At 40.9% G+C, this 144,179-nt stretch overlaps 1 protein-coding gene across 2 annotated transcripts; it reads right to left on the minus strand.

The window, feature by feature from the left end:
* Window positions 1–11,936: 11,936 nt before the first annotated feature.
* On the minus strand, window positions 11,937–70,114 carry epha4l (eph receptor A4, like). 2 transcript variants are annotated; one of them, XM_061782337.1, is made up of 18 exons: window positions 69,785–70,114; window positions 68,362–68,429; window positions 65,561–66,224; window positions 43,358–43,513; window positions 38,575–38,910; window positions 30,061–30,185; window positions 29,813–29,972; window positions 28,862–28,973; window positions 27,508–27,563; window positions 27,017–27,130; window positions 26,385–26,570; window positions 23,061–23,122; window positions 21,238–21,447; window positions 20,981–21,130; window positions 16,897–17,093; window positions 15,253–15,411; window positions 13,514–14,656; window positions 11,937–13,239 (listed from the first exon to the last, which is right to left on the minus strand). In XM_061782337.1, the coding sequence occupies exons 1-17, from the start codon at window positions 69,879–69,881 to the stop codon at window positions 14,542–14,544; spliced, it is 2,967 nt and encodes a 988-aa protein (XP_061638321.1). In that variant the 5' UTR covers window positions 69,882–70,114; the 3' UTR covers window positions 11,937–13,239; window positions 13,514–14,541. The 2 variants fall into 2 exon arrangements, with proteins under 2 accessions (XP_061638321.1, XP_061638320.1); XM_061782336.1 differs by having other exon boundaries at window positions 27,508–27,566.
* Window positions 70,115–144,179: the final 74,065 nt, after the last annotated feature.

Genomic DNA, 144,179 nt, shown 5'->3' on the forward strand with positions numbered 1-144,179 from the left:
CAACCTGTATAGATCCTTTTCTCCTTCTTTAGTGTCCAACCTGGCATACATGTCATCATATGCCTCTTGTTTGGCCTTTGCCACCTCTACCTTTTCCCTATGTCGCATCTCAATGTATTCCTTTTGCCTCTCCTCGGTCCTCTCCGTGTCCCACTTCTTCTTAGCTAACCTTTTTCCTTGTATGATTTCCTGCACTGTAAGGTTCCACCACCAAGTCTTCTTCTCTCCTTTCCTGCCAGAAGATACACCAAGTACTCTCCTGCTTGCCTCTCTGATCACCTTGGCTGCAGTGGTCCAGTCTTCTTGGAGTTCTTCCTGTCCACCGAGAGCCTGTCTCACCTCTTCCCGAAAAGCTGCACAACCCTCGTCCTGTCTCAGCTTCCACCACGTTTTCTCTGCTCTGCCTTTGTCTTCCTAATTTTCCTCCCCACCACCAGAGTCATTTTACACACCACCATCCTATGCTGTCTAGCCACACTTTCCCCTACCACTTACAGTCGGTAACCTCCTTCAGATTACATCGTCTGCGCAAGACTTAATCCACCTGCGTATATATATATATATATATATATATATATATATATATGTATAAGTATATATATATATATATATATATATATATATATATATATATATATATGTATATGTATATATATATAAATATGTATATATATATATATATATATATATATATATATGTATATGTATATATATATATATATGTATATATATATGTATATGTATATATATATATGTATATATATATATATATGTATATGTATATATATATGTATATATATATATATATATATATATATATATATATATATATATATATATATATATATACACACACATATATATATATATAAATATATATATATATATATATATATATATGTATGTATGTATTGGCATATTAGCAAGAAAAGGCTGCTCTAGAGAAGGGGTGTAAAGTGTCAAACATACAGCCTGCTGGCCAGAACCGGCCTATCAGGGGGTCCAATCCGGCTCACGGGCATTGTTCTGCCTGTCAGACAAGTTTTAGTTCATTGATAAAGTGGTGTGGAAAAGTGTCTGCCCCTTTCCTGATTTATTATTTTTTGCATGGTTGTCACACTTACTGGTAAATATTTCCCATCGTCAAACACATTTCAATATTAGTCAAAGACAACACAAGTAAAGACAAAATACAGTTTTTCAATGAAGTTTTTTATTATTAAGGGAGGGAAAAAAAAAAAACTACATGGCCCTATGTGAAAAAGGGATTATCCCCTCAACCTAATAACTGGTTGGGCCACCCTGAGCAGCAACAACTGGTTTGCGATAACTTGCAATGAGTCTCTTACAGCCCTTTGGAGGAATTTGGCTCACTCATCTTTGCAGAATTGTTTTAATTCAGCCACATTGAAGGGTTTTCGAGCATAAAACGTCTTTTTAAGGTTATGCCACACCATGTCAGTAGGATTCAGGTCAGGATTTTGACTCGGCCACTCCTCAGTCTTCATTTTGTTTATCTTCTGCCATTCAGAGGTGGACTTGCTGGTGTGTTTTAGGTCATTGTCCTGCTGCAGAAACCAAGTTTGTTTTAGCTTGAGGTCACAAACTGATAGCCTGATATTCTCCTTCAGGATATTTGGGAGACAGCAAAATTCATGGTTCCATTTATCACAGCAAGTCTTCCAGGTCCTGAAGAAGCAAAACAGCCCCAGACCGTCACACTACCACCACCATATTTCACTGTTGGTATGATGTGTTAGTTTTACACCAGATGTAATGGGACACAGACCTTCCAAAATGTCTCGTCAGACCAAAAGTATTTTCCCTAAAGTCTTAGGGATCATCAAGATGTCTTTTGGCAAAATTGAGATGAGCCTTAATGTTGTTTTTGGTTATTAGTGGTTTTTGTCTTGGAACTCTGCCATCCAGGCCATTTTTGTCCAATCTCTTTCTTATGGCGTAGTCATGAAGACTGACCTTAACTAAGGCAAGTGAGGCCTGCAGTTTTTTGGATGTTGTTGTGGGGTCTTTTTTGACCACTTGGATGAGTCGTCACAGCGCTCTTGGGGTAATTTTGGTCGGCCGGACACTCCTGAGAAGGTTAACCTCTGTTCTCTTTTTTCGCCTTTTGTGGATATTGTCTCTCTTTGGTTCGCTGGAGTCCCAAAGCTTTAGAAATAGCTTTATAACCTTTTCCACATTGATAGAGCTCCATTACTTTCGTTCAAATTTGTTCCTGAATTTCTTGAGATCTCGGCATGATTTCTAGCTTTTGAGGATCTTTTGGTCTACTTCACTTTGTCAGGCAGGGGCTATTTAAGTGATTTCTTGATTGAGAACAGGTGTGGCAGTATCAGGGCTAGGTGTGGCTAGAGAAATTTAACTCAGGTATGATAAACCACAATTATGTTTTAACGGGGGGCAATCCATTTTTCACACTGGGCCATGTAGGGTTGGATTTTTTTTCTCCCTTAGTAATAAAAACCTTTATTTAAATACTTTTTTTTACATTTTTTGTTTACTTTTGAACTTTGTTTGACGATGGGAAACATTTAAGTGTGACAAACATGCAAAAGATTTTGAAATCAGGAAGGGGGCAAACACTTTTTCACACCAATGTACATTTTCACTCTTATTTTGAAACCTATGCTTTTAATTTGACACAAGAACTGTAGAACGGATGTGCTGTGAGTCTCATGATGTGAAATGCATGAAGCTGAGACGAGAAAAGATCGGCCGACAGCACCTCCAATCCATATGGAGTAAAAGAGTGAGATTGAGTGAAGCAATCATATCGTGTTTAAGTAATTTAATGTGAAAATGTGCACAGGTGCAGTTAAAAACGAGTTTAATGGGACATGGGTTTATGAAAACCTGAATGAAATGGTTGGGTTACGTCAGACAAACAAATCATGCGAGTGACTTCCTGTGGTGAAGACTCCTGACAGGAAAAATCTGAAAGTCACTTCTTTAGTGAGATGTAGACTATAAGTTAATTTGATGCATGCTAAAGTTGGAGAGGAGTTACTTATTGTTTGTGCTGACTAATGCTAACCTCATACTGATTCATTGTTTGTGTTTCCAGCTTTTTATGGAAAGCTACTGCGTGACTATTAAAATTAAGAATTATATAAATTATTAGGCGGCTAATTTAAGTTTCTATTTTGCACTTACTGTGGATATGTATGTCCTTAATAGAATAGCTAATACAAGTGTTTTGTCTTTATTTTTTAGTTTCACTGCAATAGGATAACTGCACTTTCATTATGAAAATTTTCCACATTTGTATGTATGATGTGATGAGTCAGTTGAGCTTTTCAAAATATCCAGTTGGATGTGGAAATTTAGTAAATTTAAAATGATTTCTAAATAAGTTATTTTTTTTCTAATTAAAGGAACATACAGTTTATAGATCTACTGTGTTCTATAAGTTGCAACTGTAAAGGAAAACCCTGTTTCATAATATTGTTAAAATTGTACTTTTTCTGTTATGACATTTGAGATTGCTGATCATTGCTCATATGATTTGCAACAAGATAATAATCAATAAATTAGGTGCACCAAAAAAATCTCGAACTTGCCTGACGGGCAGAACAATGCCCGCGGGTTCGATTGGACACTCTGACGGGCTGGTTCTGGCCCACGGACCATATGTTTGACACCCCTGATTTCTTGCTTATAAGGCCACGGATATACTGGTTTGGCCCACTTAAGATAAAATTGCGGTGGCCCACAAACTAAAATTAGTTTAACACCCGTGTTCTACAGGGACCTGTGGCAGGTCATAACTCATTTGGTGGGGCACAGTAAGTATTTTAGGAAGAAGCGGCCCGCGCATGCTTTTACATATACAACTCACCCAATGTTCTTTGATTTTATTTCAGTTTTTTTTGTTTTTTTTGTCTTTATGGAAACTTAGTTTGACTAATCTCATGGATTCGAAATATAGCAGTGGTCAAGCCAGTGAAACAAAACACACACCACTTCATTCAATTAGCCTGACTGCAACTTATTTATGACCAAGTCGAAATTCCATGAGCCATATGGACTACCTGAATTCAAGACAGCCTTTGAAATTTCTGAGCTTGTGTGGACACATCGTCACACACTGAAAAGATCAATGAATTACTTTTCTTAATTTTGGGGGTGTGGGGGCGTGGGGTGGGGCTGCGGTTTAAAAGCCACAAAAAATTAAACATGTACAAAAATCCAAAGTATACAGCGCTCACCTCCAAAGGCTTTCTTCTTCATAGTTTTATACCTACAAGCACACACACACATGCTTTGTTCCTGCATTTTATCGTTTCTCCTCGGCTGATTGTTTATGCACACACAAACATGATGAAACCCACTGACCAGCCAGCCTTGCTCTCTTTGGGCTCCGGAGGCTAGTTAGCAAAGGCTAGCATCAATCATTTAACCGGTGGATAGAAGCTCAGTCAATGAGGTCGTGTATAGGTGAAGAGCTCGGCTCAGCACCAGAATACTTCACTGGAACGGGGGGAGGAGCCAGGATAGTTGTGGGGGCTAGCCCCGAGAGAGTGAAGGATCTCCTGAATAGTACGTAAGGAAGCAAGCTCATCAAGGTCGACTCGTTAGGCTAAAAATAAATAAAAACAAACACATGGGTTGAAATGTTTTTTGCAGGTTTGAACTTGGATCACATTTTTGACTGCAAGCCAAACTTTTCAAAATGCAAAGACTAAAGGCATTCCCATGTATCTTATCTAACAGAAAGTGCAACTTGAATTTTGTGGGTGTTCCGTTTTTTTTTTATTTATTTTTTTTTTAGGGATCTTACCTGCCGCCAGAAAAATCACTAATACCCACGGTTCATGCCAATATTTTAACGACAGATCTTAAATTGTGCCAGTTTCATCCATCCTTAAACAAAAAATAGAGATTCCTATTGATATCAATTTCTATATTTCAACTTTGATTACAGTGTCATACATATAATAAGGAGAAATTCAGACACAATATACCCTGTAATTGTATTTTAATCCCATTCTCCATCATGTGGAAAAACCAGGCTTAAGACTGGGGGGAATGCGTGCCACTGTACATATCTCATGGTAAGTGTGTGTGTGTGTGTGTGTGCGTGTGTGTGTGTGTGTGCCAGGTGCATGTGTCATAGCCCACATGAGAGCAGTGATTGGAATCTTACTGCTGTCATAGGACTGAAAGCAAAAGCTGCGCTGAACAGAGAAAATCCCATAGCCTGACCCTCTCAGCGACATTAAACATCTCTCTCTCTTCTTTAATCTTCTCTCCTTTTTCTCACCATTTCAAACCAGCAAATGATAGATGGCGCTTGTGATAAATATATAAAATAAAGCAGAAGAATATGTTTATCTTCCAAGTCTTCTGAACTTCTCATCTCCAAATTGATTTCAGTTTTTCTTTTCCAAGTGTTCCTTGGAATATCTATATATACCGTCCATATCTGTCAGTCTGTCCATCTCAGTCATGTCATTATCAGGGGGATTTTCAACTGATCTTTCCCTGGGATAATCAGGATTCTGCTTGAGCTGATAGCCTACTGGACCTTCATCAAGCAGCTGTCCAGAAATGGTTGGGGAGGAAGAGTCATTGATGGTGGTTGAGGGGGTTACTTGATTAACAATCTTGCCACCATGGAAGCCAATCCACATCACCCAAATACTTTCCCTTTAGAAATGATGGAGCTTAAGGAATCAGCGCAAGAGCCTTGGAGACTTGTGAATACTTGCTTGCATGCTTTCTCTTAAGATTAACATGTTTATCTATGTATTTTTCTATATGCTCATGCACGAGCAAGGTCACAGGTGCAGCTGACAGTGTGGCCAGGGAATGTGGATGAGAAGCAATTGAGTGGTCGATTCGGTGACCTCTCGTGGCCTTCATTTGGGGCAAGGCCCCCCGCTGGCACTCTTCAGCCCGGAGGTGAGATTAGTCTGGCGGGACTGATAAAGCTCTGCGTTATTCCAACAGGGAAACACTCAAGGAAGGATTATGCTCCTGGAGAGAAGCGCTTCTCACACAAAGCAGGTGGGGAGATGCGAAAACGTCTTTACTTTAGAGCTCCTGGTGGTGTTGGTTTGGTGTCTGTAGCCTGGAGCTTAAACATACCAATTTAGGTATGCTACAAACAATAGACGGTATTTTCACAGACAAACAGCTGGGATAGTCATTGAGTGCTTGGCTGTTCAGCCATAGTAGCATAGTTTGGCAACCAATTCCTCTGTTTCTCTCAGTTTTGTGTTCTTGACCTTTAGACAGATGTTCTAGACCATCACGTATTTGGAGAAAGATATGTTTTATAAAGTGCAGAGTCATAAACTGTGCGGAAAAAAATGTCTGCTCTTCTCCCAGATCTCCCATCACATCCTTTTATTGTTCCTTTGTATTCTATCATAGTCATCTAGTGAGTGTAAAAGGACCAGAAACGTATTTATGACAAAAACCTTCGACAAACACCTGTTCATACACACAGTACAATCACTGGACATGTCATTAGGAGCAACCCCACAATGTAATGGGTGCCAATACTGGAGTTGTATCAAAATGCCAGGCTTTACAAAGAACAGACCTCCACCAAGTCTAAACAATGATCCCAGATTGTAGTCGATTTCTCCTTAGTACTGTAAGAAAGAGAAATGCTTGCAGAACACTACTTTGTGGAAGGATCTCAGATTTCTCCTGTAAAATTCCCCATTACTGAACCAAGATGACAGCATTGGCTTATTTCGGAGTTGTGCTTATATTGTTATAAGCACAGTAATGCCACCAACTTTACCTTTGTCTTATTTACAACTGCATGCTAATATTCATTAACAGCCACACTCTTAATTTGCCAATCTTTGTCATGCACCTTACCACCAGCTAATGGAATTGAACGGGACATTATTGATCAATATTGACGATTGCTGTAAAAAACAATCAGGTTTGTTTGGTGTGTGTGTGTGCATATATATATATATATATATATATATATATATATAGTGCTGCAGCAGCATTCTGAATGAGCTGCAGCTGTTTAATGCCCTTTTGGGGGAGTCAAGTCAGAAGACCATTACAATAATCAAGTCTACTTGAGATAAAAGCATGGATGAGGTTCTCCTGGTCTGCCTGGCACATGCAAGCTTCACTCTGGATATGTTCTTGAGATGGTGGAAGGCAGTTTTAGTAATTGATTTGATATGACTATTGAAAGGCAGGTCGGAATCTATCACTGTACCAAGGTTTCGGACTTGGTCTTTGGTTTTTAAAGAGAGTAACTCCAGGTATTTATTCACAGCAATTCTCTTTTTTCTTTATTGCCAAAAACAATTATCTCAGTTTTGTTGTGGTTTAATAGAATTTTTTTTTTGTCTCATCCAGTTATTCATCTGTTTTAGACAGTGACACAACACCTCAATTGAACTGTAGTCATCTGGAGACACTCTAGATATAACTGTGTGTGATCTGCATAGCTTTGATAGTCAAAATTAAAGTTCTGAAGAATTTGACCCAAGTGTAGCTTATACGGGCTGAACAGGAGGACCCTTGAGGGACTCCCTCGGTCATTTCCATTCGATGAGATTGAACACTTCCAATGGTTACAAAATAATTCCTTTCCTCCAGGTAGGACCTGAACCATTTAAGGACTGTTCCATTTAGTCCTACCCATGTTTCCAACCTGTTTAGCAGTATATTATGATCTCCCGTATCAAAAGCCGCACTGAGATCCAACAAGACCAGAATTGACACCTTTCCCGAGTCAGTATTCAACTTTATGTCATTTAGCACTTTGATAAGAGCAGATACTGTACTGTGATGAGTTCAAAAACCTGACTGAAATTTGTGAAAAAGTAAATTTAAGATCAATAAATTGCTGAGTTGATTAAAAATAACTTCCTCAACCATCTTGGCTATGACAGGGAGAGTTGAGATGGGTCTATAGCTTGCTAAAATGGAAGCGTCCAGCGTTAAATTTTTTAGAAGAGCCTTAATGGCAGCTACTTTAAGAGCTTTAAGAAACTTGCCTGACTAAAGTGAGCAATTGAATATTTGCTGCAAATCAACTAGCACAGACTTCGTAATAGCTCTGAAAAAGTCAGATGGTATTGAGTCAAGACAGCTCGTTGGTGGTTTCAGCTGCTGAACCGTTTTCTCTACAGTTTTTTGGTCAACTGTGTCAAATTATCACATGGTAATAGAGTTTTTGCTGATAAGCACCGCATACTGTACATCTTTGATTCCTCAGTAAAGCTGTCAACGTGGTGTCTGAGGGCTTGTTAGTGTTTAACAATGTTTCCGCTGTGCTATATGCACATACCAATTGACAAGTGTAATTCGGTGGCTTGGTGATGAAGTGCCACCACGAGGGCAAATAGAATCCATGCTGTTTTCTAAGATGCTTTAATGGGATTTGTAGTTTTGGGGCTTAAAGTGCAGCCATCCCCAGCTTCACCGCTTGTCATCATGGTAGCGAAATCTCCTTCACCATTGGCCCTGAAGTATATGGGGCGGGATGAGAGCTGGCTGACTTCCATGAAACAGCTTAATTTGAACAGGACTAAAAATTGGGTTTTTAAAATAGGCTAAGTCTTGTTCCTTTGGGTATTTTGACAAAAGGTATGTCACAGTTATAAGCACACCTGGGAATTGTTTTAAATTGTGTCAAAAAATGTATAATGTCTCCTTTAAAGTTTTTGCTGAGGAATACCATATAAAGACATTTTCTTGTCTTGTAAATTGTGTCTAAGACGTCTGCACTGTCTTCATAGTTGTCACTCATCACTGACTTAACACTACATTTTTGCGCTGCACCATTTCAGAACTCAGTTTTCCTTTGTTTGTTTAGTTCACTGACAGCCACCTGTCTGCTGTTCACGTCCATTACTCAATGGAGAAAAGAAATGCCTTCACGCTGGGTTGCCACTAAGAGGTCTTCTGCATCCCCTTTCATATTACTGGGTGTTTTCGACCATAATCTCTGCCTTTAGTATTTGACAACAACAACCTCTGCGCTGAGCGATTTTACATGGAGACATTGCATACATTCCTACTTTCTTTTGACAATAAGCATGTTTCTCAGGTTGTTACAACAATTATATGGAGTATAATAACATTATTAAGTCTTTGCACAGGTTACCTGTGTGCTTCAGTGTTGATTTTAAGATTCTTTGCTTTGGACATATGAGCCATACAGAATTCAGGTCTTCATATTGTCATGATCTGTGTTTTGGTTTGGGTTGTGTTTAGTTTTGTTCCATGTTTTCCTGTGTTCCATGTTTGTCGTGTGCTCATTTGGTTGTTGTGTCCACCTGTTCTCCTCAACCTTCTACCTTGTGTCGACCAATCAGCTCTCTCCAACCACTCGTGTCTTGTCCAGGTGTTCCTCGTTGTCTCGTCAATCTGTTTATATTTAGTTCCCTGGTTTATTTCAGTTCTTGTCGGTTCATTGTCGTTGTCAGGTGTCTTTGCAGTATGTCATTGTCAGGTGTCATTGTCTCTGTCTGTGTCATGTCATAGTTGCCAGTTGTGTCGTTCAGTTATTTTGCCAGCAAATTTTCTTGTTTTGGTCTTAGTCAAGTGTTTCTTTGTTACTTTGTGTTTAGATTTTGGACTTTGTTAATTTAGCATTTAGACTTTTCCATGATCCTTGTTTTCCTTTGTTGTTGGAATTAAATATAATTTTTTATATACTCCTGCACTACTGCGTTGCCTCCCTGCTTCCCTGCACTTGGGTCCTCCATGTTTTTGCATTGGCTTCCTCGCCTTCGACCACCCCGAATGTGACAGGATGAACCGACCAGAACAGGACCCAGCAGGAAGAACATGGAGTCACCCTCGACACCACCAGACAGCTTCCCCCTGTTCCCAAGTCACTTAATTTTTCACCAGTTTCCACACCTTGTTCCACGCCTCCAATTAAGTCACGTCCATCCAAACCTGCCCCCAAACCACCTCGTTCCGTACCACTCGTTTTTTCTAGTTCACCTTCCTGTGTCCCTGTGCACTCTGCCCCTCTCGTACCCTCTACTCTCAAACCTCAACGGCGGAAGGCTGATGAATCCACTGCAGACCCCGTTCCTGCTCCTCGGCAGCTGTGGCAGGCTCCCGTTCCTGCCCCTCTGCAGCTGCGGCAGGCTCCCATTCCTGCTCCTTTGCAGCTGCAGCTTGCTCCCGTTCCTGCTCCTCGGCAGCTGCGGCAGGCTCCCCTTCTGGCTCCGGCTCCTCAGCAGCCGCGCCAGGCTCCCCTTCCGGATCCGGCTCCTCGGTAGCCGCGCCAGGCTCCCCTTCCGGCTTCGGCTCCTCGGCAGCCGCGCCAGGCTGCACTTGGGTCCTCCATGTTTTTGCCTTGCCTTCCTCGCCTTTGACCACCCCGAACGTGACACAGATAGAGGTATTTTATTGACACCTAGTTAGAAAAAAAGATCACGGCCAAACAGCCATTTATTATTATGCCTCCATGCCTGTGGCTCAGCCTTGCTGAAGATCTGAGAGCAGCTACTCGTGCGGACATTTTTAAAGGCAAATTTAAGACATTTTTTAGACTGGCTTTGGATTAATTTTTATTAATAGTTTTTCATAAAACCATTTCCTCTTTTAATTCCTCTTTTTGTGCGTAATCAACTTCCGTATTCAGCAAAACAAGTCAACTCAGGTAAATGGCATAGCCTGATAGCAGGAGACTGGGAGAAAATACCCGTTGGAAACTTTTACAATGTCTATTGATTTACACAAGATGTCTGCAACAGCTACCAAAGATGACAATATCCGATGTTTTGAATTTCATTTGTATTTACATATAACATATATTTGTATAAATAAATTATATGCATGTACTGTATGTAACCTTTGTCCGAAGACACCAGCCATAAAGATTGATTGATCGATGGTGCTACCCTGAATGTTATCTTTATAAAGGCCGGTCTTGTGTTGGATCTCGTAGGTTATGTACATGATGCTGACCAGTGCAGTTTCTTTATAAAATACTGCTCGACCATGTTGCTCAAAATAAAGAACATATTTTCGACCTGATCTGATCAAGCAGTCATATTAACAGTCGCACATCATTCCATTTAAGCTTGCCAAATCTCTGTAGAAGGTAGACATTTCCTGATAACTATCACAATCTGCAAACTTCTTAATATTAATTTATGTATGCTTTGTGCTGATGTTTTCAGAATAAATTTGCAAAACACAATTTAGTTGGACATTCAACTCAACTTTTTTTTTCAAAACAGTCCTATCCCCATAAACCCCTTTCTCTGCCCTTCTCATCTCCCCTTATCAAATCAAAGTCTGGGCAATCAATTGTTTATCCTTGCTGGAAATGAGCACAGGAAGCAGATGTTTTTCTGATTAAAGACACATCCACACGTGAACTAAAAATTGCCACTGGGTGCCAAATCTATGGGACAGTCATAAAGATACTTAGGAAAACAAATCGTTAAGACTGGCCACTTTTTTGTTCCAATGTTGAACAGCAGTACAAGTAAAAGCTAAGAAACTGCTTGTAGTTCTACGTTGACCTGTAGTTTTTGTTACATAACCCCTAATTTTTTTAATTCAATGCAGTAAGGCCCAGGTTTCAAATTCAAGGTCCAGCACACCACATCCTTTTATGTGGCCTGCTAAAGCAAATCATGTGCATCTACTTCATGTTTCTAGTAATAAGTCTAGTAATCGGTACCAAAATAGCAAATTGTCTTGAGCTTTTGCAATTGTTTTTACCCTACTCATTCTTAAAATAAATGTAAAAAAAATTTTCTTGACATCTGATATCAAAACTGGCTATCCATCAGTTTGCTGTCCATACATAATATGATGAGGTGATTTAACATTTAGTGTATACAGTTTCATTGTCACAATGGCCCGCTAATGTGGCCCACGACAAAAATAAATGTGTTATCCCTGTAGTCAGGCAATTTGTGTGTGTGTGTGTATGATTAAGATTCAGTGGGGACATCATATGGTTTCTACTTTATTAAGTGCGCTTTGGCACCACTTCATTTTCTTCACTTGAGGCTATTATTTTACAAACTAGATATAAAAGGACATAAATAAATGTCATAATTTACATGTACCTATATCTCCTTGACAAACAACAAACAAAAATGTGATCATGTCCAAAAAAAGAACAAACAATTAATGTTAGAGCTACATTGGAAGGTATACAATAACAAACATTAACCTATGTGTTGTGTTACTTTTTTGTTCATTTTCTGTTTTTTCAAATCATCAGACAATGAAGTAGACAAAAAATATATTTTACAGTACATTCTGGTTTCCTTCCTAACATGTCTTGCATATCTCCAAACAGGTCCTTTTAATTTGATCACAATAACCCAAAGGTTACACATTGCCAAGAGGAATGAGCAACAGCGCTGTATTAAGGACGGAGGTGTTTCTGTGAAGTGTCACTTATATAAGTTAAAAACATTCACATAAGTATAGTTTAAAGAGAAGAAGGAACAGCGCAAGTGAAGTCTATTGGGTTATAACTATAGCTGTATGATGCGTTCTTGAATAAAAATGAAAAATAACAGTCTTCCCTTCGTTGACACCTTGTCCTATAACTCATTGTTGTTTACTGCATGGGTCGTCCCCTTTTCATATCCAGAGACTGTTTTATCATCACAAGCTTGACAAGTCCAAACTTTAGTCAGAAGCTTTTAGTCACACTTGTCAGTGATCCTGTATCGTATTGTAATCTATGAATCAATGCCAAAGCACAAATACGTTTCTTTTCAGAAAACTGTAACAGAGTTGAGCCCACAAAAACAGGAGTAACATATTGTACAGCATGTTTTCTTTAGCAAACAAATGTATGTTGGTTTTTCACAGGGTCCACAGTGGCCTGTGAATGGACAAGGTTACTGTTTTTTTCAAGTACGTAAACCACACACAACACTTGCATTCATTCACAAACTCAAATCAGACTCCTCTTATTTTACATGCAAACAAAGAAGAAAACAATGATTAAAAATACTGAAACATAAAGAAAAAAAACACATCCGAGCATCCACTGGAGCAGGACTTTCTAGATTATATTACATTCTCTATATAGTCTTTTTCGATGCTCTTAATCATTCAAATTACTCCAGTACAGTGCTGGAAGTCCATGGTGGGAAGAACCTCATCTCAGTATCAGGAGAGGCTGCAGTAAGAAGAGGTGGGTGTCAGAAGAGAAGGAAGACAATGAGGAGGGAAAGGAATTCTGGGGGTGGCGAGTGGAGACAAGATCCTGAGGATGGACGACAGCAGCTGGGGAGCAAAAGAGAGAGAGGGGATGCATCAGTCATTGCGTTTGTCAAAATCAAATATATATTTTTTTTTTATTCCCGGACAGCTTCAGATGACACACTTCTTGAACAATAGTTGAACAAACTACTTTCCTTGACTTCTGATTTCAAAACTAGTGACGGAAACAATACACTACAATATGACCTGCAACAAAAATTAGTCTGACAATAATGTGACATGACATTATCACATTGCAATTACAGCAAAGGGAAGAATAACAAATGCCAATCCTCACCTTGATAACATCTTGAATAATCCTCAGTGGAGGGTGACGATTGTGAGTCACTCAATATCCATATTGCATTTGTCGCATACATCCTTTTGATTCAATCCCGCCATATGGTCCTTTGACTTGCTGCATGAATAAACCCAATTAATTCCAGCAAAACAATTGTCCACTGAGACTGGCGAGGGACGGTGAGAAAGTCCTGCAGCAAGATCTGGAGGCCGCAAGAGCTCTGATTCTGATAGAGAGATGCATGGGATGATCCACACGGTGTGTTTGTCAGAAGGGAGAGAGGAAATTTTTTGGGGAAGACGGGGTATTTGCTCTGGAAGATCAAAAACATTCTCGGCAATGTCCTGAGGGCAACAACAAAAAAATGGAAGAAAAAAAACCAAGTCCATGATAGAGGAAGGAACATAATACATCCCCATAAAATGAGCGCCCCCGCACCACCATCTTCCTGACAAAGCCAACACTGGACGTCTCTGAAAGCTGAGATCCTCATTTGTGTGTGTGGGCTATCAAACAGATCCAGCTGAGACAGAACAATAGCGGCGGGGACAGCGTGTGAGTCCCACGGAGACAATGCATATATGATAAACACAGTCACAGGAAGGAAGAAGATCTACGCTCTGCATCATTCCGCAACGAAAGTTCCCCCAAACAAAACAAAAAAACGCTTTGCCCATGAGAAGGACAAAAGTTTTTCCATCTGTCTTGCTTTTTCTTTCAATCCAATAAAGGCACTCCAGATTGGCCTCTCGGAAGCACTTCCCGCTTCCATCTATACACAATTTTCTTCTTCACAGAAATAACAAAAAAGGGCAGAATAAAGGTCTGAATTTTGAAGAAAATGTGTCATCGTCCCCACTTTTTGCTTCATCTTTTCTTTCAGACCAAATTTAAAGTGCACATATGAGGTAAACTATTTCTTCATAGTTTGTCTCTTTTCAAAGGTACTCTTTTTTTAATTTTTTTTTTATTTTCATAGGAAATGAAGTCATTTTGCTCCCTTTTCCTTCTCAGTTTTGAATCGCTCATACAGGAACCATTCTGCCTTGCAACTGTTGCATCTGGGATAGCATTCCCTGGACACTTGTCAGGATCTTGCTCTGGTGTGCTGCTGAGGAGATTCCAATGCGGGTCAGGTCGCTGTAAGGAGAGGAAGCACACACTTAGGACCAAGGACCCATAATAACAAAAACAAAAAAAGACTAATGATCCACATAATGGCTTTTTCAGCTTTCCAGTAGTCTGACAGTCAAATTGCTGAATCAGGAATCCAGCTGCCAACACGACAGTTCCAATCCTGTCATTTTAAGAGAGTTGATGAATGATTGGCATAACAGAGACGCAAATTAATTCCACAGACATGATTAAAGGAATGGCTTACACAAATACGTGTATGTGTCTTTGCTTACGTGTGTGCATTTATATGCATCTATGCAAAGACACTGTATGTGTGTGTGTGTATATATATATAAAAAATGAATGAGGGTTGAGTTTCTCAAAGCAACAGTTGCACACAAATTAAAACAACCACTTCAAAATCACTTTCCAAAGTTCTTTGAAAGTACAATATACTGAAATAAGACGAAACATCTCACATAATACACATAATCACATAAGATCCCATAATATCACTGGCCAGCCCAAACACCTATTATATTGTGTTAGCCCTACCACTTTTCCTTTCTTGCCCTGAAATATTTGTTTATTTTCTCACATGTGCTGTCCTTGCAACTCACTCTTGTGTCACGTGGATCACCGCCTCTGGATTTGTGTAGCTGGCGGCTGTGAAGTTGTCGATGTATCTTTCCATGCCAATGGCCTGAAGCCAGTCCTCTACTGTGCCCACGGCTGAGGACCCCTCAGGGCTCCCGGGATCCAGCAGGGTGGTGGTGGGCCTGATGAGTAGTGATAGGAGAGGAAGACATTAAAGAAAGTGGGAAAATATGATTTAATAACATTTCATTTGTTATTATTTTGATCTGGCACAATTCCAAAATAGAAGCTCATTTTGTGTTGACTTTAAATAATAATAACTATAATAACAATATAACAATTATTCTATACTATATATGAAATAAGACTTCACATTGATGATTATGTTAAAGAAAATGTGACATTGTACTGAACATGTTATTTACTGAGACACCATGGCATGTAACATTTCTTTCCACCCACTCAGTCAAATCACCTATATTTCCTCTGAGGTGTGAGTATTTGAATAGTAGAATGCTTCTATTTGAAAGAAAAAAAAATGTTTTTTTTGTTGTTGTTGTTCTGTATTGTGGTAGTTCTTTCAGCTCTATCAGCCATAAAACCTTTACACAAGCCCAGTTATATATGCATACACACACCTTTCCCTCATTTACAGTAACTTTTAAAAGCTGCATTTATAGAATTCAGTTGTGCTAATTACTCAACAAGGAACTCCTTTCACTCAATTTGTGTCCCATTAGGTGAGCAGTGGAATGTGTGCTCAAACACTCATTAAATTTAAACAGTCTTCCACTGGGCTGCAATGAGTCTGTTAACACATGTAGGTCATTTGTGACACATTTAGCCGCTTCAGAGTAATAGCATAGGAGCTGTAGGGTCATATTTGTTTTTAACTTACCGTTACATCGTAATTCTCCACACAGTTAAAACAGCAACATTCCAGAGCGTGTAGCACCATTAAAAATAATTTGAAGAGTAATCCATTATCTAGCGTCTTTGGGCTGCTCAACCGCACGTTAGTGGTAGATAATATTTAATGGTTAGTAATAGCAGGGTATGTAAAATGGTGTGTGATAATAAAATGTCACAGAAACAAAACTGTCAAGTATGAGGTGATGTTTCTATTTCTTTTTCTTTTAACTCATCATAGATACAAAAGTACAGACAGCTCTCCCAATACGGTACATTAATACACAAGAAAAAAACAAGAAAGCTCCAAAAAGACATGCTTGGATGACTTTGGAGAACCCCTCACCTCAAACCCCATCAAACACTTTTGAGATACGTGAGCCCGGCCGCCCCATTAAACACTCAACACCCCTGACCTCGAAAATGCTTTTCTGGATGAATGACCAAAACAGACACACTATAAAACTTGGAGAAAGTCACTATATTTTTATATTAATAGATTGCCAGTTAGACATTGGTGGAAATTTTCTCTACGAAGCCATGTTGCTTACAGTATTTTTGTTACTGAATCTCACAGTGCAATGGAAGTTATGATAGAGTCAAATATCAATGCATATTCATAATGTTGACTGGTGAATACCAATGGACTTGTCATTATTCACTGGTTCAAGTGACTACTAACAGTTGTCACTAGGCCATCATATACATCTATGGAACATAACTACAGATATAGACGTGTATCATTGCCCCCTCCTCACCTGACAAAACTGTCTCCTCCAGTCTTCTTCAGAGTGTTGGGGTTGCGAATCAGCTTATCCAACATGTTTACAATCTGGCCAAACTTTGGTCGCTCTGCCCTTTCTCTCTGCCAGCAGTCCAACATGAGCTGGTGGAGCGCCACGGGACAGTCCATTGGTGGGGGCAGCCGATAACCCTCATCAATGGCTTTGATCACCTAGAAAACATAAGGCTACACGTCAAGTCAGGGATGAACACAATATTATGTGTTGTGTCTTATTACTTAGAATACTATGTCTGGGAAAAACCCTCTTATTATCAAATATTTTGTGTTGTGTCTTATTGCTTAGAACATTATGATTTGTAAATCCCTCCTATTTCAAATAAAAGCAGGAGCGAGGGGGGGGGATTGTTTAGAGCGTGTTGAGAGGCTGTGATCTGAACAATCTCCCATACGCCCTCCTCATGAGAAAAAGAAACCAGCGTCTTCATTCCTTTTGTGTCTATTTTTTATAATGTTGGGTAAGATAAATCCAACAAGATTTTAAGATAATTTCAAAACTCCTTGGTTAATTGTTGTTCACCTTACATCTGATTATGAACTATTTCAACTTGCATTATTGTTATTATTATTTTTATTAGTAGTAGTAGTAGTGGTAGTAGTAGGGCGGCACGGTGATGAGGAACTGGGTTCAAATCCCGGCCCCGCCTGTGTGGAGTTTGCATGTTCTCCCCGTGCCTGCTTGGGTTTTCTCCGGGCACTCTGGTTTCATCCCACATCCCAAAAACATGCGTGGTAGGTTGATTGAAGACTCTAAATTGCCCATAGGTGTGAATGTGAGTGCGAATGGTTGTTTGTTTATATGTGCCCTGCGATTGGCTGGCGACCGGTTCAGGGTGTACCCCACCTCTCGCCCAAAGATAGCTGGGATAGGCTCCGGCACGCCCGCTACCCTTGTGACGACAATCGGTAAGGAAAATGGATGGATTATTAGTAGTAGTAGTAGTATGGGCCTGCTGCATAGCCAAGTAGTACCACTAACAGTGGCACTGCTTGTGAAGCAATATTACTGTCCTGAATACTCATTATAGTTATTATTAACATAAATAAATAAATATATATTATTCTTTCTTATTCTGCCAGTTTTATTTTCCGTCTCAAATTTCACAAGCACTGTTTTCCGTATCTGCACAAATTAGATACCAAAAGATGCGTCTCAACCGGACTCGAATCGTAAATATTTTTTTCAGAATTCCGTTCTGTTTTTTTGTTGTTGTTGTTGACAAGCATCTTTATTACAGTGTCGAACTTTTTTTCTGAACATGTACGCTGGCCCAGCTGTGTTGATTTAAAGAGGGTCAGTGAAATCGCAAATAAAGAGTGGATTTCCATTAGTGTGTATTGCGTTCACTAGAGTGAGGGTAAAAAGTAATGGCGAGGGTGGAAAAACTATTTAAAAAATTCTAACTCGTCACCGTGGCCACAATATTTTCTCAATTGGAGATTATGTAATCACAAGGGTTCTCTCTCAGAAAAAGCCACTTTTGTGTCACCCAAAAGATTTTTTTTTACCTTTAATTTCACATGAAGTCAAGGAAAGTCAATGATTTCCCTCTATTGACAGCCACATTGACAGCCATGAAAATTTTGAAAGGTCGAATTCAGTCATTTTTCTTCACCTATTTAAACCCTTGCCGTTCTCACAAGAATTATGTGGAATTCATAACTCGAGCAGGTTGGTTGTGAGAGCGATTTGTTCAAGGTAAACATTCTGCGCTTAAAAAAACCCCCAAAAAACACAGTAGCCAATTAACTGACCCACTAACAGGTGTGGCCAATCAGAACAGCCACCGGTCACATGACAACAGCCCCGCCGCCTCCTATTAAGGATGACACAGTCACTGGTGCACTTCAGTCGCTTTTGACACAATGAACATTAGTACTTTTTTTATTTACCTATAATTTCCACAGATGTTGACAGATTCACACCATTACTACTTTAAACTGTTCAGCTTGTTCTTCTGCAACATTCTTCTCTAAAAAATCAAAATAAAAACCCAAAATCAAACTTTGGGGGGGAATTTGCTCTAATTTTACTATTTTTTGAGCAATTCAAACCATTCCAACTTTAAACTGCTCAGCTAATTCCTCTGCCATTTTTTTTCAATTTCAAAATAAAACCCCCAAAAATATTTTCTGGGAGATTTACCTGCAAGAGTCAGCGGCAATTTTTTGCTTGAATATTCTAGTTATATTATTATAAATATTATTATTATTAATTATTATTATTATATACGCCTGGTATATCACTTTACGATGAGAAAAGTAAAGTCGATCGTTCAGTGTTAAAAATATGTGGTAATAAATGTTTGTTATTCATGGGTCATTAACATAAAATTTGATCAACAATGGTACACATACAAAAACAGCAATTTTTTTTATGCTGCCATGGTTTTATATGGGTAAATGTCTCCCATGTTGAAACAGATACTATTTTCAAAAAGTTATTGATGAGTTAAAATTTTAAGTAAAGTAGTGGTAAATGGAATCCTTATTGACAGAGTAAATTGTGGTGGCCCACTGAAATAAACTTCTTGCATCACAGTAAAAACATCCACAGCTTCATAAAAATTTTGTGAGTTGCTCGTTTTTGATGTGTTGCCCTTCAAACTCTGCTGATACAAGTCCATAAATGAAACTAACTACTCATTAAACCCAGTAAATCCTTGTCTTTATACAATCTTTATGGTAAAGATATGCAATAGTTGTGACACATTCACAAATTCATACATATTTTAGAAATAAGGCAGCGCGGTGAATGACTAGCACATCTGACTCACAGTTCTGAGGACCCGGGTTCAAATCTGGCCTCGCCTGTGTGGAGTTTGCATGTTCTTCCCTTGCCTGCGTGGGTTTTCTCCGGATACTCCGGTTTTCTCCCAAATCCCAAAAAATGCATGGTAAGTTAATTGAAGGCTGTAAATTGCCCGTAGGAGTATGAGTGTGAATGTTTGGTTGTCTATATGTGCCCTGCGATTGGCTGGCGACCAGTTCAGGGTGTACCACGCCTCTCGACCGAAGCCAGCTGGGATAGGCTTGAGCACTCCCGCGACCCTAATTAGGATAAGCGGTATGGAAAATGGATGGATGGATTTCAGAAATAAACCATTTATTTTGGTGTCTGCAATTGTGTCAATGCAAAATGGCTGCCTCATCCTGGCACTTCAGCTCACAGATCCCTTTGGTCCTTTGGTTTATGGCAACAAAATATTGAGGGTCTATCCAATGGCATTAACGGTAAAAACAGCTTTTGAGACAAAGATGGACCATTTCTAAAAGAACACAAAAAGACACTCTGAAGACACTAAGACCCATCCATCCATCCATTTTCTGAGCCGCTTCTCCTCACTAGGGTCGCGGGCGTGCTGGAGCCTATCCCAGCTGTCATCGGACAGGAGGTGGGGTACACCCTGAACTGGTTGCCAGCCAATCGCAGGGCACATAGAAACTAACAACCATTCGCACTCACAGTCATGCCTACGGGCAATTTAGAGTCTCCAATTTATGCATGTTTTTGGGATGTGGGAGGAAACCGGAGTGCCCGGAGAAAACCCACCCAGGCACGGGGAGAACATGCAAACTCCACACAGGCGGGGACGGGGATTGAACCCCACACCTCAGAACTGTCAGGCTGACGCTCTAACCAGTCGGCCACCGTGCCGCCGACACTAAGATCCATTTGTGTTAATTTTCATGAAAAAGGCATATTAAGCAGGAGGAGAAAAATCCAATTCAATCCAATCTATCCAAATATTTAATTAGCATCTTCAGAAAACATTGCAAATCATGATACACCTAACAGTAAAGACATTTTGGCATTAAAGGTTTGAAAAATATTAATTTAAAATATTGTTTTCTTAGAAACAGTTATCACCATTTGAATAATAACTTTCAAGAATTCAAATACTTATATTAGTAAAATTTATTTCTTTTCAAAATTTAATTCACTGGGTTATGTCCGTACTGTTATTGATCAAATTATATGAAAATAACTCTTATAATTGTTAGTATTGTTCTCGACAAATGAGAGAAATGTGACTTACATCTTGGTTGCTCATGTCCCAATATGGCCGCTCGCCATATGACATCACCTCCCACATGACGATGCCGTAGCTCCACACATCACTAGATGAAGTGAACTTCCTGTAAGCGATGGCCTCAGGGGCTGTCCAACGGATAGGGATCTTCCCTCCCTGTATTAATAAAAAATGGCCTTATAAATAAAGACTGACAAATCACACAATAGCAATGACACATAGTCAGGTCATTGTCACCCATAAACATACACACACCCACTCACCCTGGTAGTGTATGCAGCCTCGGGGTCGTCCTCCAGCACACGAGACATGCCGAAGTCAGACACCTTGCAAACCAAGTTGCAGTTGACAAGAATATTGCGAGCTGCCAGGTCACGGTGGACGTAGCTCATGTCTGACAAGTACTTCATGCCTGACGCAATACCACGTAGGATACCTACTAGCTGGATCACAGTGAAGTGGCCGTCATTCTTCTGTACACAAGAGGAACAATTTGTTGATAAATTCAACTGTGTTATTATTTAAAAAACACATTTGTCTAAATAAAAAAAAATACAGTAATCCTTTGTTTATCACGGGGGTAGATCACCCTGCGCAGTGAACAATTTCTTGATAAATTCGACTGTCTTACCATTAAAAAAAAATTTAAAAAAAAGAATCAGTACTGTAATCCCTCATTTATCATGGGGGTTACGGTCTAGATCACCCGCGCAGTAGACAAAACTTTGCAACGTAGCGACCAACTATTTATGGTATTATCTATCCATCCATCCATTTTCTGAGCCGCTTCTCCTCACTAGGGTCGCGGGCGTGCTGGAGCCTATCCCAGCTGTCATCGGGCAGGAGGCGGGGTACACCCTGAACTGGTTGCCAGCCAATCGCAGGGCACATAGAAACAAACAACCATTCGCACTCACAGTCATGCCTACGGGCAATTTAGAGTCTCCAATTAATGCATGTTTTTGGGATGTGGGAGGAAACCGGAGTGCCCGGAGAAAACCCACGCAGGCACGGGGAGAACATGCAAACTCCACACAGGCGGGGACGGCGATTGAACCCCGCTCCTCAGAACTGTGAGGCCGACGCTCTAACCAGTCGCCCACCGTGCCGCCTGGTATTATCTATATGTATTTTAAAATTTCACCTCATCACCAACCATCAACACTATGCACGTGAGGTGCAGGCCACACTGCTCTGTAGAGTGATGTGGAGGTGAATGTATATGGATATAATATTGGCCGTCTATTTCCATTAGCCACTGTGGTGTACAGTGACTTGCGGGTGTGCTAAGAATGTGCTTTTGATTACTGTCTGTTGTTACCCTTCGTTTAATAAAGCGATTGAAAGAGTAGCAGCCAGTTTCCATCCTCCCTCTATCTACACCATCTGTTATGGATTACAATTTTTTTCTAATTAGTGGTGGTAGGCTATATTTAATTAGCTAACAATGTTTACTTGACCACAGACGTGTGGCTGAGTAAATGTACTATACAGTACTACAATAAAAAAAAATTCCGATGCACTGAACCCTCAATAAGTGAACCGCGCTATAACAAGGAACGACTGTAAATAAAAGCATGTTACTTTTTAGCATTCTATTTTATATGGGTTGTATAATTGCTACCAAGTCCGTTTGGTTGATATCTACATGTTTGCGCCTGCATACACACCCCACAGTGGAAAGCCAGATCAGGGTATAGTCTTTCAAACAATACTGGGTTTGCTGAACTGAACCGTACCATTTAGTGTAAACTGGACTGTTGGTTAACCCCTAGACTTTGGCCAGGATGCTTGATGTGAGTAATGATCTTCTAAAGCCTTAAGTTTAGTGAACCTTGCTAACACAGAAGTGAAACAACCGTAAAATTCTTGTCACAAAGATGGTAAGTCGATCAAGGACGACGATAAAGATTAGGGTGAATGTTTGTGAACAAACGCTTGTAATTTGGGCGGATGACATTAGAGAGATAAGATCAGATCAGCATGCTACAGCTGTATCTCACGCGCGCGCGCACACACACACACATGCACACATATATACACACGCACACATATATACACACACACACAGAAACGCATGACTGACCCTCAGGAATGCATCCAGCGATCTGTTTTCCATGTACTCTGTGATAATCATCACTGGCTTACCTAGAGAGAGAGAGAGAATGAAAGATTGAGAGAATGAAAGGCTGATGATTATAGCGGCAAGTGATGCACATGACAGTCCAGCAGATTCTCAGTGGAATTTAAGTGTGTGTGTGTGTGTGTGTCACGGCATCTATCTCTGTCCTGCGGTGATTTAATTAGCTCAGTGAAACGGTTGCCCAGACATCCTCTTTCTTTCGCTGCACATGCAAAGGCACCTCCTCTGAAGCAAAACGTGACTGCACACTCCTCTCGTCTTAATGCAAATATGAGCAGACATAGGATACTTTATGTGAAGTGTCATCACAGTCACCCAGCCAGAGTCCATCTGACTCACTATTCATGCCACTTACTGTCCCTTTGACCTCTTTCCCCTCACCAACGTTTGACACATCTGTCACTCTACTGTGTTGCATATTTTCCTCTCATCTCCATACGTTATATCATTCCCTTTTCCCCATGACCCCAGCCATTCCTCTTTGGCCTTTTTCACCCCATCCTTCTATCTTGCCAACTCTTCTTCTCTTTGGGGAGCATCTGTGTCTTTATCTGATCGGGGCAGGCGACGGGTAGGGTGGCCGTTCCCTGGCGGGTCTCTGTCTGTCTTTGTTTCCCAACTGATGAGGGGGATAGCAGGCAGGAGGAGTGAGACATGAACGGAAGAAAGAAGGGAAGATGGCTTGTTTTTATCCCCAAACCGCAGCAAGCAGATGTCTAACTGACCATAGCAGCAACCCATAGCTAAAAGTGTTACAATAAATTGCACAGTTTTGTGTTCCACTTCAAGTGGCACAGCTAAGGTGGCGTTAAAGCCTCATTGCAATGAGAAGAGCTGAGTTAAGGCCTTGGCTTTGAATGCAAAATCTCTAATGCGTTCTTGAAGAAAACTCATAGTATCTGAGTAGCTGAGCCGTTGGCGGCTGAGGTCCTGAAGGTGACGTTCCCCTCCACAGCAGGCCACTTGCCTTGCCAAGGGGCTGTCATTCACCCCCTCACCCGCTGTGTGACTGGCACTCCATTAATCATGAGGCACTCGGACGATGCCCCCGAAAGAGGAAGTGGATTTAAAGTTGGGGGATAGCAGGGGCCCTCTCTGTCAGCCATCTTTGTTCCCTTTGTTAAGCGCCTTTGCCCTCGAGGCGCTAGTGATTGACAGCTCCCCAATCCAGTCTGAAGAGCGTCTGACCTGCGACCTTAAACGCTCGCCTTTTCAGCTCCGCCTTATTCCTCACATCTTATTTGCATGCTAATTCCATGTTTGCTGAATATGGCCTTACGCCTTTGGCAATGAACCCGAGGCAGGGACCCTCGAAAGAGGGCTGATTATCACCTGCCAATGAAACCGGGTAGGGAAAATCAGGCAACAAAGGGGACAATATTTGAAAATCAACAGGCGAACGCTCCTCAGACTCCCACTCAAACTCAAAGACGAGCTTTTAATAACTCACCTGGTTTTCATTTAGAGGCTTGCTTTTTGTTGATTAGATATTTTAATGGAGACTGTATTGAAGTCTGAAGGCATCAAAATGGGCTGCACTCTGGCAGTCCTCCGTGAAAGGGTTATATAAAATTATGTATTTCAGATGCCCATCGAGATGTATTCATAATTAATATGCCTTAACTGGCTCTGCTGGACATGCCAACAAGTTCATGCCACATTAAGAATTCCTTTTAACTTTATTGAAGTACAATTCAAATAATGGGTTTTTAATAGATTCCACAGAGACACTCTAGTGTGAAGGACTCATTTGCCCAAACTTTGAGTTAAGCTCTCAGAAGTGAGAGTGGAAAGCGGCCGAGTGCTAGTTACCTGGTGCCTTCCTTGCGAGGGCTCACCAGCCTTTCATGTTGGCGGTTATCACTACGTACGGCTCATCTCTCTCCCTCATTTAACTCTTCAATTTCTGCCTCTGGTTCAGTCGCTTTCTTGGCCTCGCTGTGTTCTTTTGTCGTTGTTCCTGTTGTTGTCTTCTGTCGTTCTTCCAATCCATCACCTTCTTACCGCCCGGCTGTCTTTTTCTTTCTGCTTCTCTATTTGCACCTTCCCTGGATTGTCTCCAATTTCTTTTCCTTCCGTTTGTCCATCTGTCTGCATTTTCTATGCCTGTCTCACGACTACTTGTTGAGGTCTGAGGGGTCATATAAGGGGTGATAGGTGTTGGAAGACATAAGGAATTCTGCCTGAGCTGCTGTTCACTTTCAGGTCTGTCTAGGCCGTGCATGCATCTGTCTTGTGTGCATAAAAGGGTCAGAGACAGTGTTATCGAGTAGAGATAGGAGCAGGCTGCTGCTATGTCACGACACATTAAGGCACTTCATCCGTCTAACCTAAGCCGAGGCTGGCCATCGGCCCTCCCGGACACATGCACATAACACAAAGTGCACAGACGTGTTGACAAGAGTTTCACACAAACACACAAGCACCTCAGTCTTAATAAACAGAATCAGCACAAGAAGTAAATGGTAGACCAAAGCTGGGCGGGTGAGACATGAGGGAGATAACACCAAGGGCAGAGGGAGGGAGATGTGACCAGTGTTTTGTGACCATGCAGCAGCAGATAGAGGAGGGATAGGGTATCACTCCCTAACCCCAAACACATTTAGAGCTGACACCATGATTAATGAGCCTAGTGCCGCACTACAGGGACTGTTCCTGGGCCATTAGGACCCCCTCACCATTTGCCCACCTTGCTCTATTTTCCTTTAGCCTTCCCACTGACAATGTAGCCCGTCCATCTGGAAAAAGGCCACCTGGTGACAAGCCTGACTGTGAATTGCACTCATAATGTTGGGATGCAATGGCATATGTAGTTTTAGTTCACACGATACGAGGGCACACTACTACAAACTCATATATTTGTCTAGTAAAGTTCAATTAATGAAATAAATCAAACTATTTACCTATCTGCAGAAAGCCTGAACCTACTGAACCAGTCCAAAGCTTTGGGTGCCAGGCAGAGCTTCTGGCACCCAAAGAAGATATTTGTCTGAATCAACCTTCCACCAAAGTCACCCATAATGTAGGCTGGAATGATTTATTATTATACTTTAAGGTTGGGTGGGGGGCAATGTATATAGAAGTCCTTTTTGTGTATTAACATATATTGTGTATTGGACATGTTAACCAACTGTGTTTCCATGCAAGTGTGTGTGTTTGAGGGACTTGGGAATAATTGGAACTCTGCAAATAAGTCAAAGTCACATGAATAAAAAATGACTAACATTCGAGTTCTAACATCAGGAGAAAAGTCAAATAGAAACATACATTTGGTGACTACACCCTCAAGGTGGATGATGTTGGGATGGTCAAACTGGCCCATGATGCTGGCCTCAGCCAAGAAGTCCCTCCTCTGCTGGTCGGTGTATCCAGCCTTCAGCGTCTTTATTGCCACACAGATCTCTCTCTTGCCAGGCATTTTCAAACGTCCGCTGCAGACCTCACCAAACTCCCCTGAAACAAACATGGTACTATTAGAGTGCATCCTCCTGGCGCCAGTGTTTGTTTGCTTGAATGTCTATGTTGGGAGGGGTCCTCTTTAAACACTGATCAGGGTCACTAGTCCCTTATTTCTCCCACCCCGCAGCCAGTATTGCGGTGAGGTAGAGACAAGAAATGGATATTGATTCTTCTCCTTATTGTTTTGTCATTGGATGACTTCAGCTACAGGAACAGCACAAACAACATATTTAGCTTCTACCCAAAGACCTCAAAAGACAGACTAAATGTTATCGTCTAGGAAACATTGTTTTCCTCTTGAAGAAAGACTGTATTTGCATGAAAACAAATATTACTGGTTCCCTCCAGAAAATATGTCTATGTATGGTGAAACATCTCAGCAAGAAAAATATGTCATGTAACTTGTGAAAGACGAATAGTTTGAAAAGATTTCTCCTTACCGACACCAATAACTTTCTCAATCTTGATACAGGATGCATCAATCTCTTTGGCAAACTCGCGTACAGCTTGGTTTGGGTCCTCATAGGTAAAGGGGTCGACATATGTCCTCACTCCTTAAAAAAGAAAAAAAATGAAGAATTTAGTCTGGAAAGAATTCTTCATCTGGTCTTTATTTTCATTATGCTGCAGGCTAACCCCACATTTTCCCACGATCCTTTCTTCCCCCCATACATTGATTCACACTTTTGCGTTTCAGGTCACTATGGCTGATTGATGAAGATGGAGCTTGTTAACTTGAAATGTTCATGGGACATCAATACCAATGGCCAGTTGATGAGCATTTTGGAGTAAGGTAGGGTGCAAACTTATTCCAAATTGTTTATACTCTCCATCTCATTTATGGGCTCCAGTTGTAGTTTATAGTGCATGTATGTCAACACACACCTAAAAGCACCAATGTTTTTTAATTTATAGAATGTGTAGGAGTTACCTTGATGTAAGTGCTTTTCTTCATCTGACTCCTGCTTTGCCTTGCTGTACTTACTCCTTCTGGGGACAGAACATAAGGACAGTTGGTGACGTGTGTCATGTTAAAATAATGTGTTTGCTCCAAATGGCACTATTAAATATGTATGTCACTTAAATTGCGGTTCCCTTGATTTATGTTTTTATCAAATGGGTTTCTACCGTTTTGTCAATTGCAATTGCTTCTCCCTGTGAGGGACAAAACAGGAATTTAAAATGGAGGATTGAGGAGGGGATATAAGATATAAATAAATTTTATAGAACAATGTGTTAAGACCCCTCAGGATTAGTATATTGATGCGCTGATGTCTGTGACCGCATGTGTGAGACATTGTCCTCCTCTGCAGTTGTGTAATGAGGGTTAACAGCTACGTGATTACAGTCCCTCCCCGAAAATCAACGCATGGGTGCAGCAACACAATGACGCTGGTCATACAGTATAAAGAAGGCAAAGACAACCACCTGCTTGCTTGTAAAAAGAGCCAATCACACGGAAAGCCAAGACACATAAACACACACAATAAACCCAATTTAGTACCCAAAACACAGATTCAGAGCTGAAAACCAAAATTTGGTTGGATATAAAAATGGTCACACACCAATCAACAAGTGAAAGTAAAATGCACACACATTACAATGAATTTATAATAAATTAACGTTCAAATGCCACCAAAATTGCACTCACACACACACACACACAGACACGCACACACGATGAGCATGGTTAGGACCCTGAGGTGAGGCAGCCCCATCTGCATGTAATCCCATCTGTGTGATGGAGCTTTGTCCTGCTTGCTGGTTAACACCCTGAGATTGGGTCACCACAAATCCACCTGATGCCTCTCTGTCTGACTCTTTCTCAATTTTGCCTGCCACTTTTCATTTCTTGCTTATCTCATTGTCCACTGCCATTCTTCTTCCGCCTTTTCTTTTAACCCATTTCCCTGTCTCTCAGTTTCTTCATGCTCGTAAGCAAAGCACAGCAGGAGACAATAAGCAGCAGCCCAGATTGTAGTCAATATGGGATAAGCAGAGGAAAGAGGACAAGAAGTGAGAATGGATGCAGAGGACAGGGATCGAGGGGTCGCTGATTGCATCTCTTCAGCTGTCGTGGCTGTCAGTCATGTCTCCTGTGTGGCGAGTCATCACTCATCTCGCGTGAGCATGGTGCAATAGCTTTCTGACTCGGTGTGTGTGCGTATTTTGGTCTGACACCCGGCCCCTGACAGCTACTTTTCCTGGTGCTAAGCGAGACATCGCTCATTGCAGAGGAGACACGGACTGACAGAGAACAGAAGAGCCTGACAGATGAAGCCCACCTTCGGCTGATGATAAAAGCGCTGATGAGGAGAAGGAGGAGCACCACGCTGCCGACCACAGACACCAGTAACACTGTAGAGTTTGTTCCATCACCAATTATAGGAGCTGGCACTGAGAGAGGGAAGAGTGAAATGGTGAGTAAAAAAGAGCAATACATTTTGTGTCATTGACATTGTCATGGACTCCTCGTGCACCCTCTCGATAGATCCCAAACTCTGTATACGCACACACACGCACACACACAAACACATTACTTTGTTTTACAATTCCACCATAAAGTCTACTGCTGTTGGCCTCATTGAAAGACAATGACAGTCCATCAGGTTGGGTGCTTGACCGTGTCATTATCATGCGCTGCTGTTTGGATCTGCATCACAAAGGGGACACCTGGTCCCTCTATCAGTTCTCTAACCATGCACACCATAATATGGCTTTCAGTTTTTCCCATTTTGCTTGCACTGTTAGCTCTAGGATTGCGATAACTGACATATTACATGTTGTCTCGACATATTTCACCCCAAAAAACAGTGGTATTCGCTATCGTTCAAAACATTTGGACCTGAAAGTCTTTCATCTGAGAATGGTGTATATAAACACTATCAAACATCTTAGCTTAACCTTTTAGAGGCTTTAATATGATTACATTTCATCCTGCTCCAAAAAACAGTGACCAACTGCATTTTAGTTGAAATGATACAATTATTCAAAAATTCATAAAGGTTAAATCTTTACTGGTATACCCACTGAGACCCATTGCACCATGAATAATGGCAACTACTCAAGTTGCAAGTCTCTTTTACACACAACAGCTATTTTGATAAATGGCCCTCGGAAAAAGTCACTCGTAAAGATGCTATCATTGCAGAATTTTCCAAAAGTGGCTTCTGCCGTGAAAAAAAAAAAGTATGGTCTTGAAGAGAGCACATAATACAGTATGTGGCTTCACTCACCGGAGTTTGTCATGAACTCAAAGGGGCCGCTACATTCACCATAGCCGGCCGCTGTGCGTGCGCGCACATGGAACACATAAGAAGTTAGGGGAGTGAGACCCTTGATGTCTGCATTCCTGGATGAGGTTTTTATGATCCTGTAGCTTTTTTCATTCTGGTCCTGCAGGGGAAAAAAAGATTAATAAGACAGGAGAAACAACTAGAAAACAATACTGGGCAATTTGCCAATGTTTCATTCAACCGCTTACCTTTTCATAGTATTTGACCTCATACTCAAGGATCACCCCATTGGCTCGTTCTGGAGGTTGCCACACCAGCGAGATGGTGTGTCTAGTGATGTTCTTTGCTTGGACAGATGTTACCGGCGAGGGAGCTATACAAAAGAAAAAGCAATTTAAGCCCGCTGTTTTCAACTTGTCTTTCATGCTGCAGCCTTGGAGACAATAAGTCTGTTTCTGCTTCCCTCTTAAATCTTCTGCTCTTTTATCCTGGACACCACAAGGCATTCACTTGTGTTTGGTTTTGGTTTTTATAGAAAAAGTGACGCTGTACAACCACATAGCTAGATTGAAAAAAATAATAATAATATATTGCACTACTGCTGGTTCGAATGCATGCAACTGACCCAATGTTCCCTTAACTGACACTCACCCCTACGAGGTGCCAAAGTAATAACAACCTTGATTTTCTGCATATCTGCAGGTCACCTTGGGAAACCCTGTGATGCTACAAAGTAAGTCCCGGAAAAGAACAAAATTGAGCTCTAGGCTTTTGCCTTTTTTGTCTTCAAGAAAGCAAATCAATTGGTTTTCATTAAAGCGCCACTGAGCGATCTTATCCTGAGCCATTTCTGCAGCAGCTGATAATAAGGCCATAATTCAAGCAAAAGAGCTACAGTATCTGCATTCAACCGCCTTTAACACGTGAAGGTTAAAGCGGAGATAATGGCTCACTCTCAAACCCACACTTCAGCATGTCACTGATGCACAAATCAAACTTCAATCTTCAGGGAGCGCGCCAACATTGAAACTGGGTCATACAGTGGCAATAAAAAGTCGATACACACCCCTGTTCAAATGCTAGGTCTTTTTTTGTGATATAAAAAAAAATTGATGATTTCAAATAGCTTTTTTTTATTATTTGACCGTAACCTGTATACCTCAATTGAAAAAAGATTATTTTTGAGAGGGGAATTAAAAATAAACAACTGAGATAATGTGGTTTGTTTTGCACACAGGTTTGCACACCACACCAATCACATTCAGCATCTGATTAACCCCAAATCACATTCAGCTGTTTTAGTAGGCTTTTCTTGACATTTTTGCAGTCACATCTTACAGCACAAGCCATTGTCCTCAGAGAGCTTCCACAGCATCAGAGGGATCTCATTGTTCAAAGTTACCAGTCAGAGAAGGGTATAAAAGAATTTACAAGGGATTAAATACACCCTGGTCGACAGTCACAATCAAGTGGAGAAAATATGGGACAACACTGACATTACCGGGAACTGGACATCCCTCCAAAATTGATGAAAAGATGAGAAGTAAACTGGTCAAGGAGGCTGCGAAGAGACTGACAGCAACATTGAAGGCGCTACAGAAATTTCTGGCAAGTACTGGCTGTTTTTGAACATGTGACAACAATTCTCTGTGTTCTTCATAAGTCTGGGATAGGGTGGCAAGATAGGGAAGGGAAGATGGAAGCCTTTTCTTACAAAGAAACATGAACACAAAACAAATCTCCGGACGCTTGTGGGAAAATGTGTTATAGTTTTTCCAAAAGGTATATTTGGTGCAAACACAACACCGCTCATCACCAAAAGAATACCATACCTACAGTGAAGGGTAGTGGTGTCATGCTTTGAGGCTGTTTTTCTTCAGATGGAACATGGCCTTAGATGGAATTATGAAACGAATACCTCCCAGTGTTTGAACAAAAACTTCAGGCTTCTGCTAGAAAGCAAAACATGACAGGAAAAGCCTACTAAAACAGCTGACATTAATTTGAGTCAGTGGACTTGACTCAAGTCGACTCGAGTTGCCAGTTTTATGACTTGCGACTTGGTTGCCAAATACTTCAGAAAGACTTGACTTTAGTCTATGGTAGCCAAGAGATTTGACTTGACTAGTCATCTCGTTTAGAGTTGGAAATCTGTATTTTTAATTGAGACACTTTGCCTTTTTTTAAAATGATGAAACTTTTTGGGGGGTCATTGGCGCCAAACTGGCAACACAGTCTGTGTTGTTGCGCACTTGCCAGTGGGACTTAGTCACCTGCATGAACAAGGATGAAAGAAGCTCCAAAGATAATACAATTTGGATTCAAGGATTATGTTGTCGATGAAATCTGCTAAAAGAGGATGTCAACCTGCATGGTTTGTGACTCGTGCATTAAAGAAACAATAAAAACGACGTGGAACTTCATCAATCACTACAAAACTCACAGACAGGTAAGCTAATTTAACAGTTTAGCTAGCTGATCAAATATTAAGTTTCATAGATAATTGTCCGAACATTTTGTCTTGGTTCATAAGGCACGCAAAGTCTTTCTCTTTTTTTCTCTAGTAATGCCCAAAATATAATGCCAACCGTGGAATTCAGAAGCAGTGAAGCAGCATTGATAGTATTGTGGAGAACACAAAAAAAAAAAAAAAAAGGTATAGAGACATTTGCGGGCATGACGAAAGAGTCGGCGCTAGAAGATGCCAGGTGGTTACAGGTCTGCTGAATGGGATTCACGATCGAAGATGTTGACAAAAGTGCCTTCCACTATTAGTAAGTACCGTACAAATTGTGAGCGTGTGTATAATTTTCATACTACTCAAAGTGTTGATTGAAGTTTCACCATTAAAATGTCTTCTGTTTATGTAGGCTCTGTGATAAAACTGTCTGCGCTGTTTTTAAAATTGAGACAACAGTGTCGGAAACATAACCTTTAATCTTATGACAATGGTCAGTTGTCCAGAGTCAGTGCTTCTAAATAAATTAACAAACCCCACTGAGGGATTTAATTAAAGTGCAGGACACAGGAGGAATACAGATTTTGTTCACATCACTTTTTTTTTGAAGGACTGCAAGATTTTTATGTCATGTATTATTTGCTTAATTATTAATCTCTTTCATGCTCCATTGCCCATTAGGTACACATCTAATTATAATTGACCAACAGAAAACACTTTTGGCTTTTGTTTAATGGTGTTCTCTTAAGAACCGTACGAGTTACAAGGCAGTCATCATAAAGTACACAGCATAGTTTGTTGAGAAATAAAGTTCTTCAATTGAGTTTGAAATACAACTTTAAAACAATTCAGTGCAATAAATTAAATCGATCATGATCTCAGTTGTTGTTCATTTAACTTGTATAAGGTGTGAATACTTTTTTTGTGTTATGATTTATGAAAAAAAACAAAACATTTTATTACCACTCCAATATATAATTTTTCCCCCCGCAGAGACTTGTGACTTACTTCAGACTTGAAGGTTATGACTTGAGACTTGCTTGTGACTTGCACATATGTGACTTACTCCCATCTCTGGGCAAGTGTGTGTTAAATCACATTTAACATGAGTTTGAATGGGACTGGTGAATTCTGAACACATTGCTGGTTATAACAGGGTGTGCACACTTGTGCGACCACATTATCTCAGTTAATTGTTATTTCACCCCTTTGAAAATATGGTGAAAAAAAAGAATTTACTTATCTTGGTCTCATTCTTTATTTATTTTTTTTGCATTTTAACAGTCGTGTATAGACTTTCCATATCCACTGTACATACCCAATGGTACAAAGGAAAATACATGAAGAAAAGGTGCTGTACTCCTCATTGGTATGTGTAGAATAGTTTCTTTGGAAACCTAAGAATCTTGGACACATTTAGACACTTTTGACCAACCAACTTTGCTGTTCTTTTATTAGACCTTAAAGTTTTACAGAGAATACTTTTTGGGACCTGTGCTCCTCAGCAACACTGTACCCTTCCTAATGTCTGTCTTTTAAAACATTACAGTGGAGTGATTAATGAGGGGTTCACCATCCACCGATCACGATTGGATTATCTATGACATTATATACATTCTCATCACTTTGACCATGAGCCCCAGGGAGCTGAGTATTTAAGCTTACGCTAACAAAACCCTGCTTTTAGCTACGGATTGAGTTCAAACAGGCCTGGAATTTAAGCACCAGCCTGGGATTGAATTTCAGGCAGGCGACGTAGAAGCAGGAGGGGGCATTTTCAGTGGGACTGGTGGGATCTGAGATGGAGATGAAGAGGTATGGGATTGCAGACATCTCTTGGTAAATGGATTAACCCAAGGTTGTGTTGGCCTAATGTGTTGGATCTCTGTTAAACAATTAGACGGCAGCCATTTGTATCTCTCGATCAATCTTGCCCAGCCGGAGAGAGCCAATTTGAAGCCCCCCTTGGGACTTAGAGAGGACACTCCAGCTACGAAAAAAAAAAAACCAGAGGGTTCACTGACCTTCGTTCCACTCTCGTAATCCACACATCCATCTTTTCTCCAAAGATGACAGATATTGTGACTTAATTGTGTTCTGCTTCTCTTGTTGCATTTTTATTTCTCCCTCAACTAATGTGAGGATGAAGATGAGTGGACATTTGAGTGGACCCTCCTGCGATTTCCTTCCATGAGACCGCAAGGTTACAAACACCTCTGACACAAAAGAGGTGATCCAAAAAGGCTGTGTTTCATGATGTACTGTAGAACGATTAAAAGGAGAAAAAAAAGAAAAAGAAAGCCAATATATGGACAAATTTGAAATATCGTTCAACCATATAACCAAACATGCCTTTCCTGAATAGAGAAGCTTGACGTGAGGCAAAAATCGGGGCAGACATGCTTAGACTAGTTAGCACCTATAATGATCAATTACAGGTGACATTCTTGATGCGTTTGCATTTGTCATAAATTGTCTCTACATAAAACACAGTTTGTTGAGAGTTTTTTAATCGTTCACTATTTGTGCTGTGTGGAGCATATGTGGTCGGCACGAGCTGTTGTGCAAATATGCCTTCGACTACAGTTTGACATTAAAAACGAGAACTGCTGGGAAGCACATGTGGTTGCCAGATTGAAGCTTGGCTGCCAGATTGGCGTCCCTCAGTTTTGGTGTCACCAAGGGAAAAAAAGCTGGGGAGGGAGCTATATTTCACAGTGTTAAGAAAATGGCTTCTGCTTACAAGATCCTTTCCCACCCCATGTAACGGCTGCTTCCATCTCCACAAACACATTCGCACATGTCCGTTTTGCCAGCAAGATGGAAACTTACACGCAGGTTCGCTGACAGGCAAGCCCCCCACACAGACACTTTCTCATGCTCTAATTCACATAAGGTTGCCAAGAATTTATTATCGAGACATAAACACCTTCATTTTAGATTTTAGATTTTTTTTGTTTCTCTCTCTCCGTGTCATAATACACACGCACAAAGTGTTTGAAACCATAAAGGGGGGAAAACACTTTGCTTTACAGCCAGGGGTCAGTTCAAAGTTTGTCGCCCCCCAACAACCGAACCCCTCCCTCGCCTCCCACTCCTCTTGCAGTTCGGGTGATGGGGTTACACTCCCACTGATTTATGCCACTGGAATCGAAGAATCTGACTGGGTCGTACACACACACACACACACACACACGTTTAGTCACAGAATCATGCACATGCATTCAACAGTGCTAATGTGTTAATTTTCCTTTGGCGTGGTTCTCTGAAACACCTATATTACTTTTCCTCGTAGTCAGAAATCCACAAGTGTTCCTTCGTTCCAAGCTGCCTCCCTCACCTCTTCCTTTTCCCCTGAAATTCGAACTTTAATGGGGAGGCAGCAGAGGCTGGGCTGTCTTTTCCACAGCAGTTATAAATCCTAATAAATCTATCATAATAAATGCGTAATCCACCGTGTCTGGATGAAGGGAGGCAGCACGGGGAAAGGGACAGCCACAGATGACGAGCTGTATTACTAGAGGCTGAAACCAGAGATTCCAAAGCCTCTACAGAGCATTAGCAGAAAGAAATCCAATCATTCTAGAGATATCCTCTTTAAAACACACACACAGGCACCAGCACAGGCACATACATATACTAAAAGAGACATGGACACACAGGCAACATTGTTTGAGGGGCAAATGTGGATGGTCTCTTAATGTATAAACAGTGTCTATATCTATATCTCACTTTTCACATCCGTTCAGACATACACACACTTCACGCTACAAGTACCTTCTAAATAATCCTTATGGAACAGTTGTGAAACATGCACCGGGGACAAGCCAAAGGCAACATCTGTATCGTAAAACCTGTAGCCTGCAGATTAGTCTACTTAAATCACAGAGGGACGTCACTCAGTCCGATTCCATGTGTGGGTGTGCACTTTTTGGACTGTTTTGTGCAACTGTGCGCCAGTGCGACCACCCTTTCATGCTATTGCAAACCCGCGGCCTTGACTCCGGGGTGCACTCCATTACAGCTCCTACACATGGCTGTCTGGCAGCGCTCTTAACGCTCCCACAGGCAGCACAGCCATTCATCTCTATTTTCCTGACCCCATCTGATAAATCAAGCCTCTGTGTCCTCAAATTGCCGGTCCAAACAGCATTCAAGACATTCACTTTTCCCAGGGATAGAAATTAGTGATAAAAAGTGACACAAAAAGGGCACTTAGCTTGCCACCCAAGAGCAAAGCAGTAAAGGAGATCCAAGTAATGATCAGCTTTAAGTGGTGGAGAGCAGGGAGGGATGACGAGAAAGCACCGGGGTCATAAAATCCATTTGCACAACAACCAGTTACAAAATGGCTGACTGGCAAAACAACGGGAGGGTCTGGATGCATCCTTGGGCCTACAGGGCTCTTCTCGAGCTCAAGAGAAGATGTTGCATTCATGGAAATATTATGCTTTAATAATTACACGAACAATTTCGATCAGCATTTATAATGACGCCTCAGTGGATCAACACAGCTCATCTAATCCATTAGCTCCAGCTCTAAAAATAGCACATTGCCACTTGTCTCCTCCCAGGCTTCACATGCATAATTATGCAAAACCCGTGAGAAATATTAAAGAAAATAATTTCACACTGGGCGGCACGGTGGCCGACTGGTTAGAGCGTCAGCCTCACAGTTCTGAGGACCCGGGTTCAATCCCTGGCCCCGCCTGTGTGGAGTTTGCATGTTCTCCCCGTGCCTGCGTGGGTTTTCTCCGGGCACTCCGGTTTCCTCCCACATCCCAAAAACATGCATTAATTGAAGACTCTAAATTGCCCGTAGGTGTGACTGTGCGTGCGAATGGTTGTTAGTTTGTATGTGCCCTGCGATTGGCTGGCAACCGGTTCAGGGTGTACCCCGCCTCCTGCCCGATGACAGCTGGGATAGGCTCCAGCACGCCCGCGACCCTAGTGAGGAGAAGCGGCTCAGAAAATGGATGGATGGATGGAATTTCACACTGAAAGGAATCCGTCATCCTCCACATCATCCAGCTGTCACCCAAATTATTCCCATCTTTAATAAGAATGTTTTGTCAACGAACGAACATATATGTTACATAGTTACCAATCTCCCCTTCTGTGCACACAAGTCAACACAATGGTACACTGCAAAAACTCAAAATCTTACCAAGAATATTTGTCTTATTTCTCATCAAAACTAATCAGATTACACTTAAAATAAAACTCATCACCAACAAAGTAATTGGTTTTTAGACCATTTTCATTTGTTTCAAGCAAAATTTCACTTGCAATAAGTAGAGAAATTTGTCATTGTAATAAGATTTTTTTTTCACAAAATGTTCTTTCTGCTTATTTCAAAATTATCTTGAAACAAGTGACTTTTTAGGTGTTGAGTCTTATTTTAAGTGCACCAGTAACCTGTTTAGTTTTGAGTAGAAATAAGACATCTTCTTGGGAAGATTTTGCAGCACTTCCTCAGCAGAAAGAGTTACTCACATGTAGAAATTTAGTAGGACAATCTTTGATCTCTACTATGACATGTGAAATGTGTTCAAACAAATGTACGTTCTCCTATTTTAACGTCAGCCGTTTACTGACCTTCCTTGATGCATTTGTATTTCAATTTTGCAAATATGTCATTGAATCTACAAACACTACACTGGTCACTCAGTAAATCAGTGTTATCACTGTACGTTGCGGGTGACATAATCCATCCATCCATCCATTTTCTGAGCCACTTCTCCTCACTAGGGTCGTGGGCGTGCTGGAGCCTATCCCAGCTGTCATCGGGCAGGAGGCGGGGTACACCCTGAACTGGTTGCCAGCCAATCGCAGGGCACATAGAAACAAACAACCATTCGCACTCACAGTCATGCCTACGGGCAATTTTAGAGTCTCCAATTAATGCATGTTTTTGAGATGTGGGAGGAAATCGGAGTGCCCGGAGAAAACCCACGCAGGCACGGGGAGAACATGCAAACTCCACACAGGCGGGGCCAGGGATTGAACCCGGGTCCTCAGAACTGTGAGGCTGACGCTCTAACCAGTCGTTCACCGTGCCGCCGGGTGACATAATATTTTATTAATTTTCTAAGGATTTAGTCGAAACTATACTGGCTGCCTATGAGAAAACCTTTGTTTATACTGTACATGTTGACCTTACATTGAACTTACGGAAGATGCAGCATCCAAAAGCAGCAGGCTGAAGCATCATCTTACTTCCATTAATACTTCTGTTGGACGTGAACACTTCCCTCAGGCTCACCTCCCACAAACTCAATCAAACCATGTCTGATTAGCTTACCGGCCTGGTTGGTGGTGACGGTCACAGACACCGCCTGTTCTGGCCCGGGGCTCTGTGGGGAGACGCCATTTACTGCCCACACCTCGAAGGTGTAGTTAGTGTGGGCCTGGAGCTCGTTGATGGACACTCTGGTTCCCTTCAGACTCAGCTGCTGGGGGCTAAAGTGGATGGCGTTGCCGCAAGGCTGACACCGTCGCCCATCGGGCCCACAGCGTTTACACACTACGTTGTACGTTAGATCCTGGCGTCCTCCTGAGCTCCTTGGCGCGGTCCACTCAAGATTGACAGAGGTCTCATTCACATTGGAAATGAGGTGGAGAGGCGCTGTTGGAGGCCCTACAGAGAATAATGGAAAAGTTGATGGTTAGAACAAACCAGGCTGGGGTAAATTCTAAGCAGGTACCAAGTTCCACTAAAATGTTCTTGTGATGAGGTTAGAGTGGAGAAGAAGACATTATTCTTATAACCCTATAACCCTAAATTTTATATTTCCTGAATCAAGATTACAGCAAATTGCTTGTGCTAACAACTGGGGAATATCTCTTTGGTAATAAATCAGCCTGCCAATTTGTAATAAAGGTACCTATATTTATATAATTGGATTGATTGTGAGAGAAATTGCATAGTATCATATTGAGAAGTGTTTCTCATATTTTGTGTAACTAATGTTATTGTAACACCTTCAGCAAATTCAAATTGCACACTTTAATCACAGTAAAAACACAGGACTGTTTAGACAGGGTTACATCACATACAGGTATACTTAATATCGTGAGCGAGTGAGTCTATATTAGAGCTGAAGCTTCTTAAATTGCCTTTTAATGCTCAGTCTATCAAAACATGGGAGGTTCCAATTTCACCTGTGCATCCTAACGGAAAGTCAATCAACCAACAGATTTTTTTTCATGTGTCAAATCAGCGGCAGACAGCAAAAAGCCAGTCTGTAACTAACAGACTGCCTTTATGGCTGCCAACAATAACTGCAGAGCACGTTTGTGTTGGACCTTGTGATTAAGCACCCCAACCCCACCACCACCACAACTGCTTTGATCTTAAGTCTACAAGCTCTGCTTTTTTATGCAAGAGGCAATGCAGATGTGACACAGACTCCCCTCATCATCAATTTCAATTTACATGTCAGCTCTACTTTAATGAATGCGTTTTTTGCGTGTTGCTTTCAAACATAAGATTCAGTAATTGACTTTACTCTCCCTGCCCTCTCTCCATTTTCCTTCTGACTAATGAAGCGCCGGCGAGCGTGCTGGGGGGGATCGATGCACGCTGAAATATGAAATCTAGTCAGTTGGCAGACTAATCATTTTGCAAAGGAAATTAATTATGTGTTATTTTTAGAGGAGCACAATGACAATGAAAGATGTCACTGAGACACAGAGAGGGGAAGACTGTAAATGCCCTGAGAGGGTGTATGTCTGCACAAATATTGCTGAATTACAAGACTTGGAAGAGCAGGTTTACCCATGGTGCATTTGGAAATGTCTGTGGACTGGGTGTGCATGTATTTGCACTTAAAATGTTTACAAAGTTAAGCAAATTTAGAGGAGGATGGGGTATGCTGTGAAGTAAGGATTTGGAAATTGATTAGTATGGTCGGACCATGCTTGGAGGAAAGAGATAGAAATGAATGGCATGCGTGAAAGTGCAAAGTACGACTGAGTACATGATCTTATTATAAGCCTTCAGCACCAACAAAATAGCAACCAATTCTTATTAAAAAAAAATTACGATAAAGTCCTGCCCTCTCACCCTCCAGATACCCCTTTTATTTTCTCTTCTTCATCCACTTTTCATCTGCGGGAGTTACAGATACGGTTTCTAAATGAAGTGCCTACACACTACTGTGATTATAATAGCACCCATGTCAGCTTGTTAGGCTCAACTAACCACACTGTCCAATTCTATACGTAAAAGTGTGCCATAATCTCACTACCCATCTGTTTTTAAACACAAACGCACAATTATTTTGGTTGAACACTACTCTAGTCAAAACTGAACATTATGACCAACTTTTCAAGTAGACAGATGTGTGGCGGTTCTTGCTTCACACGTCACTGCTTTTCAATGCTATTTCAGCCAACTTGAGCTACACCTGTTGCTCTCCAAGAATGCACCAATGGGAGCAAGGGAGAGTGGGAGAGCTGCTGGCTGTGAGTGACAGTGTGTAATTAATCCCAAGAGAGTGTGTGGAGAGGGAAATGGGACTTTGCATGAACATCCAGTCAATAAGGCCTTAACATGCATAGTCACACATCCAAAAGTTTCTCCAAAATATAGTTTAAACTTAAAGCTTCCCCCTCCTCCCCTTTCCATCCGTTTATGGGCAGGCAATTTGCTCTAAGCATTAGTTTGTTCTTTCCTGTCAGGCCATACTTCATCTGTCTTTCTCATTTTTACTCTTTAAGGTCTCCCTTCACATGCCCACACCTCTCTTTTTCGTCTACCTTTTATCCTCCTGTCTCTTCCTATCAGCATTTGTTAGCTAATTGTTGTGCAGGTCCAAGGTAGAGGGCAGGCAAAATTGGCCTGAGCATCAAACTCCATTTGGGATATATTCAATGCCCATCTCTGGTCTTCCCGATTCCATCTGCATTCCTCTAAGTCAAACCACTGCTAAGAAAACTGGGAAAAATCTGAGAAACACATCACCGGCCAAAAGAAACTCCAAATTGTGGAACACCCCCTCCCTGTAACCGGCAAGCAGCCGAGAAACCGACTCCCATGGGTGTCTGTCCACTGCCTTCATTACCGCCCTGTGCTGATTGTATGTGTAGTTTTATGAAAGTATGTACCGTATACTGTATATAAGCATTGCAATCACGGGCTACTGTCCCTGGAACATAATGTGGCTCAATCTTGCCTAAGCTTTACATTTTACTTCAGAGATGTCCTCTATCTGTTACAATTCTCAAAAGTAACCCGATCTTGTTTTTGGAGCGATGACAGATACGAAAAGGAAACATTATTGTTTCTTGTTATCTTGTTACATTTCCCATGGATGTCAATAAAGAGTCTCGTCAATAAAAGGAAAAAAACAGCACACATTTAAATTTGTTTCCCTAGGACAGCACAATACTAAAATGCTTCCAAAAAAAGAAAAAGCAGCAGGAATGCAGTGAGACAATACAGAACACACAAATGCTGGAAAAGAAACAATCAATGATTTATTTATTTATTTATTTATTTAGTACAGTTTGAACACCAGAAAAAAAATAAAACTATTCAAAATGTTTCTGAGTGGGTGTCGAGAGGAAGACACCAAATTGTGGGCTATAGAGGGGAGCATGAGTGACAGCTATAATTACACAGCCTGACCATCGGGTTGAGAAGTGAAAACAAAATGCACAAGGAAGGAAAAGAGCAGATGACAAACGATGGCTAGATGGTTCAAAGATCAAATGTTGAGCGGCAGACGAAGCGGGGGCCAAAGGTCAGTTGCAGTTTGGAACGCAGAAGATTGCGATGCACGGTCCAATAAAAGAAACCAACTAATGAGCTGTGGCAGCTGTCGCTTGCAGCAGCCACAGTTGAATGCCACACTGACTAACAGGACAATTGGGACGATGTCAGCCAGCAACTTAGTGTAAGTGATGCCACATAATTGGCTTTGGAGGACTTTGGATTTTATTAAACTACATTGGGATATAATTATATTGATATTTGTACAGTAATTGAAACCAAATATATTGGTGTATGTATGTATTTGTATTAAACACATTTAAAATAGTACACCCAAATGTGAATAAATCACATTAACTCCAAATGTGGTAAGGTATGGATGACTTTGGGCGTAACTCCATGTTCTCTGCTATTCAAATATTTAATTGGACTATTAAAAACTGCCAATCTGGCTAATACAAAAATTTCCAACACTTCTTTGTTAGAAAAATATTTCACAAATCAAGCATTGTTTGATCACATATTTATCAAACTCTAAGGGTATGATTTAACCGTTTGGCTTTGTTTCAGCTTAGAGAGTCTAGGAATCTGCATCTTGTCTGATCCAATAAACCGTTGAGCTGACTGATGAAGCCACATGAACTTGACAGTTTACTTGGGCCTAATGGTGAGCCAGCTATGAGCAAAGCAACTTAACAGATGTTTTGGTTGGTAAAAATTGCTTTATGACACATACTCAGTCAGACATAAACACCTGTCACATGGAAGCAAAATTGCTGTTATTTCCTGTGGAGTAAGGGAAAAGGCCTTTTTGTTTTGTGCGTTCTTACTTTTTCTTAGGAAATTTCGACTAAAATGAACTCCAAGTACCATGACTAAGAAGGGAGTATCAGGATAATGCATGATTCTAGGTAGTATTTGTTACACCAATCATTGTGAGTTTGGCATGGAATAATAGAATAACTGACTCATGCTGCTGGATCAAGAAAAATGAAGACCCAGAGAGGGACAAAAAGGGATTTATTTGACTTTGCTCTCTATTTGTCTTTCTCTCTCACACTCATCTCCCGTTTTGCAATGACTGCGGAAAAACGAATATGGAATGTATCAGTTTGTACCCAATTTGGATGCTGAGTGCTGTGACTGATCACTAAATTCAACCTGAAATCAAAATACATCTAAAACAGCCCACGCAAGCGTTCTGTGTGTAGACTGTGTGTGAACGTCTGGTCCAGGCTAACATTGCATTGGATAATTCATTACCGTGGCAAAAGCAGTATTTGTGTGTATACCTTTAGACCCACTGTACTTGTTTCATGGGTTATGTCAACATTTGCAGGTTTTACCGGAATTTATTTTATGTACTTACGGGTGCAGGGCATGGATGCCGGGTCCGTTTCAGAGCGGAAATATCCCTTGTCGCAAGCACAGGAGGTGGAGCCCTCCCTGACAGAGTAGCTATGGAGTGGACACTTGGAACAGGCACCATCAGTGGCCAGGGCACGGTAGTAACCAATCTTACAGGCTAAAAGAGAAAGAGCAGAATGTTTTTGGTTAGATGTGATCAATGGTATGCGGTAATTTTGCCTGTAAGAAGAGCAAACGTCATCGAAAGACAAGAGGGTGGATATAGTTAGTTCAATAGCAAGGCGAGCTATGCAAATCTGCAAATGAGAACAGGAACCAATTATTAAGTATTTAGGATGTAATATTGTCTCTATGGTGCCTTAGTAAAAATGTAAAATACGAATTAAAATCATCCATGCATTTCTGAGTTCCAGACATTTTTCTGTCGAGAGGTTTGAAATCAGGTCATTTGAATTTTTCAAGCTTATCTATGTCACTAGCGAATATTTCCATCTACCTCTCCGCTCCCGAGCCAGCGCTCTCAACATAACAAACACGTGTGCTCTCACAAATGGGTCTTCTACACAGAAGCAACCAATCAGAGGAAAGGGGGCAGTCTTACCCAAATATGGACAAAGCAGATAAAAAACTGGGTCTAACAGAAGTAGCTGTCAGAGGGACCTTTGCTGTACACTCGTATGACAAAACCAAGTTGGTTTTTTAAATGAAATTGACACTTTTATGCTCAGTCCATGTTAGAGTGTCACTCTATGGAGGTCTAAATAGACAAAATACGGGACCTTTAAAGTGAGAAGATCAGCAAATAAGGATAAAATATTTTAAAAAGACACTCAGAGTGACCTGTGCTGCAACAGTTGCTATGACATTGCACTTGACTCAACATATGTTGGTTGATATTAAGCACAGGAAAAGATTATCTGATTATGCTATTTTGATCTTATAGTAAGACATTAAAATATAATCATAAGTATTGTCAATTCTTGTGATTAGTCAATTTTCAGACTGCAGACCTAACATACACACAAACACACATACACAAGCACACGCACGGACAAACACGCACGCACGCACGCACGCGCGCACACACACACACACCTCCATCTGAAATGGTTAGCCAAGTAACACTCCTTTTGGCGACAGTGCTCCCCTTTCTCTTCAGTGACATTTTGATTGGGGGAGGGCTCTTCTTTCAAGGAGTTTCTCCATCCATCCATTTTGGTTTGTGTAATGTTCCGTGGCAGTCCACCGAGCTTATATTTCACCCAAGTGCTGTACCAGAGTAGGCGGACAAAGGACCAAGTCTCTGAAAGGTGCAGCACAGACGGTCACAACAGCGATTGGACCAAATAACCTGTCGATCTAGGAGGCTACCATGTGTGGAGGTATTGAGAGAATAAGATTGCTGGTTTAGATTTGGGTAAATTGATCATTGATTGTACATCTGTCTGGGGGTGGTTTGTTGAATAGCATCGCTCCAACACGTAACTGCAAACTCTTTTCGCCCCCAGTGAGATTCAAATCACGATCCTGTGGTCCCAAAGCCAAGTACTTACAGACTGAGCCAGCGCTGTCCTAAATCTACATCAGGATCTACACCAAATTGTAATGAGTTCATCTTTAGCCCATGCTCCTCCCTCCAAAATGTTTTGAAGAAATCAGTTTTTGGTAATCCATCTGACTAACAAATGATGACAACTTAGTCGGCAGAATAAATGAAATCAAATTGCTACACATGTGTAGTGGTACCCAACAAGTACTACATACAAACCAACAGTCACTTTTCAACTTTTTACTGCCTTCACTGGAAATGGTGCCTATGCTCATGCACTAGACTATAAACGCACATTCCACCAACCAACTGACATTGCTGTGGACAAAAATAGAAGAGGAAATCCACTAACCCAATAAAATAGTGGGAAATCCCTCTCTTGAAGGCGCAATAAAATCTCTATTGGGCTGCTTCTCCTCTCCAGCTGCTGGATTAGCGTAGCATGGTGAGCTGGGCTAGCTGCTACCTGCTGAGGCTTTCTTTGGAATGAACCCACTCAGTTCATCAGGAATAAATCCCTGCTAACGCTTAGCTGAGGGCGTCTTTGATTAGGGCCTGCAGGGGTGCATGAAGCTGAAATTTATTTTCTTCACAGTTGCAAAAAAGAGGAGAGATTAGTCAGGAGGTGCTTTGTGTTATCTAGCTATCTTAACGCCCAGGCTCCAACACTAGCTTCAGCTATAAGGGCACTTTGGATTTGTGGGTTGTTTCAGGGGTTGTGACCGCTTCAGGTGACAAAAGCCATAGCTGCTTTCAGAGCTTGTACATGTGCGCTGACCAGAAAAGTGTCTTGAGTTGAGAGCTGGGTCAATCAGCTATTTGAGATGGTGCCCCTCAGCTAAAATCTGGAGAGAGAGTTAATTGACATGCTTCACAGTCTTCTGGTCTGAGCCTCTTTAAAACGACAAAGTTTTAGAGCAGGATGCCTCAAACTGTGCATGGTTGATGAGTTTTCTGCTCTTCAATTAAGCAATCCCAGGCTGATCCTTGAATCCCCACTGGCTATTTGAGAATACGTTGCCCAACTTCCAAATCTGTTTGCCATCGGACTTGTCTTGGCATCATGTTTCTGTGTTTTCTAAGTCCTGTATATTTTAAAATGTGTTTAAAAATATGATGTCAACATATGAAAGTTTGTTTACAACAGTGGCTGCCCTGCAGAAAGGAACAGTGGAGGAAGGAGAAAGCTTGCCGTCCAAGTAAAGATGGGGAATTTGCTTTCTATTAGGAGAGGGCGCGTGTGTCAGGAAAAAAACGCAGCAGTGGGTGGTCTAAATAAAAAAATCTGGCTTTAAAGAAGAATCTCCCCAAAGAGCCGATGGATTTATTACTGTATGAGCCAATGTGACAAAGCTATACACAAGCACAAATACAAACGCTCAACAACAATCTCATTATGCGATTTTTTTCTTTTTTTTTTTTTTATAAATCTGAACAAACAGATCACCATCAAGCCTTGACATACAGCTCTCAAAATCAAAAACATGTTTTCAAAATAAAACCTTTTTGCTCAGACATTGTCTAATTTTCTCAATATATATATTTCTCTCCTTCATGATTTATCTCTGCAGGATTGCTTTTAGATAGAGATGGTTTGTCAGGTGCTAAATCCCTAAACTGAGAGATCAAAGGCAGACAAAAGACTGGTGACTTACTCTATTCTGAAAAGGCAAAAGATGGAATCCCTCAAAGTGTGGGACATCACATGCTTTCCCCTTTCTCTCCAAGAAGCCTTTTCACTCCTCATCTTTTCTCTTTTGTCAGGCTTTCTCCCATCACATCCACATCCCAGTTGTTTGTAAAATAAAGCACATTTGGAAGAAAGGGGGGCCCTTGGTTTGTGGTATTTAATGAGTAGTTTTGTCAAAGAAAAAGACAATGATAGCAATAGACAAACAAGTCAACTACATAACCCAGCTAAATTTTCCTTTATGGCACCAGCCGACACAGCACGCTTTGAACATTGATGCATGAAAAAATGAAATGTCAACCTACACACTCACCCACTGAAGCCCGAGATGGGTGACCTGCATGCAAAGTACAGGCAAACCTTTCTCCTGCCTACACAACAAAGTATTCAATACACCAGGGATTGGAAATGTGAGAGAAAACTCATGCAACAATAGAACACAGGAATATATTACCCAGCACGTGACATTCCGTAACCTGTCTTGCAAAGCACAGTAATTGGCTCTGTTATGATAAAAAGAGAATTAAGTTGAAACTGCAGTGTTTACATTCTTTCTTCATGGCCACGATTCATCTTCTTTTGGCTGTTGAAAACCTGTTCACTGTTTTTTAGTCATAACAGACAATGAACGCTCTTCAGAAAGGTATCCAGAAGCATCTTCACACAAAGCTGCTCTTTCAAAGATGTCGCGATCGGCTTTCACGACTCGAGGGCAAGGAGAGCCTCTGCTCTTGAGAATTCACCACTCTCTATTCAAGCTGACTTTATGCCATATTCTTCTGTGTCTTTGTGACTCTTCTACTCGTTTTTCTGCGGGTGGATAGCAGGTGAGACTCCTGTTCCAAAAGTGTTTTGTTTATCCTCCAGCGGCAATTCCCATCTGCGTTTAACAATTGTACTAGATCTGGGAAGTATGGACTATTTCGACACAGATGGATAACATACAACAATCACACCCATCAACCTGAGCCACTGGTTGGTAGTGGGGATTAGCGAGGGTGACTAGCTGCTGAATGTTAGCATCTGTCACAGGAACAGTAGGAGAGTGGAGCATGTTAACTCATTAATTCTTTCAGAAGGGGTTATTAATTGCCTCCGGCCCTGACGGCGACTTGCAGCCACACGGCCAGTGAAACCCATCAGAGTGATGAATGAGGGACACACGGTCAGCGAAACTGATCAACATGATTGATGATACTTTCTACACACGTCTTAACCTTGACCCGGCGGCAGAAAAATGTCTACCGATAGTAGCATCATCATGTAAGATACAAAATTAATGAGTCCTTAATGTGGATGATATTAATAGCAGCGCTAATTTAGGCCAACAACAACAGACAGTGAGGTTAACAATGTAAATAATTGTCTGCTGGTAATTGCCAAAGTTGTGCTGATGGTGGGCAGTACCAGGATGGATGCCAGATTATTTTTTTCTGTCAAATTATTTACATATTTTTGAAACAAGTGTTACCAAAGACCCTGATTAAAAAGTCTGCTTAAATGCAAATCACAGAACCCAATGAGTGTGTAAATAAAATTTACAAACAAAAGTAAAAAAAAAATATTAAAAGCAAGGGCATATTCTACACTATATTCAAATGTAACATGATGGACATACTTTGCATTATGGCATTCTGGTTTTGTAACATTTTCTTATCCCTCTCAAAACATTTGCATTTTATTACAAATGCACTGCGGAGCCACCTCATATTGTTATTGTTTGGATTGCATAAAGCTGGAAAAAATATATATATTGTTCAGGAGACTTCCTGTGACTTCCTGTGTACCAAGCACTCTAACTTCCTCCCCAATTCCTCTATAGCCTTGCCCTAAGAATGAATATTAGTACAATAGTCTTATCATGAAAATCTTAAGTATTCCACCCGACCTCTTTCAAATGGTCAAGAGAGACCCCACCTTCAAATCTGAGCCATAGGTCATTGAAGGTAAATGTGAGAAAGAAACAGTTGAGGAGAGACATTTGGATTAAGAAGAAGAGAGCAGCCGTGTTGTTAAGGGAGATTAAGAGCTAGCAAACAGACACATCATTGTTTGAGTTCACATCTCTAAAAATGCCAAACTTTCTAAGGGAGTAACCACCTAAAGCTGTCGCACCAGCTAAAGAAGCACATTTTATGGACGGCAAAGTAACCCGCGGGAGTCATAGGCTCTAATTCAAGACAAAGATAAGACCATGTACACAAACAGTGCCGACGACACACAGTCTACACACTTTCAAATTATCAGTGAGTGTGCAAGCCATCTACTATAAGTCCACTGATTGAGGGCAGTGGAGGGCACAGAAACTTAGTATTGTCTTTCCGCAATTTATCTGCAGCTAGATCTCCCGGGAGTGAAAGAATGGTGCACATGTGCATGCGTGCTTGATTAGGCAGTACAGCTAAATGCTTTCCTGACATTGTTTACAATTAAAAAAGCTGCATTTTAATTCTTCATAAACAAACAAAACAGAGAGGCGGAAGGTAGATGAGTATGCAAATGTGGTTCTGTTCAGGGACGCACACATGAGGACACACCACTAAACAATAGAGATAGCCAAACTGCTCGACTCACACCATTTCAAGGAGAATAGGACAGGAAAAGGGAGGATGTGTGAGAACACACACAAACACACACTAAGAATAGGTTAGTGCAAGAGGAAGTGATAGCAAGCCACATTCAAAGGGGCCTCATATCCAGTTCTGTAAACAAATGTAAGCCACATGTTGAGCTGCAGCACAAATAACAAAACTAATCACTACAATGACCAAGGCCACATATGGGCTGATTTTATTTTGGCCCCCAAAGAAACTTATAAATATACTTTTACAACTTATCAAGCATTTAACCGTGTAACATTCAAAAGATGACGTTGACAATAAATAAGATACATACACATAATATAGCATACATCCATCCATCCATCCATTTTCTGAGCCGCTTATCCTCACAAGGGTCGCGGGAGTGCTGGAGACTATCCCAGCTATCATCGGGTAGGAGGCGGGGTACACCCTGAACTGGTTGCCAGCCAATCGCAGGGCACATACAAACAAACAACCATTCGCACTCACATTCACACCTAGGGGCAATTTAGAGACTTCAATTAACCTACCATGCACGTTTTGGAGATGTGGGAGGAAACCGGAGAGCCCGGAGAAAACCCACGGAGGCACAGGGAGAACATGCAAACTACACACAGGCGGGGCCAGGGATTGAACCCCGGTCCTCAGAACTGTGAGGCAGACGCTCTAAAATATAACATATATTGTATCCCAATTGATCTGTAAATTCATACAACCTAAATAGGCCCTACTGCATAAAGAATAAAAATGCCTTTCGAACATATGAATGTGTTCCCCCCCCAAAAGCCTTTAATTTATTATATTGTTATTATTTAATTTATTTAATATCTTAAAAATTATTTGTTTACAGATCACAACAAACAAGACCAATTTGTGTCCAGATACAGTACAGGTCTACAGTACAGGTCCAAAGTTTGGATACAACTTGTCTTGTGTGACCAAACTTTTGACGGGTTCCATTTCTATTTTAACTACTATAATTATAAATCGTATTACAGACTTATTGGCCATATACATAAGCGCAAAGTGCATAGGAATATTAAGTACATTTGCAGTGTGCCTGTCATACAAAACCTAATTGATATACTGTGCGATTGAGGCATGTGACCTACCACATAATTGAAGTCGTGCAATAAAGTGGATGCCCAGCATGTTCATCCTTTTCCACTAGTTAACTAAGCAGGAAAACGAGAGTATGACATCATTGTCTGTCGTCAAATGATATATTAATCCCAAAACAAACAACACAATCAATAACCTAATAACACATACGCTTAATAAAGTTTACAAAGTTATATTATACCGTTTGAAAACAAACGCTTCACAATCATCCACATCTGTCACAACTAAAACCTGGCAAAACACATAAAATTTAACATTTATTTCTTGTCTGTTGTCTAAGGCAAAGGTTTAACAAAATGAGTCTCAGAGATGGTTAGATGTTTTTAGGAAGGGGTAATCGTAGGTTGATTTACAGATGAAAATGTGTATTTTTAAGCTATATTTGTTTTGGTAATCTATCTGGAGCTCCCAGACGACAGCCTGTCTGGGGATTTAAAACACCTTCCGTTGTGCACGTGCATGCATGCATGATGGTGTGTGTGCACTTCGCAGTCCATTGTGGCTCTGTGACATGTGCATCTGCATTTACATGCTTGCATGTGTGCGTTTGTGTATTCCTTATTGTACATCAAATTTCCTGGATCACTAGTTCCTCAAACGTTTATGACAACCCAAATGACAGTTCGCTGTCACTTCATTAACCTTTCACTCCTCCTGATGTCAACCAACACATCTTTCTTTTCCACTTCACAGGTTGAGGTCATTGCTGTTGTGGAAGCAATACTCCCTCTGACTAAAAATGGTGCCTGGTAATTGTTTTCATGACATGTTTGCAGTACTCAGTGTGTGTGTGCGTGCGCGCGTGTGTGCATTCCAATGTTTACTGATAGTGCATGTCGCCATTAACCACTTGCCTGTGGGTCTATTCTTTCCCTCTCAAACTTCTGGTTAGTTGAGCCTGTCCTTGCAGTGAAGAAAAGTTCACAGGTACTGTTTATACTGAGTCACTTATTACTAATTACTCATGTGCTACAATGTGTGAGCCATTAGCTTTAATGAGAGAAACACGAAGGGTAACTGTGTGGTCAGATAAAGTAGACAGTGAACACCACCAGAAGAAGACCAGAGTCAAGTTTAAATTTGTATATTTGGGTGCTGAGATTATGGAAACATTAAAGATTATTGGAGTGTCACTGCCATTTTGGGGGATGGGGGGAACATACCCATGCTGAAAAGCAACATATGTTAAGTTAGTTGACTCAGTTGTCTGAATACCAGTGTGAATAGTTGCCTGCATCATATCAACGCTTTGATTAATTGGTTAATAAAAAAAAAAAAAAAGTAGAAAAGTATATAACAATAATAACAACTCAAACGATAAATTAAAGCGCAAAAGAGGATTGTGGTTGTAATTTAAATGTTTAGAGTGCAGCAAGGTGGAGAATAAAAACAATAAGAGGAATACAAAGTTCCTTGTAAATGTACAGTGAGTTATGGCAATTTGGTGGGAAGACAGAAAATGGATGGAGTAGTGTTATTAATGCCTGTTCAGTTTATTGTAAAAGTTTCAAGTAATGGTTGGCTTTTACTGTGACAACATACAAAATAAATGTCCAAATACATCCTAGCTGTGGATTAATCTAACACATACGATGGGCATTTGACAAAATGTTCTCTGTCAATTATGGGGATAATCAATTATGAATTTATCTGTTAATTGTTATTTTCAATTGTTGTTTTGAATTATTTGAAATATTTTGAGCAGAATAATACTTCCAGGACCTGGAAAAGTATGTGGATGCTGTTCTTCTTAAGACCTCAAACTAGCTGACACAAAATCAGCAGCACCCATGATAGTTTCAGCCATTTAATGCGCTCCATTTTGTCACATTGTGTCCTGACTCAATTAATCAACAATCAATTCTTCATAATTGACACAATTCTTAAAAAGAAATTAATTAAGGACTTGATAATTGTGCTCATCCTAATAGTAACACACACTGTCAATTCAAAGGTAAACGTGTAAATGACAGGTCAATGAGAACTAGCCAAACAAATTTTAAAAAATCTAGCTCAATCAATGCGCTGTATATATCATCAGTGTCCATCTCAAATATACACTTCATATTATCATGTATGTTGTCGTGTTCCACAGCACAGATTGCATATCTACTAAAAGTACCATCTTGGACCATCGTGTGTTTATTTCTACATAAACGGAAGTAGGAATATCATGTAAATTGGCAGGACCAAAACGACAAACATACTGTATATGCTTCGGTATCTCCCTTTGGTTTAAATTGAAATGTCTGGATTCACAGTACATTTATTTCTGCTGTGAACTAAATACAGATGACAATGCAGTTAAATTACCCTGCTAAAATTAAAATAAGAATATGTCGCATAATCTGCAGCATGTGCGGTGTACACTATAAGGTACAGGTAGCGGTAGTGACCGTAATATCGTCCGCAGGCACCACAGGTCACGACCCAACTACAGCAGGCTTGTTCAGACAGCAATCAGCATCAATACCCATAACCCCCCACTTCACCTTTCACATCTCCAGCCATTTATCAGGCCAACTAGACAGAAGTCCATTCATCATGGTCTATTCTTCCTTCCACGCACTTCCTCCGTCTCACACATTTATGTTTCTTCATGGATACATCTACAGTATATGCAAGTGTCGTATTTTCAGCCGGCTTCTTTTTTTCTTGACTTTCATCCACGTGCACTTTTTTTCTTCTTTTCTTCATCACTTAGACTGTTGCATACTGTGTGCCTGCGAGGGATTGTGGCTTTTCTCTTCCCCTTCCAGCAGTATTTGACAGCTCACTGAGGATCAGAAGGGATCATGGTTTCTAATCCCAGAGACGTGCCCCTGCATGGACACACCTCTGCCTTTGGTCACTGAGCTGCAGCTTTGGATCCCCAGTGCTGAGAGCCCTACACATTTCCAAATGACATTTTCAGCTTTTCAGTAGAGCACTTGCACAGAAAAGGAACCCCATCCTATGCATGTAAGTACAGGTATGTACAGTATATAAACACATAATCATATTAAGAGTAACTCAATCAGCTTCAGCAGGATTCGTGGGTTTCGGTGTTTCATGTAATCGAGGGATTAAAATTCAGTTCCAATAACAAAGAGTACTTTCAGTATATTTGTTTGGGAAAAAGAAAAAACAAACCTTTTTTCATAGTTACATAAGCAGAGCTTGACTGTGTTACATTATGCGTGCCTGATGTTAGCTGGTTATTTTGGCTTAGATTGTTTTAGCTGATGATGTGAAACTGAAAATACTGACTGGTCTCTAGTGGACAATTTTATCAATGTATGTATAATGGTAGCCTACAACATATCTCATAATTATAAAAATGGTAGGTTAATTGAAGATTCTTAATTACCTTTAGGTGTGAATGTGAGTGTGAGTGGTTGTTTGTTTATATGTGCCCTGCGATTGGCTGGTGACCAGTTCGGCGGGGTATAGCCGCAAACCAAGTGATGATAAGCGGTACAGAAAATGGATTATCAATATGATTTATCTGTCATTAGTTGGGGTAATTAGTTACAGTACAGCCTCATATTGTAAGTGAGGCAGGGGGTTCCGGTTGGAATGCCCACAAATATTACAAAATAATGTACCTTGCCTAATATAAGGTTAAAGCAGCATCTCAACAAATGCACTTTCCACTCTAATTTAACAAGGTGATTAGATTGGGTTATGAAATGCATCCTAACACAGCCTTGCATTTCAGAGCTTGGGATAATTAACCACTGTACCATTTCCAACTACTGCCATGATTAGAAATGGGGTCTGAGTTCATTAAAATGGATCCCGTATCCTGTGCCAGGGCCCATCAGATTACAGAGCAGTCCTTTATTGCAAGTTTTTTTTTTTTTGTCATCAGACCTAACTGATTGCCACAGAGCAGTCTTTGATTTGGCCACTGAATCTGTGCCCTGAATGGAAGCGAATGACAACGGAAGGGGAGCGAAGACCACCTTCTATCACCAGGGCAGGATGGGAAGAGCTTAAGATAGAAATCAGCAGAAGAAAGAAATTTCCAAGGTGTTTGCAATCACCCTCCTATTGTCAGACTTTGAGTGAAACTTGGCCATGCATCTGATGAGCTGCTGGGCTGCTTTGTCTCCAGCTTCACATCACACTGTGCCTGGGACACGAGTAGAAGTTATGATACAGCTTGTACTATGCCCGCTGCAACAAATGCATGGAACAAAGATAACATAGATGAGATAATGGCTTAGATGCAAACATTCCCTCTTCACACACACTTAAACTGGGCATACAGTTCACTATGCAAGTTAAGCTAGTTTGAAAGTAGATGAACAAAATGTAGACATGTTGTGCTATGTGTCTCTGTACAGTATATGCATCTATGTCTATGTCTTTCCTCTGCCCTGATTAAGACACAAATGACGAGAATCACGATAGTTAGCACTGTGAGCAATTTTTTGTTGTTGTTTTTTATTGCATTAGCATTGTAAATACACAGACGGCGAAAACATCTTCTTCATCTTTGTTTGAATGTCAGCAACAGGTTAAAACACACTTAACAGACATTGACAGGACTTAAGTAGAATGGCAATGACCCAAATGTACAGTGTGAGCAGTAAATTTGTGGCTCTCATTTGGTCCGTAGCTACTGTGTGAACACATCAATCGTTAGCTTTGACTTTCCGTCGCGGGTGATTTACTCATGCAGCGTGAGCTGAAACTCAAAACTGCCGCTCCGAAAATCGTACAGTGTGTGCTCAGCTTTACGTAGCATGTTGACCCAGACCACAGGGAATGCAGGTGTGATCGTCACAGAAGAAGCAGTTGTCAGACTGGAACTAAATCTCTTTCCACTTCACTTACTCTTGTGATTTTTGTTTCTCTTTGTCTCTCTTCCTCCCTCCCTGCTTCTCCATGTCAATCCTCCATCTTCTCAGCTCTTTTGGGCTAGAAAGAACTGTTCTTCCTCTTTCGCCAACAAAGATGATGGCAGGGGCCCTATGTCTAAATTAATCCATGCCCATTTGATGGTCGTCCACTTCTTCCTCTCTTTCTATGCCTATACATAAGTCCATCTCCCTTTATAAACACCTCTCCTGCTTGCCATCTCTCAACTGAGGGAGAAAAGGGTTTAGCGGAGAAGGAGGTAGAGAAACCTAACGTGAGCTAAAGAGAAAGGGCAAGAGAGCAAGGAGGAGAGTGTGCACAAGTGCGGCATAAAATGGAGGGAGAAGGAGGAAAACAGCCGGAGGAATGGGGGAACAGCATTGAAGGGGACTGAAAGAACTGCAGGGTTGTGATGGTACAGCCAGGGTATTGATTCGGGGCCTTTTGACATGCTAATTTGCTTGCTGACTGCTTTAATCGCTACCCCTTCCCATCATGAGCTTCAAAGAGGATGCTTTTCAAAAAGACGGGCGAGAGGAGAGGAGACGAGAGTGAAATTGTGATGTATTTCTTCCCCAATCTGATGTTTACACAGCATATGCAGAGCCAGTGCCTGAGTGAAAACATCCATCATGTAAGGTGTCAAATTTGTGATAATAAGTCTTTGGAGGCTGAACTATTTTACATAAAAATGCAATTTTGCCAATTAGTCTAGTTGACTGACTGAAAATTGTGCAAGCAAAAAGACTAATGAATGACAGTGAAACAGTGACTTGTTATTGGGTTATGATTAAATCTTCATGCTATACTTTTTTGGTGATTATTTTACAGGACGACCCAGAAGTGTCATCACTCTCCTTAATGTGATTGAATATTTATTTTTAATTGGATGTTGCACTTTTGGACAGCACTGTCTAACAACAGCACAATAAATGATGTATTATGTAAATGCTAAAGATCTGCATATGTGTTTTTTGTTATGGGCCCAAAAGCCCTATTAACGAATGATGTTTTGTAGTTAAGTTTAATACATTTATTTTATATATTTAGCAATGTTTTCCGATATGTTTGGAAATAAATGAGTTGCTGTGTAACAGACCCAGAAATGTTTATCTTGTGCTAAACAAAAAAAAAAATGTATTGCCAAAAGCAGTAGCCATCAGTGGTTATATTCACGACACCTTTTATTGTTTGTATGTTTAACTGTTAACAGTCGTGACATGGATATTTTTGTGTTTTATTTTATGCTTAGATGGCAATTAACTATTCTAAAATATACCAAACCTTTATGGAAGGTGTATTGCCATTATTTCCCATGATATGGTTTATTTTAAAACTGCAGAAATTGATTTTGTTCCACTTTGAAACGTCCACTTCATTTTAATTGAACTCTGTACACTTGTGTGCTTTGAAAAAAATAAATAAATAAAGGCCGGGGTCTAGGCACAGCATTCCAAAGACAGCCATTTGACTGGAACTCTTTTTTTGTACTACTGGCATAAAATAAGATAAATATGTTTATACTTGTGCCCTGTGATTGATTGGCTGGCGACCAGTTTAGGGTGTACCCCACCTCTCGTACGCCCAGAGTCAGCTGAGACATGCGCCAGCACGGCCATGACCCTAGTGATAAGTGGTACGGAAAATGGATGGATGGATGTTTATACTTGGCAGCATATACACATTCTAGGCTGTGTAGCAGGCGCTGTGGGAGCTGCAAAGCCATCAGCGCGGGTCACACTCCATCACCAATGGCTTCCTGCCCTTAACAGGGCACCGTGAGGAGAAAGAGAGGGTGGTGAGTGGCAGGAACTGTGAAGGAAACAAATGCTGCAGGACAGCATCCCATGCAGGAAAAACATTTCAGCACCTCAGCTAATGATAGCTGAATTACCACCACCACCCGTGCCACCCCTCCTCCTTTTGACCAGTCAAGGAAACACTGTATAACTGCATCAGGGATAAAGAGTTTTTTTTCCCTTTAGGAGCTAAACACGTTTCCAAAATACTTTTTTTTTTCTGAATTAAGGGACAGTGGAGGATTATATGTGAAACATTCTGTCTCCCATTCAACATCTGTTGTTCTTTCCTGCTGTCATTTGGTTGATCCCTTGTGTCTATTCAGCAGCACAAAATGAGCCTCTCTGGTGGCAGGGTGAGTGATGAGTACATTCACCTCCACTCTGCCGGGCTCCGTTCTGCTCTCAGTATCTATGCGGGTGTGCTAACGCATACTAATGTGTGCATCTGCAGTGCATATTTGCAAATATGTGTCTACTTGACTATATTATACAACATGCCATTTTTAGATATGAGAGGATGGATGTTAGTTTGTACAAAAAAATGTTTGCGCATGACTTGGCTGGAATTTGGATTATTGCACAGGTTTTTGTGTCCACTGCCACATTGTGTTTGTGGAAACAATGACAGGTGATGTTCCAAAGTCTAGTCTTTCTTCCAACATCGAATGTAATCTGATTATTCAGACCACTTCCATTTTACCAAACCTTAATCACCTGGACAGCCAGAAGAGAGAGTTTGTAAAATCAAAGTAACCTAGAGGAAGACAAAAAAAGACCTAAATGTGTATCAAGAACTTAATTGGAGGGAGCTTGGAGGGAGAGACATAAAAAGAGAAAATGCAACAGGAGAGGAAATACAAACAACCACACAAACTAGGATACAAATTGTTAATCCGTGTGAATGAAGAATACAGGATGGAAATAGATTAATTGAGGTTTTTATTTATTTCTTTATTTTTACATAAAGCAACCGACTATCGGGCTAAATAGAAGTATGAGGTGAATTTAGATTGATACTCCCAAATGCATATTTAACACTGTCAAGAGGAGGAGAGTGGGATTGGGGGTAATGCTCTGAGCACTGGGGAGCAACTCCATCCCTAAAATCGCTTAACAGCTGTTTAGGGTGATAATATCCTCTTAATACTTTCAAATATTTTGTGGCTATAAGGCAGAATTCGACAATGTAACACTTAGCAACAAAGATATTTTATTTGTATTTGTATTACGGGTGGGCAATTTATCACCTTCGATATAATCGTGAATGTTGCTTTAATGATTTGCAATTTTACCTTGTCGAGTATTCATACTGTCTCGAAAGGAAACCAACCAAACAGGTGCATAGATGGCATAGGAGGAAAAGCGAAAGGAGGAAGTGCATAGTCCTCATTCGTCGAATCAGCTGACATGATTCAGTCATGTGACTTAGTGGCTGGCAAAACAAACTCTCACTCTCAAACTAATGGGCAAATTCCGAGCAGCGTTTTCAGGAATTTAGCAGCTTAACGAGTGGGTGAATTGTCGCTATGGACCTCAATGGAACGCATGTTTATTTTTTTTTGTTGCTCAACAGGAAAATGTGTTATCATAGGTCATAGGTAACTAGTAACTGTATCGGAATACACTTCTAAAGTAACCCTGCCAACCTTGAGAATGAGGAACACGTAAATCTTCGTTCTCGATTCCACAAGTTACCACAATGCGACTAAAGCTAAAGAAAAGAAAAAACCCTCACCGAGTCATTTAGCAAACACGTACCAAATGATAAAGCAAGTATATGTTGGCAAGACATAAAGAATGCCATCAACTCCATTACTTTCTGCAGTGTTCTCGGCAAATTTGTAAGATAGTGTGTGCTGTCGTGACAAACAAAAATCTATTTCGTTTAAAATATTTTATTAGGTTTACATTTAGATGTAATTTAAATTGTTTTTGTTTTGGTACAAATTCTTAACTAAAATACTATTGCACAAACCTGATTTGGCATATTCTCCTGTCTACAGCCTGGACAGAACTTGAAGTTATTAATTGTTAAATACTGCCATACAATATTCTTGTGCAATGTTTTGTAGTAAATGTATGAAGCACTTTACAAAATAAACAAGAGCTGTTCTGAAACGCTGTGGCTATCAATAAATGTCTAATTGTCACTCCGACCCCCTTAATTTTTTCACTCTAATTTTTATATTGCATCAATTTGCTATCATTTAAGTTCATTTTTTCATTTAAGTTCATTTTTTCCTCATTAATGTACACACAGCACCCCATATTGACAAAAAAAAAACTGAATTGTTGAAATTTTTGCAGATTGATTAAAAAAGAAAAACTTAAATATCACACAGCCATAAGTATTCAGGCCCTTTGCTCAGTATTTAGTAGAAGCACCCTTTTGAGCTAATACAGCCATGAGTCTTTTTTGGAATGATGTTTTTCACACCTGGATTTGGGGATCATCTGCCATTCCTTCTTGCAGATCCTCTCCAGTTCTGTCAGGTTGGCTGGTGAACGTTGGTGGGCAGCCATTTTCAGGTCTCTCCAGAGATGCACAATTGGGTTTAAGTCAAGGCTCTGGCTGGGCCATTCAAAAACAGTCACGGAGTTGTTCTGAAGCCACTCCTTCGTTATTTTAGCTGGGTGCTTAGGGTCATTGTCTTGTTGGAAGGTGAACCATCAGCCCAGTCTGAGGTCCTGAGCACTCTGGAGAAGATTTTCGTCCAGGATATTCCTGTAGTTGGCCGCATTCATATTTCCTTCGATTGCAACCGGTCGTCCTGTCCCTGCAGCTGAAAAACACCCCCACAGCATGATGCTGCCACCACCATGCTTCACCGTTGGGACTGTATTGGACAGGTGATGAGCAGTGCCTGGTTTTCTCCTCACATGCCGCTTAGAATTAAGGCCAACAATTTCTATCTTTGTCTCATCAGACCAGAGAATCTTATTTCTCACCATCTTGGAGTCCTTCAGGTGTTTTTTTTTTTTTTAGCAAACTCCATGCAGGCTTTCATGTATCTTGCACTGAGGAGAGGCTTCCGTTGGGCCACTCTGCCATAAAGCCACGACTGGTGGAGGGCTGCAGTGATGGTTGACTCTCTAGAACCTTCTCCCATCTCCTGACTGCATCTCTGGAGCTCAGCCACAGTGATCTTTGATCTTCTCCCCCGATTGCTCAGGTTGGCCGGACGGCCAGCTCTAGGAAGGGTTCTGATCGTCCCAAACGTCTTCCATGTCAGGATTATGGAGGCCACTGTGCTCTTAGGAACCTTAAGTGCAGCAGAATTATTTATGGAACCTTGGCCAGATCTGTGCCTTGCCACAATTCTGTCTCTGAGCTCTTCACGCAGTTCCTTTGACCTCATGAATGGTCTTATATAGAAAGGGGTGTGGCTTTCCTAATCAAGTCCAATCAGTATAATCAAACACAGCTGTACTTCAATAAACGTGTAGAACCATTTTAAGGATGATCACAAGAAATGGACAGTACCCAAGTTAAATATATGAGTGTCACAGCAAAGGGTCTGAATACTCATGGCTCTGTGATATTTCAGTTTTTCTTTATTAATAAATTCAACAATTCAATTTTTTTCTGTCAATATGGGGTGCTGTGTGTACATTAATCAGGACAAAAATGAACTTAGATGATTTTAACAAATGGCTGCAATAAAACAAAGAGGGAAAAATTTAAGGGGTCTGAAAACATTCCGTACCCACTGTCGGTATAGGAAACAACTTTCACATTTTATAAATGTATGCCACCATCGAGTGGTTACGAAAAACCTGTACACGTTCATTCCAAAATGCCACCGCCACCTAGTGGTTATAAAAAAAGTGAAGCCTACACTTTTATTACAATATGACAGGGGGTACGTATGAATGCATATATCTACAATTGTGCTCATAAGTTTACATACCCTGGCAGAATTTGTGAAATAATGTTTTTTTTTTAATATGACTGATGACTGAACAACAACCATGATTAATTTCTTTATGGTTATGTTTTGTTTAATGATAATGCTTTTCTGAAATGCTTCACAGTTTAATTTGAATCCCATTAAAATACAATTAAATGTCTTTCGCCTATGTCCTTCATCTTTTCCTGAAAGAATTGTACCCATCTTACAAATTCTGCCAGGGTAATCAAACATATGAGCACAACTGTGTGTTTTCTAATTTACGAAATAAAAGTAGGGCTGTGAATTTCAAAATAAGAGCGGGTAAATAAAAAAAAAGGATTACGTGTTCAAATAAAGTGCTTAACTTCAGAATAATTTGAAAAACACTAACAAAATACAGATAATACTTGATGTTTTGCTCACATGGGTAGAAGCAAAATCATGCATTGTAAAAATGCATAATACACAGGTTGAAGGGTTTTCCAGAATTATGAGGTCAACTTTGGGGGTGCGTATTATACATGGGGGCACATTATACATGGGAAATTACGGTAAGTAGAGATTTACGGGGTTTTTTTTGGGATATCGTCAAATTATCGTTATTGTAAGATAAAATAAAAATATAGAGATTTTTTTTTTTTTTGCCCATATCGCCCACCCCTAATTTGTATTAACAAACATCTATTCAACACAAAAAAATAGTGTCAATAGCATTGACATTTGCATTCAAGGAAGGAAGTGACCAAACTACCAAAAAGGTATGCTGTACGTACAGTGGGTACGGAAAGTATACAGACCCCCTTAAAATTTTCACTCTTTGTTATATTGTGCAGCCATTTGATAAAATAATTTAAGTTCATTTTTTCCCACATTAATGTACACACAGCACCCCATCCATCCATTTTCTGAGCCGCTTATCCTCACTAGGGTCGTGGGAGTGCTGGAGCCTACCCCAGCTATCATTGAGCAGGAGGCGGGGTACACCCTGAACTGGTTGCCAGCCAATCGCAGGGCACACATAAACAAACAACCATTCGCACTCACATTCACACTTACGGGCAATTTAGAGTCTTCAATCAACCTACCACGCATGTTTTTGGGATGTGGGAGGAAACCGGAGTGCCCGGAGAAAACCCATGCAGGCAAGGGGAGAACGTGCAAACTCCACACAGGCGGGGCCGGGGATTGAACTCTGGTCCTCAGAACTGTGAGGCAGACGCTCTAACCAGTCGTCGACCGTGCCGCTACAGCACCCCATATTGAAGGAAAAAAAACGAAATTGTTGGAATTTTTGCAGATTTACTAAAAGAAAAACTGAATTATCACACAGCCATAAGTATTCACACCCTTTGCGCAGTTTTTAGTAGAAGCACCCTTTTGAGCTGGTTTTCTCCACACATGCCACTTAGAATTAAGGCCAACAATTTCTATCTTGGTCTCATCAGATCAGATAATCTTATTTCTCACCATCTTGGAGTCCTTCAGGTGTTTTTTAGCAAACTCCATGCGGGCTTTTCATGTGTCTTGCACTGATGAGAGGCTTCCGTCGGGCCACTCAGCCATAAAGCCCCGACTGGTGGAGGGCTGCAGTGATGGTTGACTCTCTAGAACTTTCTCCCATCTCCCGACTTCATCTCTGGAGCTCAGCCACAGTGATCTTTAGGTTCTTCTTTACCTCTCTCACCAAGGCTCTTCTCCCCCGATTGCTCAGTTTGGCCGGACGGCCAGCTCTAGGAAGGGTTCTGGTCGTCCCAAACGTCCTCCATTGAAGGATTATGGAGGCCACTGTGCTCTTAGGAACCTTATGTGATGCAGAATCTTTTTTGTAATCTTGCCCAGATCTGTGCCTTGCCACAATTCTGTCTCTGAGCTCTTCAGGCAGTTCCTTTGACCTTATGATTCTCATTTTCTCTGACATGCACTGTGAGCTGTAAGGTCTTATATAGACAGGTGTGTGGCTTTCCTAATCAAGTCCAATCAGTATAATCAAACACAGCTGTACTCCAATGAAGGTGTAGAACCATCTCAAGAATGTGTACATTAATGAGGAAAAAAAAGTGTCTGTCACCTTCACACCTTAACCGCACTTTGTCCACAACAAACACACTGAGCGACAAACGCAGTTTGGAGATGAACAGCTTCAATATAACCACAGAAAGCCTGATAATTTTCCTGAAAACAAACAGACAGAACATGATGACAATGATGATGACAATGATGATGATGATGATGAGGATGATGATATCTGTGGTGCAGAAACCCAATTGCTGCCAGAGCACTATATCCTTCTCCTCTCCCTCCGTAACGAGACAAATTGTGACTTCCATCGCTCTCGAGTGACATATGTAGTCCACTAATCTCCCCTCACCCCACCGGCACATCAACATCCATCCAAAAGTATGAACCCCGTCACCAGATGAGGAGCGAGAGGACACCCTGACCCCTACCCTTCCACAACAGAGCAGGGAAAGGGATCCCAAATGCAAACATACAGACTCCTCTCTTTTTTAATCAGGGGCCCCTTGGACCTCCGTGCCCCGGTTCGCCCTCTCGCTTTACCCTATAGGCGACACCCTCAGCCCTCTCGGCCCACCTCCAGCACAGACACACACTCTACACAGCTGTCAAAACCCTGATGTCTTAATCAATCCTGGATCCGCAACCCTGTCAGACACAGTGCTAAGATGGATGCACGAGGGGATCACCTCTGACCTCTGCCAAGGTTGGAGAATGCAACTCCTACATGCCCCCCCCCCCCTCTCTCTCTCTCTCTCACACACACACACACACACACACATAAACACCCCAATGAGTACCACCAGCCACACCGGGCTCTGTGCTGTCCCCAAACAATGACAGAGGAGAGTCCATTCATCCTGCGGTGGGAACCAGAGGCCAAAGTACCGTCAATCTGGCGCACACACAAATAAAATAAAACCATGATTATGAATACACACTCACAAATATAAAATTCGTACTGAACCTGCAGCGAGATTTTAACTGCATTAACTTCACACTCTTTATATCTCAAACTGCTTCTGTCAAATAGAAGCGAAATTAATCTTTCATAAAACCTGTCACACTAGGCAGTGTTACACAACTCATCGATGCATGTGATGACTAACTTTTTTGTCACTTAAGCACAAGCAAGCAAGCTTACAAATAGCATAAGGTTACCTAAATAACGTGTTATTCGATAGTCATTAGGATTCCAAAGAAAGAATGGCACAGCTAACTTAAATATAATAAAAGCAATGCAGTGATATAGGCATTCATGGATGTGGTGCCTTGAAAAGCAATGCTGCCAGTAAAGAAACTGCACATACTGTACTTGTATAATGAGCCCACATGCGTCATATGACCATGGCTTCCAAATTATTTATTGCCTTTTGTGAAGTGTATGGCATATTTTCGACTGAAATTAAAGAGATTTACAGTAGTATTTAGAGGCTGAGCAAAATGGGGCATTTAGGAATGGGGCCGAGGTTCTCGTTTTGATTGAATTGAACAAATTCCAGTGAAAGCCATTTAGCATTCATTTAAAGTGTGTAACGAAAGACCAGTCCAGGTCTCCTTTTTCCGACCCTCCATCTATCAATCACTCTGAGGAAAGAAACACAGCCTTTCTGACAACCCAAATCAATTTGTTTTTGTACGTGAGCACAAGCACATGTAGACACACAGAACCATCTGTGACCACTTGGATGGCTTTTCCAGGGCTCCCAAAGCAGCTCGCGCTACCCCTAAATCACAAGTCCTGTTTGTCATGCAATTAGTCCAAGATAAAGGCTCCCCATAAATAAGGAGATGTGTCCTTGTCTGCCCCCTTGTTAATCACCCATGCTCAGCCTATGACCTCTCACTGCTGAGGCCCCTGTGCTTATTGAGCGTGTTAGTGGGTGTTGTGCGGACTGCACCAGTAGGAGTTGTGACAGAATTAGCAGTGGTTTGTCTTGTCAGCTGAAAACTGTGCCTCGACATGGCAACATGCGGCATACAATCTGCAAAGCAATTCTACTAAAAAGAAAACCAGTACAACAAACTTCAACATTAAAAAAAGAACGTAAAAACTCAAATTGTTATAACGAAAAGGTTCTCTGTAAAAATAAATAAGGCTTGTTTTAAGGCTTGTGTGTGTGTAAGTTAGTCCATAAGTTCATTGTCATGCATGCAGTTCTGCCCTTCTGATTAAAAACCTGAGGGGAGAATCGCTTCTCTGACCTTTGAACCCCATCAAACAGCCCATTGTAGGATCACAGCTAGCTGGGCCAAGAATAATTGTCCTCGAAGGCCTGTTCCTTACAACCAAATAGCACTATTTATACTCCATCTCAGACCTGCGTATTTTCACTACTCTTATACTTGCTCTAAATGATAAACTCTCAACTACATTTTTGTCTAAAGCTCTGATGTCCAAATGGAGCCTCCCATCAATTCTCAAGGGATGAATCCAATTGCACAACACAGTGGGCCCACTAATTACTTCATCTACTCTCATTACTGCATATATTTCCCATGCAGATGTTAAGAAGAAAACTCCATTGAAAACGCTAGAGACAAAAGATATCTGCCAGAGTGAGAGGTCGAGCAAACGGTCTGGATCAAGACAAGAGATCAGATATAAAAGCAATGGAAGGCGCAAGAGATGCGAATATATTAAATGTATAAGCTTGAGTGGAGTGACTGATCAATAAATGGAGAATGTTTCAGTTTCTTACCTTGGCAGGCTGCATTTCGCTCCTCGCACCCAGGGTTGCATAGGCAGTTTCCAATGGGCACCAACCACTCTCCATCGGCTCCGCAGTACATTTTGGGAATCTCTTTCTCTTCTGAATTATCCACGCACGATCCACGAACTTCCACAAGCGAGGATGTATCGGCTCCAGTGATGGTATCAGGAAACTGGGCCAAGTTACGCACCGCCAAAGGACATTTCTTGTAGAAGACCCTGACTGACACAAGTGCAATGCATGCTCCGACATCCTGAAAGGCCAAATAGAAGCCCTTCCGGGTCAGGGCACCTACATCGCGCACCTCTGTATTAAGCTTCATGATGCGATCACCGATGTCCACCTGGGTGAAGCTTTCATCAGCGGCAATAGTGTCAATTTTTGCAAACTGGTTTTCACGGATGTAGCGCTCTTTGTCGTTGTTGGACTCATAGTAGTAAAGATTGAAGGTTTCCTTGCAAGTTCCCATGAGCCCAGGAAGGCTGTTGCAGTCTCGTAGGGTGAACTTGATCTCGATGTAGACGCGCTGGGCACCTCCACGAGGAATCCAGTCTGTTCGGAGCCAGTTGTTCTGGTTTGGCTCCATGACATTACACACCTGGTACGTCCGGATGGGAATGTTCTTCTCATCCATGATGCTCACCTCCTCCCACTGGTTGAAGCACACAACGAATAAATGTCACAAGAGGGCTTTCACCAATACTCTAAAGTCATTTTCATTAACACTGCCATAAAATGTGTCCAATTTTATGGAAGTTTAAGAACATTAGTCAATTACTGTTCAACTAATTTAATTTATTATTCACGTATCACACATAACTACTGTGTAAGATGCTCAATGCCCAGAATTATAGATACTTTGCAAAAGAGCATACAGGGAAGATTAATCCATATTTCAGCCTCAGCATAGCTATTAATTGATGGCAAAACTTAATGCATATTTCATGAATTGCACCGAATAAACTTGTTAGGTTCTAACAGAGACTCATTACGATATCCATATTCATGGAATTTGCTGCTTGACTGTGAGAGAGGAAATGTACATGTACATAAATACGTCAAGTGATGCTTTATAAACTCATAACACATGTAAAAAAATGTACCGTATGTGGCTGGTCCCTGAAATAATAGTGATACTGTAATATTTTACATCGGTAGACATGATAGAAAGTTGGAGACCAAGACGCACGTCCACTGCTGCTGTTAGTATGGACTCATTGTAGGAGGAGACATGGATGAGGGCTGCTTGGATTACATTATTGAGCATGACTTATTTCCACTGAGCAGGGAAAGTGTTTTTTTGTTTTTTTGTTTTTGTTTTTTTTAGGGATGATAAAAGTATGTTCTTTAATTGCACTACCCAGGAACATACAGGGATTCAAACGGTATGTTTTCTTGTGAGCTTGGCTGTCGGCATGAGCAGGTATAACGTCTGCTGCTGTCTCTCCATCATTGAAAAACTAAGAAGGCAATAATCATAACAGAGGAGTGTAGGATAACCAACGTGCTGTCAGATTTGTGTGGTATCTTAACATAAACACACCGTATTTAAAGCTTCAGGATGGTTACTGCAAAACATACAGTAGCTGGGACTGTACGACTGCAGAAAATATCCATCATTCCCCGCTGCTCTGAGCTATTCCGCTCTCATCATTTTGGATGTTTTTGTTGTGGAAATCAAGCAGAACCGCGATAAGGCCACAGCTTTCCCCAATCGTACGGAGAAAGCAGAATTTGACCAATTGTCTGTCTCTGGCAAGAGGGAGAATACATGTTTGCTGAGGCTGCCAGGGCCCTGTCAGTCACTTGTTTGTGATCCAATGGCAGAGGGCGGAATATGAGCGCAACACTGGCCAAGTTCATTGAAAACAGCTTCGGAGCAGAGCCGGCAACAGCTGCACCATACGGAATTCTGTTTCCCCTGAGCTCATATTCATTAAATAACATAATAGATACTCATTTGTATTAATTTTCAGAAAACAAAGGATTCACTTGAGCTCATGGTCAAACATGAGTAGCGATTATATATTCTATTGAGAAGGAGGATATCCAATGAGAGGTTAAGCACGACATTTTAGCCGTAAGCGGGCTATTTTCCAGCAATGTTGCCGTCACTGTGGATGCCCGATTTTTTCTCATTGAATTCCTTGTAGACATCTCATGAGAGCGGGGATCGTACATTTGGTTGACCCTCCCCCCTGTTGCGCAAAAGCAACCTTCTTCCTCTCATCCAGCGGCTATAGCTAAACCCCACTGTACTTTCTCCGATATTCATTCGTTCCAGAGAACCCAGTCTCCACTTGCAAGCCAACCCACCCCCTCTCCCTTCCATTCTGGTCGAAAAGGATATAAAGTTTCTCCACAAAGGGCGATTCAATTCCACGTCTATTCAGGAAACCTGACGCCCGCTGCAGTATTGCCCCTCTGACCATTACAGAGGAGGGCAGCAAGGAGAAAGGGGCGCATGTCTGATGGGGTAACGACAGGGGGTGCTCCAGAAGGTCTTCATGAAGCATAAGGACTGTTTTTAATCATTGTGTTTTTTAGGATTCCAGACAATGCCTCTTGATCTTAATCTCAGCACAAACCTTCCAATAAATAATCAGGGATTGCGGTGAAGGCTTCACCCTAATCCCTTTTTTGGGTTCACCTGGATCACAACTTCCAAAGAGTAATGTGTATTTCTAATATTTAGTGATCTACAGTAATTCAAGAGCCATTGCCAGTAGATGAATGTTGTTTTTCAGAGCAAAAAAAGTTGTGGCAAAGGGACCGCTTGCTGCACTTACCCCTCCTTCTGTTGGGTTGGCGACCCATCCTAGCTCCCCTTGAGCAGCTCTGGAGTCCAATAACGTGACTAGAAAACAGGAATAGGAAAAATGAGTGTTCATTCTGAGTCTGGTCATATACATCAGCACTGGCATGTATAAGGTAAGCCACTGAGTTCCAACAATGTAAGAGGAAATGTGCTCCTTCTCGGGAAAGAGCCTAAAACATGGTCGAAGAAAAAGTAGCTTTTAAAAAAAAAGAAAGTCGTAAGCAAGGAGCTCATGAATGCGAAAATGGCAAGTGCATGTATATCAAATGTTAAAATGATAGATAGATAGATAGATAGATAGATAGATAGATAGATAGATAGATAGATAGATAGATAGATAGATAGATACTATTCATTTAACGTTTGAATATTATTTAAATATAAAATTAAATTTACACATAACAAATAACAGCCGCCCCTTTCTTTGAAATAACGATTTTTATTGAGTTCCTGCATAGAGAGTGTTTAATATAGTCAGAATCAATGGCCAAAACTTGGAAGCGCCACGATTAACGAGAGAAATTGACGTGTAAAACAAAATTATTATATAAATAAAATGATAAGGAAACAATTATTCTGGTATTTTATTTGTTTTTAATCTAACGTCTAAATCTAAAACCCATTCAAATTAGGCAGGCGCATATAGTTTAAGATGAACAACAGTATACATTTGTTTAAATTCTGCCCCGCGCGAAACATGTTTGCTTTGTTGCACAGGCTATTAGAAGTATAAAGAGAAACATGGGGGAAAAAAATCTCCCCATGACCGAAAAAAGAATGTTTTTTTTTTTTTTTTTTTTTTGCGTTTCATATTTGCAGCGTGACGCATAGCCTTAAGACTTGAAAACTACATGCCAGACCCGGCGGACCCGTGCAAGTAGGCAGCGGACCAGTCGCGGACCTTAAAAACCTTACGAGCTGCGCTGAGTTTCATCCTCTAAATGTTTCATCTGGCGTTTACAGTGCGTGTGCACCTTACAATCTCTAAAATTGGTCAAACCACAGATATGAAATGGTAGCCACCATAGAACCAGAACGTGAAGCCGAGGAGTAAAGACGCCGTCAAGTCGGATGTAAAAAAATAAATAAAAATAAATAAATGCGCAGCAAATTACGCGTCAAATTCGCTTGGAATGATCCGTCAAAGTGTTTTGTTTTGGGAGGTTTTTGGGGTGCAAACAAGCATTCGTCATCGGGTCTCGATAGGGGGTCCGAGCCGAGCCGAAGCGCCCCCGTCGGAGAGCCGTTAGTTGGACTCTTGCGCAAGCAAAGCAGTGGGAAAGTTGCAAACTAAGCGTGTCTGTGATTTGTCACCAATTCATCTAATCGCTCAGGTGAACGCGCGCAGAGAAGATGAGCGAAATGAAGACTTTTTATGCCTGCGGGTCTCTTACCTTCATTCGACGGGTATGTCCGTGACGGAGAAACAAGTGGAGAAATTCCAGAAACAAGAAAGGCAACCGTGAACAAAATCCCCGCCATGAGTGCCATTTATGTCCCCTGTCTTCTGCTTCTTCTTCTCTTTCTTTCTTTCTTTCTTTCTTTTTTTTTTAAAGTTGTCCAGCTGTCTCTCTCTCTCTCTCTCTCCCTCTCTCTGTCTCCCTCCCTCACCTTCTTCCCCAGTGGAATAAGGGACAGAAGCGGACACGAGCGCACAGACGCACCACCCGGCGCACCACGGGCTGGAGGCGGGTCTTCACAGACTTGCACCTCCCGTCAATCCAAATGGAAAATGGAGAGAGAAGGTGGCGGTATGGAGGGGAAGGGTAGAAGAGGGGGGGGGGGGTCGCAAATACCCCCCACCACCACCACCACCCCTCACAAGTCACCCTCTTTTCACCAGTTGGCAGGGACGAGATGGAGATGGAGATGGAGAGAGGTGACATTTCCACGCGACATTTGCCACACAATCATAAAATTCGGTGGGTCACCGGGTGACATTTAAGGATAAACTGTGCCGAGTGTTGTCCCGACGGTCAACAAAACATTTCAATGCACAATGCAGCCATCTCTGTCTGGCAACGTTACTTCCAGGTTGACAGTGAAAGGAAAGTGTACCGCCATCACTCTATTAACTATAGAACACACGTTGGCCCGCTTAATCCTCGTCCAGTGGAAGCGAGTCGCTTCATATGCAATGCAGGAGTTGACTGAGCTGATCCAGCTTGTTGTCTGGTTCCAGTCAAGCGCAGACGCCGGTCCAAGGTGAGCCGCATCGGATCAAGGTCGCCACCTAGCGGGGGATATTGACGCCTCTTCTGCCTGCAAAAATTGGATGCAACAACAGCATAAGCGTGACCTCCTACACGAGACACCGCATTGCACTTTGTGGAATTGACAATGCCTATTTTGGGATGGATGATGCGCCTACATTGGATTACCATCACTTGCTGTTGTTTTAATATTTGATCAATCATTTGTGTTTTTCCAAACTCCGTGGATGACGACATGACGCCAAAAAAAGAGAGAAAAAGGTCAAGTCAACCGCGTTTGAGATCTTGATTGATTGATTGATTGAGTGATTGTTTGATCAACTGGTTGATTGATATATTGGGGACTTGTAAAAACAAGGACAGCAGCAACATGGAGGAATGTGAACCATGGTTGTAACTTGATTTTCCTTTTTCTTCTTCAGAGAAGTTGTTGTTGCTTCGCTGCCAAGTTTTCATTGTACAAATTCATTTGAGCTTTTGTCAGGAGGCACATTTCAGAGTTTCCACTTTATCTTTACTTAAGTAAGTACAGGAGTGCAATCAGCAGGCTACTTTCACTTTCCCATAGTTTTTATATCTGTATTTGAACTTCTACTTGAGTACAGAGTGTGAGTATTGTACTTTTGTCCCCTCTGCATATACATTTGTAAGCACAAATTACAGCAAAAAATGTTGTTAGGGGCACAATGGCTCGTGACAAGGGTGTGTGGCACATTAAAGGTGATGCTTTCACATGCACAAATGAAAACTGATTTACAGGTTAGGAATGTACAGAACTGTGCAAATGTCATAAATCACCAGTGGTAGAGTAATTGGGGTTATGCGTTAGCAAATTCTGCTTTGGGCAAAACACTTCCTTCTGGCTCGGGTCAATGGCGAAGGCCGATGGCAATGGTCTGAGACAAAGCATCAGTAGGAACTTTGAACATCTACAATGTCTTTTGTTTAACACAAGAGCTACAAAAGACGACAATATCTGGTCTCGTGACGTTTCACATACAGCATAGTAGATTGCTTTATGTTGTGTTGCCCACTTTCTGGAACTACCACACTGTTAATCAGTAGAACACAAACCACCTCATGAAGAGGTATGTTTGTGTTAGTCTGTCCATCTCTTCGTTGGAGTTTGTCCTGTTTAGTTTTTTAATGTGTCAAAATCCATCTATCCATTCATTTTCTATCCTGCTTGTACTCTTTAGGCTTAGAAGTGAGCTGGAGCTTATCCAAGTTGACTTTGACAGAGTGGGATGGTACGCCCTGGACTGGTCGCCCGTCAATATTCAATGTGTCAAAATCACTAAAAACAAATGGTGGCACAAGACCGTGCCTGCGTGGGTTTCCTCCGGGCTCTCCGGTTTCTTCCCACATCCCAAAAACATGCATGGTAGGTTAATTAAAAATTCAAAATTGCCCATATGTGTGAATGTGAGTGCGAATGGTTGTTTGTTTCTATGTGCCCTGCGATTGGCCGATTCAGGGTGTACCGCCGGAAGATAGCTGGGATATAGGCTCCAGCAGCCTGCGCCCCTAGTGAGGATAAGCGGTAAAGAAAATTGATGGATGGATGGATGTTTCCGTAATGGTCAATACATCAGTCCTTTAGAAGATGTTTGTGATAAGATATTTATTCTGCTGAAATGTAATTATTGTTATCCAGGAATTTTTAAATGTACTATATTAGAAAAAAAATGTAAAGTGCAATATTATTTCTTCATTAAGATGCATTCCTAAACAGAAAAGATTGTGGTGGTTGATTCTTATGCTTGATTAATTTCTGACTTTTCGGAGAAGTCCAGCGAGGTGGTATACAAAGATAAATTCTGTTTGAAATACATTTTTCATTTGTTCAAAATAGTATAACATTGAGAGCTCAGTGAAAATGAACAAGTCCAAATTAAAGCACTTCATGATTCGTGATGGTCTGTGAGAAAACTAGGTGGTGGTGGTCTAATGAATTTGTTAAGTATTGCATATAAATATAAGTAATTGGAGCACAATAGTTTAGCGTCTGAGGTACAGTACATGTATGTAACTATTGCAGCTCTTCAAATACACAATTAAAGTACCTCTGTTTGTAAGAGTAGAGTGGTTCTGATGCTTTAAAGTACATTTGTACAATGGGCAGAAATTGACAACGAACTGCTTTTATTTGTAGATATTTTCTACACAGGACGGTAGAGTTAACAATATACTGTAAAAAAACAGCTGTGCCCAGGTTTGGGAGCTTTGATCAGGAGTGCGCTCCCTCATTGATGTCCTCCTACACGGGTTGTCTGTTGCTCCCAGGAGATGTGCCCATTGCAGCAAAGGGTGATGGTGTCACTGTGTGGCCAGGATACAAGGTTCTTCAAGGCTACATACTTCAGACTACAGATAATTTCCCATAAGACCACATTCATGGGAATCGGGATTGTGTCTATTTAACACATAATGTGGCCTTTATAGAGATAATTATTCAGCTGGAAAAAAAAAATCACCTTGTGAGAATACCCTTGAGCAAGTCATTCGATATCATCTCCAAGGCATTAGCAGGGGTGTCAAACTATTTTTTGTTGCATGCCACATTGTGTTTACTGTTTCCCTCAGAGGGCCGTGATGACTGTGAAACCATAAAAATGTTTAAGCGCCTCATCATATTATTTCATATACACACCAAATTTATGAGCTAATTTTGGAATCAAAATTCAAGGATAGTAGTTTGTTAAACTGTTGTTCAAATTACTGTAAAAATGAGTTTGATAAAACAAAAAAATGCTTGCAATATTTCACTGACATCATTTATGACATACATAAAGTATGACAATTTGAAATGTTGGTACATATTTTAACAAGAAACATGGAAGTTGACACAAATGATTTGCTGTCTTTTAGACATGACTGTAAATTCTACAGTTATTTACCACATACCTTACAGTAAAATACTTTAAAGTGATTTTGCAGTAATTAACTACAGTTTCCACTGCATCATGGGATTTTGGTTGACGTCACACAGCGAGTTACTGTATTTTGCATGCAGCAGAATTGGTGAAGCCGTGTGCTCCCAGCATGAATTGCGCCATAAAATGTTGAGCTGTTGCCACAATAAAGATGTTAATCCTTAATATTCATGAACGATCAGGATTAATGTAACATTGATCATGTCTGTTTATTTTACCTGTAGTTTGTTTAATTTGTATCAAATATAACCCTTGCGTTACATGTATGTTGCACTTTTTTGGATGAAACCCTGACTGTGGGTTGTGTACCAAAGAGTGACATCGCTGTATGTTAAGTGAAGCTAAACTAAGTGCTACCTGCCTTTTTCTGCAAGCCAAAAGAGCTCTCACTTACCTTGTGTAACTCATCAGCACCACAATGAATAGAAACATTGATTTCAGAATCATCTTTATTTTGCCAAATATGTCCAAAAAACACAGAAGGAATTTTTCTCCGGCAGTTGGAGCCGCTCTAGTCTGACAACAGACAGTCAATTGACAGAGAACACTTTTGAGACATAAAGACATTGAGAAAAACATCCATCCATCCATTTTCTGAGCCGCTTCTCCTCACTAGGGTCGCGGGCGTGCTGGAGCCTATCCCAGCTGTCATCGGGCAGGAGGCGGGGTACACCCTGAACTGGTTGCCAGCCAATCGCAGGGCACATAGAAACTAACAACCATTCGCACTCACAGTCATGCCTACGGGCAATTTAGAGTCTCCAATTTATGCATGTTTTTGGGATGTGGGAGGAAACCTGAGTGCCCGGAGAAAACCCACACAGGCACGGGGAGAACATGCAAACTCCACACAGGCGGGCACGGGGATTGAACCCCGCACCTCAGAACTGTGAGGCTGACGCTCTAACCAGTCATCCACCATGCCGCCGGTACAATTATTATTATTATTATTATTATTATTTATTTATTGATAATTGTGCAAAAGGATGCAGAGTCCTCTAGCACTTAGAGCAGTTTGAATGACTAATAGAGCAAGAGTCCGGTGCAATGACCATTGTGCAAAGGGCGCCGAGACTTCAAGGAGTGTATGCAGTTTAAAGTGACTAGTGGTGCGATAATCTGGGACAATGTCGATTGTGCAAATTTTGCTGATACTACTCAGTTGATTGTGCAAATAGCGCAGATGCTACTCCGGCACATGATTGGTCAACAACAGCTATGCAAATAGAGACTACCACAGTGGGTCCACGAATGATGTATAATTGGCCCGACAGAAATGTGACAACAAACTCAAGACAAAAAAATTGGAAGCATGTTGTGATGGAATTGTAAGTTAGCTGTTTAAGAAGTTGATGGCAAGAGGGAAGAATCTGTTGGAATGTCTGCTAGTTCTAGTTTGCATTGATCGGTAGCGCCTACCTGAGGGAAGGAGCTGGAAGAGCTGGTGACCAGGATGTGGAGGGTCTGAGAGGATTTTGCACGCTCTTGTCTTAGTTCTGGGAGTGTGCAAGTCCTCAAGGGTGGGTAGGGGGGTACCGACAATGTTTTCAGCAGTTTTGATTGTCCGTTGCAGTCGGAGTTTGTCCTTTTTTGTAGCAGCACCAAACCAGACTGTGATGGAAGAACACAGGACTGACTCGATGACCGCTGTGGAGAACTGCCTCAGCAGCTCCCATGGCAGGCCGTGCTTCCTCAGAAGCCGCAGGAAGTACACCCTCTGCTGGGCATTTTGGGGACAGAGTTGATGTTGATTGCCCACTTCAGGTCCTGAGAGACTGTAATTCCCAAGAACTTGAAGGTCTTGACAGTTGACACAAGGCTGCTGGACAGCATGAGGGGCAGCTGTGGCGAAGGATGCCTCCTGAAGTCACGATCATCTCTACAGTCTTGAGCGTGTTCAGCTCCAGGTTGTGTCGGCCTCCCCACAGCTCCAGCCGCTCCACTTCCGTCATCTTCATATTAAAATACATCTCTGTGCTGACTGTGGCAGACTTTATTTCGCTTCCAACTTGGGTAATGATAGTGAGAGAGCACGGAATACTGTGGCTTGCTGAAACTGAGCAGGTGACTGAAAGTCATTTTCAACGACATACGATACAAGTGTAAATTTGTCTTTGTTGTGGGAAGCATCTGGCATCCAGATTTGGCACATCCAAACCTTCACAGTCCTGTGCCGTTTTGTGCAGTAGTTGTTGCAGCGGGCTTCCAAGATTTGGCTGTGTATTGCTTATTTCTACTGATTGCTTCATATGGGTGATCCATCCATCCATCCATTTTCAACACCGCTTATCCTGGTTAGGGTCGCGGGACGCTGGAGCCTATCCCAGCTGACTTCGGGCGAAAGGACTACACCCTGAACTGGTCACCAGTCAGTCGCAGGGCACATATAGACACAGACAACCATTCGCACTCACATTCACATTCACACCGTCACTGAGTGGGAACTGAATCCACACTGCCTGCACCAAAGTCAGGCGAGTGTACCACTACACCATCAGTGACTCATATGGGTGATGTTACTCCTAATAAAGCTGCCTTGACTACAAAGCATCAACAGATAATGTGAAGCTTTGTCTTCTCTCTAAGATTCCTCACAGAGGAATTTGTATTTCTCAGAAGGGGTGTTTGAATGTTTAGGTGCAGTCTCTGTGAGATCCTGGTCTCTTTAGCCCAATGTAGTCAAGAAATGTATTATTACAACATGGCAAAAGAAGCAACTTCAGTCAAAAAGTTTGACAGGTTTCTAGAAACTGTGCTTTTGATCTTTTCTTAGCTGCTAATAGTCATAGACCAATAATGCTGGAGGTTGGCTGATGCCCAGGTGTGGCCCTTGTGGTGGTCCTAACGGAGCGAGAGTGGGGAGGTTTGTGCCTCTTGTCTCCCTTTGTTTGTGTCGCAGTGTTTTTGATTGATTACACTCTCGTCATTTCCTTTATCTTCGTTTCAACACAAAGCATCTTTTTTTTTTATAAGAGGGGCACACGCTCATCTTTCGCTCCTTTCACTGGCCCACTCAGCTTTTTCCAGATGGCATCTGCTGCCCACACATCTGCATTGTGTGCCAATCACACACACTGACTCCCAATCTTTTGTTGGAAGTGACAGAAGCACACACGCCCTCTCAAATTAACTCACAAGCTTATTTTTTTCATGTTGCATGTCATGTGTGATGACATAATTTTGGGGAAAAAAGTATATAAAAATAAATAATAGTTAAAACATTCAACATTTGCCTTGATTTTCTGCAGAAAATATAGATCAAATTATTTGTGTTGGCTCCTGTCGCTTGTGGACAGCTTCCAACTAAAATTCAGAGAGGTAGAGCACTACAGCTGATCTGAACAGCAATTCCCACTCACAGCATTACTGCATCACAGACCTGCAATCGAATTGTTATGATTCAAATATTCGAGGACACCAGGCAATTTCCAATTCTTTTTCTCATCTGCTTTTCTCAAATCTGCTTCAGGGTCACCATCATTTACAGTATTAACTCTACAGGGAATTTTAAGTCACATCCATCCATTCATTTTCCGTACCGCTTATCCTCGCTAGGGTCGTGGGCGTGTTGGAGCCTATCCCAGCTATCTTACACCCTGAACTGGTCGCCAGCCAATCGCAGGGCACATATAAGCAGACAACCATTCGCACTCACATTCACACCTACGGGGAATTTAGAGTCTTCAATCAACCTACCACGCATGTTTTTGGGATGTGGGAGGAAACCGGTGTACCCAGAGAAAACCCACACATGTACAGGGAGAACATGCAAAGTCCACACAGGCGAGGCCGATTTGAACCCTGGTCCTCAGAACTGTGAGGCAGATCTGCTAACCAGTTGTCCACTGTAAGTTTAAGTAACATTTTAAGTTTATTACTTCACATAACTGCCCATGTATATTGCTCTTCTCTTCTTTCATTCTTGTTCTAACCTTATTTAGGCATTGAGGGTGGTCCTTCTTTTCAAATTAGCGTTGCAAAAAAAAAAAAAAGTCCATCAAAGACAAGGAAAAAGCGAAACATGCATTCTTTTATTGCTTGCAAAGCTGAGGTCTCGTGAGGTACGCCAAAGTCTTGCTTCATGTCTTACTCAACACTTGTTCTACCTCTAAAGTTCTGTACGACATTTGAGGCAAGTTTTTCAAATATTCTGGTCAAATTCTGTAAATATGTGGGGCTGAATGTGATGTGATGTGAATGTGACAATTAAGACCTTTAAGTGGAATATTTTTGTGTTCAGCTGGTGATATTGATCGAAACTTAAGCGCTGCAGGCAAAAACCCGTCCCAATAATGTCAATAGCATATCGGCACAAGTCAAAAAGCACCTGGAATCTTATCCAATCAGTCACACAGCGTCACACATTGATTGCCAACTATGCAAGATCCACTTCATGCCCACCCCCTTGTCTTCATACAGTTTTAGTCATTGTATTATGTAAGCCCCCTAACTCCCTCCTGCTGGCCTGTGACCCCCAGGCTGCTGACCCTCCCCACTACCTTCGGATCCCCAACGTCACACAGAGTTCCTGAGGCCACAGTGAGGACGGCGGTCCCCAGAAGTCAAAGCGAGTGGGAGTCAGTGAAGAAAAGGGAGAGATCAAAGCAGCAGCAGGACAGCCACGATTAACCAGAATGTTCAAGATGAGATCAGATCCACTGGACTGGAAATCAACACACATACGCAAATCAGCACACAAAGCCTTCTCCTTGTTTTGTGTATAACAGTGAGTCTATCGCTGCACGTAATCATCCAAATCTACTTACTTTTCCATTCCAATAAACTTTTTGTTCACTGGTCCGACAAATTTAAAGACTGTGAACAATGTCGGTGTCATGATCCCTTTCACATTTTAATTCTTAAAACCTTCAATTTTTTATCCTGCACCAGTAAAGTATGTGCATGCGAACATAATCCATTGAGCTATAGTAAATAAGTCCATATGGGGTAAAATAAACATGACAAAGAAGAAGAAGAAGAAGAAGAAGAAGAAGAAGACGAATCACCTTTTATTGTCATGAACATGCATGCATGTAAACGAAATTTGTTCTCTGCATTTAACCCATCACAGTGAACACATACACGTTAGTGGAACACACTGGAGCAGGGGGCAGCTGAAGCTGTAGGATGATCAGTCAGAAAATATAGCCATGCCATACACATTTTACATTCCATGTCTTTTGAGCTCTTTTTCTCAATACTTATTATCACTCCCAAGTTTCACTTATTGCACCTTTCCCGTTGGCCATTTTACTTTTTGTTTTCAACACGTTTGACTTGCATCATGCTGCTTTTTATCCATGTAGAACCTATGTTTGACCAGTCACCTTCGTTATTTACATTTACATTCAAATGTGAAGCATTTGGAGTGTCCTGTCGAATAAGCTGTTTGGTATTCATCAAAAGTAAAGCAAGGGTAGCTATTCTGTTTCAATCAGACTGCTTTGTGTGCTCGTTGCCGAGTTAAACATTCAAAAACATGAATGTGTTTGCAGCAAGATAAAGGTCACCATCTCCTACTCCTACGGTTTCCTGGAACTTGTGGTCATAAACACTAAATTGTTCACAAATTTGAAGCTTGTAGGTATAATTGTCCCAAAGGTGGTATAATTAAAAACGGACCAAAATTTTCTGGAAAATTATTCCTTAGTTTGAAAGGTTTCGGCATATCATGTAAGACTTCAGAAAATGTAACACAACATCGGCATTTGGATGTTTTGTGTCTTTTTTCAACACGTACACAAAATGTATGTTATAGAACTGGGCACGCTATTTCATGAGCTGAGATCAACATGAATTGTAATATCTACAATTTAAATCTTGTTTTTTTTGTTTTGTATTGGTTTCACAATGCTTAAACAGGATTGTCCTTGCAAATGAAGCCCATGTATACCAAGTTACCTCATTTTAAATCGGGTAGCCTTCTGTAAGATGAATTGTCGGGCAGTGCTTAAGCATTAACTCAAAGTACACATCAGCTATCTCTGGGCAACTTTTAACATTTCCCTGTAAAGGGTTGTGCACTGAAGTCATTTGGCAGCTGCCTAAGGGATGGGGGGTTGGGGGTTGGTAGACGCAAGGAGATATTTTTATAGCATGGCGTCAGGCACTTTAGAGTACCTCTTAATTGTCACATTTATACAAGTATCGACAAGGAGGTGGACAGATGATAGTATGCAGAAGATATGGATGATATGTATCTCTGCATTGTATGTCTTTGCAAAAGAATGTCATAAAAACAAAGTCAAGTACGAGCGGTCCCTCTCTGATGTAAATTACAGTTTCAAAAAAAGTGCATACAGACAATTAGGAGGACCAAAGTGTGATTGTGTACGTGTAACGAGTGATGTCATAACCCAACTTTGTGAGAACAAAGAGGCACAGAAGGCAGTGGGAGTTTAAAAGTAACAATGAACATTTGGTCTTTCAGATGCTCCTCCCACAAAACTGTGTAACCAAAAGCTCCTGAAGAACAGTGTCCGTGTTCATTTTCGTCATTCAACAGGTTTCAATGCCCAATTACAATTTCATACTAATATCCAATTTTGTTGACTAATGTTAATTTACATCAATATTTAAGTGCAAGTCAATCCATATCCGATATCCTGTGTAACCAGCACCAGAGACAATAAAAATATGCACACACCCAAAAACACAGGTAAAGAACTACTGACATCGAATACATAAATATATTGTGGTCACAACGTCAGCCTCATAGTCTGGAGACTATATTTGCATGTTCTCTCCATTGTTGTGTGGGTTTTCTCTGGTACTTGCACACCCCAAAAACATGGTGGATCCATGAGGACAGTATAGGAAGTATAGAAAATGGATGGATGGATGGATTACATGTCTTTTACAGTGGCCTAGACTCTTGATTAGATAATTAAACTTAACCATGTTGAAACTGATTGGATGGCAAGAAAAACACAGTACTGTATAATCATTATGGGTGCAGAATTTCATAGTTTTCATCATTTAACAATGAATTGGTTAATCATTTCCACATGGCATTTCTTTGCAAATATAATGTTTAAATCTTGGCCTAACAATTAGTTGTGATGTATCAACTATTGAGATCGTGTTGAATTCCTTTTTTTCCCCCCTTGACAAAATGCCAAAGGACTATTAAAGCAATTTTTCACATTCACTTGCAATTTTTGAGACACGTTCAATGTCTATTTAAAGGGGGAAGTTGGGAATTAAAAACAAACAAAAAAACAAAAACAAAAAACATGACTGGAAAAAGCATGACAGATGATGTGTCAATCTTTACTGTGCACTCAGGGACACACTTATTGCGGGCACACCACCGCAGCCTCGTGCTCACCTGTTACCTTGGACTTCAGGAGCTTTGCTGAAAGTAAGGCAGAATATCAACCTTTGGACATAAAATTTCCATCTCTCGTTTGACGATAAATGGGCATAATTCTAGTAAACAGAAGCAGAGTGAAGAAGCAACAAAAGGAATTTGGACAGATCCCCTAACAAAACAAGGGTGACCATAGAAGCTGCCTTTCAGAGGTGGAGGGAACTCAGGCAGTTGAGAAGATTCAGAAGCAACGGGGATTTGGCAACAGTTCCTCTCGACAGGTAATTTTATCACCTTTTTTTATTTTAAATTGAATGTACATTCCAAAAAATAGAACTCCTAAACTTTTGTGTTACGCTCTATTATGAATGAGTCATGCAACCAACGTAGCAGCCATAGGTAACGATGGAAAGAGAACTCTGCAGATACAGAAAAATCGTCTCACCAATAAAAAACAAATAGCGTTCAGTTGTAAATTCGCTCTGACACCATGTCACACAGAAGGCAAGTACTGTACTGATGATTCTTAATAAAAGAAAGGATGACCTGGACTTTGCTTTTAAAATGAGGATCGACGGGTTATGAATCTGTTATTTTTGCGTCGTCAAATTTGAGCAAATGTTCCAAGTGCAGTAAAGAAGGGCATCTTGTTAATGCGTGCCCTGATAAAGTTGTATCAAGAGATGAGAGCAGAAAGCAGGTTCCAAATAACAAGCAAACTGAACAAGTGAAGAACAATGACGTAATTCAAAATAAAAATCCATCAGAGAGCACACGTCAAGAAGTGAGTGAGAATTGGAAAAAAAGAGCAAACGGTCTTTGATGAAACAAGTAAGCCCAATGAAGTTAGTGAACTAAGTCGTTGAAAAGAATAAAGATACATAATGTGCCAAACAAGGGGTAACAAACAAAGGGGGGAATAAGACATGGCCAACAAAAGGAGAGCATGTGGCGACTGCTGTGTGGTGGAGACGGTGCTGCAAGAGGAAAATAATGTTGACATGGCAGAAGGCGAAGCATTGTTCAAAGTATCGCATTTAAAAAGAAAAACAAGAAACACTTCAAAGTGCTCAGGAAGAAAGAAAAGTACAGTTGATGGAAATATTGAAGAGAATAGTGAACTAAAAAAAAAAAAGATGGGAGCTAGTCTAACTCAGAGTTTGGTTGTCATTTAGACTGACCAGACTGTGATGGAAAAACACAGAATTTAAAGGGATCGATATAATGTGTATATACAAGAAACACACAGTGAAAGCGAGAGTGGGCCGCTTTGTGCCAATGTAGCAGGCGTGGCTAACATTGGCTTGTTTGCAGTGCTAATTCTAATTTTGCATTGCCAGCACTGCTATTTTGTTGAAGCTATTTATGCGTTCTCTGTGTCTATTTATCACAGCTACGCACTCTCATGATCTCATGCCATCATGGCCATGTTTGAGAATGGTGCTCGTGCAGCTACTGTAAGTGAGAGGCATGGCTTTGGTAAGAGACTTGAGGGAGGGGATAAGTGAAGTGAGGCTACATTCAACTCTTTTAACACTGCAAACTTCTCTTTTAATATTAGTCTGGGCTCATTGAAATAATATGACTCTAAATTAGTTGTGATTTTGTACAGAAGTACAACCTCAATTCCAACGACGTTGGGACGTTGTGTTAACCATAAAAAATAACAGAATACAATGATTTGCAAATCATGTTCAACCTATATTTAATTGACTACACTACAAAGAAAAGATATTTAATGTTCAAACTGATAAACTTTATTGTTTTTAGCAAATAATCATTAACTTAGAATTTTATGGCTGCAACACGTTCCAAAAAAGCTGGGACAGGTGGCAAAAAAGACTGAGAAAGTTGAGGAATGCTCATCAAACACCTGTTTGGAACATCCCACAGGTGAACAGGCTAATTGGGAACAGGTGGGTGCCATGATTGGGTATAAAAGGAGCTTCCCTGAATTGCTCAGTCATTCACAAGCAAAGATAGGGCGAGGTTCACCTCTTTGTGAACAAGTGTGTGAGAAAATAGTCGAACAGTTTAAGGACAATGTTCCTCAACATACAATTGCAAGGAATTTAGGGATTTCATCATCTACGGTCCATAATATCATCAAAAGGTTCAGAGAATCTGGAGAAACCACTGCATGTAAGCGGCAAGGCCGAAAACAAACATTGAATGCCCGTGACCTTCGATCCCTCAGGTGGCACTGCATCAAAAACTGACATCAATGTGTAAAGGATATCACCACCGGGCCTCAGGAACACTTCAGAAAACCAATGTCAGTAAATACAGTTTGGCGCTACATCCATAAGTGCAACTTGAAATTTATCAACAACACCCAGAAACGCCGCCGGCTTCTCTGGGCCCGAGCTCATCTAAGATGGACTGATACAAAGTGGAAAAGTGTTCTGTTGTCCGACGAGTCCACATTTCAAATTGTTTTTGGAAATTGTGGCTGTCGTGTCCTCTAGGCCAGAGGAAAAGAACCAACCAAAGACTGTTATGGACACAAAGTTCAAAAGCCAGCATCTGTGATGGTATGGGGCTGTGTTAGTGCCAATGGCATGGGTAACTTACACATCTGTGAGGGCACCATTAATGCTGAAAGGTACATACAGGTTTTGGAGAAACATATGCCGCCATCCAAGCAACGTCTTTTTCATGGATGCCCCTGCTTATTTTAGCAAGACAATGCCAAACCACATTCTACAAGTGTTACAACAGCGTGGCTTCATAGTAAAAGAGTGCGGGTACTAGACTAGCCTACCTGCAGTCCAGACCTGTCTCTCATTGAAAATGTGTGAGATCCCGGACTGTTGAATAGCTGAAGCTGTACATCAAGCAAGAATGGGAAATAATTGCACCTACAAAGCTTCAACAATTAGTGTCCTCAGTTCCCAAACGTTTATTGAATGTTGTTAAAAGAAAAGGTGAGGTAACACAATGGTAAACAAGACCCTGTCCCAGCTTTTTTGGAATGTGTTGCAGCCATAATATTCTATGATGATTATTTGCTAAAAACAATAAAGTTTATCAGTTTGAACTTTAAATATCTTGTCTTTGTAGTGTATTCAATTAAATATAAGTTGAACATGATTTGCAAATCATTGTATTCTGTTTTTATTTATTTTTAACACAACATCCCAACTTCATTGGAATTGGGGTTGTAGTTAGGGGACAAAAAAAAACTATTTATGAAATCTGATATTTTGACCCAATGTCGACAATAGGGACAATATACAAATCTGGCTTGATAGAGATGCCATTTAATTGAACTCCTTCTCTTGTCTTCATCAACCTATGTTACCCTACTGCTGCTGCTGCTGCGCCTCAATTTTTGATAGATGGGCTGACTGAGGTAGGGCTGAGTATGGTAATCACCTCCAGGTAGGAATGGTTGCTATGGAATCCCATTGCTGCACAGTGACAGCAGTGCGACCTTATTGAGTTGCACAGAGGGGGAGAGAACTGTCGAACTGTCGAGGGCACTGACAATTACACACAGGACACAACACACTATGGCTTACCATTCGTGGTAAGGGATTCTATTAGCTTTATTAGTCCTCACATGGCATTTCACCCAAACCTCACCTCTCATTTAAAGTGACCACATACATGAAACCAGATTTTTCTTGTGCAGCAAATTGGTGAAAAAAAAATTACTTTATAACATATAACATTTTAGTATCATATATTAATTTTTACATAAAAATTTATCTGAATGGAAAGGAACTTTAAAATAAATAGATACATATCTTACACAGCTATGTTGACAGATCAAAAATATCCATCCATCCATTTCAATACTACTTATCCTCCTTAGGGTCACAGCAACTGCAGTTGATACAAGCTGATTTTGGGCAAGAGGTGGTGTACACACTGAACTAAGTCATTACAAATCAAGCACACCCAATTGTCCATAGTTACTGACATCGGCCTCCATATTGTCTTGCAATAAGCACATTCAATTACTGAAATTCACAGATGGGCAGCAAAAAGAGAACAGTGAGAAAAATGCAGTCACACCAACCATCAAAAACACACAGCAGCACACTTGCAGCATGTGTTGATTCCAAACTGTGGCAGACTCACACCAAACATCAAGCTGTGAGCCACAGATGTTGTGTGCTACCCCCAAAGCACCCAAACTCATCTCAGCCTTCATCTACACGTGCAGCCAATAAGGGTAGAAAGCAGAAAACAGGTGAAAATATTTTACCTTTGCTATTCCTATTCTGATTGCCCTGCTCACCTACAAACACTTATACACATTTTACTCATGAACACACACACAAGTAGCAACTGTGTGCCAAAATAGCAATTACCATGCCGTTCTGTGAGATAGAAGCAGCTGGCCCCTGGAGCAGTCTGCTGCTATTACTTAGGTGTAATCACATTGCGGTGTCTCTATCCAATTTGGAAAAGAATGGCATCATGTATTTGTGGGCTGGGGAAGTTCATCTGCATTGGAGATGAAAGTACGAGTAGAGTGTGTGTTCTCGTGTGTCGAGTTGTGTGTGTGTTTGTGCACTGAATAGATTGAATGTCATTTTTTTTCTTGCAAAATAGACAAGATGGGATTGAAAATATCATGCTGGGGTGGGATGGAGAGGCGATCCACACATTTTGAATATAGAAATAGGTTCTGTCTGAAAAAAAAGAGAAATGCATTCTCATCTGGTTTGACTGTGTTAACATTAATCACAGTTGTACAGGAATATAAATATAAAAAACAAAAGGTAAGCAGAGCTGCATTGTTAGCACAGTTTAGCTTAAGATAGCAGCAGTAGTAGTTCTAGGGAGGTCCATTGGGGTGCCAGTGTCCCCCCCACCAGCAATGGGCTTGGCCTCCCCTTGTGGTCCCCCGCACACATTTTCAATCTAATGAAAGCCACACTTGCCATTGGCACAGCATTTTGTGGGCCAGGATGAAAAAATATGCTGTAAAATATATCATTCTTGATTTTCGGTGTATTTTGACGAAAATTTTGTAATGAACGGTAAAGGCAAAATACTTTTTTACTGTGAGAGAGAGAGAGGGGGGGGAGAGAGAGAGAGAAAGAACGATATCGGCATTTTGGGGAATGGAGGAGTGTGGGAGAAATGTGCAAGAAATGGTCTAAAAAATTGCATCATTGGAGTTGGGTACAAGTAAACGGAAAAATCAAAGTGTCAGCTTTTAAAAAAAATTATTAGGAGAGGCTAAATTGTAAAAAGTAGGAAAAATAAAATACAGAAAAGACATTTTCAGGGTGTTGTTCATTTGTTTATTGCTTTAGTAAAGGGAAGATACATTTTACAAACTGATGGAGAATACAAAGGATTTAATTGAGAAATTGTGTTATAATGATGTACATTTTTCTATCATAGAAGGAGTTATTGTTTTTAGTCCTATTTTAACATAATCTGTCCCAAATGTTTTGTGTTTGTTGTTGTTGTAGTTGTTTTTTGTCTGTTTTCTTATATGAATAGAGTTTTCCTGAATTGTGTGTTTTGATATTATACTAAATATTTCTTTTTCATGTTCCTTTTTTTTTCTTCGATGTATGTATGTCTTCTGAATGATATACTGTAGTTTGATAAACTACAAATATGTCAAATAAATGCACTTTTAAAAATAAAACATCTCTCTCTCTCTCTCTCTTAGACACACACACACACAAACTCTTTATTAAGAAAGATAAATGGTGTTGGTATCTACCAGTGGAAGCTCCTCCTCTTCTCTGGTACGTGTGCTGCGAATGAAGCAAATTCACGTTTGGTGTGTACATAACTGCCGAGGCCAAGCAGGAACCTATCCCAGCTGACCTTGGATAAAAAGTGACAGCAGAATATACTTTGAGGAAGACACTGTTTGTTCTGTGATTTTTTCTTTTTTTACATTGCAAATGATCATTAAGGTGATCATGCACAAATGTATATGTCTATTTTTAACAATTGGGGCATTATCTTGCACTCCTCCTTGAAATAACAATGGCAGATTAAGCCATTCATCCATCCATTTTCAGTATCGCTTATCCTCTCTAGGGTCGCGGGTGTCCTGGAGCCTATCCCAGCTATCTTTGGGCGAGAGGCAGGGTACACCCCGAACTGGTCGCCAGCCAATAGCAGGGCACATATAAACGAACAACCGTTGTCACTCACATTCACACCTACGGGCAATTTAGAGTCTTCAATTAATGTACCATGCATGTTTTGGGATGTAGGAGGAAACCGGAGTGCCCGGAGAAAACCCACGCAGGCACGGGGAGAATACGCAAACTCCAAATACGCGAGGCGGGATTTGAACCCGGATCCTCAGAACTGTGAGGCAAATGTGCTCACCAGTCGCCCACCGTGCCGCCAGATTAAGCTACTTCAAGCATATTGAATCCACTCACAGCTAAAACCAAGTGGGGTTTTTCTATCCCATCCCCATGTATAGAGATATGCCATTGGAGTAGAATCCCATGTGTCCCCCTTGCAACCTAACCTCCGCTTCAGACCGACCCTCACACTCTCTCTCTCTCTCTCTCTCTCTCTCTCTCTCTCTCTCTCTCTCTCTCTCTCTCTCTCTCTCTCGAGTTCCCCCTCAAAGGTTGCAGGTAAATGGTGTAATCTCCTGGGCCATCGCCCCCTCTCTCTGCATGGATGGAACTCAAGCACCCCATCACAGCATTTAGACCCCCACACTCTTCAGCACTCCCCAAAATGCCCTAATCTCTCTCTCTCTCTCTCTCTCTCTCTCTCTCTCTCTCTCGCTCTCTCTCTCTCTCAGTATCTTTTGTCCAATTTGAGAGGAATGTTACCCTTGTGGAAAAATAGAGTGAAGCCACAATAGGGCCTTTAGAAATCAGGCTCGAGTTTTATTACCCAGAGTCATACAGGAGTGCCACCCACCTCAAAACTGTCTTCCACTTCCTCTCCTGTTTGTGTTCCGTTTCGTCAATCTGGAAACAGAGTTAAGGAAAGGTCAGAGGAATCGTTCTTGCGTTTGCACAATGTAAGTGTCACTGACAAAGTAGACATCGTCGGGTTTTGGCAGTGCTGTCCTCCATGTTTCGATGGTACGAACAGCACGCAATGCAGTAGTTTGCGCAACATTGTAAGAATACGTCATCACGTGACGCAGGAGACACGTTCAGTTACTGCAGTACTTACTGTATTTCATTTGATTGATTTCAGCGCGGCGGCACAGTGGACGACTAGTTACAGTGTCTGCCGCACAGTTCTGAGGACCTGGGTTCAATCCCCGGCCCCGCCTGTGTGGAGTTTGGATGCTCTCCCTGTGCCTGCGTGGGTTTTCTCCAGGCACTCCGGTTTCCTCCCACATCTGAAAAACATGCATGGTAGGTTAATTTAAGACTAAATTGCCCGTAGGTGTGATTGTGAGTCCGAATGGTTGTTTGTTTATATGTGCCCTGCGATTCAGTCCAGTTCAGGGTGTACCCCGCCTCCTGCCCGATGATAGCTGGGATAGGCTCCAGCACTCCCGCGACCCTTGTGAGGAAAAGCGGCTCAGATAATGGATGGATGATTTGTGCGGTGTCAAGTAATGAAGTAAAAGTACTTTGTTACGGTTCTTAAGTAGATTTTTCAGGTATTTGTACTTTACTTGAGTATTTGTTTTTCTGGCTACTTTTTACTATTACTCCTTACTTTTTAAGATAAATATCTGTACGTTCTACGACGATTTAAAAAAATGAGCACTTTACTTTCAAAACATTTGAATCTTAGCGACAACAACATACAAGACAGTGGCGGGGTAGCGATTGGGAAAACAGCCAACCGGCTCCAGCGTTTTTTTTTTTAGTTTTTGTTTTATCATAGACCTTAATTCCTATAAAACGGGGAAATTCAAATGGCGGACATCATCACGCAGCCGTATTTTTTTTATTTTTCTAGAAAGCAAGCTTGTTTAAGCCTGCCAGTAAATTATGTCACGTTTGAGCATTAACATAAATTTAAACACAAACTCGGATAACGACGCCACCATAAAAAAGGAATTCTGTCGTAAACCAAGGACCCCTGTATGTCGTATGCACAGTAACATACAGTCACCAGCTACAAAATCAGGTACACTTGTGCTGCACCATACCAAGAGGTGTTTCTAATATTTTCACCCTCTCATATACAGCCAAATAAAGAAACCATAATATTAGAGACATTTCTCAGTATGATGTATAACTCTTCTTTACCCCTGCAATCTAAAGTATCTATACATCCAATTTCTCCATCCATCCCATCTGCTTTTTCTGTTTAGGGTTAAGGGTGACCTGGAGCATATCCCAGCCGACTTTGGGCTACACCCTCGACTGGTCACCATTTAATCTGGGCACAAATCAGGCACAGAGGGACAAACACTGACTGGAAACTGAATCCACACCTCTGCAAACTGCAACCACAATAATACATCTATCCATCCATCCATTTTCTGAGCCGCTTATCCTCACAAGGGTCACGGAGTGCACACTTAAAGGAACAAAGGGGTCTTAATGGTCTATATTTCACTTCAACAAGTTGATTTTATGTATTTTTGCTCAAGAAAATGAAACTGGCAGTCATTTTTAATAATATAGTATCAATCCATTTTGGAATAATTACTAAATAACTAATTGCACTTGGAATGCCCCTTTTTCATCACCTCCATGTCTTGGTGTGACGTCAGTGGCAGAAGCAGAGACCAAATTCGCTACATAGCCGGTGTGGGAAAAGGAATGTACTGTATAAATTGGAAGAATAAACTCATATTTTATATATTGTCATTGTCAGGTGGAATCCAGACTCATCAACACAACTAATCATATACTATTTCTTTCCACTCTGACATGAATACAACAGCTATAGCACCCCAAAGTTATATTAAACTTGGTACAATTTATGAAATTAGCGTTGGAAGCGACAAAAAATATATAAGCCATGCCGCTCTGAGTTATGTCACCAGCAGGCCAGCAGCGAGACGTGGGTACCTGGGATCTTTTTGACGGTCGTTTGTCAACTGTAAATTTCAGGAAATGTTCAAGATTTGCAAGCATGCATGTGAACTTGATTGATACAAAAAGTCTGAAGCCTTGGACTCATGTGAGCGGTTCAATTGGGTTTTTTTTCGGGTGAGTGATCAAAGCAGGAATTTGCGCAATCTGCTCGTTGCGTGACAACTGCCAATACACAGACATCTGCGGATACACACATGCATACAGCACATACAGCACTTACAAGCACTTGAATGGAACAAGGGTAAAAGTGATGAGAAGTGTCCTTTTCATGATTAGGACATTAGGCAACTCATAAGAAAATTGTCAATTTAAGTTATCATTAAAATTCTTATTATTGTCTGTATGAATTACTGCAGTATCAATTCGTTGTGCATCTTGGGTAAATTATGTGTTTGATGTTGTTTTTTGTTTTTTTTTTCAAAAGCTGATACTTCATTATTTGTGCGTACACATGTTCTGAGGATGTTCTCAATTTGTTTGCACAGTAGGAACAAAAACAAGTACAAACATATTGATAAATCACTGTTTTGTGAATCAAATATGCATACACACGATTCAAGCACAAATCTGTGCATATGCATGGTCAGTAAATGAGGCCCAAAGTTTTTAATTCCTGAACAATGTCATTGCCAATGTTCACAGCAACAGAGAGCTCCTTCAATTCCTTTGTCTTGCAAGCTTATGTCTGATTTTCTTTAATGACTGTGATGCTGAATAGTCATTTGTGAGATTTTGAATAGTTTGCCACGCTGTGGTAAACCAGGAAAAGTGTGATATCCATTAAGTCTTCATCAATGTGACTGGCACAACCTCACAAGCAGTGTTATCAGTGAGCTTACTTCGACAGCGGCTGGAGATGACAGGCAGGTATGACAGGTCAAGACATCCTGATAACGGATGACATATGTGAATGTTTGGCAGGCGGGGCTGCTCAGGGGAGAATTGATCTTATCCGTGTGTGCTGCAACATTGACAAAACTCACTCATGACTGCACCAACTGTACACATGTGACTGCTTGTTTCTCTGAAGAAGTGTGGGGTAGTCCGTTTTACCTTCTCATTGATAATTATCAAAAAGAGTACAGCACTCAAAGGAGGGACCTCTCCATTTCCACTTTATAGGTGTGTGTGTGTCTGTGAAATTATATGATAGGTGCTTTGGTGGGGCATCAGTAACGGTCTGTTCTTTCAGTATTTTTCTATTTGTCTACTGGCACTTATAAATAAATTCTAACTAGTAGGTATTGAGTGGAAGAGAAAACAGCTAATGTGTGTTTACATGAATTACTGCAAGGCGTGCAAGTACTGTATTAATAAAAAATCCAAACTTTAACTTTCCCTTCATTTGCAATGCAATGATTTTTGATTGCGTATTAAGTACATATGACCTTTTGAACTGATTTAAAAGATTTATTCTTTTTGTATCTTCTGTTCTTATAGTACATTTATTCATGATCACCTCAATTGCATTGTGATTATATATATCCACCACAGAACAAAAGAGTCAATATCAAGGGAAAATCTGACAAGAAAAGTCAGCGAATATGTGAGAAGTTGGGAAAGGTCAAAAAAGAGGAGAAAATTGTGTGTGTGGAGCGTGCATGTGCTCTATATACAATATTAAACCTAGATGTAATCCTAAGCAGGAAGTTGACCCATGCATTACAGTAGGTGTTACAGCTCCACTGCACCCTGAAACGCTGATGTTGACTGTTTCACTCAGTGCCCGCTAATATGGAACCCTATTGGGTTTCTCTCCAACCGTCATCAGCAGTACAAATCCAGTCACCCTCAAGGGCACGTTGGGTAAATTTTTTTTTAAAGAAAGATATATGGTAGTTACAAGAAGGTGCAATGTTGAAACCCTGCAATCCAGTTGGAACCTTTCTAGCTTTCTTTGTATAATAATGCATATGTAATCATTGTATAATATCCCTCACATTAGTGCACACACACTGGAATGGTATGGAGCGTTTCCTCATGGGGGGACTGATCTGGAACACCTCAGTCACAGTGGTGGTATCCAGGGGAGAGTGGGTGCTGTTGGTTGGTTGGTTGGTTGGGGGGTTTAGCAACAGTCCCATATGTTCCCTGCTTATGTTTTTCTGCTGGTAGGGTGACTCAAACCTAGGGCCAGTGGGCATGAGCTTCATTATAAGGGTCCATTAGTACAACATTGTTTTTAACTAATGCAATTGACTGGGGACCTGTACAGGCTTACCATCCCTCTCATCCAAAATCAGCTGAGATAGCCTCCAGCCCACCCGTGATCCTGACGTGGATAAGTGGTATAGAAAATGGATGAATGTGTTTTACTGAAAAAAGATATAACAGTGCTGTTTTGGTCATTTGATCAAATGACAATGGGGCCTGAAAATACAAATATTTCATAAAAGGCCTCGGAATATCCATCCATTTTCTGAGCCACTTATCCTCACAAGGGTCGCGGGATCGCTGGAGCCTATCCCAGCTATCATCGAGCAGGAGGCGGGGCACACCCTGAACTGGCCGCCAGCCAATCGCAGGGCACATACAAACAAACAACCATTCACATTCACACCTACGGGCAATTTAGAGTCTTCAATCAACCTACCATGCATGTTTTTGGGATGTGGGAGGAAACCGGAGTGCTCGGAGAAAACCCACGCAAGCAAGGGGAGAACATGCAAACTCCACACAGGCGGGGCCGGATTGAAACCCGGTCCTCAGAACTGTGAGGCAGACGCTCTAACCAGTCGTCCACCGTGCCGCCTCAGAATATAAATCATTTAAAATGACATAATGTCAGACAGGAGGACAAGCAGTTGGTGCACATGAGTGCTAATTTGCCATGTTTGTCGTTGGGCTTGTATCTCTGTTGGAAAATATCTGTGTGGCGTGTGCATGTTTTCCCCCTGTGTGGGTTTTCCTTGAGTACTCAAACTTTCACTTACATTCCAAAATCATGTTTCTCGGCTTATTGAGACTCTAAGTTGCCCATTGGTGTGAATGTGAATATGAACATTTGTTTGTCTGTGTGTGCCCTGAGACGGATTGGTGACCAGTTACCTGATGAGGACACATGTAATGGAAAATAGATGCATGGATAGTTTAAGTAAAAATTCACCTCACATACATAGAGTTGACATTTAAGTAGATTTTTCAGGTACTTGTTTATTTCAAAGTGTGTCTTTTTTTCTTTTTCTTTTTTACTTAAGGTAAATGAGTTGAATCAGTGCTTCTTAGTTTATCCAAATAATTTCTGACACAAGTACCTGTAATTCTACTTCAGAACAGAGTGTGAGCACATTTGCCACCTCTGGAAGTTGTAAGAAATACTTCTTTACTCTCTGCGCCAACGACCATGACACAGGAACCGAGCTGTCTCTTCAAAGAACAAGACACGTCAACACTATTTCTTGAGCTGGCCTCCTGGACAAAGTCTGGCCCACTGGGCAACAACCTGTCAACAAGGCCTCGATCCTTTATCAAGCTCTCCCGCATTTGCTGGACCTCCCACCTCCCTCTTCATTTGCAGATAACCACCACAGAGTGGTGTGTTTTTCAGGTAGAGAACAACTACAGGCCCATGCTGCTAATTTTCACGCTCTCATTTTGGTGTTAACCTTATCTATTGTCTTCCTGTGTCTTCAGATTAGCATCGCACATTGCTATGAGCCACTTGTTACATTTGAATAATTAAAGGCTGTTTATTGAGTAATGTAGAGGTGTTTTAGTTGCTTGATGACAGAGATTGTCATCTTTTAAATTTCCTCCCCAGAGAGCATATGATTTAATCACTGTGGATTCTTAGATTTTTGTTTGGTTTTCTAACAAGAACTTTGAAGGCAAGAGGTCTTGCTTTGATTACCTTTGCAAATTAGCAAGACCACACAAAAACTACAGAGCAGATCTGCAGGGGTGGTGGTACATGTATCAAGGATATACCTATTACATCTGAGAGAAGGTCTTGATCAGTGATCACCAACCCGTTTGAAACTGAGAAGTACTTCCCAAATTACCGTAATTTATCGTGTATAATGCGCATGAGTTCTACACAGTGGTTGTAATTCTAGTTGTCTTTGAAACCCTGTTGTCTTTTTAAATTCTTGGCTACAGAATGCAAAACCTTTTTTTTTCCAAGTAGTATTTTTTATTTTTATTTTTTATTTTCGTGACATAATGAAAGAATATCATGACTCTATATATCTACAGTATATTGTACAGTTGGGAGTTACCTAAAAAATGCATTCATATTTTCAATATAGTCCGTATTGTGCATTTTCCATTTTAAATAAATCATGTGAATTTTCTATTTAAATTAAGGTGATGCACTTAAATATTTGTCATATCTCATGAGATCGCTTTAGGTGTGTTGTTCTTTTGAAGATTCATTAATGTAATATAGTAGAGTATATAGATATACTGTAGGTAGCTCTGAAAAAGACTCAGACTGCTGTTGAAGTCAGGGTTTATTGGAGACTGGGGGAGGATTTCCACAGAAGCTCTTGAAGAGCAGGAAGTACTAATGACTTGATAACGGCTTGAGGATTGGAGTTTGTGTGAGAGCAAAGAAGGGGACGTTGTCGGGAACTGACTGATGTGTGACTCTTTCTCTGGTGTTAAAGTAAATGATTGAACCAAAGAAGGTTAGCGATAAATATGCCGAAAAACAGAAAAATTACAGAAAAACAAAACATTTTTGAGCCATTCTTGTGAAAATGCATGTATAGTAACTCCGTGCAAGGATCCAAGTTTCCCTGCAGGAGTAATTCAACTTTGCATTTATTCTATTGTGGATATGTATTGTTCATTAATTCTAAAAGAAAACCCATTAAAATACAACAATGCTTCCTGTAGACATATTCTGCCTACAGTACATATCCGAGCACTGTTCATCCTTCATAATGTGGTTAAATATGAAAATAATAATTGAGATCTGTAATTAAACACAAGAATCGTCTGCCATGAGAATCTGACAGAAATGTCAAAAAGTTTGTTTTAGTGCAAATATTGTATTTGTTGTGGTAACTGAATCTTATTTTGCTTTTTCTTAAGGAATAGTTTCTACTTACCATGTGTTTGTCAGGGGACACAATCATTTGTAGGTGGTATCCTCACCTAAGTGTCAGTACACACAAGTTGGCTGTCTGAGGTACCAGGTGGCACACACACACACACGCACGCGCGCGCACACACACACGCACACAGTTGCCTTTACATACAATATTTGTTCCTGTGTATCCTTGCATACATCGTTTGTGTATTCTTCAATTGCAATGCAAACTTAGCCCACATGCCTACACTAGTATGTCTCTGTGTTTGGCTGTTACAACTAAAATCCTTGTCGCCTTATCTTAAGAATGGAAAAGAACAAAACATCAAACAATTCTGAAGAGTACTGATCTAAATCCTGTTGAACAGGTGCACAAGTCTCATAAAGTGCTCTATTTTCATGGACTGCACAATTGCAGCAGAACACCAAAACTGGCATATCTTGATTTTTGTGCAAGCGTGAGGCTATCCACACGTTTGCCAATTTGGCAGGCGCAGCAAGGGTCTTTCCTTCAACATGCCAGCCGGCACATTGACAATTTGGTGCCAGACCAGTCAAGCGGTCTAAACGTACGCCTTCTGAGACCACGTCTAACGGTCAGCACAGCTAGTCCAACGCGATTTTGGTGAATTAAATACGCATTATAGCTATTATCTTCATTATTATTATTATTTTTAAATCATCCCACTGGTTGACACACTGCTATGGGCAGAGAAGTAATTTTTGTTCAAGCTAATTCCATGAGTTTGTTGGACCACATAACCTACTTTTTATTAGTTCATTTTCATTACATTTTAGTTTTTATGACTTTTGCCAGATTTAAGTTATTTCAGTGACCATTGTTGTTCTTTTTCTTCTTTGAAGGGAAGGGTACCAACAATTTTGTCCACCTGTGTATGAAGCATAAAGCATAAAAAATGAAGTAGATGTTTAAAATTAGTTGTTGTTATTGCATAAGGATGAGAAGAAGAGCACATGCGTTCCTTATTCAATCATACATATCCCACCCAGGTTTCTCTCTGCTACACCACTTTCTGAGGGACAAATCCTCTCAAACTGCTCAAAGCACTTGTGTGTTTGGTTGTTTGTTTGTTTGATTTTTCAGAAAAGATCTTCAACATCTGGTGTTGACTTCAAATCCAAGCCATGGGGTGGAAGAACCTCCTACTGCTGTCATGAATGTGAAAACAAATTGCAAATAAACTCACACTGACCCCAAGTTAGGAAGTCAGATTCTCAGTTTTGACAGGGTTAACAAGAAATATTTATTTACATTTTTTGTGTCAGACAAAGATAACATTAAAGATGAGGTCAGTGTTTTGACCTTTACGTGCCTATCTGTGGTGGCTCATCACTAACTTTGATCAGGGTCATGGTGGAGTGTCAGGAGATGTCAGAAGGCTGTTTACCTACCAAGATGGGTGAGAAAAGGGTCGCTAGGAATGAAAGCATTCCATCTCAAACCACCTCCGTCCTGCAAACACAAGCTTTCTCTCTATGTTGGTCTTCACCGTCAAACATAAAGCGAACGAGTAGCTCTTGATATTTTGTGTTATTATTTTGTGTGACTGGCGCACAACACCTTGGAATGGTCAGGTCAATCAAAAGGCACATATGGATAGCCGACTATTAGCATTCGCTCTGACAGAACTCACATTCACTTTGTCACTGAGTGGGAAGTGAACCTACCCTGTCTGCATGGAAATAACCACTACACTACCATGAGCCCGTTTAACTGTGTCAAGAAATTTATATGGACCTAACCTTTAAAAATATAATGTGTGGCATTTCTGTGGCATGCCCACTTAATTTGTGGAGTCGGATGTATGGGACTTTTTTGAGTGTTGTTGCAGAGTTTTCTGTCCGTTTCTCTGCAAATTAAACATCACACAAAAACTGCTCCAATACCCTGAAAACACTCTGCAGACCAGTTGGCGCACAACGCCTTGGAATGGTCAGGTCAATCAAAAGGCACATATGGATAGCCGACTATTAGCATTCGCTCTGACAGAACTCACATTCACTTTGTCACTGAGTGGGAAGTGAACCTACCCTGTCTGCATGGAAATAACCACTACACTACCATGAGCCCGTTTAACTGTGTCAAGAAATGTATATGGACCTAACCTTTAAAAATATAATGTGTGGCATTTCTGTGGCATGCCCACTTAATTTGTGGAGTCGGATGTATGGGACTTTTTTGAGTGTTGTTGCAGAGTTTTCTGTCCGTTTCTCTGCAAATTAAACATCACACAAAAACTGCTCCAATACCCTGAAAACACTCTGCAGACCAGTGGTACAGTTCTGAAGAAGCATTGAAATCCTTATCAATGAACAAGCAGTTTTGAGGTGTTGTCTTTGTTGCTCAGATTTTGCTATAACAGACCTCAACAACACACGCATGCCCATACAGTACATTAATTGAAGATCTTTTTTATTCACTGTCCCAGCTGGGTCCAGTTGAGTTAAACCTTGAGGGGTGAAATTCTCTGTGGGTGTCTGGCTTCAGGGACAATTGCAGTTACAGAAAATCTGAAAGGAGATCGCACCCTAAATCCTGTCAGCCGCACACACACACACACACAGACACACACACACAAATATTCTCCTTTCATTGAACCAGGGCTTGCTTTAATGACTGACACACCTGCACTTTCAAATATGTCAGCTAAGACACGCTTAAGAATACAAATGTATAAGTTTATAGTAAATGTTGCGTTTTACAAGAACATGTTTGAAAACTATTGTACCATACCATGAAATTGTGCAGATACACGTGCCTATGGCCCCTAAGCCAGAACAAACTTTTAACTCAGGTCCAGATGCATGAGTAGAGAGGTTTTTGAAGTTGGATTTCCCTTCAGAATTTCTGGAATTATTGTTCTTATTTTTAAAAATGCCAAAAAGAACAGATAACTTGAACTGGATGCAACAACTGTACTGTATAATTGCTTCTGTTCGTTTGTCGCTTCGCATATCTGTCTGCCAATTAAATTCAATGTTTGCATTATGTACAGTATACAGTATGTTTGTCGTTTCACATACACACACTATGTTGCCAAAAGTATTCACTCATCTGCCTTGACTCACATACTGAAGAGGGTGGACTGACATCATATAAAATCCTGTGGATTAAGAATTGTATGTCACTTAAATTCATTTGTGAGTCAAGGCAGGTGAGAGAATACTTTTGGCAATGTAATGTATGTCTAAGAGTGAAAATACACAGGTGTGATCCTTGATGATCTCATAGCTGTCTACCATTGTGTGTCCTACTTTCTGTCGATGCATGTCTTTTGTATTTAATTTAATATGAACCAAGTTATGTGATTGAATTAACAGTTAAAAAATTCAGTGGTATAGTTCTTAACTATGGTTCTGTTGTTAGCCAGCAGATCAATCTGTTTTAGATGTAGCTTTGGATGAGTGTTAAGGATACCTGTGACCAAAGGTTTGATGGCCCTGATTCGTACAATGTAGTGAATGAGCTATGCCACCCCCCGTCCCAACCCCCACCCCTCCACCCCCCACTCTGCCTGCACTCACAGCTTGTGTGCCATTTTAAACAATGGTTTAAATTCCCCCAACTGTTCCCCTACGCCCCTTATTACCCACAACTAAACAAACCTGTAAGCCTACTGCTTGGTACAAATGTAGTGCAATATGTAGTGCAATTTACAAAAAAGTCGAACAGCAATTATTTATAATTTAATTTAAAGGATTATATGCCACAAAATTTCAAATATAAAATAGAACATTTTCTTCATCACATTACTGTATAGTCTCTGCCAAACAAATCATGCAACAAACTTGCTATAACAACGTCTAATGGGACAAACCAAAAGCAGCAGCTCCTTGTGTGCAAGATCCTGACAAGCAGGACTACCGCCGGAGTCGCATTTAGCCAGAAGACATTACATCGAGCCTCTGCGTCAATCTTAGCTACTGTACATCCACTGAGTGCAGCTAGCAGCATATACAGTACAGTAAATCTCCTTCTAATAACAAAAGAAAGCATAGTACGTTTTTTTTATTCCCACAACTATGTACATTGATGTACTGAGTTGTCATCCACACATGACAGATGCACCGCTGCATGTTGAACACTAGATAATTAAGTTGGTCAGAAATTAAAAGGGACCCATTGTGTTCTAATTATATGTTATATTTTGGGACTCCACGGAGGCAGTTTTGTATAATTCACCATAGAGATACTATTTTTTTTCCCTAGAAACATTCTCAGTTGTGACTCTAAGACATCCACTAAGAACAAAATGCCTCTTTTTCTGATGGGCTAACATTTACAAGCCTGCAGTATTGTTATTTATCTTTAGTGGAATGTGGCTGGGACCAAATGTCAAGCGAATGTTCAGTGCAATGCAAAGTCTGTTGCCTGTTCTTTGACATTTTTAAAAAAATATTTTGGATAATATTAATTTGATGTACTTTGGCCAAACAAATGGTTTTGTCATGACCTGCCCTGCAGTACTACTGTTGGAGCCTGGGTAACACTTTGCGCCCTCTCTCTCGCTCCCCTCTCTCTTTCCAGCACCTTCCTCGGCCGCGCACCTGTCACCAATCAGCCCTCGTTACCACCTGCTTTTAAGCCTGTCTGATCCCGGAAATCCTCGCCAGAATATTGCAGCTTCTTCAAGTGGTACAACGGCTCCCCACTCGCCTAGTAAGCTATGTATTCCTTGTCTCCTTTCTGACCTCCGTGCCTCTCCTTGTCCTCGCCAAGTGAATTCCTGCACCCTCGCCGCCAAGCCAGCCGCCTGTCCACGTCACCGCCTGCCAGGAGACCTCAAGGACCATCTACATTTCCCTTTGTTCCAATAAACTGTTCATCACAATCTCTCAGCCTCCGCCTGCTCTTGGGTCCAGTCTCCATCCGTTCGTGACAGGTTTATTCCTGCACAGCCAGAGATCCAATACAGAAGGTACTGTATGTAAAGCGATACGATTTGAATATAGTAAGATTAGAATGCTGGGATAGGCTCCAGCACGCCCGTGACCCTAGTGAGGAGAAGCGGCTCAGGAAATGGATGGATGGATGGATAAGATTACAATGCTCACTTTTGACACTGGAAGAGACTTATTAATTTAACAAGATGTTTACTATGTTGTTTGTATTTTGCAGTGGTATCAAAGAGCATTGCATCATATGTGTTTGTTAAAATGTACCTTAATTAAATACATGAGAGCAAAATATTAGAAACACTTCTCAGTACAATGCACTGCAAACTGCAACCAAAATAAGTATGCCAAATATGTCTCTGACAGTGTCAATCTCTTGTACAACAAATTGTTTTCTTATGTAACAGAGTAAAACAATAAGTATGCAGATTAACCAAAAAAGACAAGAAGGACGCAGACGTCACGTCTGTCTGTGGTGACACACATGCCGAACACACACTGTGCAGACGACATCACATTGAGCACATGTTTCTAGTCAGTTGGAGGAGAGGAGAGAAGAAGCTTGTCATCTGACACATATGACTGAACCAATGCATGTGCTAACTTTAGCTCTGAGCACCTGACACCAATGCTGGCTAGTAGTCTAAAGCATGTACTGTATGTACCCACAACAAAAGAGGTATGCACCATTATTACATCTCAACCTCTGATAGCATTATTTATCTCGCCAAGCATTATCATCTCATCATCTCATTTAGTAAGGACAGCATGTGTTGGTCAAAACGAACAAAACAAAATTTAATGCAATCTAGCTAAAAAACAAATCTTCTTCAGTTTCTAAGAAAATATTGAATTATTAGCCTGTACATAGCACAGATCTAAAGTGAAGGTAACTCAAAAAGCTCCAGCCAGAAATAATGTTTACAGTACTTTTGATTAGAGAATCCAACTAGTAAAACATTATCCAGTTTAAGAGGAAACATTTTTGTAAATTAACTGTTGCCAAGATTTTGTTAGTTTCCACTGTTCTTGCTTGTGCGGCTATGCGGAACTAAATATGAAGCCCTGGTTTTAGTTTCTATTTCAAGCCCTTTTCCTACTTGGCATAACTATTTCTGTCACTTTTCACATGAACGAGCTGAGCGGCAAACGATGAATTCCTTCAAGCAGACAAACTGTCTGGAAATTGCCAGCCTCTGACAGCTGACTTTTAGCTGCATCAACATGGGTCACTTAGTGAACTAAGCATTCAGTGTCAAAATAACTGAAAAAGTCTTCTAAAATTGGTCATCTTAATCATTCAGAAAAGATCATTTTGTTTTGGTATGTACAGTACACAGTATAATACATCTTTACAACACTGTTTTGACTTAAACTACATAATATTGTAAATAGTGGTTTGTTAACATGACGTCAATTAGGAACCTAAAAATCCAAGCATTTGATAGCTACTTAATTTTTGTAAGTTTTTGAAAATGCATGTGTTTGGTACTCAATCAGTACACTTTAATGCTTAAAATATATATATTTTTTGTATACAGTAGGGAAAGAAATTGATTAAACCAAAGTTTTAAAATGCATTTTAACATCTTAATCTGACCATCTATGATTTTTAAAAAGTTATTAAGATGCACTATTTGCATATCTGTTGTTGTATACTGGCCACTCATGCCAGAGTAGCATCTGCACCACTTGCACACTGACTGAGGAGTATCTGCAACATTTGCACAATCAACATTGTCCCAGATTATCGCACTACTAGTCACTTTAAACTGCATACATTCCTTGAAGTCTCGGCGCCCTTTGCACAATGGTCTTTGCACCGGACGATTGCTATATTAGTCATTAAAATTGTTCTAATTGCAAGAGGACTATGCATCTTTTTGCACAATTGTCAAAAAAAAAAAAATGTCATTACCAGATTACTAGCAACCTTTTATTGCTCAGTGTTTTTATCAATGTCTTTATGTCTCAAAGGTATTCTCTGTCAATTGACTGTCTGTTGTCGTACTAGAGTGGGTCCAACTACTGTAGACAAATTCCTCATGTTTTTTGGACATACCGTATTTTCATGACCATAAGGCGCACTTAAAAGTCTTACATTTTCTCCAAAATGGACGGGGTGCCTTATATAGGTATTGAGTATATATGTGCATTGTGCAAAACAACATCAGTTTGGCTAAGGACCCCCGAAAATGGCACCTACGAAGAGACACGCTTACGAAGCACAGTTTAAACTGCAACCTATCAGTTACGCAGAGGAACATGGGAATAAAGCAGCCGCGAGAGAATTCAAGATCAACGAATCCATGGTTCACAGGTGGAGGAAGCAGGAAAACGAGCTTCGCCAAGTCAAGAAGACGAAGCTGAGCCGCGGAAACAAGGCGAGGTGGCCGGAGTTGGAAGACCAAATCGAGCAATGGATTAATGAACACAGAACAGCTGGGAAAAGCGATTCTACAGTCACCATTCGACTGAGGGCAATAACGGTTGCAGAAGAAATGAAAATCGAACATTTTCAAGGAGGTCCGTCTTGGTGCTTTCGTTTTATGAAACGGTGCCATCTATCCAGTCAATTGTCGGGCGAGTTACGCCACCATATGTGAATGGGTTGTGGATGCCTGGGCTAAGGTACCTGCTTTGACTGTCGTCCGAGCTTTCGCGAAAGCCGGCATCATTGCTGAACAGACCCCCGCCAACGAGACTAACTCCGACAATAACGAGAGGAAACCCGGCATGTTTGATGGAGAACTTGCCCAGCTGTTCATTTCTGATACAGAAGATGAGGACTTTGATGGATTTGTGGATGAGGATTGATCAAAAAATAATGTGAGTACATTGTTAAATACTTCAATAAAGTACAACTGAACTCAGTTTTGCTCCCGCTGCCTTTTTAAAAACGTTTTAGCATGCATGCATGCTACCGTATGTTTTAAGCTAGCATATGTTTTACCATGCCTGCGCCCAGTAATGCGGTGCGCCTTATGTATGTGTTAAATACAGAAATAGACCCCGTAACTGAGACTGCACCTTTTAATAAAGTGCGCCCTATGGTCGTGAAAATACGGTACTTGGCAAAATAAAGATGATTCTGATTCTGATTCTAAAAAGTTAAATACAACCGAACTGTACTTAGGCAGTAATTCTTTAATGTACAACGAGAGAGCGCTTGCGTACTAGTGTTGGGAATGATAAACTGATGCGACCGGATATCCGTTCGTAAAGGCGAGAGATACGACTGTATCGGTAGCAGACTCCATAATCGATACAAAATCCCCCAGGAATCCTTAGAGCTGTGGACCTGAAATTCCGGGGCTAGGAATCGGTTGCCTGGGCCTTTACAGTTTTCATCTCTTAAAACAAGCATGAGAGCTCTCGCGCTGTGCGCCGTGGACGTAACTTCTTGCTTACAACCAAAAACAGCAGTGGTGGACACTACTGACACTACTAGTTTAACTGCATTTCTCTGTAGTGTCACTATTTCAACATCAAATGGTTTTTAAGTAGCTAAGCTACTTTCGTGGTCACAGCGAGAGCAAAGTAGCGTTCACAGACGGTACACTTCCCCCGGCAGTTGTAAACACTGAATGCAATGTAACGTTACGTAACTTATCTCAAGTCCGCCTTCAACACTGAGACCAGTGGCAAAATGTCCACCGCAGACTGTAACTATGCAGACAATATGGCAAAGGTGGGTACATCTTGGCAGTTCCCATGGGGTATATACCTTGGCAAACTACAGCTTCTTCTCGAGCCCATTCAGTCCACTTATACGTTCCAGTGTTGGTACTTTGCAACCCCAAGAAGAAACTACCAAGAGGACACACAGCCAACTATGTCCTGAAGCCAATCCCCAGTCGAGCTAAGCTAATCATCATGACTTCAAGTTCAAAAAGTCAGTCAGTATGCAGCAAGCAGTGCAATTGTTAAAATAAAAATAAAATAATAATAATAAAAAACTGCGTGTGTGCAGTGGCGCTCCGAGCTTGAATGGCACTGTGTGCTAGACCCCCCTTGGCTCTTAACTATTGTTTGTTTGTGCAGATTATTTTTTTCTACAAAATAAATTGTTGTGGTCTATTTAAATAATATAATTGGGTTAAGTCAACTCAAGGTTCTTTATGATTAACCTCTACATCAACAAATGTTAACTATTGCATTGTTTCCGCACCAAATCGAATCGTATCGAAGAATCATATTGCTCCCATACTGAACCGTAGCGTATCATTCCGCCCTTAAAAATATCATTTTTTTAATCAAATCATAACCTGTGTATCAAGATATGTATCGAATCGGCCTCGTGCCAGAGATTCCCAACAATACTGCGTACCACCGATGGTACTAGTACCACACTTTGAAAATCACGAGTATAAAGCATGGAAGAATGGATGGATGGATAGAGTGGTTAGCACATCCGCCTCCAAGTTCAGAAACTGCAGGTTTCGTATGCGGCCTTCCTGTTTAGGTTTTGCATGTTCTCCTCTTGCTTGCATGGGTTATCTCTGGGTTCTCTGACTTCCGCCCATATTCCATAAATGTGCATGTTAAGTTAATTGAAGACTTAGTCCGAAGGTGTGAATTTGAGTTTGAATGAATGTTTCTCTATGTTTGTCTATATGTGCCCTGCGATTGCCTGGCAACCAGTCCAGGGTGTAGTCCGCCTCTCGCCCGAAATTGGATGGGTTAGGCTCCAGCACAGCCGCAACCCTAATTAGGGTAAGCGGTATAGAAAATGGATGGAAGGATGTTAACATGGCCTTTAAGAGAAGTGTGGAAAAGTGGAGAGACCAAACTATTTTCAGTGAACTGACTAATTTGTGTGCAACTGTATACAGTTTCATCTCTTCTGATCCTGCAAATAATTTATTATGAAAAAAAATACATGCTTCATTTTCAGCAGGGCTGTCAAATGTCCCATCTGCTACTTAAAGCTTCTGAGATGATGGCCATAAAGAGATGACAGCCTCTTTGTGTCTCTGAACAGCCTCTGTGTGATATCAATTCATAGAGCCATTAACGCAATTGTGTCACATGACATGTATAAAATACAAAACAATGCTGCCGCTGCCACAGCCTGTGTCGACTGTGACAGCTTGACAAAGTGTTGGAGGCTGGGGACAGACAAACAGGAATCGGCAGGGAAGGGAGGGGGAAGACAATGGCGATGACACAGGTTTATTTATTAAATCTTAAAGCTTCTCGAAGATAACTGCTAACACAAATACAATAATTAGTTTTAAATATACTGTAGAACTCACCTTGGTCACTGATTGATCAAATGTGCATCAATTTTAATCCCAGTGTAGGGCTGGAGTTTTAGTGTCTCCACTCCCATTACAGATACAGTTTTACCATCCCTGAACTGTTCTCCTTCCTCACAGAGGACCCGTTAAGGCAGGCAGTGTACATTTTCCAAGTTTTTTTTGGGGGGGGGGGGGTTGAAGGGGGCACAAATCCTGTGGTTTTAGCATCTAGATTAGATAAGTACCAGGTAGGCGCATGGTGCATTTTACCACATTGGAAATACAAGCATTGTCCCCTTCAGAACAGATATGTCTCTTGGGGGAGAGTGACTGAACACAAGCATGCTGTGATAACGCGAGAGACTGTGTGATTTCCGGAGACAAAAACATGGCGGCGCCTCTTGCATAAACCCAGAAAAAAGCAGCTACTACAAGACAAACTTCCTCTTTTCACAAGTCTTTTTCCTTTTTCAGCGGCGGTTTCTCGCTTTGTTTTTTTCTCTTCTACTTCAACAGCTTGGCTAACAGAGATAACAAGCAGAGAGCCATTTGAGATTCTCACCGACAGCTATGTAAACGTTAACCCGTCTGTTATGGAGAATCCCAGTTCCTGTGCAGAGCAGCCACTGAAGAGGAAGAAGACAGTCGTCTACCTCGACACAAGATCTTCTCGGTTCGCTAGAAACACAGGCCAGTGTCCTCCTCTCAGTCGACAAGATGACAGACAGTTGTAAATTACAATTGCTTTGCCAAGAAATCACCAAGCTCAAAAACAGCTTGGAATCTACACAGCAACAGGTCAAGGATCTAAGATTAGATAATGTTGAGCTCTGATCTAACATGATGTCAACAACAGCGGAATTAAAAACTCTCAGACTGGAATATAAAATCATGAAAGAAACCACACTGGAAATTTTTTTTTTAGACAAATCTGGTACCTCCAACAACATGGCGCTTTAACACGTCCCTATTGAAAGACCCAGACTTTGATTCATTTGTGAGGAAAGAATGGGACGAATTTTTGAAATTCAATGACTCACCAACCATATCCTCATCTTTGCTGTGGCAAACAGGGAAATCTGTAATGAGAGGTCAAATCATATGATACTCTTGGTACAAAAAAAAAAAAACGAACTAAAATTAGAAAATGAAATTGAGGGAAAAAAAATAAACATCTCTGTGCCCTGCGACTGACTGGTGACCAGTTCAGGGTGTAGTCCACCTTTCACCCGAATTCAGCTGGGATAGGCTCCAGTGCCCTGCGACCCTAACCGGGATAGGCGGTGTTGAAAATGGATGGATGGGTGGAATAAACATCTCACAGAAAAATATGCAATTAATCCGACAGATACACTGAGAAACCAACTTCAAAAGGCAAAACATCAATTAGACATCATCAAAAAGAACAGAATTTCTACGGTTAAGATACACTAACTTTGAGTACAATAATAAATCAGACAAATTTCTCGCAAACGCACTTCCACGCAATAAAGAAAATCATTAATTATCGCCATTTAAGATTCAAATGGCAGCTTTACATAGTCACCGCTAGAAATAAATGAAATATTTTACAATTATTATAGCAGCTTATATGCATCTTCGAGCAACCCAGACCAAAAAAAAAATTGAAACTTTTGTTAATGATCTAAAAATTCCTCAATTAAACACAAACTAAAGACAGTCCTGATGCTCCTTTAACCATCACAGAATTACATAATGCATTAAAAAATATGCAATCAGGTCAGATTTGTTACTTTTGGCCAATCCTATTTTTACAATTTTTCACAACTGTCAAGGAGATAAAAGATAAAGGCCAAATTAGTAGCCATATGAACACAGCTGCACTCAAATTACTACTAAAATCAGGCAAAGACCCCACTCTCCTGGCTAATTATCGGCCTTATCACTGATTAATGTAGATATCAAGATTATCTCAAAAACCCTTGCAGCGAGACTTGAAAAAGTCCTCCCGTTGATAATCCACTATGACCAGGGAGGTTTCATTAACGGTAGAAGTTCGACAATTAATGTCAGACGTCTATTAAATTTAATGAGCATGTCACAGTGTCAAAATCTAAAAGCAATCATCATGTCACTTTGACGCAGAGAAAGCTATCGAAAAAGTTAACTGGTCTTTCCTATTTGCAGTACTTTTCAAATTTGGCTTTGGAGACTCATTTATACATTGGATAGCAGTATTATACAACTCACCAAAAGCGACAGTCACCACAAATGGGATCCCATCACAAAGTTTTACTCTACAAAGAGGAACTTTCACCAATGCTATTTGCAATATTCATCGAACCACTTGCTACCCCTACACGTCAGAGTTTTAATATTAAAGGTATCTACTCGCCAGTGACAGAACACAACATTTGTATGCGGATGAAATTCTTCTTTATTACAGAAACCCAAGTTATCTCTTCAAGCAGTCGTCAATCTCATTAAAACATTTTCACAATTATCAGATTACTCTATCAACAATACTAAATAACAGCAAATTTGTGAATCCTGCTGATCAAATCCCAGATTACCCCATTCCTATAGGAAATATTAAGTATTGAGATATTAATATTTCACCAAAACTCAAATAAATTTGGGGTTAGCTGGGTAGGGTGGCGTTGGGTCCCTGCGGCCTCCTCCGGGTGGTCGGTTTTCAGGGTGCCTCGGTGGGGCCGGTGGACCACCCTGGATCCCTCGGTGTGGGAGGTGTCCCGTCCACCGGGCCATTCTCGGGTGGATTCCTGGGCCCGACCTCACCTCTCAATTGGGCGGGGTGGGGTCCTCAGCCCCCGCGGTGCAGCCAGAGCGATTACAGGACACTTCTGATGGTTATTGTGCATACGAAACAGTGTCAATTCACTTGCGTGTGTCTGCAGACACACACCCCTGGGACTTATTCGCTGGGTGTGGGGCCACTCAACTCATTGCCACAAATAACCTATAACTATGTAAATTTCTTTGTTATCCCCTCACTTATACTCTGGTCCTACAGATGTTTATAATTTACATAGCCACTCCCACCACACTTCAGTTGTACAGCCAGGTCCACAACCCCTGTCCTGCAAGCTTTCCCTCCTGTCCCTGTCCTGTCCTATATTGTCCTGTCCTTCGCTCACAGGGTGTAGCACTACTGACCCAAACAACACTCAAATCCAATGTGTCATTGTACTAGTTATATAATGCTTTACTCTCCTCATCTTGTTTACAGGTAGTGCTTTGTCTTTTGTTGTCCTTTCATATATATTTTTTCTCACTCCCCTTTAAAAACTTTGTTCTGAACAACTATAATTATCAATAAATATCCATCAGAATACAAAGAAACCACAGTGGCAGTTTAAGAAGTCCATTGTGACACAGTAAAACTGTTCCAGCATAAAAGGGATACAAATCTTTCTTTATGCTTGACCTAAGATAGGTTGGTTGAGGATGGAATTGTTGAGCATGTGTTTAGCATGTTTGGCTGACAGAATTAGAAAATGCAAAGTGGAGTGTATTTGTTCTGTCCAAACTTGCATACATGGGCTTTCTCCTTGTAATCCAATTACTCCTACATTCCAAAAACATACATTTTAGGTTAATTAAATGTCCATATCTTTGCATGATAATGTGATGATGAGATGACGAATGTTTATCTGTATTAGCCCATGCAATTGACTGTCAACTGTCAATGGTGTACCATGCCTCTTACCCAAAGTCACCCCGGGTAGCTCAAAAGATAAAGCGATAGGAAAACGAATGAATAACTGACGGTGACTCTTTGACACTGGAACAGATTATTTCTATAGGCATTATTGCCAATGGAGAACAGATCAAATCAATTCAGATACAAAGCACAATGCATTGCAATTTAGTACTCACCTTAAAAATAGGTCAAATAATGATACACTATGAACCAGTGACCTTAAAAAGTATATTGTATGTGTATTATAGTTAACTTTACTACATGGCGAAAACATGGTTTATATTTGAAAATAATTTCCTCATTTAGGATTTCAAACTACATTGGGATTAATACAGAATTTGCCTTTGGCAGTAAGAACTACGAGAGCTGAGAAACACAAAACGACAAACAAACACAAAACGTGCGTATGTGGTTATATGTCTGGATGTTTCTTTGAAGAGTGATACATGGTTCTAAAATGCCATGGACACAAATACATGATACATAAATCTAAATGGTACAAAAATAAGAAAACGAGCCAACCGCACAGTTGAGCTGCCAACATGCAACCTAAATGCACAACTAACACATCTCATGTCCTTGTCACATATGCGAGAGCTCTGACAGCAGCGCTACGGTTTTGCGCCTCTGTTAATGATAACTCAGTTCTTTACCAGGGTTGAAGTCATTTACCAGGCATGTTCTCTCTGGCCTCTATCCATCGTTACAAAGCACATAGATGCACTCACAAATGTCACACTAAACCTAAATGATAAGTCACTGAGGCTGCTTTACCAGCTACACACTTACTGTACACGCGACTGCAGAAATATTGCTTCAAATGTAACGTTCATGTCAATTTTGTTTTTTCAAAAGGGAAGACAATACAGTCTCTAGAAAAATAAATGGTAAAAAGAAGTAAAAATAGTAAAAAGTGTATTGTTTTTATTTACACATTACATACAGGTTTACTGGCGTGTTAAACGCGCAATGCATTGTCGGTTAATTATTTATACTGAGTGCGTGTTCATCAATCGGTCAAGGAGGGTAAGGACTGACTCACTGAAGCACTTACAATAATTAGCTTAAATAATATTAACAATAAAAAGTGAGAACTATCACCTTCGTCTGTGAGCTGGTTGAACGCCCTGCACGGCTGAAGTCACCTAGTAAGAAAAAAAAGTTTTTTCTGTCTTCACTTCTCTGTTTATGTACACGCACGCACAAAGGCACACACATGCACACACAGTTGCTTTGATGGACCACAATCGGCAGTGGACTGAGAATGGTGTGCTTGTTTACATTTCGGAACTTACTGTATTGTGTTGGCATGTCAAGTCTGCACTTGGTTGCTGGTTTAATGTGGCTTCAACTACACTAATATTTAAGTTATTGGTTCATGTTGATAACATAATTCTGTAACTAGTGTGGCATACATTACCAAGTAATGGTTACGGTTAAGCTAATGCTTTGTTTGTACTGTGGATAAGTAACTTAGTTACTTTTGAAATCAAGTAATCAAGCATGTGACTAAAATGGACCAATCACGAGAGATGATTTCCGCGACAATTTTTGCTGTGTGCGCGTCAAGTGACGCAGAGGGGCCGCAGAGGGGCTTGCACGGGCCAATGCGTCAGACACGTGATGTAATGCGGGCGTTGTTGGCCGCCCAAGCGCTTGAGTATAAAGAGGCCTTAAGTCTCAAGTCTTTGCCCTCAAGTCCCGAGTCAAGTCCCAAATCGAGACATGCAAGTCCAGAGTCAAGTCCCAAGTCGAGACATACGAGTCCTGAGTCAAGTCGCAAGTCCTGGAAAGGAAAAGTCAAACATGGAATGTATTTTACTCGAACAAAAAAGTGTGCCAAACCAAGAGTCAAACTTAACCATCACCTTTAAAGTTTGGCATCAATCTATTTTAGCACTGTGTATTCCTCTTTTCAAAGCTTTGTTAGCAGTAGTATAGTAGTGTGACAAGGTTTGCATGAGTGCATATGTGATCAGAACTCCCTATGAGCCACCCTGCCAATGTCAGACACAAAAGCAGGCATATCTTCCATGTCAAAAACCAAGTGATCCTTATTGACATTTTGTGAGCCACATCCCCCACTTAGCTTTATTCCTGCCTTATTTAACATCTGAAAAGACTTGCCGTATGCTCGGCGTTACCTCAAGTGTCATAAGCCCTCCCTAGTCATTTACCAAACACTTAATCACGTTTCGGGATGTCGTCCCACTCCATCCAAATAACTAATCCTTTCCAAGCCACATAGCTTTTGCCTTGTGCTCAGTCTCAAGCTTAAAGAGGTTTAGAGCCTTGCTGAGAGACCACGATTCTGCGCTCTCAGGTTTAGAGTGAGTCTTCTTATGGGATTGTTCATGACATTCCTAACTTGGAGAATTTCAGCTAAATCAGTCTACAAATTACTTCAGAAAGAACCCAGCTGTGTGTGTTTGTAAGGGAGTGCAATGTATAAGTCATCAGGAAAAATCTTTGGGTGTGTTTGTGGGGGGGTTGGAGACTGACTTTTATTTGTTATTGTTTTCATTAATGACTTTATCCATCAGGCCTCTGAACACACTACCGAACTGTCTAAGACATGGATAATGTCCTTCTCAGTTCTGGTGTGCAAGTGAGGAGGGGAACTGGGGAAGTAAAGAGTTCTTCACATCAACTGTCTCTTTTGTTTCTCATGAAATATAATTGTGATTTGTTTAATAATTAGGACTGTCAATCTGCTTGCCATTAATGGGGAAAACTGAGATTTGAACCAAATATTCCATGCAAACAGACAGTTATGAAACTTTAGCCAACTTCATTCAAAACAATTTAAATCAAACAGGTCTCAATAATAGCTCAAAAAACCACAGCTTTTTTATTATCATGACAGTCATATGTTCAATAATTCCTCAACTGACTGACAGGACTTGACACTTTTAATGATCCTCAATAGGAAAAATGACTTTTTAAAGTGAAGCCAGTAGTCGATTGTTACAGCTTAGAGGACATTCCACTGTAAAATACTCAAGCAGGAGAGTTTTTAACTGTGTATGATACAGTCTCCCCAAAAGCACCTAATGATAAAAATATGGCCAATGACACATTTAGGTCAGAAGTAGACATTATAACAACATTGTAACCACTAGTACAGTCTGATGACACTTAATAGGAGAATTTTATTTAAGAAAATCTGCTTTGGGAAAGAAAATAGTGCCGAGTTTGATTATTTAAGTTCATTTCACACACACCCCCACACCCTCACACCCCATCTACTTCCACCTCGCTTCTGTATGAACACTGAAAGCCTGCTTCGACACTGTATTTTAATGTTGGTCACAATTTTTTGGAGATGGTATTTGGTGTAAAAGGTTTGAGAACCACCATTATAGGATATTTATGGTCTTTTTACAAAGTATCTTTGCCAACAACTGGTCTGGCATGCAGATTGACATAGTTTCTGATTTTCACGGTCCCTGTCATAAAAACAAACAGTCCTTTTTCTATCACGGCTGACTCTGGGTGAAACACATTGTACTGGTCACAAGTTGCAGGACACATAAAATACAGAGAAACAACCATTCATACCTATTAATTCCTCTAACATCCATATTTTGGGAATTTGGGAGAAAGCTAAAATACCTGGAGAAAACCCACGCAAGCACTGGAAGAACATGCGACACTGCACAGGAAGGCTAGGGCTTGGAATCAAACCCTGAACCTCAAAGTTTGAGGCAATGTGCTAAAATGTATTTCTCCCCAAACCTACCAGCAAAAACACACTGCCCACTGCTCTTATACACACACACACACACACACACAGAGGCTTTATGCACACTGTGCCCCTTTGTTATTAAACAGCTCCCCCAGTCACCCTCTCTATACTTTTCCTCACTACCACCCACGCACACACAAACACACTTTTCACCTAACCAGGCACTGGCTGGAAAGGCTGTTGGGTGGGGACAAAGTGAACAGAGGATGGTTATTGAGGTTGGGTGCCACTCAGTGTTTTCCTTCCTCTCTCCATGCACACGTACACAAAGAGCCATGAACACAATTTGTGTCTTACCCCTGAGGTGTCTTTATAGTCCCAGGAAGATGGGTGTAAACCTTCTATTGATTGGCTTTTGTCTGTGTGTGTGCATTCCGTTCATTCAGAGAGATAAGAGTGCCACTTCATACATTCCCGCTGTCCCCCTGCCTTGCTTTTCTTTTCCTAAACTAAAATCCAGTTATTTCTGCCTCTTAGTCTTAGTCTTACTACACTACGCTTAGTTATGGCATTGGCATAATTTTCCATCTCTTTTTTGTTTCATCATCAATTTACACTACATTACAGTTTCCTTGATCCATTGGCCCTGGAGAAACACCATTTATCAAGGCTGACTGATGTTTGTGTCTCTAATTTAAACAGGAAAGTCACACCGTGACTGAAAAATGGCATTCCTTATGGAAGAGAGAGGAGTGTTTGTGTTTGTGTGCGTTTGGGAGCATGTTATGGCTGTTGTGTCAAGATCCCATCAACCTTCTATTCCCCTACAATCTGACCTGTGATATAAAAACACAAACTCCCAATGCCAGTCTCACTTTGAAGTATTTTCTTTAACTGGCTTAAAATAGTCTTATACATTGGAAACATGCATATATACTTTTCCATTGGTCCATTTATACACACACATACACCCTGCCCAGTTTGCAGGTGCAGTCTCCCACTGATATAGGTAAGCCCAGCAGGTTCCAGGATGTTTAGATGGACCTGGTTCTATCTAATGGAGGCGTGTGTTTACATGGGAAGTAACACAGCTGTACATGTAAACATTTACACAAGAAAGCACAGGAGAGATTGCTGCCAGGCTCTCGCCGGCCGGCGTGACTTTTCTGCATTCCACCGCGGAGGACAGCGTCGCTGACACCAGCACCCGTCAGCGGGTCTTCCTGCTCACTCACTTTACTGTTATTGACATCTCATTAGTGGAAAGCGGCTTTCAGTGTCTTGAGAAGCGCTATATAAGTTTAATGTATTAATATTAGTATTAGTATAGTATTATTATTATGAAATTGTGCCCGGAGAAAACCCACGCAGTCACGGGGAGAACATGCAAACTCCACACAGGCGGGGCCGGGGATTGAACCCGGGTCCTCAGAACTGTGAGGCTGACGCTCTAACCAGTCGCCACCGTGCATACTCCATTACATTACGAGGGGAAATTTTGTAATTTAATTGCAGTTGTTTTTGGAAATTTCCATGATTATAATTTTAGTTGGATCTGAAAAATAGCCGCAAAAAAATTATAAAAAAATTGTTCACATCAGTTCCATCCATCCATCCATTTTCTGAGCCGCTTCTCCTCACTAGGGTCGCAGGCGTGCTGGAGCCTATCCCAGCTGTCATCGGGCAGGAGGCGGGGTACACCCTGAACTGGTTGCCAGCCAATCGCAGGGCACATAGGAACAAACAACCATTCGCACTCACAGTCATGCCTACGGGCAATTTAGAGTCTCCAATTCATGCATGTTTTTGGGATGTGGGAGGAAACCAGAGTGCCCGGAGAAAACCCACGCAGGCACGAGGAGAACATGCAAACTCCACACAGGCGGGGCCGGGGATTGAACCCTGGTCCTCAGAACTGTGAGGCTGACGCTCTAACCAGTCGGCCACCGTGCCGCCTCACATCAGTTCCTCCTTTTAAACCCGACCTTTTGTATTGTCTCTATATGATCAGATTGGCTCTATCTGATCATGTGCCATTGCACTGCCATTTCAAACATTAACTATTTTTCCAAATATGACCTTGAAGCACCACCTTGTGGTTTAATCTATTAGTTTGTCTGAGATTTTGAAAATGTTAAGAATACAGTTACACTTTTGTACAAAATGTCAGCTACACTACTATTATAATGGATTTTCAAGAGTAATGTGTAATCGTAACCAACTACATTTCCAAAGTAATCTTCCCAACACTGCAGTACAATACAATACAAAACTATAAGACAATAGGAATAAAATAACAGCACTCAAAGAGCAAAGGCAAAGGTTCAATCAATGTAAAAATCAACGAGTGAATTGATTTAATGTTTCATCTAGATCAGGCATGGGCAAATGGTGGCCCTTGGGCATATCGAAGCTGTGGTGTTTGTGTTTTTGCAGGGACTTGAGGTTTCACAACGGCGATGGTTTGACTAAGGAAGAGAGTATATCTCTTTTAATTCTTCTTATGGATTTGACTGAGTAAAATGTTACTTAGTGGGGTACATGCTACACACACAATCGATGTAATCGATAATCAGGCCAGATTGAAGCTTTTTATTATTTTTATTTTTTTTACCCCAACTGAATAAATTCAGCAAAGGCCTAAATATTGGATGCCTATAAATCAGTGATTCTCAAAGTGTGGTACGCGGGGCCCCAATTGGTGGTATGCAAAATAATCATTGAATATTGGAAGATTGTCTCAACCCCGCAGTTGTGTTTAGCATTGTTCATGATTTCTGTAATTTCCGATTGTCTGGAAGAAGATGAAGGTAACAAGTGTGTTTGTGATTGGATGAGGGACTGATGGTTGGGTAAAATACAGTACAGTACTAGTTTAATGTTGTTTTGGCATGATTACTGCCGACAGTAATGATTTGTTTTGAAATAAAGAGTTTGTTGATAGGTTGTGATTCCAACTTGTGTTTTCTAATACCACTTGTCCTCATTAGGGTCATGGGTGAGCTGGATTCTACTTGAGCTGACATTGGACAAGAGGTCGGGTACACCCTGGCCTGGTCGCCAACCAATCGAAGGACATGTACAGACAAAAAAATCATACTCATACCTAGGGAAAATTGTGACTAAAAAGCATGTTTTTGGAATGTGGGAGCAAGCCGGAGTAGCTGAAGGAAACCCACACAAACAGGAAAGAAGACCTACTGCGTCTTTTGAGATTCGAAAAATGTTAGTATTTAAACAAACTAAAGAACATTATTAATAGACAAGGATACAGTTTTGGAGATGCCATTCAACCCATGAGTTTTGATTATACCTCTGCAGGTACTAGGTGACATATTTGTATGTGAGTTGTCTAGTGTGTTCTGACTCTTCATTTTAATAGTTTGGTAACATTGTGCGATCACGATAACATCTTCAAGCACAGTGGGGTCAAAGGTCACCTGATGAAGAAATAGGACACTGGAGGACCACATCGCAAGAGATGAAGCAGCAAGAGATCACAGATGTGACAATGAGAGTAATGTCAGACTGCATTCTCAATATTTTTAATACACTTTGCACTGGGGCAAAACAACAAGTAATTTGTTGTGCGATATTACATTTTCATTTTAATTCCCTTGCCCAGTGGTGAAGATGAAAGAAAGGAAGGTGTGTCTTCCCCACACTACGTTCCTGTTCTTTTTTACCTTAGAGACATAGAAATAGCTAGAACGTATTTGATAAGTGATTCTTGTCAGCAGAAAAATGGAAACAAATATCTGAATGTAGCCCATAAGCAGCTTGCAATTTCGATTTGCATTTTGTGGATATCAGAAACACACATACTGTACACTCAAGGGCGACGTTAGGTACACGTGAAATTTAATGGGAACCAATACAAAAACTGAAGCACAATCAATGCCGTAGACCAGTGGTCCCCAATTACAAGGCCATGGCCTGGCCACAGAAAATGTGCGCTAGAATGCCACGGAGATCATCTCTCATGATTGGTCCGTTTTAGTCACATGCTCTCATGACGTACACAGTACATTTTCAAAACTGTGCGCCTGGGTTGCGCTCGAGTATAAAGGCAAACTGCGTGCGGTCAGGTAATTGATATCAAAACAAACACGAATATGGTACTCAACGAATTGCTTTTTCACATTTGTTAACATGGCAGTCTTGGCAGAGACAAGTGCACTATTGAGTTTTAATGTAGTTATATTTGTAAAGGCAATTGGATGTCATCACATACAAAGACGCACAAACACACACACACACAGATTGAAATAAGAGCAGGAACAGGAGACTGGATCATTGCCTTCAGTTGCTGCTGATTGTGTGACCTCCCTCTGAGTCCAAACTGCACCTGTTATTGCGGCTGTTGGTTGATGAGCCGCCTGATAAGAACATTTTCTGCATCTTATCCCTTGTTGGTAAGAAAGCGCCACTGTGCGCTTCTTTGCCTTTAGGCCCCCAATCACTGGCTGTATCACCCTTTCACCCCTGTCTCCAAAGGGACACTCGCCCACTCTGACCAACTGTTCATCCCTGTCTGAGTCTGGGGCGCTATTTAATTGACTGCAATGTCCATGAACAGTGGAAGCAGAAAGAAGCATCGCTCTCACCGTCAATAATTTCGGATGCCTCGGTATTATGTGCCATTGATTATGTGCGAATCATTATTTGAGGCCGGAGCTAACTCTTGATCCGATTGAGTTAGCCCATTGGTTTGGATGGAAGGCATCCATCCATCCATAATACTTAAGTGCAAAGCCACGATAAATTCATAAAATCAAGTGCTCCTCAAAAGATTTCTGACAGAGGAGTGCAAAGAATAATCAGAAGAGTTGTCCCAGAGCCAAGGACCACCTGTGGAGAGCTTCAAAAAGACCTGGCATTACCAGGCACTATTGTCACAAGGAAAACATTGAGTAATGTACTCATGGCCTGTATGCACGCTCACCACACAAGACCCCATTGGTGATAAAAAATAAATAAATAAAAAAATAAAAAAATAAACAACAACTTGTCAACGCTAGTTTAAAGTTTGCAGAACGACATTTGGATAAACCAGTTAAGTACTGGGAGAATATGATCTGGTCGGAAGAGAGCAAAATTTAACTGTTTGGATGCTATAATTCATACCACGTTTGGAAGAGAAATGGCACTGCACATCACCGTAAAAACACCATACTAACAATGAACTTCGGAGGTGGGAACATGATGGTGTTGGGTTGCTTTTCAGATAATGGTACTGGTAAACTTCACATTATTGAAGGAAGGATGAATGGGCAAATGTGCCAAGACATTCTTGACAAAAATCTACTGCCATCTACGACGATGATGAAAATGAAACGACGATGGACATTTCATTAGGATAATGATCCAAAACACACTCCCGAGGAAATTCTCAAATGGTTTCAAAGACAAAAAAAATTAAATAAAGCTGCTAGAATGGCCCAGCCAATCACCTGACTTGAATCCAATTGAAAATCTATGGAAAGAACTAAAACTCAAGGTCCATAAAAGAAGCCCACGGAACCTTCAACATTTGAAGACTGCTTGTGTGGAGGACCATATAGGACCAAAATCACACCAGAGTAATGCATGCGACTGTTTGTCCATACAGAAGGCGTATTGAAGCTGTCATTGCAAACAAAGGTGCAAGTACAAAGTATTAAATAAATACCATTTGGCGTGTTCAATACTTTTTCCCTGTGTCATTTCACATTATTACACACAGCTTAACTTCTTAATGTGTTCTACTTATATATATATATATATATATATATATATGTGGATTACTTGGGTGGTTCCCAACATCTGGTGAAAGTTTCATGTCAATAGCACCTGCGGAAATATATTTAATGAGAAAAATGGTGACGTGATAAATGCTTATATCAGCCGCTGTGTGTATATATATGTATATATATATATATATATATATATATATATATATATATATATATATATATTATTATTATTATTATTAAATTACAGTAAACGAGCGGCGGAAGACTGACTTATGTTCTTTATCGCGCTGATAAAAATGTGAAATATAACCCGGGTGACACGTGAACAGCTTATTCATTTGGCTAAGTGAGCTGAAGATGAAGTCGTGTGGCAGAAGGACCCTGCCAGGGGCTCGCACTGCCCACCGGTTTACCCACAATACCTTTGCTTGATTAAGGTGCCCCATCTTCTTTTATTACATTAGTTTGTGAACTATAGGCCCAATTAGAGAGATTAAAAATAATATAAGCACACCAAGCCATCCTTCTTTTAAATGTTGAAGCAAAATTACCTTGACCATTGGTGCAAATGCCCCCATTAAAACATGATAACATTAAAATTCTGGATGTCGCTTCCAAAGCAGTTCAGAAGGAGCTCCGGTCTCATCCATGCTCTTTCCTCCTCAAGGAGAGTCTGGCCCCAAAGCATGGAATCGTAATTATTCAGATGACTGCCGTAACCCTTAACACTGGAATAATCATTTTGCAGGTTGTCCCATTTATGCAATTTGTCACTGGTAATTACATTGTTATATTATGCTTGCCTTCGGCTCCATGAAGCTGTATTTTCTACATGGGTGTGTGTTCAACGGGGAACAGGAAACATCCTTCCCAGCAGAAACAAAAAAAAGTAAACACACTCCAATCCGGGTGTGAACCAAGAGAATAATTTTCTCTAATAATCTTTTATTCATGTCGTTGTCAGCTGCCATGGTGTGTGCTGTGCTCCACTCAGAGTGCGTGAGCCCATATTGCGGTCCCAATACATCACACACACCTTACAGTAGCACCATAAATGCCAAGAGATGCCAGGTGCCATGCTCAAGGGCCCAATCGGCGTTGCTTCCAGATCATGTTTCTGCCAGTCCCAATAATGTGTGGGCATGATTGCAACACTGCCAACCTGAATATACTTCTTTGTCAATATGTTCTCAGTGTGCCAATGTTGCATTGTGAAGGCATGGAGGCACACAAAACATTGCTTCCATGCTCCAAGATCCCTATGAAGTCTTTTCCAACCACTTGCATTTTTAAAAAATTTTTTTATTAGGGTCTTGGCAAGCTGTCGGCAATTAGACAGTTGAACAATGGAGTGATGGGACATTTACATGATTGGCATGCTTCAGTACTTGCCTGTAAATTAAAAGTAAAGAATGCAAACATCAGCACTCCTCCTTTAAGTGCCCCCCATAGTTGTGGTTATGAAAGGGGTATTTGATTTCATAAGTAAACCCAAAAGCAATAAAACATGTTGTGATGCTTTACATCACTGGCTGCAAGTGGTAAGTGTGAGTATTTGAAGCCCACATCACACCAAATCTATTATTCCCTCTCAACGACCTTCCATCTGACCAGAGGCAGGATGGTGGTGACATAGAGTTGAGAAAAAGCGGACAAAAGGCTGTTACGGCGGCAATCACAAGTACCTTTCGAAGAAAATGTTAAGCCCACCTAACTGTGACAAGGAAACCCATTCTTGGTAGTTCTGACATTTTACAGACTGACATTTCAGAAAAAAAGATGTTAATTAACTCTGCAATATGAATGGGGAAAAAAAGAACACTCACTGTGTGCTACCATTGATAAACAGCACAGTTCATGACATAATTTGTCCAGGTGCATGAAAATGCATTTAAATTGTACTACCCAATTAATTGTATGCAAGGCACAGGTCCCTTTAGTCTTATGCTGTTTAGATAGACACTGTACTTTCGCTTCTACATACAGTAGCTCAAGAAATTATTTTACTTATTGGTTCAAATTCCATGCAGGCATGTGTCGATCCCCATAGAGAAAAAAACTCTTTATATTGCATATTCATTATTAAATGTACGTATACTAACCGAAAGCAGAAGTTATTGGTGAAATATATAGATGATGGTACAGAATATTGTATGGTTCGTCGACATTGAAGTCTTAACTCAAGTTATTTTTTGGGGAGGGGTGGTGGTTTCTTTAACAATGCTGACAACACATTTAATTTGCAAAGCTATTAGAATGTACAGTTCATTCTGATGACAAGATGTGCTGCCAAAAATGTATCTGCAGTTAATTGGACAGTCAGAGTTTGTAGGAAAGACAGGCAATGTTTGGTGTGTTATTAATATAAAACTTCAATTGCTTTTTGCCCTCAAATATTACGTATGTAATAGCATGCTGCAATAACTATTTAGATAAAATGGGACAAAGTCCAAAAACTGGATTTGGAGGTTTAATCAATACAGAAACCCAAAGACGACAAGAACCATAAGCACTCTCGTCAATATACTCCGCAAATCCATTAACACAATTACTATTGCTGCCATTTCCTTTTTCCAATTTAAGTGTTGCTCTTAGTTCCTCTTAAGTAGGCAACTGTGGGAAATGGGGACAAGCATGACTCACATTTTTCTGGTCATTCTAATGTCACCTTCCACTGGTTCACCTAAAAAGCAGCAGACGTGCAACATTTGTCTTTCCTTTGTTTCCTCCTAGAACCCATTCATGTTCCCCTGCACACTTGACATATGAAGCTGTAGAGATTGAAAAATAGTTGAGTGATATTATAATAGTCTTTTACGCAGCCACTACCCCTAGATGGCTTAAACTTACATTAGCAACCAAATAGAAGTGAAAAGTCAAGATCAGGAGTCATCCAATATGGTTTCCTTGGGTAGCCCCCAAGGACCACATGAGGAGCCCGTGGGCCTGATTAAGAAATAGTTCACCAGTGAGCTGCATCTAACTTTTTTGTTGCCCTTTTTTAATTCCCTCTTGCATTTGCATAAATCTGGAAATGACCGGTAAATGATGTGCACTTCTTCCACGCCTGCTTGGACCCATTCAAAAGTGTCGTCTTTCCTTGTCCTAGAGCTTGCTGACGTGGGTCTTAAGGAAGTATCCTCACAGTGTCCATGGCTGTGGCACCCACTGGTGCTTTTTAACTTAGACATGACTCTGCCATTTGATCAATCAGCCATTTACTCCGAATCGTCACCTCGATACCTGCTGATGACACCTTCTGGTCCCTAGAGTCCCTGTACTGGAGTGCTTTTCTTGTTTGTGCCCTCATAAACTCTTCCCAGAAGACACTGAATGGGAGTAGCAAGATGCTACTGTTCCCATACCATACTGCACTAGTGAGTCTGCTGGAGGCCTAGCCACTTTCAGAGAAACCCACTGATCTTCCTTTCAAGTGACCCCACCGTTGTTAGTGGAACAGCACAGGACTCTGGGCAGAATGGAGTGTTGATTCAAATGTGGCAGGCCTGACATTTGTAAGGCAGGCTTTCAGGTCTTTGTTGGACTTTTGAACAGCGACAGTCTTTCAGAGTTGAAATAAAGAGCTTCCCCTGGCTCTTGACCAGTTGCATTGTGATTATGGAGATAGTAGCTCCAGATATTGACAAGGTGAATTTGCCAACTGCCTTCCTCTTCTTCAGCACCACTGACCTCAACTTTGTGTGCTTAAACTAATTTGTGCCCTGGTGAAAATTTTTTTTTTTAATCCTTGTAGGATCCACCTGTTCCCTGCTCCCTGGGGTGGATGATATCATGATGGTAAGGTCATCCAAAAAAAAAACACCTTTTATCTGGGGCTTTCATGTACCTGAACATGGTTAAGGCCTCTGCATTCCACTTCAGGTAACTTAGCCACCATATCTATAACAAGGGCAAAAATAATATGGTAGTAAACTGTGAATGGTGCAGCCTGTTATTATTCCCTTTCCAAACCGCTGCCAGTCTGATGTTTCTGACCCAGACGTGACCATCAACCTAAAACTCCAGGATCTTTATTTTATTTATTTATTTATTTATTTATTTTACTGGGGACATAGTGGCGGTGTAGTGCAAGATCAACCAGTTTGTGTGGTATGGACCCATGGGCATTGGTCACATCCAACCACAGAACAATTACAGTATGTTGCTTCTGTTCTCATGGGCTTCTCGGATGAGCTGTGTGACTACACCAGTGTGTTTCAAGCAACCATGGAGCTCCAGGAATTTCCCTTATCTGCACTGAGAGGTCAAGATAACTGCTCTGGAGGATAAACTCAGCCAGTCTGTAAAAGGCCTTCCCTTTAACGGTCAGCACTCAGCGGAAGTGAATGATGTTGCGACAATTGCTTGTAACGCAACAGGGAAGAAGTCATTGTCAGGTGTTAAAGGTCCCGTATTTTGTCTATTTAGACCTCCCTAGTGTGAATCTCTAACATGGACTTGGTTTTGTCTTGCATGTGTCCAGAAAAGGCCCCTCTGACAGCTACTTCTGTTTGATCCAGTTTTGTATCTGCTTTGGACACATTTGGCTAAGGCTGCCCCCTTTCCTCTGATTGGTTGCCTCCATGTAGAAGACCCACCTGTGAGAGCACACGTGTTTGTTATGTTGACAGTGCTGGCTCAGGGGCTGAAAGGGAAGGCGGAAATCTTCGCTACTGAGTCACGTAGATCAGGTTGAGAAATTCGAATGACCTGATTTCAGGCCTCTCAGCAGAAAAAGGACTGCATGGACATTTTAATTCATATTTTACATGTTTACTGAGGCACCATTGAGACAATATTACATCCCAAATACAATAAAAAGTTGGTTTGGCAAAATATGGCCCATTTAAACCTTACACTGTGGCACAGCATAAATGCCCTTAGACACAAGCACCATCAAGCTTCTGTTAAAGTTCTGATACTACCGGTGAAGACGGTCAGTGCTGCTTATACAGATCAGAGACACAGAAAAAAAGCCATAAAAACTGACAGATTTTACAAGTAGAGCAAATGGGGATTTAGTCTCGTTAGTTGTGCGTTGAGGGTAGCAAATTTCAGCAAGACCCTCCCTTCAGCAATGGTGACTCTACAACAAATGGCTGTCCATTCAAACCAGCAAGGTGATGCATCTGGAGGGATAAAACATTCATCAGAAGATGATTTTTCATTAAGCACTAGGACAGCACTTCCATCAATATTTCAGCGACCCCGCCTGCCCACAGTGTGTCAGCGAGTACGAACGACCCTGTGTTCTTGCAGTTTTTTAATAACCACATGTCTTCACAAGGAGAGCCTGGGGAATGATTTTTTTCGCTGTGAGAACTATAATGTGTTTTTTTTTTTTCTATGGAATCAGATTGAGAAAATTTACTGCAGTGGAGATACACACATACAAAGTGACACACGATTAAGAAGTATGACCTTGAATAGACATGAATGATAAACTAATGCCAATTAATGTCAAAATACACCTGCATTGTGAGTGTGTGACTAGACCCAAATGTCATGTTGGGACAATATGAACATTTTGTATATTTACATGATAATGACATGATATTGAAAATTGTGGCAGGGGTGGGGATTCCGTTCAGTTTTTGTTTTTTTTTAGGAGACAGCCGTACTTTTAATGTACTTTTTAATTTCCCTTCATTATCAAAGTTTGCAAAGTAGGGAAGTGTGATCTGAAGCGAAGGTAAATGTTTTGAAGGAAAATATGTGGTGTGCTTCCACTCGATCACGTGTGATCTCTCACGTTCCACCAGTCCCTCGGTAGCAAATCTCGTTTTGCTTCTGCATGGCGGCTGCAAGTCTCCCCTCTGATCAGCTGTCACACCTTTTCAGACTTTGCAGCACTGCTTTTAGACCTTTTCATCAAATATTCATTGAGGAGAGACAGCAGAGGCTGGTCTGCTATCTACAGTACTTCTTTATCCTCCATCAATTTTACTTACTTACATGGCTCTCTTCATATGGCCCTTTTTCAAATTCAAATTATTTATTTTTGGAAAGGGACTGTGTACATTAATTAACATTTTAATAAATGTAAATGACCCTAGTTAGCTGACTGGCTAGTTTTCATCGGCAGTCCATTCGCCTGATGTTACTGGGCATCCTAGACTTTAAAGAAATGTAAAAGTAAATGAATACAACAAACATCCATCCACCCATCCATTTTCTACCGCTTATCCAACTCTTCCGGGGGGATCCCGAGGCGTTCCCAGGCCAGCCGAAGGATGTAGTCTCTCCAGCGTGTCCTGGGTCGTCCACGGTGCCCGGAACACCTCACCAAGGAGGCGACCGGGAGGCATCCGAATCAGATGCCCCAGCCACCTCATCTGGCTCCTCTCGATGTAGAGGAGCAGCGGCTCTACTCTGAGATCCTCCCGGATGACCGAGCTTCTCACCCTATCTCTAAGGGAGAGCCCGGACACCCTGCGGAGGAAACTCATTTCGGTCGCTTGTATCCGGGATCTTTCGGTCACGACCCACAGCTCGTGAACCATAGGTGAGGGTAGGAACGTATATCGACCGGTAAATCGAGAGCTTCGCCTTCCGGCTTAGCTCCTTCTTTACCACAACGGATCGATACAAAGTCCGCATCACTGCAGACGCTGCACCGATCCGCCTGTCGATCTCCCGTTCCATTCTTCCCTCACTCGTGAACAAGACCCCAAGATAGTTGAACTCCTCCACTTGGGGCAGGATCTCATCCCCGACCTGGAGAGGGCACGCCACCCTTTTCCGACTGAGGACCATGGTCTCAGATTTGGAGGTGCTGATTCTCATCCCAGCCGCTTCACACTCGGCTACGAACCGCGGCAAAGCGCTGCATGGTCTGAAGGCTGCAATTACACAGTCCGAATGCTGGTTTGTGGTGTGATCTCTTCAAAAACTACCTACTGAGCAGATCAGTTTGGAATTGGACATTACATTTGCTGAAATGACAGTGAGGAAGCTCATGGGCAAAACTCAGGAGATGGTTCATGGTCGTAACTATAGTTCTCTGAATCGATTGTTGAAACCTGTTGCTGGCCTTCTCTTTGTGATTTATCTTGACGGGAAGTGGAGTGGATTTCACAAGCCAAAAAGGGAACATCCTTGAGGAAAATTTGATATTTAAAAAAAATATAATAATAATAATATTTCTCTTGAGGCAGATTTATAGTTTTGTTTTGAGTGGATGACATTCACTTTCCTAAATATAAATGTAGTATTGACACAGCAGAAAATAAGTATGACCAGCCCACTTTCTATAGCTGTTATACAAAGTGGACTGCTAATATTTGTTTTCTAACATAATGTTGTTATACTGTGAAGCACCATTATCCATCCATCCATTTTCCGTACCGCTTATCCTCACAAGGGTCATGGGCATGCTGGAGTCTATCCCAGCTATCTTCGGGCTAGAAGCGGGGTACACCCTGAACTGGTCGCCAGCCAATCGCAGGGCACATATAAACAAACAACTATTCAAACTCACATTCACACCTACGGGCAATTTAGAGTCTTCAATTAACCTACCATGCATGTTTTTGGGACATGGGAGGAAACCGGAGTCCCCGGAGAAAGGCACGGGGAGAACATGCAAACTCCACACAGGAAAGGCCCTATTAGAACCTAGCTCCTCAGAACTGTGAGGCAAACGAGCTAACGAGTCGTCCACCATGCCGCCTAGCACCATGATGTGCTTTCAAAAAGACTGATCTGAAATGACAAGCTCAAAGTACTCTAATAATCATATATATCGAGACATGTAAACTTCCATGTTTACATGCCTCGATATGTATTATTTGTACAGCACTTAGCATTTGAGTGAGGTAGAAATAATGTCCTCTCCCCTTAATTGGTCCACAACACGAGAAAATAATACGGAAAAATCACAAATGGAAAAAATAAATAAATAAATAAACACATACTCAACTAACACATAGAACTAACCCTGATCAAAGATTCGAATGCAGGCCCTCGTGACTGTGAGGTAAGTGCTAACCACTATACCACCGTTCAACCACCTTTTATCTTAGTTGCATGAAGTGAAATACAGTGGTGACATTTTTTCACTATTATTTTCTAAATATAATCTACACTTGGCACATAGCCTTAGGTGACTGCTATAAAGTACATCAGTCAATAACATTTCAGCATGATCATTGGAGAAATATGGCTGCCATTGACCAAAAAGTCACGACTGAGTCAATTTCTGTGCAGTAACTCCTTAATTATTGTCCAATGTCATAAACATTTGTGAATACCTACAGAAGACGTGTGTCCTCCCAAGCATTTTGAGTCCCAAACATGGGGGCAACACAAATGCAAAATCCGCTGCACACTTTCAAAATCAGTACTTAATTTTTTTAAACCTACACTAAAGTTACAAGATGCAAAAGAGATGTGGGAGGTAAAGTATGGTCATGTGGCATGTAAGGGGAGTGACAGAGCTACAAATTGTGTAATGTGTGGTTGAACACACACGTTCTTGAGCAAAGAGGCTGGAGGGGAGGGTGATGGCAGGTCATATGAATATTTGATCTAGCTATGAGAGCATGTGGCAAGGGCTGTCCCAGAAGTCCTTGTGGCAAGTAGCATTGTAAAAATATTTACTTAAAACATAGCATCTATGGGAGTAAGAAGAGAAGGATAAAGCACATTTCTTTCCTCACAGTTTGCCATCCATCCTTTCTTTCTCTTTTGTTACTTATGCATCCCAATCCCATCAGTTAAAAGCGGGTCAGAAATGTAACTAAGCCTGCCGGAGGGAAGCATGGAGGTGATTTAAGAGTGATCGAAGGGCATAACGGGAAGAGTGTAAACAGAAAAGTGGTGCCACGAAGGAGGGGTGAGATAGAATGACACAAAGAGAACAAATGGTCAATTGTGAAAGGTAAGGGGTATTTATGGAGAGATGAAGGAGAGGAGGGAAACAAGTTAAGCACTGTGTGCAGAAAAAAAGCCAATGATTAATTCATCTTTCAGAGGTCCAAGCTCAGCGCAGGTCTGCTCAGCAGCAAGCCCTCAAGGGTTTTACATGATGGAGGGGCGGCCATCACCGTGTTTAAACTTGAGACTACCCTTCTCCCCCTCTTGCTCCTTTGTCCTTCTTCCATCCATCCCCTCTCACTCATTCCTCATTTAGGTCATTGTTTTATGAAGTTGTGTTTATATACTCAAAGTGAGGCAGATGATGAAATAATAACAGAGGAGTAAGGTCAAATGGGAGAGTGGAGAGGAGGATTAGCTGGTGTATATGTGTCAGATGATGACCTTTGCTACGTTTCCAGTTGATCTGAACTCATGTTTACTCTTTGCATTAGAGCTAAGGGTTAGAGGGGTCAAACATATCTGATTCAGACTTGCGTGACATTAGAGAATAGAATAATACAGTCACAAACTATTGCCCAAGTAAATAATCAAGTAATGGAAGATGTGGAGGGTTTAAATGTGCTTTATCTTCAAAGTCACACATTAATCACATTACATTTTAGTTAAAAATGAAGAGTAATGGTGTAGTAATAGTGTACGGCTTCAAAAGAAGTGACTAAATGTCGCTGTACAACAGACAGATGAAGAAAAGTCTCAAATCCTGTCTATTTATTCAGAAAGTTGAATATAGTTGGCCAAACACCTTTCCAGTATTTTCTTTTAACCACAACATAGGTCCTCATTAGGGTCAAGGGTGAGGGTATACAACCATGGACTGATCACAAGACAATCGTAGGGTATATACTGTATAGTTCTGGGGTGTCCAAACCTTTTCCTCCGAGGGGTGCATACCAGAGGTGGACCAAGTCATTGCTTTGCAAGTCACAAGCAACTCTCAAGTCTTTCCTCTCAAGTCCCAAGTCGAGACATGCAAGTCCTACACTTTGAGTTTTGAGTCCATTTGAGTCATACTTACTTTATTGCCCCTTCAAAACCGATCGATGGTACGTTTTCAATTATTCTATGAAAATGCTACAGTATGACTTTAATTTTTTCTCACGTTATTTCTGAAGTGACGTTTAACAGACCTGTCACAAATGAGAATTTGCATCCAGTAGTGCTACAATTAGTTATCGATTAGTCTACTTACAATTCTATCAGAATAATCAAGTATAAGGATAAAATATATTTTTGCTTGGTTAAAGAGCAATTATGAATACACAAGATAAAATCAAATATTTATTTATATATATTTAAATCCAGTGAAGCTTCATGAAGCTTTCAGGCTTTCCTTCCTTTCAGGCTTTGTGCCGGAATAAATTCACAACTTCAGCGCTTCAGTGAGACCATTAGTGACATCTGGTGAACGAATGAAGTCACACAGCAACCTATGTCACTAAACTGTGTGAAACAAGACTCACTCGTTATCTTTCAGCAATAAAAGATTTGCCACTACAATCACACAATAAACTACTCGCCTGACTAACCCACATTGTTCAATAGCTCGGTAGTTCCTAAATACACAAGTTAGGCCAAACAAGCGGTCAAATCAAACGACACCAACCAATCCGGTTCGAGCTGTCGATACGCGTGGTGACGTATGAAGCGTCAAACTTAAACAGTCACGTGATATTTGGGGGACGATACAAGCTCCGAACGAAGCACCATTTCGACGGAGTGTGATTCAGGAAGTCTGACACGAGCTTCGAGGCTTCGGGTTCATTTTAACATCACTAGTCAATTCCTCTGTCACAGCGTGCCCGACAGGGCAATAACTATTAAAAGATAGTAAAAACCAGTTACACTTTAGCAACAATTGTGTGGGATGCTTTGACCTAATTAATAATCATTATGACATTCAGTATTATTTTGTGACTAATCATATTATGCTGTAGTAAAATAGTGAATTGGACAAATAGTTATAGAAATAGAAAACTCCGAAGTGATGGTTTCTCATTGCTTTGGTCAAAGCAGCAAGTCTTTTCAAGCCAATGGGTTCAAGTCCATGTGAAGTCACAAGTCTTTTAATATATTTTCAAGTCATCATGACTCGAGTCTGCCTCAAGTCCAAGTCATGTGACTCAAGTCCATACCTCTGGTGCATACAGAAATATCAGTGGATGAAGGGGCGCCTTGAAATTCATCGACTTTAAATTATTGGACACCCCAAAACCAATCATCACACAGTTATTAAATTGTTTCGATTTTATAATTATGACATTTTTTTTCGTGAAAGGTGATAAGGTAAACAGTTTAGGATTTTCCAGGATATTTGGGGTTGCCCATGTCCCTTTATCCCGCAGGAATAATCCCTGTACATCTCCACATTCATCATCAAAATGAGCAATCTACAGAATATAGTAAGATGACAATCTTTATCAAACAATATACTTTATTTAAGCAGGTAAAAAAAAAAAAAAAAATTGATATTTGAAGCCTCTTTTGACCTGGCCAAGACGACAGCACAAAATCTAAATTGTTACACCATACACACGAGAAACAGATAAAATACAATCTCAAACATTGTATAATCTCAATACATTGGTGCCTTGAGATATGAGTTTGATTCATTCCTCGACCACGCTCGTGACTCAAAATGAGACAAATAGCACTCAATAATATTATACTTTATAAAAACATACAGTAATTACAGAATTAAAAAGAATTGAAACAGTTTTTGCCACACTTTGTCCATCAATGCACATTGTGCTGCTCATTTTGGTGTGCATCCATTGGTCACTTGGAGGCAGTATATGACAGATACAGATATACGGATATACTGTACTGGAGACTAAGCTACTCTCTCAGCTTCTCAGTATGGTAATAATATTAGTCGATCTTCGTAGAGGATAAAGAATATATGCCGTGGAGTATTGTTATACTATCTGCCTTCATGTGTTGCTGCACCATTTGTGTTCAGATATCAGTTGTTTAAAGGGTAACAGCACCGCTGAATAGATGCTAATTGTGAGCCTGTGCGCCTATGGAGTTTCCCATTGTATGTTAGCATTAAGGTAGCAGATGCGGTTGTCTTAAATAAGCAATGTGTAATTATGTTTGTTTTGTTGAATTTGACAATAACCTTCAGCTGAGAGTGGCAAAAAACAGCTTGAAGTCTTTTTTTTTTTTAGTCTAATCATATGTGCCAATGAATGAGACGTGATTTGATTCACCTGCCACCACACAGCGCTCATATCTCGTTTACACTTGCAAATCAAAGCAAAAAAATAAATAAAAAAATCGGCCCATTGACAGCTCAATTCTCGTAAAACAGAAAGGTTTGACATCTTAGGTTTAGTTCCTCTTTAAGTACAGCGTGTGAGTCTTTTTGCCACTTCTGACATTTGGAAGGTTTGCCCAGTCCCCAGTAGGTTCTACTGAGAAGCAGGGTGGCCTTTCACAGTCAGGACAGGGTGGCCGTGCACAGCAAAACTATGCACACACAAGCAAGAGTCGTTCATGCATGTTTAAAAAAAAGATGACGGGGAAAGACGTCCATCCATCTATTGATTTTGCAACCTGCTTTTCCTCACTAGGGTCGAGAACACGCTGAACTGGTCGCCAGGCAATCACAGGGCACATATAAACAATCAACCACACCACCCTATAGTTACTTAGTATTCACCAACCACACAGTCATTGAGGTTTGGAGGTGACTGAGTTAATGCACTACGACAGGTAACCACTGCCATCTTGTGGTAAAAGGGGTAAAGGCCGACCACTGTGATGGGGCTCACTGGATTAAAGTCATAGTACTTAAAGATGAACACAAGGCCATGTAGGAAATAAAAAGTGGGCTGAAGACACCAACATTTGGTCAGATAAATGTATGTATTTGCTGGGAATAAAGAATCTTATTTCAGATGTGTTGACGGTCCCTATTTCCATAAAGAGGTGCAACACGTTTTTGTGCCCATCCGCATGGGTATAACCCAGCGAGGCCGAGCCTTATAAGCGAGCTAAACACCTGCTTATAGCCCTGCAGCAACTCACACTTACACATAATGCCAATCGACTAGTTCATGACTCCAGGCTCCAGCTCTCCCATAATCCCAATGTGTTGTTACTATTCCAGACAGCAGAGCAGCAAGAGATTTGGGACCATTGAAAAAAAAAACTTTAAAGATGGGCTGATGTTCTACTACAGGATTTTCCAAGATGATGCTCGTGGGCAAGGTACCCCCCAAAGATCACATGAGGAGCCCACGGGGCTCTTCTAAAAATGGCTCACGGGTGATGGGACACTGTGACTGTGGTAACATTTTTCAATTCTTGTTGACAATTATTGTGAGAAATCAATGTCTTCACATAGATCAGGTGTGTTAAACCCATTTTTGTCACGGGCCACATTTCTTCAGGGGGCCGTTATGATTGTAAAACCATATAAATGTTTATTCACCACATCATATTATTACATATACACAACAAATTGATGGAGAACTAGTTTTGAAATCAGAAATAGGTTAATAGTTTGTTCAACTGTTGTTCAAGTAACTGTAAAAGGGGTTTGGAGGTGAAACATTTCTACAATAGTTCGTTATTATTTATTACATATGACTATTATATGAAAATTTTGAACAGATTTTAGCAAAAACTTGGAGGTTGACACACATGATTTGATTTTGTGGGCCACCTAAAATGATGTAGCGGGCCGGATCTGACATCCCCCCCCCCCCCCCCCCCCCACACACCTATCCCCCTCCCGGGCCTTGAATTTGACACCTGTGATATAGATGAATGTCATTAAAAATTATTTACAATGTACAGGGCTTGACATTAATACCCAGCAACCCGCCAAATGTGGGTGAATATCATCAGTGGTGGGTAGCACTGCCACTCCCACTACCCACTCTGGTATTAAATTTTAATCAGGAAATATTTATGCCACTTTGGAAACAGATTTAATTGTGTGCCGCAGAGTCTGTCCATGGATGCCAAGATCTTTCATCCGCCCGATGGTGAGTGGCGGTTTCTAATATGGGCAGTGTGGGCGGCATTCCGTGGGGCACGGCACTCAATAAATCTCATGAGGACAGATTAGTTGTTGGCCAATATCAAGGTGCATCCACCATTCCCGGGCCCTGGCTTGCTGTCAGGCTTTTGGTTTGGTAGGGTTTTCTGTCCCTCTCGGATGTATGATGGTGCCATGATGGAATTGGTTGCTGTCAGGGGCACGGAGTTGGTAGTGTTCCTCTTCCATTCAAGAGCTATTGCCAGACTCCTGAGGATCTGGTTGTACTTACAGGTGTAGCAATCTTTCTTCCCAGCTGGACATGCCCCACGATGTTGTTGTGCCTCAGGGCTGACATAGCATTTTGCACCACATTGGATGATGACCACTTCCAACCAGTTGTCAGGAGTGGTGCAGTACTGCTGATGGTCTGGTATCTGGAGTCCTTCAAAGTCATCTGGAGTCTTACTTTGGAACAGCTGTAGTCTTGGGTGAGGCTTGTGATAGGTAGCCCCAGGACCCTTTTGTCATAGAGTTGGTCAGATTGCATGGGACATTGAGCCATTTTGTCACATATGAAGCCATGGTTTGTTATTGGGAAGCTCGTAGATAGTGAGTGGACACATTTCTCCAGGGAGATGTCCAAACTGCAGGCAACAGAGCCTGAGCCTCTCTGATAGTAGATTCTTGTTGATTTTTGCAAGACTGTTGGTGACATCCTGCCTTAGTTGCTGGACTTGGGCTTTGTTGCTGTGGCTTGCGTTGTACTGCACCTGCCTCGGGTTGCTCAAAAACTATAGATGTTGGGATGTCACCAATTCAGAACTTGATGTTTTGAAGCGTGCCCAAGAAAAAGCGTTTGATTTAAAAAAAAGGTTGGTGACCCCTGCTTTACTGTTTTCTAGTGCTTCTCTCAGTTATGGGCCCTTACCTTATAATAATAATAATAAAGTAGTAGTAGTAGTAGTAGTAGTAGTAGTAGTACAGATTACAATCCCCTTTTGTTCGAGTTCAATATCCCATAAAACAAATAACAATTATCCCAAAGGATGAGGGCATCGATTTTGTCCAGTATGGTTTCATGTTTTAGGGAATCTAGAGTGTGTTTTCCACAAAAGGCCAGCAGAGGTCACCATGTAGCAATATGTGTCGTCTTGTGGCTTCTATAAAAATAATGAAAACACGGATTGTGTTTCTGATAACATAAATAACGATAATGATGGTGTGTCTTTTTTTGTTTGTTTGTTTTTTCCCCTTCCAGTTCCAGTTTAGCTGCAGCTAATACTTTACACATGTATGCATGTTTTTTACGTATGTATAAATCGAGTTTAACAAATGTATCCGGCCATAAAACCAAGAAGAGACCATCCTGCCACACGACGAGTTTAACGCAGATTTATACGAAGTGGTGTATTAACAATGACAGAAAAATGATTTGTAGTACAGTTCCCAAACTCCAGTTTCTTTACCACGCATCATATCCTATATGACTTGGGGTGTGTGGATTGTGGAAGAGTTGAACAGAGTAGAAATGTAGTACATGCAACACACATGTTCAAAAGAACATGCACCCGAATTGGAAATTGCACAATGTGCATTAAATTTACACTTGTCGTATTTCCAAGTAGTATTGCAAGCTTACGTGAAATGCAGTCGACAAGTTACACTTTGTTGTCAAACTTATGAATATGTTGATAAAATATATAGATACAATTTGTCATTTTTATTTTTAGTTAAATCACACCCAATTTATTTAGTAATGTATTTTGAGGGCCATGCAGGGCCCTGAGGCCTAGTGCCCACTGCATGCCCACGTTAACAATAATGACTCAGCCCCATTTGAAATGTTCATCTTTACTCTGTTTCTCATTCTATTCCTTAATTCTATATTCATCAGAATTTGACTATAACACCACAAACATAAAATACTGTCCTATATCGTGTCACTAATGCTTGCAATTAAAAGTTGGACTTTTGGTCAGATGTCCAAATGAATGTGAAAACCAGTCAGAAGGGGATATCTTTAAGTGATTCATTTTAAGCCATCCATCCATTTTCTGAGCTGCTTCTCCTCACTTGGGTCACGGGCGTGCTGGATCCTATCCCAGCTATCATCGGGCAGGAGGCGGGGTACACCCTGAACTGGTTGCCAGCCAATCGCAGGGCACATACAAACAAACAACCATTCACACTCACATTCACACCTACGGGCAATTTAGAGTCTCCGATTCATGCATGTTTTTGGGATGTGGGAGGAGAAAACTCACGCAGAACATGCAAACTCCACACAGGCGGGACCGGGGATTGAACCCCGGTCCTCAGAACTGTGAGGCTGACGCTCTAACCAGTCGGTCACCGTGCCGCTCATTTTTAAGCCATTCTACTTTCATATGGCAGAAAAAATAAACAGCAAAGATGAACACACAATGTAATTAACAAAATTATTTTTTAATGCTTCTGTAATGGTTAATTCATGGAGAAGTTCTTCAAACAAAATGATATTTTAATGCTAAAATATACATTATATAAAACATAATATATGATAATTTTCAAATTTACTGTTTTACCTTTGAAAATAGGAAAGTATATATTTTATAAATTTCTGGAATGAGATATCAAATTTCAACTTAGAAGATGGATGGATTTGCCTTTCTTTTTCTTCTTCTTCTTCTAAAAAAAGGAATTCAGTTTGAAATTTCTCATTTTGTTAAAATGTCAAAAGTGGACTGAACTGAAGAGTCTGCATTTTGAGGACTTCCTGATGCTGAATGGTCTCTTCCCACGTTTTAGGGTAGGACAAAAAAAGCCTTAAGCCTTTCCATAGTGTATATGGTCCACTATTTAAGCCTTTCCATAGTGTATATGGTCCACATGGTTCAATTGTTTAAAATAAAGTAGCTCTTCATCTTTCTTTTTCTTTGTGGGCTATAAAATCATATATGGGTTCACAGTGGTATGGAATCAGTCACACTTCATTTAGGAATATAGGAAGCTATTCATCCCACTAAACATACACTTTTCAAACCAAAACATCTAAAATTCAAACAATTTCAAGCGCTGGAACTTTCAAGTCATCTGCTTTAAGTAACCCGCTACAGTTTTTCATTTGCCTACTATTTTTTTCATTCAGAATCTTTTAGAGTTACAGTGTTTATTAGTAAAGTTGTTGTTAAGTGCGCAAACACTGAGCACTGTTCCCCCACTTGTCTGCATTTATACATATGAGACTTAATGCTTTTTTTGGTAAGTGATAATTTATAAGCTGGAGACAAAAAAAACAAAAAACATCCTTTGTTCGTTTGATTGCTTCATGAAATATATTTGATTCATGTCAGCCATTGCATTCAGGAAGCCTGTCTTTAAAGAAAATAACTTTTATGCACCTGTATTCCATATGAGCAGCATTTTGTGGCTTCCCAATTAAAAAAAATACATCTATCTAAATTTTGTCTAAATAAATAATTAAATAAGACTTTTCTTGTTTGGATGAAAAGTAAAAGGAAAATCACAAAACTTTCACTGGAACAGTGACAATTTCTCGAAAATGTTTTTTTTGTCTTCAGGTTTTCTCAAACAACCACAAAATCTATCACGCACGTGAGTATGTGTGTGCGTGTGTGTGTGCACACGTGTGTGGCCAAGGGCCCACCTGGCTCCACTTCATGGTGCCTCAGCCTGATTCATGAGCACTGGACAGCCTCAGCTGCTCTTCCACTTCAAGCCTCCTACATCACATTCTCTCCCCAAAAGTCTTCTGATACCTCCAATGGCTCAGTACTGACAGACAAGTTGAGTGAAGAAAGTTATTTTTCTCTGTAGGTAGAACTAACACATCACTGACATCTGCCTCTTTCCATGTTGAACTCAATTCCTGTTTGTTCTTTATGTGACTTTCTTTACAAAGCCACTTTCACCTTCTTACGGCACGTGCGCAAATTACAAGTACCCACTATTACAAGAACTACCACACAGCAAGCACACACGAGTCAGTCAGTCAAAGAATAATACAATTACTTTTTTTTGCTACAAGATTTTCTAGTAGAGGTGTGAGGTCTAATTACATTTTAAGAATATCCATTCATTTTCTCTACCGCTTGTCCTCATTAGGGTCGCAAGTGAGCTGGAACCTACCCCAGCTGATTTTAGGTAGAAAAGGCAGCGTACACCCAAACTGGTCTCTGGCCAATCACAGTAAACATTAAGACACAACGGTTATGATAAATTATTGTAAAAGATTTTTGGTTTAGCAACAAAGATATGTTCAGAAACTTAAAGCCAAGCTGATGATTGCAGGATATGCGATAAAACGTCCAAAAATGGGCATGTTTTACTGGCATGTGCACAGATAGCCCCCTTAAGTGGTGCTCCAGCATCATGCAGCTCCTTGTGCCCTGGAAGAAAAAAGTGTCCTATCGGCTGCAGCCCATTTTTTTTCTTCATTCATCAATTTAAAAAAAACAAAACAAAAAAAACAATGACCCCATCTGTCATTAATTCCCCCTTCAAACTGTTTTGATATCTGACAGGCATTTAGTTGACTCCTTGTGAGAATTGTGAATCTCACTGATCTTTTTAAAATAGTTTTATTATTGACTGTGCTGTTTGTGTTAACAGCAATAAATATATAACTTAAGCTAAATATATACTATTGTTTTTTTCTTAATTGTTTTAATAATATTGGCGATGGGTGCTAATTTTTTTGGCTTGTCCACCTGTCCCCAAAAAAGTTTGTGCACTTTCCTGTGCTACCTCTTCAGTCTTGTTAAAGTGCTGTTAAGCAGCAACAAGAACTCCAGTTGATCCCGATGCTGTGTTCACAATCAGAATTTATTAGTTGTTGCACAACAGCACAACAAGATTAAAAGCTCAACCTTAAAATGTAACCACATGGAAACAAGACACGTGATAAACAGCAATAAACAATGACACTGAACATCAGTGCATGTGCAGAAATGGCTCGTAAGGGGCTGTCAGTTCATATTTACCTTCAGTATGTTATTATTTTTCTAATTTTCTGGCTACTTTTCTTCAATTACAAGTACTGTACATCATGACCTTTGTTTATATTTGCTAATGAGGTAACATTGTAAAACCTTCATTATCTCCATTCTCAGATGTATGAAACATCTGGTACAAATCAAGATAAAATAGATCATTCAATAATATTATTCAAACTTGGTTAACTGAGTTCACGTAATGTTTTCTTTTTTTGTACTTTTTATTATTTGGTTTCTATTTTTGATTCTTCATTGTGTGAGTGTCTTTGCTTTGCTTCAGCAATAGTTGCAGGATGATGGAGAATTTGAAAGCTATGTTGTGCAGCATCTCTTGATTAAATCATTCGAGACAGAAGTCTGGATGTTAGTCCAGATGACTGTCAAGAGAGATTACGGAGGAGAATTGAGTCCTGACAGGAAGTGTTTTTTTTAAACATGTTCCCCAAGATCTCCTGTATACGCTTGTAATCAATGCTCCCTAGCATGAGCCAGTTTAATTAAAATTTATTTATGGCATGTGGCCATATGACCATGTCAATGTTTTTCTCCAACAGCATGAGACCTAGTGCACAAAAGAGGTCCTGAGGTCGCATCAAACCCAACTCGTGTCCAAACACGTGCGTTTGCACCGCAGGCAAATGTCAGCTCTGAGAGCAGTGGAAGGCAATGCAGCCTTCCCATGAATGCAGTCACATTGCCGTTCTTCTGCAAACCATAATTTCCTTCGAAATGCCATGTTGATTTCATTCCACCAGCAGTCTCTCTCTGAACTGCGCAACTGTCTGCCAAATGTCTTCGTCTTTATTGAAAAACACATGCAAACGGAAAACACAAACATGCACAGTGATAAATAAACAAAACAAAACTAAATCTAAACTTGTTTGACCTTCAGTTTGCGTGGATATTGAAATAATCTTTCCCATATAAGAGAAGCAGACCCACAGTAACCCCTGCTGCATTTGGTGAAAAAAATAACAGAAATACAGTAATTGACCCCCCTCCAAATATGTTCGGAATTGCCTATATTAATACAACCCCAATTCCGATGAAGTTGGAACGTCGTGTTAAACATAAATAAAAACAGAATACAATGATTTGCAAATCATGTTCAACCTATGTTTAATTGAATACACTACAAAGACAAGATATTGAATGTTCAAACTGATAAACTTTATTGTTTTTAGCAAATAATCATTAACTTAGAATTGTATGTCTACAACACGTTCCAAAAAAGTTGGGAAAGGGTCATGTTTACCACTGTGTTACATCACCTTTTTCTTTTAACAACATTCAATAAACGTTTGGGAACTGAGGACACTAATTGTTGGAGCTTTGTAGGTATAATTCTTTCCCATTCTTGCTTGATGTACAGCTTCAGCTGTTCAACAGTCCGGAGTCTCCGTTGTCGTATTTTACGCTTCATAATGCGCCACACATTTTCAATGGGAGACAGGTCTGGACTGCAGGCAGCCCAGTCTCGTACCCGCACTCTTTTACTACGAAGCAACGCTGTTGTAACACGTGCAGAATGTGGTTTGGCATTGTCTTGCTGAAATAAGCATGAGCGTCCATGAAAAAGACGTTGCTTGGATGGCGGCATATGTTTCTCCAAAACCTGTATGTACCTTTCAGCATTAATGGTGCCTTCACAGATGTGTAAGTTACCCATGCCATTGGCACTAACACAGCCCCATACCATCACAGATGCTGGCTTTTGAACTTTGCGTCCATAACAGTCCAAATGGTTCTTTTCCTCTTTGGCCCGGAGGACACGACGTCCACAATTTCCAAAAACAATTTGAAATGTGGACTCGTCGGAGCACAGAACACTTTTCCACTTTGCATCAGTCCATCTTAGATGAGCTCGGGCCCAGAGAAGCCGGCAGCGTTTCTGGGTGTTGTTGATAAATGGCTTTTGCTTTGCAAAGTAGAGTTTCAAGTTGCACTTACGGATGTAACGCCAAACTGTATTTACTGACATTGGTTTTCTGAAGTGTTCCTGAGCCCATGTGGTGATATCCTTTCCACATTGATGTCGGTTTTTGTTCCATTTTGAGTTCCATGGTACTGTTTGTCCTCTTTGCCATCGCTGGTACCCTTCTGTGGTGGTGTTTGAAATGGAGAGAAACAACAACAAACAAAAGCCTTCAAAAGCTCACTGAACTGAGGTCATGGGTAATGAGATGCATGCTGTTAATACTCTTGTCCAGCCTAAAAACCTTGGTCAAATGGCAAAGATTCCTCTAGTCTTTCATCTGGTCCATCTAGCTATCTAAAATGAAACCCTGTGTACTGGCTTGATAAGTAACTCGAAGATGCATTTTCAAGTCAGTCACAAGACACTCAACAAACATGACTTACAGCTGACATGCTGAAAATGTTATGTTTTATCACAAAACCCATTTAAATCAAAATTACTTAAAAGTTGATTGTTTGTTTGTTGCTTGGTACTATTTTCATTAGGTTCATAAAAGTAAAAAAAATTGTCGTTGACCCCCGAATTTATTATTACATCTGTGAGGAAGAAAAAAAAACATCAATATTTAGTTGCACCATGACTGTGTGAATTGAATTCACATCCTCCATTTGTCATGAAAGGAATAATAATGTTGCTGCACATTTAGTTGATGTCCTAAATTGGCATTTACATTTGCATTATCCTCATAAGAATGTGTGTGTGTGTGTCTTGCTGTGTTTACAGCAAATTGGAGAGGAGCAATCGTGTGCACACTGGCAGCTTTTGTAGCACCAATGGCCCCAATAAAAGTAAAGTTCATGACTGGCGTTTCTCTGTGAACTGAACAAAGATGGGTTTCTACTTAAGATGATGAAAGAAACTCTTTATTTCTCATTGTGCCTCTTTGAGTTGTAATCAAATAAATCATGCCGCAGTGGTGCTGTACATTCATTGGAATCAGAGGATTGTAAGTATTCCTAAAAAAAAAAAAGCACATCAAATCAAACAAATTTACAGCTCAAACAGTGATATGTCATGGCTAGGTTTCTTGCTGGAAAGCCTGGTGCACATTTAATTCGTTCCTTGGTTTGCAACGCTTTCCTTCCAGCACAAAGCAAAAGGAACATCAAAACAAAATATTTTAGAACAAGAAGTGCTCTGTCACCTTCTCCTCAGATGTCCTCTTTCTCCAGTGTCAGTATGTTTTTCCATCCAGGGGTCCGAGGGTTAAGTTGTGCCCAGCATGTGTTATGCTCAGGTCAGCAGCAGCCGCCGGGACCTGTGATGACATAGTGTGTGAATGCAGGAGAGTGTCAGGGAGTTAAGTGTCTACAGGGGGTGCATGGTCAGTTGAAATATAAGGACACCCAAAACACTTCCTCCTGTTCCTCTAAATACACCCATCAGACACGAAAAATATGGCCTTTTTAAAGATGATCATCCTTAGTTTAGATTGACACTGCCAGTGTATTGTAATGAAAATCATGTTAATTATTGTGGGTGTATCTTGCACTGGTGTAAAACTGCACTGTAGCGTACTTACTGTTGCCTATGTACTGTAGCTGTAGTTGTTTCCATTTTATTTGTTTCTTATTTAACTACATAAAAGGTACAAAATACTATATGAATAAAACTAAATGCATAAAGAAATTCGAATTCCAGACGTCTGTAAACTACGGTGTACAGTTGAAACCTGAAGTTTACATACACTATAGAAAAAGACACATACACTTTTTCTTTTTTCTCACAGTCTGACATGAAATCAGACTCAACTTTTCCTGTTCTAGGTCAATTAGGATTACCAGGAATTTTGGCCCATTCCTTTGGACAGGACTGGTGTAACTTAACCAATTTTTTAGGCTGCCTTGCTCACACACACCTTTTCTTGTCTACCTGCAAATTTTCAGTGTGATTGAGATCAGGGTTTTGCGATGCCCGCTACAAAACATTGACATTATTCTTAAGCTCCTTAATAACAAGTTTGGCAATATGCTTTGGGTCGGCTTTCACTTCCTGCCTGATGTCTGGAGATGTTGCTTCAGTATTTCCACATGATGATCTTTCCTCGTGATGCCATCTATTTTGTGAAGTGCACCAGTCCCTCCTGGGGAAAAAACAACCCCACAACATGATGCTGCCTACCCCATATTTCACAGTTTGGGTGGCGTTCTCAAGCTTGGAAGCTTCCCCCTTTTTCCTCCAACTTTAATGATGCTCGTTATGGCCAAACAGTTACATTTTAGTTTCGTCAGATGAAAGGAATTGTCTTTGTCCGTGTGTGCATTTGTAAATTGTAATCTAGCTTTTTTTACGTTTCTTTAGGAGTAATAGCGTCTTCCTGGCTTGCTTACTTGCTTAATTCTCTTGTACAACTTAGTGCGTAGAGCCAGTCAGGTTCACGTGTCTTCTCCATTCAGGTCTGTCCATTGCCAGTTGTTGTGCTTAGTCAAGGGTCACAGTTTGGGTCCTGAGGTCCGGTTTTATCATGTCAAGCCAGCGTGTACGCAGGGCACCCCTAGGTCGTCTCCATCCAGCTCGCTGGGGATTGCAGTCCAGTATAGCCTGGGTTGGGTGTTCACGGGGGAGACATAGAATGCGGCCCATCCACCGGATTCAGCACATTGAAAAAGTCTGGAGGCGAAAGATTGTTTGGTCCACTCTTTGAGAGTCTCATTACTGACATGCTGTAACCATCTGATGCCCTCGATTGTTCTGAGGCTTCGACTGTCAAAGCCTTTGATTCTCTCCACTAGGGTCTTTGTAAGCAGCCAGGTTTCCGATCTATTGAGGAGAACTGAGAGGACACTGGCATTGTAGATGCACAGCTTGGTCTGTCTGGAGATATTCTGGTGTCGCCATAGGGGTCTCCACAGTGACTGCATGACAGAGGCTGCAGGGCACGTCGCCGGTCAATTTCCTAAGTAAGTAAAGGTGTTCACAAATTGCAGTGGAATGTTGTTGATGGTCAGTGGCGGTAGGTCCGGGCCATTGCTGACAGGTCCGGGCCATTGCTGGCAGGTCCGGGCCATTGCCGTCATGCATAAGCTGTGTCTTGTTCCAGTTGATTCTGGGTCCAATGTTCCTGGCCTCACTTTCGTATATTATAATTGCTTTCTTGAGGTCATCAAGACTGGTGCTGAATAACGTGGTGTCGTCGGCGTATTCAAGGTTGGATAGAAATATTGGTCAAAGTTTACTGCAATTCACAGACTCTGTTCATCAGCTGGTCGATGACACAATTAAATACAATAGGTTGCCACACAGGCCTGTCGGACTCCACTTTTTATTGAGAACCAGTTGGAGTTGTTCCCGCTTACTCTTACACAACTTTCTGCATTATCCTACAGCTGCTGGAAGAAGGAGATGATTTTAGGTGAGCTACCGTGTCGAAAGCTGCTTTCAGCTCTATGAAGCCGATATATAAATGGCGGTCTTTTCTAAATTCACTGGCTTTTCCAACTAGTAGGCGGAGGGCTGAGATGTGGTCAGTGGTTGATCTGTTTGGCATGAAGCCTGCTTGTTGTGGGCGTCGTTGGCTGCGAATGGTGGGAAGGGCCCTGATGAGTAGGATCTGGGTGAAGAGTTTGCCTGGAGAGTGATGAAGTTGTAGACCACTTTGTCTCCTTTGTTCTTCCAAAACGGCAAGATAACTCCTCTTCGCCAGTCAACTGGGAGTCTTTCGGTTACCCAATCATTGTTTTTAATCTGGGTAAGCCACTGAATGATAGTTTTTCCCCCCAACTTTAGCATCTCCGGTTTGATGCTGCAGATACCTGAGGTTTTGCCATTTTTTAACTTCTTTAGGGCGTCTCGTTACCTCTGCAGGGGTAACAAGTGATGTGTGGCAGTCATGATTTGGTGTGTATGCTGTTGGCTTCTGCAGTGAGAGTTGGGTCTTCAGGAATAGCAGGATGGTTCAGGAGTTGACTGGTGTTCTTGCCTTATGATGAGAGTATGTTGCCTTGGTTGTCTTAAATTAAAAAGTTGCGTTTGTATGGACCTGATTTCACTTTTTTTGACAGAGGCCGTACTGATGGTTCAGGTTATTATTTTGTGAGGTTGTTTTTAGGTTTGTGGCCTGTGCTTCCCAGAAGTTCTGTTAATCTTGTTTTATGGCTGCATTTCTAATTCTTTTGAGTCGGCGGTAGTCATCAAGGTGACCTTTGAGGCGTGCTTCTCGGCATTGGTTAATGATGTTTATAGTGTTTTGGGTTATCCGGGGTTGCTTCAGAGTACATTTCGTTGTCCCGACTGTCTCTTTTGCAGCTTGAAATACTTCGGTTTTGAAGAGTTTCCAATCAGAGGATTGTTGGTTGGTGAGTACAGTGTACCTATTTGTTATTGCACATGAGTATAGGTGTTCCATGGATGGATCTTCTAGGTGCCCTTAGTCTATTTTGATCGGCTTTTTGGTATTAGAGGCTGCAGTGAGCTTGAGTTTGATCTAAGCGACTTGCAGCCGATAGTCTGTGTTTCCCAATTTGGTTCCTTTGTAGGTACGGCGGTTTGTGACTGAAGATTTTCAGCAAGATGATATGAGAATGTGGTCCAAGCCTTTTTGGTGTGGCCATCTGGGGTGTATTGTGTCCAGTGGTGGATCTTCTGATGCGGGATCCTTGTGTCGGTGACTGTGAGATGTGTTAATCTACAGAGTTCGAAAAAGCGAGGTACAATTATCATTAGTGTTTATATCTACATATGCTGGGCAGGTGACTGGAGTTAAAGTAGGGTCGTGGCAGTCGGCAGCGAGTGTGGCATTGGCATCATTGAGAACAACAAGAATGTCATGAGGTAGCGCTTCTCAAAAGTGTTCTCTGTCAATTGAATGTCTGTCGTCATACTAGAGTGGCTCCAACTACCGGAGACAAATTCCTTGTGTGTTTTTTGGACATACTTGGCAAATAAAGATGATTCTGATTCTGATTCTGGTATCTGTCTTTGATTGTGTTGTGGGCTATGTCAGTCGGAGTGTAAGCTACAATGACTGTAATTTTCCCATGTTTATGACGAATGCGGGAGGTTAGTAAACTCTCGCTTATGGGTTTCTGTTGGATTTATCTTACCCAACATTATAAAAAATAGACACAAAAGGAATGAAGACGCTGGTTTCTTTTTCTCATGAGGAGGGCGTATGGGAGATTGTTCAGATCACAGCCTCTCAACACGCTCTAACCAATCTCTCCCGTCGCTCCTGCATTTATTTGAAAATAGGAGGGTTTTTCCCAGACA

The sequence above is a fragment of the Phyllopteryx taeniolatus genome, chromosome 8, assembly GCF_024500385.1.
Source record: "Phyllopteryx taeniolatus isolate TA_2022b chromosome 8, UOR_Ptae_1.2, whole genome shotgun sequence".
NCBI classification, from domain to species: Eukaryota; Metazoa; Chordata; class Actinopteri; order Syngnathiformes; family Syngnathidae; genus Phyllopteryx; species Phyllopteryx taeniolatus.

Excerpts from the sequence above, each read along its gene's own strand:
- epha4l (XM_061782336.1), bottom strand. The coding sequence starts at position 69,881 with ATGGCACTCATGGCGGGGATTTTGTTCACGGTTGCCTTTCTTGTTTCT. Across the intron at positions 38,911-43,357 it reads GGCATCCATGCCCTGCACCC|GGCCTCCAACAGCGCCTCTC; the intron begins GTAAGTACATAA and ends TATTCTCTGTAG. Across the intron at positions 27,567-28,861 it reads GCTTTTATCATCAGCCGAAG|AAGGAGTAAGTACAGCAAGG; the intron begins GTGGGCTTCATC and ends TTCTGTCCCCAG.